The sequence below is a fragment of the Hyla sarda genome, chromosome 1, assembly GCF_029499605.1.
Source record: "Hyla sarda isolate aHylSar1 chromosome 1, aHylSar1.hap1, whole genome shotgun sequence".
NCBI lineage: Eukaryota > Metazoa > Chordata > Amphibia > Anura > Hylidae > Hyla > Hyla sarda.
The window spans coordinates 317,033,372-317,161,612 of NC_079189.1; the positions used below are offsets into that span (position 1 = coordinate 317,033,372).

General features: G+C 42.9%; 2 protein-coding genes across 2 annotated transcripts; one reads left to right on the plus strand and one right to left on the minus strand.

Moving 5' to 3' along the window:
- Positions 1-35,165: 35,165 nt before the first annotated feature.
- SNX30 (sorting nexin family member 30) lies at positions 35,166-77,555 on the minus strand. Its single transcript, XM_056518424.1, has 9 exons — positions 77,032-77,555; positions 50,982-51,170; positions 49,282-49,392; positions 47,891-48,049; positions 47,408-47,603; positions 43,774-43,973; positions 40,596-40,682; positions 38,367-38,519; positions 35,166-36,110 (listed from the first exon to the last, which is right to left on the minus strand). The coding sequence occupies exons 1-9, from the start codon at positions 77,212-77,214 to the stop codon at positions 36,051-36,053; spliced, it is 1,338 nt and encodes a 445-aa protein (XP_056374399.1). The 5' UTR covers positions 77,215-77,555; the 3' UTR covers positions 35,166-36,050.
- A 24,848-nt stretch (positions 77,556-102,403) lies between these two features.
- Positions 102,404-105,986, plus strand: LOC130306446 (protein spinster homolog 1-like). Its single transcript, XM_056552099.1, has 2 exons — positions 102,404-102,532; positions 104,398-105,986. Exon 2 carries the CDS (start codon positions 104,423-104,425, stop codon positions 105,935-105,937), a length of 1,515 nt encoding a protein of 504 aa, XP_056408074.1. The 5' UTR covers positions 102,404-102,532; positions 104,398-104,422; the 3' UTR covers positions 105,938-105,986.
- The last annotated feature ends 22,255 nt before the right edge of the window (positions 105,987-128,241 follow it).

A 128,241-nucleotide genomic window follows, 5' to 3' on the forward strand; every position in this document is an offset into this window, starting at 1 on the left:
ACTGCAACCTAATGTGGGGGAACATACTGCCTACCTAATAGGGGGGGGGGGACTGCAACCTAATGTGGATGAACATACTGCCTACCTAATGGGGGAACATACTGCCAACCTAATGTGGGGGAACATACTGCCAACCTAATGGGGGGGACATACTGCCAACCAAATGTGGGGGAACATATTGCCAACCTAATGTGGGGGAACACACTGTCAACCTAATGGGGGTGGCATGCTGCCTACCTAATGGGGGGGAACATACTGCCAACCTAATGGGGGGGACATTCTGCCAACCTAATGGGGGGGAACTGCAACCTAATGTGGGGGAACATACTGCCTACCTAATGGGGGGAACTGCAACCTAATGTGGGGGAACATACTGCCAACCTAATGTGGGGGAACTGCAACCTAATGTGGGGGAACATACTGCCTACCTAATAGGGGGGACTGCAACCTAATGTGGATGAACATACTGCCTACCTAATGGGGGAACATACTGCCAACCTAATGTGGGGGAACATACTGCCAACATAATGGGGGGGGACATACTGCCAACCAAATGTGGGGGAACATATTGCCAACCTAATGTGGGGGAACTGCAACCTAATGTGGGGGAACATACGGCCAACCTAATGTGGGGGATCTATACTGCCAACCTAATGTGCGGGAACTATACTGGCAACCTTATGTGGGGGAACATACTGCCTACCTAATGGGGGGAACATACTGCCAACCTAATGGGGGGAAACCATACTGAATACCTAATGTGGGGGAACACACTGCCAACTTAATGTGGGGGAACTATACTGCCAACCTATTGTGGGGGAACTATGCTGTCTACCCAATGTGGGGGGAACTATACTGTCTACCTAATGTGGGAGAACTACAACCTAATGTGGGGGAACATACTGCCAACCTTAATGTGGGGGAACTACAACCTAATGTGGGGGAACATACTGCCAACCTAATGTGGTGGAACTACAACCTAATGTGGGAGAACTATACTTCCAACCTAATGTGGGGGAACTACAACCTAATATGGGGGAACTACAACCTAATGTGGGGGGGGGGGCTGTACTGCCAACCTAATGTGGGGGGAACTATATTGCCAACCTAATGTGGGGGGAATTATACTGCCAACCTAATGTGGGGAACTATACTGCACCTAATAGGAGGGAACTATACTGCCAACCTAATGTGGGGGGAACTATACTGCCTACCTAATGTGGGGGAACTATACTGCCAACCTAATGTGGGGGAACTATACTGCACCTAATGTGGAGGAACTATACTGCTAACCTAATGTGGGGGGAACTATACTGCCAACCTAATGTGGGGGAACTATACTGCACCTTATGTGGGGGAACTATACTGCACCTAATGTGGGGGAACTATACTGCCTACCTAATGTGGGGGAACTATACTGCCAACCTAATGTGGGGGGAACTATACTGCACCTAATATGGGGGAACTATACTGCCAACCTAATGTGCGGGGAACTATTCTGCCTACCTAATGTGGGGGAACTATACTGCCAACCTAAAGTGGGGGGAACCATACTGCCTAATTAATGTGGAGGAACTATACAAAAATATAAAATTGTACTATTCTGATCTTTATAACTCTTTTATTTTTCTGTTTATGGGGATGCACAAACTGACCTACTACAGAGACATCCTACATAGTCAGTTGGCTGATGCCTATCTCGCCATCGTCCATCCTCTGACTTGGGGGGCCCTCTGCGCTCACCTTTCACTGCCATGGTTGCTTGGGAGGGGTTGGGTGGCAGGAGCAGTACCAGCTCCATCAGCACCAGCCTGAGTCCACAGTTGCTGATGAGTAGCTTTCTTCACCCGCATAGTGAAGCAACTCATCAGCAGCAGGTAGACATGGAGCAGTACCTCAACCAGCAGGTGGTGGCATCCCATGACATGACCATGCCAACACACCTTGAAGATTTGCTGGATTTCTGGGCAGCCAAACTTGATTTGTGGCAGCAACTAGCAGAGTTTGCCCTGGAAAAGCTGTCCTGCCCGGCCAGTAGTGTGCCATCACAGTGGGTGTTCAGTGCAACGGGGGCCATAGTAATCCCAAGGAGAACTCGTCTGTCCTCGAAAAATGTGGAGAGACTGACCTTTGTGAAGATGAACCAGGCATGGATCAGCCAGTATTTCCACCCACCAATGCCTGATGCATCAGAGTAGATTGACCATGGTGCCACATCAACACTTCACAAATATGGATAGTGATAAACATATTTAAGGCGCTGCTCCCCAGTTACAGAAATGCCTCCGCATCAGACCAGAAGTAAGTATTGAGGATATGCTTTATGTAATACTTAACTTTTCATAATATTCTTAGGATAAAGTATATGTACCCAAAATTTTTTGGAAATCAAACAAAAGGAAAGGTGCGCAAAAAACACCATGTGCCACATACACCACCAAGTATTGATGTGATGCAAAGACCTCTAAAAGGTGGAAGGGAACAACGTATGGTCCATTGTAATCGATGGGGGTAAAAACTTCCCCTGTAAGGTCCTACTCTCGCATTATTAACCTGTTAAGGACATAGGACGTTCTCTAACGTCCTCACTACCTGGGCTTTAATGCCCAAGGACGTTAGAGAACGTCCTGTTGTATTTCCGATCTCTGCCGCTCATCGGGCAGAGATCGGAACTGGATGCCTGCTGAAATCCTTCAGCAGGCATCCAGGGCAAACGCAAAGGGGGGCCATGTAGGCGATACCGCCCTTGCGATCTGCGGCGATACCGGGCTGATCGGGTCTCTAGGACCCGACCGCCCGTTAATTTCGCATGATCCCGGCTGTCACAGACAGCCTGGACCATGCTGGAGTATCGGAGCGAGGTGGCAAGCCTGCCACCTCCTCCGATCCCCTGTGATCCGTCGGTTAACTAACCGACCAATCGCAAGGGGGGGGGCGGTTACTTCCTCCCGTCCTGCCCGGCCCCTTGAAGTCCGGAGAGGACGGGAGGAAGACCGGAGGACGCGGCGGGGGACAGGGGAGTGCTGGGGACCGGCCCCGGTACTTACCTCGTCCCTGAAGACCCGGATCCCGGCGAGGAAGATGGCGGCGGCGGCGACAGGTGAGTAGATCTTCAGCCGCAGTCGGGCCCTTTACAGCAATGCACGTCGCCGTAAAGCGACATGCATTGCTGTATTGGGACCCTGTAAACTACATCTCCCAGCATGCCCAGACAGCCCTTGGCATCTGGGATTGCTGGGAGTTGCAGTTTTGCAACATCTGGAGGTCCGCAGTTTGGAGACCACTGTGCCCTTCCAGATGTTGCAAAACTACACATCCTCAGCATGCCCTTACTGTCCAGGCATGCTGGGAGTTGTAGTTCTGTAACATCTGGCCCTTCAGATGTTGCAGAACTACAACTCCCAGCATGCCTGGACTGTTTTGGCATACTGGGAGTTGTAGTTTTGCAACATCTGGAAGGGCACAGATTGGGAACCACTGTATTAGTGGTCTGCAAACTGTAGTCCTCCAGATGTTGCAAAACTACAACTCCCAGCATGCTGGGAGTTGTAGTTCGGCAACATCTGGCTCTAAAGATGTTGCAGAACTACTACTCCCAGCATGCCTGAGAATTCTGGGAGTTGTGGTTTTGCAACAACTGGAGGCACACTGGTTGGGAAACATTGTCTGTTTCCTAACTCAGTGTTTCCCAACCGTGTGCCTCCAGCTGTTGCAAAACTATAACTACCAGCATGCACTGATAAACTGTGCATGCTGGGAGTTGTAGTTTTGTAACAGCTGGAGGTCCCCCCCTGTGAATGTACAGGGTACATTCACATGGGCAGGGGGCTTACAGTGAGTATCAGGCTGCAAGTTTGCGATGCAGCAAATTTTGCTGCAGCTCAAACTCGCAGCGGGAACTCGCTGTAATCCCCCGCCCGTGTGACTGTACCCTAAAAACACTACACTACACTACCACAAAATAAAATAAAAAGTAAAAAACACTACATATACACATACCCCTACACAGCCCCCCTCCCCTCCCAATAAAAATGAAAAACGTCCGGTACGCCACTGTTTCCAAAATGGAGCCTCCAGCTGTTGCAAAACAACAACTCCCAGTATTGCTGGACAGCCGTTGACTGTCCAAGCATGCTGGGAGTTTTGCAACAGCTGGAGGCACCCTGTTTGGGAATCACTGGCGTAGAATACCCCTATGTCCACCCCTATGCAAATCCCTAATTCAGGCCTCAAATGCGAATGGCGAACTCACTTCGGAGCCCTGTCGTATTTCAAGGCAACAGTTTAGGGTCACATATGGGGTATCGCCGTACTCGGGAGAAATTGTGTTACAAATTTTGGGGGGATTTTTCTCCTTTAACCTCTTATGAAAAGGTGAAGTTGGGGTCTACAACAGCGTGTTAGTGTAAAAAAATTAATTTTTTACACTAACACGCTGGTGTTGCCCTATACTGTTCATTTTGACAAGAGGTAAAAGGGAAAAACGCCCCCCAAAATTTGTAATGCAATTTCTCCCGAGTACGGAGATACCCCATAAGTGGGCGCAAAGTTCTCTGGGGGCGCACAACAAGGCCCAGAAGGGAGAGTGCACCATGTACATTTGAGGTGATTTGCACAGGGGTGGCTGATTGTTACAGCGGTTTTGACAAACGCAAAAAAAAAAAAAAACACATGTGACCCCATTTCGGAAACTACACCCCTCACGGAATATAATGAGGGGTGAAGTGAGAATTTACACCCCACAGGTGTCTGACAGATCTTAAAAATTTTGTACAGCCCACTGTTCCAAAGTTCTGACAGACACCAGTGGGGGGGTAAATGCTCACTGTACACCTTGTTACGTTCCTAAAGGGGTCTAGTTTCCAAAATGGTATGCCATGTGGGGTTATTTTGCTGTCCTGGCACCATAGGGGCTTCCTAAATGCGACATGCCCCCCGAGCAAAATTTGCTCTCCAAAAGCCAAATATGACTCCTTCTCCCTTGCAAAAATGTGAAATTTGAGGGGAAACACACATTTTAGTGAAAAATTTTTTTTTTTACATATGCAAAAGTCGTGAAACACCTGTGGGGTATTAAGGTTCACTTTACCCCTTGTTACGTTCCCCAAGGGGTCGTGAAACCCCTGTGGGGTATTAAGGCTCACTTTATTCCTTGTTACGTTCCTCAAGGGGTCTAGTTTCCAAAATGGTATGCCATGTGAGGGTTTTTTGCTGTTGTGGCACCATAGGGGCTTCCTAAATGCGACATGCCCCCCGACCAAAATTTGCTCTCCAAAAGCCAAATATGACTCCTTCTCTTCTGAGCATTGTAGTTCGCCCGTAGTGCACTTCAGGTCCACTTATGGGGTACCTCCATACTCAGAAGAGATGGGGTTACAAATTTTTTTTTTTACATATGCAAAAGTCGTGAAACACCTGTGGGGTATTAAGGTTCACTTTACCCCTTGTTACGTTCCCCAAGGGGTCTAGTTTCCAAAATGGTATGCCATGTGGGGATTTTGTGCTGTTCTGGTACCATAGGGGCTTCCTAAATGCAACATGCCCCCCAAAAACCATTTCAGAAAAACGTACTCTCCAAAATTCCCTTGTCGCTCCTTCGCTTCTGAGCCCTCTACTGCGCCCGCCAAACACTTTATATAGACATATGAGGTATGTGCTTACTCGAGAGAAATTGGGCTACAAATATAAGTATAAATTTTCTCTTTTTACCCCTTGTAAAAATTCAAAAATTGGGTCTACAAGAACATGCGAGTGTAAAAAATGAAGATGGTGAGTTTTCTCCTTCACTTTGCTGCTATTCCTGTGAAACACCTAAAGGGTTAAAACGCTGACTGAATGTCATTTTGAATACTTTGGGGGGTGCAGTTTTTATAATAGGGTCATTTGTGGGGTATTTCTAATATGAAGACCCTTCAAATCCACTTCAAACCTGAACTGGTCCTTGAAAAATAGTGAGTTTGAACATTTTGTGAAAAATTGGAAAATTGCTGCTGAACTTTGAAGCCCTCTGGTGTCTTCCAAAAGTAAAATCACATCAATTTTATGATGCAAACATAAAGTAGACATATTGTATTTGTGAATAAAAAAATTTTTTATTTGGAATATCCATTTTCCTTACAAGCAGAGAGCTTCAAAGTTAGAAAAATGCAAAATTTTCAATTTTTTCAGCAAATTTTGAAATTTTTCACTATGAAACGATGCAAGTATCGACAAAATTTTACCAATAACATAAAGTAGAATATGTCACGAAAAAACAATCTTGGAATCAGAATGAAAGGTAAAAGCATTCCAGAGTTATTAATGTTTAAAGTGACAGTGGTCAGATGTTCAAAAAACGCTCCTGTCCTAAGGTGTAAAATGGCCTGGTCCTTAACCTCTTCAAGACATAGGGCGTATGGATACGCCCTGCATCCCGAGTCCTTAAGGACCGAGGGTGTATCCATACGCCCGTGGGAATTCCGGCCCCCACCGCTAGCCGGTTGGGGACCGGAGCCGGATGCCTGCTGAAATCGTTCAGCAGGCATCCCGGCATATCGCCCAGGGGGGTCATTATGCCCCCCCATGTCGGCGATCGCTGCAGATCGCTGGACAATTCAGTCCAGCGATCTGCGGCGATTCCGGGTCAATCGGGTCTCCAGTGACCCGATGACCCGGAATTACTGGCTGTTCAGGGCCGTCTCTGACGGCCCCGAACAGCCAGAGCCTGCAGGGGTGAGGTGGCACTGGTGCCACCTCACGATCGCCCTGATTCGTCGGCCAATCAGGGCGCCTGCTGCGGGTGTCACTCCCGCACCCGCTCCGCCCCTCTTCTGGAGGACGTGAGTGGGTGCGGGACATGCACCCCGGGTGCTGGGGACCCCGATCCCCGGCGCCCCTGTTGGGATCGGGGCCCCAGGAGCAGCTGCGGTGGCGGGACTGACCTGCAGCGTCTGGATCGTTGGAGGTGAGTGACAGCCTCCTGCTGTTGCTTAGTAACAGCTCCCAGCATGCCCTTTTTGCATGCTCCCAGCGATGTAGTTATGCAACAGCAGGAGGCAGACCACCACAACTCCCAGCATTCCCTTATGGGCATGCTGGGACTTATGGTTTTGCAACAGCTGGAGGCACATTCTTTCTATGGAAAAGTGTACCTTCAGCTGTTGTATAACTACAACTCCCAGCTTGCACAAACAGCTAAAGTGCATGCTGGGAGTTGTAGTGGTGCATCTGCTGGTTGCATAACTACAACTCCCAGCATGCCCGTTGGCTGTCGGTGACTGCTGAGAGTTGTAGTTTTGCAACAGCTGAAGGCACACTGGTTGTGAAACTTAGAGTTTTTTTTTTACCTAACTCAGTGTTTCACGACCGGTGTGCCTCCAGCTGTTGCAAACTACAACTCTCAGCAGTCACCGTACACCATGCACCCTACATGCTGGGAGTTGTAGTTTTGCAACAGCTGGAGGCACACTGGTTGTGAAATACTGAGTTAGGTCACAAACTCAGTGATACATAACCAGTGTGCCTCCAGCTGTTGCAAAACTGCAACTCTCAGCAGTCACCGACAGCCAACGGGCATGCTGGGAGTTGTAGTTATGCAACAGCTGGATGTCCCCCCCAATGTGAACGTACAGGGTACACTCACATGGGCGGAGGATTACAGTAAGTATCTGGCTGCAAATTTGAGCTGCCGCAAACTTTCTGTTGCAGCTCAAATTGCCAGCGAGAAACTACTGTGAACCCCCGCCCGTGCGACTGTACCCTAAAAACACTACACTACACTAACACAAAAAATAAAATAAAAAGTAAAAAACACTACATATACACATACCCCTACACAGCCCCCCTCCCCTCCCCAATAAAAATGAAAAACGTCTGGTACGCCACTGTTTCCAGAACGGAGCCTCCAGCTGTTGCAAAACAACTCCCAGTATTGTCGGAAAGCCGTTGACTGTCCAGGCATGCTGGGAGTTTTGCAAAAGCTGGAGGCACCCTGTTTGGGAATCACTGGCGTAGAATACCCCTATGTCCACCCCTATGCAATCCCTAATTTAGGCCTCAAATGCGCATGGCGCTCTCACTTTGGAGCCCTGTCGTATTTCAAGGCAACAGTTTAGGGTCACATATGGGGTATCGCCGTACTCGGGAGAAATTGTGTTACAAATTTTGGGGGGTATTTTCTTCTTTTACCCTTTTTAAAAATGTAATATTTTTGGGAAAACAAGCATTTTAGGTAAAAAAAAAAATTTTTTTTTACATATGCAAAAGTCGTGAAACACCTGTGGGGTATAAAGGTTCACTTAACCCCTTGTTACGTTCCCCGAGGGGTCTAGTTTCCAAAATGGTATGCCATGTTTTTTTTTTTTGCTGTCCTGGCACCATAGGGGCTTCCTAAATGCAGCGTGCCCCCAGAGCAAAATTTGCGTTCAAAAAGCCAAATGTGACTCCTTCTCTTCCGAGACCTGTAGTGCGCCAGCAGAGCACTTTTCACCCCCATATGGGGTGTTTTCTGAATCGGGAGAAATTGGGCTTCAAATTTTTAGCGGTATTTTCTGCTATTACCCTTTTTAAAAATAAATTTTTTGGGGGAAAACAAGCATTTTAGGTAAAATTTATTTATTTTTTTTACATTTGCAAAAGTCGTGAAACACCTGTGGGGTATTAAGGTTCACTTTATCCCATGTTACATTACTCGAGGGGTCTAGTTTCCAAAATGGTATGCCATGTGGGTTTTTTTTTGTTGCTGTTCTGGCACCATAAGGGCTTCCTAAAGGTAACATGCCCCCCAAAAACCATTTCAGAAAAACGTACTCTCCAAAATCCCCTTGTCGCTCCTTCCCTTCTGAGCCCTCTACTGCGCCCGCCGAACACTTACTCGAGAGAAATTGGGCTACAAATACAAGTAAAAATTTTGTCCTTTTACCCCTTGTAAAAATTCAAAAATTGGGTCTACAAGAACATGTGAGTGTAAAAAATGAAGATTGTGAATTTTCTCCTTCACTTTGCTGCTATTCGTGTGAAACACCTAAAGGGTTAAAACGCTGACTGAATGTCATTTTGAATACTTTGGGGGGTGTAGTTTTTATAATGGGGTAATTTATGGGGTATTTCTAATATGAAGACCCTTCAAATCCACTTCAAACCTGAACTGGTCCCTGAAAAATACTGAGTTTGAAAATTTTGTGAAAAATCGGAAAATTGCTGCTGACCGTTGAAGCCCTCTGGTGTCTTCCAAAAGTAAAAACACGTCAATTTTATGATGCAAACATAAAGTAGACATATTGTATATGTGAACCAAAAAAAAATGTATTCGTAGTATCCATTTTACTTACAAGCAGAGAGCTTCAAAGTTAGAAAAATGCAAAATTTTCAAATTTTTCATCAAATTTACGTATTTTTCACCAAGAAAGGATGCAAGTATCGACAAAAATTTACCACTATGTTAAAGTAGAATATGTCACGAAAAAACAATCTCGGAATCAGAATGATAACTAAAAGCATTCCAGAGTTAAAATGTTTAAAGTGACAGTGGTCAGATGTGCAAAAAACGCTCCGGTCCTTAAGGCCAAAATGGGCTCCGTCCTGAAGGGGTTAAGGGGTTAATTATTATTATTATTATTATTATTATTATTAATTCCCTTCTTGGCAAGTGTTACTTGCCCTAAAAAGGGTGGCCCCACACAGGAACCTCTCCCTATTTCCCCCTACGAACACTGCCATTTCCAAGGGTTTTTAGGTGGATATAGAGTTTCCTGTGTGGGGCTGCCCTTTTTAGGGTGAGTAACACTTGCCAAGAAGGGAATTAATAGGGTGGGAGTAGGGCCTTACAGGGGAAGTTTTTATCCCCACCTGCTACAATGGAGAATACGTTGTTCCCTTCCACCTTTTCGAGGAAAGTGTTAGTCGTCTTAAAAAGTGCGACCCCACACAGGAACCAATCCCTATTTCCACCTAAAAACCCTGGGAAATGGTAGGGTTTGTAGGTGTAAATAGGGAGAGGTTTCTGTGTGGGGCCACCCTTTTTAGAGCAAGTAACACTTGTCAAGAAGGGAATTAATAATGCGAGAGTAGAGCTTTACAACGGAAGTTTTTACTCCCACTGGTTAAAATGGACCATACGTTGTTCCCTTTCACCTTTTTGAGGTATTTGCATCACATAAATACTTGGTGGAATAGGTGGCACATGATGTTTTTTGCACACCTTTCCTTTTCTTTGATTAAAAATAAAACAACTTTTGGGCCCATATATTTTTTCCTAAGCATATTATTAAAAGTTAAGTTTTACGTAATGCATATCCTCAAAACTTACTTGTTCACACTAACACTTTTACAAAAGAGACCATTTTCTTCTGCCTACCTGCATCAGCTACTATTCTGATCCTGCCACCCACCTGATGCCACACATCTGATGTCAAGTTCTTTTTTGACACCCCTTCGTCACCGGGTACTGGAATTACCACCCACCGCACCACTCTGTCACCAGGTCACTTTCAGGACTCCTGATGCTGCTGCTGCTGCCACCTCCAGGCTGTCTTAATCTGCCACCATATGTTCTCTTCATGCTGATACCAGCTCCAGGCTGTCTCATTCTTCCACTATATGTTCTACTCATGCTGTCGCAAACTCCAGGCTGTGTCATTCAGCCACTATATGGTCTCCTCATGCTTCCGCCACCTCCAGGCTGTGTCATTCAGCCACTATATGGTCTCCTCATCCTGCCGCAAACTCCAAGCTGTGTCATTCAGCCACTATATGCTGCCGCCAACTCCAGGCTGTGTCATTCAGCCACTATATGTTCTCCTCATGCTGCCACCACCTTTACGCTGTGTCATTCAGCCACTATATGGTCTCCTCATGCTGTCGCCACCTCCATTCTGTGTCATTCAGCCACTATTTGGTCTCCTCATGCTTCTGCCACCTCCAGGCTGTGTCATTCAGCCACTATATGTTCTCCTTATGCTGCCACAAACTCCAGGCTGTGTCATTCAGCCACTACATGCTGCCACCACCTTTACGCTGTGTCATTCAGCCACTATATGGTCTCCTCATGCTGTCGCCAATTCCATGCTGTGTCATTCAGCCACTATTTGGTCTCCTCATGCTTCCGCCACCTCCAGGCTGTGTCATTCAGCCACTATGTGTGGTCTCCCCAAGCTGCCGCCAACTCCAGGCTGTGTTGTTCAGTCACTATATGTTCTCTTCACGCTTCCACCACCTCCACGCTGTGTCATTCAGCCGCTATATGGTCTCCTCATACTGATGCCACCTCCAGGCTCTGTCATTGTGCTCATCTCTACTTATGAGATTAAGAATTCAAGTGCCATGATAGGATATCAGAGAATCCATGGTTGACGCTGAGTTGTAAATGTAAGCTTGCTGTAAATTGTGTAAAGATGTAATACACCAGACAAAATATATGGTGACCATATGCAGAATGAAGTTCTACTTCTAGAAACCACTCGATCTGAGTTGTAGAGTTGAAGATATTCACTGAGATGTGTAAGATATCTGAAGGTAAGACATTATGAGTACGGGTACACTTTTATATTACCACCCACAAGTATGGGCCTATTGGAGTAACGGTTTTCTTGAATCCTTGGGTAAACCAATAAAATGTAGAATCTGTAGTTTGTAGTTCAAGTGTTCAAAGTCCTAGAGCTGCCAGAGAAGGTGGCCATCATAAAAGATCAGACCAAGGAAGGAAACCTTCAGAAGCCAAGGGGACTGGATGGTGGAGAAGGCTGCCAAGGCTGCAGTGCTCTTGTCCTCCCACAGTTATGGTACAGAGTGTGTAGGTGGATTGGGAGTGTGGATCTGTCTGGTTAGGTCTCTTGCAGGAACCAGCAATGCATGCTGAGAGAAACCAATGGAAAAAGAAAGGTGGCACAGGCCAAAAGATGGCATCTGGAGAGTTGGTAAGAAACTGTGTGTGCCAACAGTCTTGTACCCCATGGTAAGATATATGGCCCCATACACTAAGCAGAAGGGAGCTATGTGTGTAGTAATGTCTGTACATTGGATGGCCTCAAGATTCAACAATGCAGAAAGAAGGTTTGTACAGACTTCATTATTTGCATCTGTTATGACCTAGGTAAAACAATAAAGGTACCTGACCAACACATTCCTTAACCATCTGTTTCAAAGACTATGAGTAGACTTCATCTAACTGCCTAAGGTGGACCAATATAAGTATGTCCTTGTCTGACTGTACTGATTCCCTAACCATAGATACAGTAATTAATATAACTAAGAACCTTTTTATAAAGTTGTTGCTAGTCCAGATTCTGTAACTGTTACCCATTTCCTTAAACCCATGATTGAGTGTGTCAGGAAATAAGTGAGGAAAGAGACATCTAGATATGATGATCCCGTACAGATGTATCTAACTGCTGTAGAGATGAAGCTAGAAGAGTATGCAGTGGATTGTTAGGATGTGACATTGTATGAGGAGAATCAGTGGGTGAACATTGGTGTCATGTACAAATAGCGGGGTGAAATAAACATCTCAGTGGGTGATAATGTTGTAAGGAAAACGAATACTTGGTGTAAAAATATAGAAAGGATAGGCCTAGCCAGTGGGATGAGTAAATGATAACTACCGTAAGGTATGGGATACTTGGGGATATGAAGCTCAGAACCCAGTTAGAAGGGAATTGGACTGGAGAATGCACATTAGCCAAGGCTCTTAAGCCCATACACATTTTCACTACCGAACCAACAGAGATGCTAAAATCACACTCCAGAAATAAACCTGCACCCCCTGCTGGGAGCCTTGACCCCCATGTGTATATTGATGCTATAGGAGTCCCAAGGGGGTCCCAGAGGAATTTAAAGCTAGAGATCAAGTAAAAGCAGGATTTGCGTCTATAATACCCCAGACTTCCATAAACAAGAATGTAGACTGGATTAATGATATCTATTATACCCAGCAGAGATTCATACATTTCTCAGTGGATGCTCTTGAAGGTCAGGCTGAACAACTAAGTGCCACATCCACTATGACATTCCAAAATCGTATGGCATTAGATATGGTGTTAGCAGAAAAGGGGGGGGGGGGTATGTAAAATGTTCAGGGAGACCTGTTGCATTTATATCCCAGCCAATACAGGACCCAATGGTAAAGTAACCATAGAGAAACTAGAAAATCCTTGCTTTTGTTGTGTGCTGTGTTTTGCCTTGCTTAAAGAAGATGTGTGAGAAGGCTGTCGAGAATGCCACGCCAGTGATGACGAACTTGGACCTCGAGACTACAGATGAAGCCTATACCCATTACAAACACCCTCTATAGAACAAGTGAACCATAGGGACAGCATCTGACTCCATATGCGTAAAGTCTGAGGCTAAGGGGGTCCATGGACAAGCCATGGGTAGTCTAAAGTACAGTGAAGCGTTTGAGAAAACACATTGAGGCAGACTTGTTAGGATGACGGAAATTAGGGAAAGGTAAGGTAATTTTAAGGGGGGTATTGTAATGGGTGTATATATATGTATGCACATATACGTATGCAGCATAAAAAGACTATTCCCCATGTTACTCTGTTTCTTGTTTTTCCCCCTCCTGTCAAGTAGAGGAATTTCCTGTTCTAGCTAATGCATAAGTCTTATTAAATATCTAACAGAAAAAGCATACCTTATATGGTATGCCAAGGCTAAAAACACCTCCCTAGTGAGGGCAGGAACTTGTGCTAATTGCAATGTCTATATAACGTGAAGAATTGGCAAATAAAGGTTAGAGAAATATGCTAACACTGACAATGTGTGTCTGTATGTGATTTACTTACGTGCTTGCACTCATAATCAATTCGGAAGGGGGCTAGATATTTACTAGGTCACTGATTAAAATCCATATCACACGCAGTTAACCCCTTAAAGGGGTACTCTGCCCCTAGACATCTTATCCCTTATCCAAAGGATAGGGGATAAGATGTCAGATCGCCGCGGTCCCGCTGTTGGGGACCCCCGGGATTGCCGCTGTGGCACCCTGCTGTCATTACTGCACAGAGCGAGTTTGCTCTGCACATAATGATGGGCAGTACAGGGGCCGGAGCATCGTTACGCCATGGCTCCGCCCCTCATGACGTCACGACCCGCCCCCCTCAATACGAGTCTATGGGAGGGGGCGTGGCAGTCATCACGCCCCTGCCATAGACTTGTATTAAGGGGGCGGGCCATGATGTCACAAGGGGCAGAGCCATGATGTCACACTGCTCCGTCCCCTGTATCGCCCGTCATTACGCACAGAGCGAACTCGCTCTGTGCAGTAATGACAGCGGGGTGCCGCAGCGGCAATCCCGGGGGTCCCCAACAGCGGGACCGCGGCGATCTGACATCTTATCCCCTATCCTTTGGATAGGGGATAAGATGTCTAGGGGCGGAGTACCCCTTTAAGGACCAGGGGTTTTTCCGTTTTTTGTACTTTCGTTGTTTCCTCCTTACCTTTAAAAAAATAATCATTCTTTCAATTTTGTACCTAAAAATCCATATGAAGGCTTATTTTTTTTGTGCCACCAATTCTACTTTGTAAAGACATCAGTCATTTTACCGTAAAAATCTACGGCGAAACGGATAAAAAATCGTTGTGCAACAAAATTGAAGAAAAAACGCCATTTTGTAACTTTTGGGGGCTTTCGTTTCTACAAAGTAAATTTTTCAGTAAAAATGACCCCTTCTCTTTATTCTGTAGGTCCATACGATTAAAATGATACCCTACTTATGTAGGTTTGATTTTGTCAAATTGTCATCTTCTGACCCCTATAACTTTTTTTATTTTTCCGCATATTGGGCAGTATGAGGGCTAATTTTTTTGCACAGTGATCTGAAGATTTTAGTGGTACCATTTTTGTATTGATCAGACTTATTGATCGTTTTTTATTCATTTTTTCATGATATGAAAAGTGGCCAAAAATACGCTATTTTGGACTTTTTAATTTTTTTTACGCGTACGCCATTGACCGTGCGGTTTAATTAACAGTATGTTTTTATAATTCGGACATTTCTGCATGCGGCGATTCCACATATGTTTATTTTCACTTACACAGTTTATTTTAATGGGAAAAGGGGGGTGATTCAAACTTTTATTAGGGAAGGTGTTAAATGATCTTTATTCACTTTTTTTTTCACTTTTTTTTTGCAATGTTATAGCTCCCATAGGGGGCTATAACACTGTACACGCTGATCTTTTCCATTGATCAATGGTTTCCTATGAGAAATGGAAAAGATCAGCGTGTGCAGTGTTATTTTGTCGCTTGACTGCTCATGCCTGGATCTCAGGCACTGAGCCGTTATTCAGCGATCGCACACCAGGAGGCAGGTAAGGGGACCCTCCTCGTGTCTTACAGCTGTTTGGGATGCCGTGATTTTACCGCGGCGGTCCCGAACAGCCCCCTGAGCTAACTGGCATTAGTTTAGTTTCACCTTAGACACGGCAAACAACTTTGAATGCGATCAGTGCCACACGCTATTAGCCACAAGTCCCCACCGTGGCCCTGCATTATAGAACAGGAGCGGACTCAGGAAGTACAGGTACACCCTAAGTCCTTAAGTGGTTAATGACCAATATTAGGGATCAGTCATGTGCCAGCCATTAAAATATATAAATTCTGTGATGGGTATATAGTGTGCCATTGGCAGTTCAGGTTGTCATGGTAGACCTTCACTAGCAGGCTGCACTACTAGAGCGCTGATTAAATAAATTAATGCAATACATCTATATTGCATTGATCCATTGAATGATTGCTTATAGAAGTCTCCTATAGGGGCTAAGCAGAGATGGAACTTATCAATTATGGCTGACATGAGTAATTACAATAATGTCAGCCACTTAAACTCTTAAATTCTGTGATCAATAGCAATTGCAGCATTTTAGTGGATCAGTGACAGGAGTGGCATCAGACTGCTGTCCGATCAGCACCCCAATCAATTATCCTGGCTTATGTTACCTTATAAAGGCTTCCATGCCTGCCATGGTGCAATTTGTTTATACAGCTAGTATAAGTAATATGATGATTGCTTATAAAAGTCGCCTAGGGGTACTTAAAAAGCGTCAATAAAACAAAACAAAGCAAAAACTTTTTGAAAAATATAAAAAGCACCTCCCCCAATAAAACTTCAAATCATCCAACTTTTCCTATCTTTCAAATATGAAAATGTAAAAAAAAAAAACAACAACAAAACATGTTGGTATGAATTGTCCAAACTATTAAAATATAATATTACTGATACCCCACAATGAACACCAATAATGGGAAAAAAAAGTTTTGCTCATTTTACAATTTTTTGTAACAAAACTATACCAATATGTTACATAGTTAGTATGGTTGAAAAAAGACATACGTCCATCAAGTCCAACCAGGGGATTGAAGGGAAGGATGTAAGGGGATAAGGGAAAGGGATGTAGTTTTATAATTCTGCATAAGCATTAATGTTATTTTGTTCCAGGAATGTATCTAACCCTGCTTTAAAGCTGTTAATTGTTCCTGCTGTGACCAGTTCCTGAGGTAGACCGTTCCATAAATTCACAGTCCTCACGGTAAAGAAGGCGTGCCGCCCCTTTAGACTAAACCTTTTCTTCTCCAGACGGAGGGAGTGCCCCCTCGTCCTTTGGGGGGGTTTAACCTGGAACAGTTTTTCTCCATATTTTTTGTATGGGCCATTTATATACTTATATACGTTTATAATATCCCCCCTTAAACGTCTCTTCTCAAGACTAAACAATTGTAACTCCTTTAATCGCTCCTCATAGCTAAGATGTTCCATGCCCCATATTAGTTTAGTCGCGCGTCTCTGCACCCTTTCCAACTCCGCAGTATCCCTTTTATGAACAGGCGACCAAAACTGAACAGCATATTCCAGGTGAGGCCGTACCAATGCTTTATAAAGGGGGAGTATTATGTCCCTGCCCCTCGAGTCCATGCCTCTTTTTATACATGACAATATCCTGCCGGCTTTGGAAGCAGCAGCCTGACATTGCATGCTATTTTGTAGTCTGTGATCTACAAGTACACCCAGATCCTTCTCTACCAGTGACTCTGCCAGTTTAATCCCCCCTAAGACATACGACGCATGCAGGTTATTAGTACCCAGATGCATAACTTTACATTTATCCACATTGAACCTCATTTGCCAAGTGGATGCCCAGACACTTAGTCTATCCAAGTCATCTTGTAACTTATGCACATCCTCTATAGACTGTACTGTGCTACAAAGCTTGGTGTCATCTGCAAAGATAGAAACAGAGCTGTTAATACCATCCTCTATATCATTGATAAATAAATTAAACAGCAGCGGGCCCAGTACTGAACCTTGGGGTACACCACTAATAACCGGGGACCAATCAGAGTACGAATCATTTACCACCACTCTCTGGGTACGATCTATGAGCCAGTGTTCAATCCAGTTACAAACTAAAGTTTCCAAGCCCAAGGACCTTAACTTACCTGTCAGATGTCTGTGAGGGACAGTATCAAATGCTTTGGCAAAATCCAGAAACACTATATCCACAGCCATTCCTCTGTCAAGGCTTCTACTCACCTCTTCATAAAAGCAAATTAGATTGGTTTGACAACTTCTATCCTTAGTAAACCCATGCTGGCTATCACTTATAATACTATTATCCCCTATGTATTCCTGTATGTAATCCCTTATAAGTCCTTCAAACAATTTACCCACAATGCACGTTAGACTTACCGGTCTATAATTGCCTGGCGAAGACCTAGAGCCCTTCTTGAAGATTGGTACCACATTAGCCTTGCGCCAGTCCCTTGGCACAATACCAGACACCAGAGAATCTCTAAATATCATGAACAAGGGTACAGATATTACTGAACTTACCTCTCTAAGAACTCTTGGGTGTAGTCCATCCGGCCCTGGAGATTTGCTTACATTTACTTTACTTAACTTACCTTGTACCATCTCTACATTAAGCCAGTTCAATACATTATATGATGTGTTACCAGCACTGACCTGACCAATGTCAGCTCCTTCTTCCATAGTATATACAGAACTAAAGAACCCATTCAGTAGCTCCGCCTTCTCTTGATCGCCCGTGACAACCTCCCCATTATCATTATTAAGGGGTCCTACATGCTCTGTCCTTGGTTTTTTTGTATTTATATATCTAAAAAAATATTTAGGATTAGTTTTGCTTTCTTCGGCCACCTGTCTCTCATTTTGAATTTTTGCTGTTTTTATTACATTTTTACAGATTTTATTAAGCTCCTTGTACTGTTTAAATGTTATAGCTGACCCATCAGATTTGTATTTTTTGAAGGCTATTTTTTTGTTGTTTATTGCTCTTTTAACCTCATTTGTCAGCCATGTAGGATTTAGTTTTAATCGTTTATATTTGTTCCCCTTTGGTATATATTTAGCTGTATAGTTATTTAGAGTTGATTTAAAGATGTCCCATTTACCTTCTGTATCAGTATTTGAGAACACCTCCCCCCAGTCTATGTCCTGTAGTGCAGCCCTCAGCCCAGGGAAATTTGCCTTTTTAAAGTTATATGTTTTTGCTTTCCCCGTCTGTCTTTGTTTTCTACATTTTAAGTCAAAAGTAACTATATTGTGGTCGCTATTACCAAGGTTTTCCCGCACAGTTACATTACCAACCAGCTCTGCGTTGTTGGAAATGATCAGATCCAACAAGGCATCACTTCTTGTTGGGTCCTCCACAAACTGGCCCATAAAATTATCCTGCAATAAATTTAGGAATTTTCTCCCCTTAAATTTAGGAATTTTCTCCCCTTAAATTTAGGAATTTTCTCCCCTTAAATTTAGGAATTTTCTCCCCTTTAAATTTAGGAATTTTCTCCCCTTAAATATGGTACCAATAAAAGTAGTACTCTGGGCAGGAGTGCTCTGAGGCAAGAGGCGGGCCCAGTCCTGGAGATCACAGGGGAGTTCCTATCCTGTGGATAGGAGATAAGGTTTACAAAACTGATGTGCACCTTTAATAGATGACTTTTTGTTTACCAAAATGTTTTTTTTATTTAAAATATGTTATTTTCTTTATGGATCTTACAGTCTGCATACTATAGACATGTGTGATGTTCCAGTGCGGGATATGCTCCTACAGTCCTGTCAGGTTGAGTCCCTGTACGTCCTCAGGTCTCACCTGCAGTGTTCCCCCATAATGTGTATGTACTAAGGCTAAAGAACCTTTGATATGGTCACATGGTTGTTAGTCACATGATAAGGGTTGTCACATGTTTAAGTCATATGTTTTGTTACCCAGAGAAAGCCAGGTGACCAGATGATCAACAGCTAGCCTATTGTGTCCTTGCTCAGATGCCCTTTATAAGAGGGGAAGCTACTACAATCTCTCTCTTTTCATCACACTTTCTGCTGAGGTCAAGTCCAGTCCAGATGTCTCAGAGCCAGCGTCCAGCACATCTGGAGGCCTCAAGCCTAAATTGCAGCCACAAGTCAGTAAGTCAAGTCATCTTTGTCAGTTTCAAAGTTGAACGCCGCGTCTAAAGTGAAACCGAAAGCATGCCGGCTAGCTCAGTGGGCTGTTCGGGATAGGCGCGGCGAAATTGCAGCATCCCAAACAGCTTACAGGACAGCGGAAGGGCCCCTACCTGCCTCCTTGCTGTCCGATCGCCGGATGACTGCTCAGTGCCTGAGATCCAGGCATTAGCAGTCAAGCGGCAGAATCATCGATGACTGGTTTCCTATGAGAAACCAGTGATCAATGATAAAGATCAGTGTGTGCAGTGTTATAGGTCCCTATGGGAGCTATAACACTGCAAAAAAAAAAGTGAAAAAAGTGAACAAACATCATTTAACCCCTTCCCTATTAAAAGTTTGAATCACCCCCCTTTTCCCATAAAAAAAAACACAGTGTAAATAAAAATAAAAATAAACATATATGGTATCGCCGCGTGCGGAAATGTCCGAATTATAAAAATATATCATTAATTAAACCGCACGGTCAATGGCGTGCGCGCAAAAAAATTCCAAATTCCAAAATAGTGCATGTTTGGTCACTTTTTATATCATGAAAAAATGAATAAAAAGCGATCAATAAGTCCTATCAATGCAAAAAACTTCAGATCACGGCGCAAAAAAAGAGCACTCATACCGCCCCATACACGGAAAAATAAAAAAGTTATAGGGGTCAGAAGATGACAATTTTAAACGTATACATTTTCCTGCATGAAGTTATGATTTTTTCCAGAAGTACGACAAAATCAAACCTATACAAGTTGGGTATCATTTTAACCGTATGGACCTACAGAATAAATATCAGGTGTCATTTTTACCGAAATATGCACTACGTAGAAACGGAAGCCCCCAAAATTTACAAAATGGCGTTTTTTTTTTTCAATTTTGTCTCACAATGATTTTTTTTTCCGTTTCACCGTAGATTTTTGGGCACAATGACTGATGTCATTACAAAGTAGAATTGGTGGTGCAAAAAATAAGCCATAAAATGGATTTTTAGGTGCAAAATTGAAAGAGTTATGATTTTTTAAAGGCAAGGAGCAAAAAACGAAAATGCAAAAACGGAAAAACCCCCGGTCCTCAAGGGGTTAAAAAGATCTTTACGGACACTTGTGATGTATGTATATATATGTATATATATCATCAAAAATAATTCCTAGAAGTTACCAGAAGAGTTGTACATAATTTAATAACAATATAAAATATTTGCTTAAAATAAAAAAGGTTTCTTTTCAGTCCATCAGGAATCTTGAACCCCGGACCTCCTGTGAACATATAACATCAAAAAGCTATTGCTTACCAGCAGCACCACATACCTTCCCAGTTTAGTAAGGTTTCTGGAACTTTTATGTATACCTAATCTGTTCTTAAAATATAAAAAATAAAAGTTTACAACCAACTAGGGGTCTCTTACCTTGGACCTCTTGTGGACTCTTAACACCAGAAGGCAATTTCCTACTAACCGCACCACAGGCCTTTCTTTAATAGTTGGTCTCCCGAAACTCATATTTATATCTAGTTTTTATACAACACAGTAAAAAATTAAAAAAACTTTTTAAAATTGACCCACAAAGTTTAAATGGAATGTACTTTTATAACATTAACATTGGAGAATATCTCTTCCCCTTTTTAAAGAATGCCTCCAGATGGACATTTCTTTATGCTATTTATGATTATTATATGTTATGATTTAATTTTAGTTATGTTTCTTATAATATTGCATTATACGTCATAATAACTCCAAATGCAATTTTAATAGTTTTTATAAAAATTATTGTTTTTTTGTCTACGAGTGCCATGTCCCGATTGGTTGTGTATACAGTCAGGTCCATAAATATTGGGACTTTGACACAATTCTAACATTTTTGGTTCTATACACCACCACAATGGATTTAAATAAAACGAACAAGATGTGCTTTAACTCCAGATTGTCAGCTTTAATTTGAGGGTATTTACATCCAAATCAGGTGAACAGTATAGGAATTACAACAGTTTGTATATGTGCCTCCTACTTGTTAAGGGACCGAAAGTAATGGGACAATTGGCTTCTCAGCTGTTTCATGTCCAGGTGTGTGTTATTCCCTCATTATGCCAATTACAATGAGCAGATAAAAGGTTCAGAGTTCATTTCAAGTGTGCTATTTGCATTTGGAATTTGTTGCTGTCAACTCTCAAGATGAGATCCAAAGAGCTGTCACTATCAGTGAAACAAGCCCTCATTCGGCTGAAAAAACTAAGCAGATCCATCAGAGAGAGAGAGAGAGAGACAAAACATTAGGCGTGGCCACAACAACAGTTTGAAACATTCTTAAAAAGAAGGAACCGGTGAGCACCAGTGAGCTCAGCAACACCAAAAGACCCGGAAGACCAAGGAAAACAACTGTGGAGGATGAACGAAGAATTCTTTCCCTGGTGAAGAAAACCCCCTTCACAACAGTTAGCCAGATCAAGAACACTCCCCAGGAGGTAGGCGTATGTGTGTCAAAGTCAACAATCAAGAGAAGACTTCACCAGAGTGAATACAGAGGGTTCCCCACAAGATGGAAACCATTGGTGAGCCTCAAAAACAGGAAGGCCAGATTAGAATTTGCCAAACGACATCTAAAAAAGCCTTCACAGTTCTGGAACAACATCCTATGGACAGATGAGACCAAGATCAACTTGTACCAGAGTGATGGGAAGAGAAGAGTATGGAGAAGGAAAGGAACATGGTCCTAAGCATCCCACCTCATCAGTGAAGCATGGTGGTGGTAGTGTCATGGCATAGTGGGCATGTATGGCTGCCAATGGAACTGTTTCTCTTGTATTTATTGATGATGTAACTGCTGACAAAAGCAGCAGGATGAATTCTGAAGTGTTTTGGGCAATATTATCTGCTTATATTCAGCAAAATGCTTCAGAACTCATTGGACGGCGCTTCACAGTGCAGATTGACAATGACCCAAAGCGTACTGCAAAAGCAACCAAAGAGTTTATTAAGAGAAAGAAGTGGAATGTTATGCAATGGCCAAGTCAATCACCTGACCTGAATCCGATTGAGCATGCATTTCACTTTCTGAAGACAAAACTGAAGGGAAAATGCCCCAAGAACAAGCAGGAACTGAAGACAGTTGCAGTAGAGGCCTGTCAGAGCATCACCAGGGAGGAAACCCAGTAATGTCTGGTGATGTCTATGCGTTCCAGACTTCAGGCTGTAATTGACTGTAAAGGATATGCAACAAAGTATTAAAAATTGAAAGTTTGATTTATGATTGTTATTCTGTCCCATTACTTTTGGTCCCTTAACAAGTGGGAGGCACATATACAAACTGTTATAATTCCTACACCGTTCACCTGATTTGGATGTAAATACCCTCAAATTAAAGCTGATAATCTGCAGTTAAAGCACATCTTGTTCGTTTCATTTCAAATCCATTGTGGGGGTGTATAGAACCAAAAATGTTAGAATTGTGTCGATGTCCCAATATTTATGGACCTGACTGTACCTGCTTGTGTGAACAGGATGTGATGTTTCACCTGCATTATGTCCCTAAGTCAGGTATCTCCCTGGTCTTTTTCAAATGTTTTATGTATAAAATGCTGTCATAACGTCACTTCTGTAAGATACTTGAAAAAGAGACCGAACGCTCTCTAAATGCGTTGTCTATTGCAAAATAAAACAAATCCTTTTATGATCCACGGTGCCCGTGGTTTTCTGCTATCAGTGTTGTGCGCCCCGCAACCAACCTGGGATTTTCTCTCTGTCTGGACCCGTTCAGCAGTACCTCAAGTATATTGTACTACAGTCTACAGGCCATAGAAATTGTAGCAGTGAGCTCTTCTGCAGGGTTCAACAAGCTCTATCAAACTACATTAGATTGGTACAGTGGATTCTGTTGTATTGTGTTTGGTGCCCTGGCATTTACTAGTATTATTTCTATTGGGTGGGTAGGTTAACATACAACCATACAGAACTCTATCTCCGGTCTATATCATCTGAACATTTCATCTAATTTTTAAAGGGGTTATACACCATAAGGTGATTTTAGTACGTACCTGGCAGACAGTAATGTACATGCTCAGGAAGGATCTGCATTTGTCTTGAGGCTAAATGGCTATGTTGTGAGATTACCATAACACTGTAATCCAAACAAGACAAACAGACCACACACTATTATAGAGAGCACACCAATAATTTATAAGAATTCCATAATTTTATTAAGTACAAAAAAGGGAAAAAGGCACATATAAATTTGATAAAAATACAAAATAGTGAACAAAGCTCTAAAACCAATTAAAAAGGCTCATTAGGAGCCACAACACAGTCCTAGCCAGGGGCCATGAACTCCCTCGGCTAGTAAACCACCGTCCTGAAATATGCAATATGCCATTCTGACAGTGCCCAGATCTCTTTCCTTTGGTCATTCTCTTTTTACATGACATAAATAATATACAGAAACAAAATAGGAACAACAATATACCGTATTTATCGGCGTATAACACGCACTTTTTAGGCTAAAATTTTTAGCCTAAAGTCTGTGTGCGTGTTATACGCCGATACACCCCCAGGAAAGGCAGGGGGAGAGAGGCCGTCGCTGCCCGCTTTTCTCCCCCTGCCTTTCCTGGGATCCAGAGCGCTGCTGTCGGCCCTTCTCACCCCCTGGTTATCGGGGGGGAGAGAAGGGGCAGCGGCACCCATTGCCGGCGCCGCTGCCCCGTTGCCTCCCCCCATCCCCGGTGGCATAATTACCTGAGTCGGGTCCGCGCTGCTGCAGGCCTCCGTCGTGCGTCCCCGGCGTCGTTGCTATGCGCTGAACGGCGCGACGCATGACGTCAGTGCGCCGCGCCGTGCATAGCAACGACGCTGGGGACGCACGACGGAGGCCTGCAGCAGCGCGGACCCGACTCAGGTAATTATGCCACCGGGGATGGGGGGAAGCAACGGGGCAGCGGCGCAGGCAATGGGTGCCGCTGCCCCTTCTCTCCCCCTGGCTGTCGGCGCCGCTTCTCTCCCCCTGGCTATCGGCGCCGGCACCGATAGTCAGGGGGACAGAACGGGCAGCGGCGCCGATAACCAGGGGGTGAGAAGGGCCGACAGCAGCGCTCTAGACCCCAGGAAAGGCAGGGGGAGAGAAGCGGGCAGCGACGGCCTCTCTCCCCCTGCCTTTCCTGGGAGTATATCGGGGTATACACGCGCACACACGCGCACACACGCACCCTCATTTTACCATGGATATTTGGGTAAAAAACTTTTTTTACCCAAATATCCTTGGTAAAATGAGGGTGCGTGTTATAGGCCGGTGTGTGGTATACCCCGATAAATACGGTAATTGAAGAAAAGCAAGATTTATCAAATATGCATTTTGTAAGGACGTAGACAACATTAAGCATAGACTTTATATGCAGATCAGTTTGTTTGGGGTTTATATCCTCCAGGATCTGTTATATAGTGCAAAATCATTATTTGTATTTCTTGTATCTGTAGCTGTTAACAAGGATTTTCGTGACCATGCAGAACAGCAGCATATAGCTGCCCAACAAAAAGCTGCACTTCAGGTAAGTTCTAAGGTTGTTTAGAAAGGATGTCAGATGGAAATGTTTGCATCCTGGAGCTGTCTATGAACAGCATCCACTGAACTAGCTTTATTGGGGTCTTCTCATGAAGGTTGTAAGCTATTACCATAAGGTAATTTTAGTACGTACCTGCCAGACAGTAATGGGCATGCTTAGGAAGGATCTGCGCTTGTCTTGGGGCTAAATGGCTCTGTCATGAGATTACCATAACACTGTGGCTAGCTTTTTGTGAACTGGTGTTTCCTGTTTGAGTTTTCTTCCTTTGCTTACAAATCCCATAACTCCATTTGCCCCCCCCCCCCCCAACACACACACATCAGCCACCCCACCCATTGAAATATAAATGAGCTGCATCCATTCAAAAGACCTGTGGTTTACAATCAGGGTGCCTACAGCTGTAGCATTAGTTGCAGATTGATCTCTCTCCCACCAAGCGATCCCTCCACCATTGATTAAAAAAAAGATGTCTCCAAACAACAAAATGGGATGAATAGGAGCGCTGAGACCAGGTAAAGACTTAAAAAGGTTTATTCCCACAATATAACGCGTTTCGCGGTGACCCGCTTTCTCAGGCATGTTAGGTTCAGCAAATTACAAGGTATATATAGGGAAAAGGGGTTAACCCTTTCAAGGAGGAAAATGTAATTAACCCCTGGAGGGGCAAAACCCTTTTTACCCTTAACAACAATATAGAAACACACAATGACATCACAAGAATAGTATACAATAGAGCAAATACAACACAATTAAAAACAGGTATTATATTATTACAAATGATTTAAAAATATATATATATATATATATATATATATACATATAAAAAGAAAAAATGTATATATAAAAAATATATATATATATTTTAGCGAGCATTTTCCAATGTCTCATGAGACATTGGAAAATGCTCGCACCATGTGCGAGTGAGAGCGCACCATGTACATTTGAGGCCTAAATTGGTGATTTGCACAGGGGTGGCTGATTTTACAGCGGTTCTGACATAAACGCAAAAAAATAAATACCCACATGTGACCCCATTTTGGAAACTACACCCCTCACGGAATGTAACAAGGGGTATAGTGAGCTTTTACGCCCCACAGGTGTCTGACAGATTTTTGGAACAGTGGTCAGTGAAAATGATAAATGTAATTTTTTTGTTTGCACAGCCCACTGTTCCAAAGATCTGTCAAACGCTAGTAGGGTGTAAATGCTCACTGTACCCCTTATTACATCCCATGAGGGGTGTGGTTTCCAAAATGGGGTCACATGTGGGGGGTCCACTGTTCTGGCACCACGGGGGGCTTTGTAAATGCACATGGCCCCCGACTTCCATTCCAAATAAATGATCTCTCAATCTAAAAGCTCAATGGCTCTCCTTCTCTTCTGAGCATTGTAGTTCGCACGCAGTGCACCTGACGTCCAAACATGGGGTATTTCCATACTCAGAAGAGGGGGCATTTTCTCCTATTGCCCCTTGTAAAAAAGTAAAATTTGGGGAAAAAACAGCATTTTAGTGTAAAAATAATTTTTTTCATTTACACATCCAACTTTAACAAACAGTTGTCAAACACCTGTGGAGTGTTAAGGCTCACCGTACCCCTTGTTACGTTCCTTGAGGGGTGTAGTTTCCATAATAGTGTGCGATGTGGGGGGGGGGGTTTGCTGTCCTGGCACCATAGGGGCTTCCTAAATGTGACATGCCCCCCAAAAACCATTTCAGAAAAACTCACTCTCCTAAATCCCATTGTTGCTCCTTCCCTTCTGAGCCCTCTACTGCGCCCGCTGAACACTTGACATACACATATGAGGTATTTCCTTACTTGAGAGAAATTGGGTTACCAATTTTGAGAGGATTTTTTTCCTTTTACCCCTTCAAAAACTGGGTCTACAAGAACATGCGAGTGTAAAAAATGAAGATTTTGAATTTTCTCCTTCACTTTGCTGCTATTCCTGTGAAACACCTAAAGGGTTAACATACTTACTGAATGTCATTTTGAATACTTTGAGGGGTGCAGTTTTTAGAATGGCGTCATTTATGGGGTATTTCTAATATGACGACCCTTCAAATCCACTTCAAACCTGAACTGGTCCCTGAAAAATTCCGATTTTGAAAATTTTGCGAAAAATTGGAAAATTGCTGCTGAACTTTGAAGTCCTCTGATGTCTTCCAAAAGTAAAAACATGTTAACTTTATGATGCAAACATAAAGTAGACATATTGTATATGTGAATCAAAATATAATTTATTTGGAATGTCTATTTTCTTTACAAGCAGAGAGCATCAAAGTTAGAAAAATGCTAAATTTTCTAATTTTTCATCAAATTTTTGAATTTTTCACCAAGAAATGATGCAAGTATCCCAGAGTTATTAATGCTTAAAGTGACAGTGGTCAGATTTGCAAAAAATGCTCCCGTCCTTAGGGTCATAATGGGCTCCATCCCGAAGGGGTTAAATATGTATTAGTATACAATTGATAATATTTGTGACAGAAAGAAACACCTTTTCTTAGAATTCTGCCATGCTACTGTTATTCCTCCTGGAAATATGAATAAATTGACTACTGGGAGCTACCATTTACTAGTTTACAGTTTTCCTACAGCCCTTGAGCCCATGATGCCAACTTATAGTGTGTAATATGCTTCTATTTGTTCCAAGAACCACTATGTCCCATTTTCATGGAAGTGCTGAAGTACAAGCCTTTTAATTTTACAGTTGTCTCTAACCTTTCCATGTGGCCTGAGACAATATATCATAAGTCACATGGCCTCCTGCTATGCTGCAGTGGGTGGTGGATAGCATTACTCCAGTAAATCCCTTCCATTCTGCTATTCACCCACCCACTGCAGCATAGCCACAATCCTCTGAAGTCTATGTGTCTTATGACATTTTATCTCTGGTGCATGGAACGCTAGGAAAGGTGAGAGAAACAGTAAAAGAAAAAGACTTGCACTACAGAACATCTGGGTGTGGGTCCCTTGCATGAAAATGGGAGAAAGTGGCACACGGAGTTAATAGAATCATATTACACAGTACTATCACCTGGTATCATAGGCTCAAAGGCTGAAATAAGCACAATCCTGGAATACACTTTAAAGGGGTTCTCCGCCACTAGACATCTTATCCCCTATCCAAAGGATAAAATATAAGATGTCTGATTGTGGGGAGGTCCCAGCGGCTGGACCCCCCATTATCAGACATCTTATCCCCTATCCGGGGCACCCCGGTCATCCGATGCACAGAGCGAACTTCGCTCCGTGCCGGATGATGGCCTACCACAGCCGGCACGCCCCCTTTATTCATGTCTATGGGAGGATGCATTAATGGACATAAATAGAGGGGATATAGACATGAATGGAGGGGTGTAGCATGACATCACAAACACAGAAGTTCCAAGCTTCCGTGTTCAGAACGCCTCGGTGCCAGCCCCGAGATCGCGTGGGGTCCCAGTTGCCAGACTCCCCGTGATCAGACATCTTATCCCCTATTCTTTGGCTTAAAGTGTACCTGTCATTCACAAAAACTTTTTATATAATGTAGAAAATAACATATGCATATTTGTAATATACATTGTGCAGTGAGGACAAGCAGGGCTCTGTGCACTGAGGACAAGCAGGGCTATGTACACTGAGGATAAGCAGGGCTCTGTACATTGAGGACAAGCAGGGCTCTGTGCACTGAGGACAAGCAGCACTCTGTGCACTGAGGTCAAGCAGGGCTCTGTTCACTAGAACAAGCAGGGCTCCGTACAGAGGACAAGCAGGGCTCCATACACTGAGGACAAGCAGGGCTCTGTGCACCAAGGACAAGCAGGGCTCTGAGGACAAGCAGGGCTCTGTGCACTGAGGGCAAGCAGGGCTCTGTGCACCGAGGACAAGCAGGAGTCTGCAGTGAGGACAAACAGGGCTCTGTACACTGAGGACAAGCAGGGCTCTGTACACTGAGGACAAGCAAGGCTATGTACATTGAGGACAAGCAGGGCTCTGTACACTGAGGACAAGCAGGGCTCTGTACACTGAGGACAAGCAGGGCTCTGTGCACTGAGGACAATCAGGGCTCTGTACACTGAGGACAAGCAGGGTTCTGTACACTGAGGACAAGCAGGGTTTTGTACACTGAGGACAAGCAGGGCTCTGTGCAGTGAGGACAACCAGGGTTCTGTGCACTGAGGAAAAGCAGAGCTATGTGCACCTAGGGCAAGCAGGGCTCTGTGCACCGAGGACAAGCAGGGCTCTTTACACCGAGGAAAAGCAGGGCTCTGTGCAGGGCGACCCCTAGTGGCCAGTTTCTGACTGGCTTTTTCAGTATGAAATACTGAAAAATTTCTAATGACAGCAATTGCAAAACATATTGTTTTTGCATGCTTTATATCATATCAAAAGTTACTGTATCTGACAGTACTCATTTAAGCCTCCTGGACAAGGACTTCACCAGTGCTTTACATATTGCCACTGGAGTCCTCTACCACTCCTCCATGATGACATCTTGGAACCGGTGGATGTTACAGACCTTGAGCTCCCCCACCTTCTATTTAAGGATCCCCTACAGATGCTCAATATGGTTTTGATCTGAGACATGTTTGGCCAGTCCTTCACCTTTACCTTCAGCAAGGCACTAGTCATCTTGAAAGTGTGTTTTGGGTCATTATGTTGGAATTCATGGTTCCCTCAATGAACTGTAGCTCCACAGTGCCAGCAGCACTCATACAGGCCTCGACATTGACACTCCCACCACCGTGCTTGACTGTAAGCAATACACACTTGTCTCACCTGGCTGCTGCCACACATGCTTGACACCATATGAACCAAATACGTTTATTTTGGTCTATTCAGAACACAGGACATGGTTCCAGTAATCTATGTGCTTAATCTGCTTGTCTTCAGCAAACAGTTTGCAGGCTTTCTTGTGCATTATATTTAGAAGAGGCTTCCTTCTGGGATGAAAGCCATGCAGACCAATTTGAGACAATGTGCGGTGTATGGTCTGAGCACTGACAGGCTGGCCACCCCCCTCCCCTTTCAACCTCTGTAGCAATACTGGAGGAACTCATGTGTCTTTTTCCTGAAGACAACCTTTGGATATGACACTGAGCACGGGCAGTTAACTTCTTTGGTCGGTCATGGTGAGGCCCGTTTAAGTGGCACCTGTCCTGTGAAACTGCTGTATGGTCTTGCCCATCATGCTTCAGCCCAGTTTTAGGGTCTTGTCAATCTTTTTATTGCCTAGGCTATCTTTACCTTGTAGCAGAGTTTAATTTCTTCAGTGTTGTCATAAAAAGATATAATAACATATTTACAAAAATGTGAGGAAGAATTCAGTTATATGATATACTTTGGGGAAGGAGTGCCAGCTGGAGCAGGTGCCAGCTGTACAAAATATGACAGACGTGGCTATCATGAGACAATTCTGAGAGAATGAACAGCACTGTCCTAGTGCAATTTAGCAAGGAAGCTAGCAGTCAAAAAAGATCCTTGTAGAAACATTGCAGAGATGATAAATAGAAATGGGAGGAGCCAGAGTTCAATTTCAAGTGTCATAGCAAAGGGTCTGAATAGTTATGTCCATGCAAAATGTGAGTTTTTCCTCTATAATAAATTTGCAAAAAATAATCACATTATATGAGTGCAGAATTATGGGGGGGGGGGGGGGGGGTTGCGGCTGTTTTTAATTCTCTTTTAGCACATAGACATAACATAACAAAAGGTGAAAAAAATGATAAGGGTTTGAAAACTTCCTAAATGCATTGTACATAAGAAACGCGGGGTCTAAATACTTTCTGCATGCTGTGTATATGGTGTAGATAATGACACTTCGCACACTCTAAAATTGCAATAGGTAAAGAATTTTAAGTTGCACTTCAGTTACTAGTTCAAGTGAAGAATCATTAAAAGGTTTTTCCATCACTTACCTCTTTTCAGAAGAAAATATTACTACATAACTGTCTATGGGAAAGCGCTGATCTAGGAGTCTGTTACTTCTAAAGTAACTGTAGCAATGACTGAGCATTTCCTCAGCAAGAATTACTTAAAGATATAATATCCTGTAGAGCCACATTTGGTGCGATCAAGCAATGAATGCTCCTGGCTGCATTAGGAAATGTTAGGTACCACGTTAGGTTTGTTTCTTTGATGCGCTACTTCTTGTATGAATACAAACAGAAAATAGTGGGGTTTGCCCCTCTAGGCTACACAGTCAGACTTGTCTAGAAATCTTTGGTTATATCTATAGTGGTATATACTACTATTGTATGCTTATGTGCACAATATAGTTATGGCAATGACAAATTATGTGGTAACAGATGGCAGTATATAATATTTGCCCCTATTGCAAAAGAACTATGTCCTATTTATGGTGCGTATTTATACATTTCACATACACTTGTATTAATACAAGTACATTTATTTATTACTTGTTAAAATGTTTACAGTTTAAAAGTATACTTATTGCATTAGAGAGAAAGGACAGATCTATCAAAGTAAGAATAATTAAAATAAATGGGCCAAAAATAAAATAAATAAAAGTAACAAGGCCCTTTTGTAATTAAACCACATTTGGGTATGCAGCTGGTAATAGTTTTACAAAGTGTCTATGGTCAAAGACAAATGTTCCTCTGGCTATTTAGGTTTTCATATAGTTCATACGATGTTGGGTGCGGTATTCACCTTTCTCAGTGTTGTGCTAGTAAGTGACACTGTACTCACAGCTTCTTCCACCCAGTGTGTGGGCTCCGTTGTTACTGTGCGACTGTCTGTATCACTTCTCCTATGCGCATGCGCCCTTGAGCAGGTGATCCTTAGACTTGTGGCGTTGGATAGTACAAATCTAAGGATCACCTGCTCAAGGGCGCATGCGCATAGGAGAAGCGATACAGACAGTCGCACGGTAACAACGGAGCCCACACACTGGGTGGAAGAAGCTGTGAGTACAGTGTCACTTACTAGCACAGCACTAAGAAAGGTAAATACAGCACCCAACATCGTATGAACTATATGAAAACCTAAATAGCCAGGGGAACATTTGTCTTTGACCATAGACACTTTGAAAAACTTACCAGCTGCAAACGTAGTTTAAATACAAAAGGGCCCTGTTACTTTTATTTATTTTATTTTTGGCACATTTATTATTTTAATTATTCTTACTTTGATATATCTGTCCTTTCTCTCTAATGCAATATACTTTTAAACTGTAAATTCTTTTATCAAGTAATAAATAAATGTACTTATATTAATACAAGTGTATGTGAAATGTACAAATATGCACCATAAATAGGGCATAGTTCTTTGGCAATAGGGGCAAATGTTATATACTTCCATATTTTACCACATCATTTGGCATTGCCATAAATATATTGTGCACATAAGCATACAATAGTAGTATATACCACTATAGATAACCAAATATTTCTAAACAAGTCTGACTGTGTAGCCTAGAGGGGCAAACCCCACTTTTTTTTTTACACAAATATCGTTATTTTAAGGTGGTACTGGGATAGGGGTGAGTGAGCCGCCATTGTCTATTATTAGTTCTTTTTCTATACCTACTATGAATATCATTTAACCATTAATTCCAAGATTGTGTAGTTAAAGGGGTATTCCAGGAAAAAACTAATATATATATATATATATATATATATATATATATATATATATATATATATATATATATATAATTTTTTATTTTATTTTTTCATTTATTTATTAACTGGCTCCAGAAAGTTAAACAGATTTGTAAATATTTCTATAAAAAAATCTTAATCCTTCCAGTAGTTATCAGCTGCTGAAGTTGAGTTATTTTCTTTCTGACAGCAGTGCTCTCTGCTGACAACTCTGCTTGTCTCAGGAACTGTCCGAAGCATTAGAGGTTTGCTACGGTGATTTGCTCCTACTCTGGACAGTTCCTGAGACAAGCAGAGGTGTCAGCAGAAAGCACTGTTGTCAGACAGAAAAGAACAACTCAACTTTAGCAGCTGATAACTACTGGTAGGATTAAGATTTATTTTATTTATTTATTTTACCATTATACATTACATCAATATAATCCATATACCAATAAAAAAAAAACCTCAAAAACAGGAAATGCAAAATATCCCTATATCAGCTTTTGAGCACACTTTCTGTTCATACTTCCCAACCTGACCTATGATGTACATGCAGATGAGACTATTTTTTGACCGTTTCTCTGAAACGTGAAGTGACCAAGAATTAGCAATTCTGCCATTGAGTATCTTTCCCCCTTTACAGCATTAATTGTGAAGGGTCAATGACATTATATTACTTTTCTAATAGTTTTTAGTAAAAAAAAAAAATGACAAGCTCCCCTTTTTGATTTTTTTTTTAAACAAACACCTTTCAGCCCCCCTACAGTACTTGTATAACAGTACATTGCATTACTATGCCCACATGTACACGCTCAATTATTGTACTGTTTTTATAAAAATGTCAAACATTTTCTACAAAATAAGAAGGTTTAAAATTGCCCTAGGCTGACCCGTATAAGGCTGCTTTCACACTATAAAATTAATCCGTTTTAAAGATCCATTTGATGTTCAGTTATGAAAACCCTGAAAATGGGCCATTAAACGTCCGTTAGAAAATCCCATTATAGTCTATGGGATTTTTACATTATCCGTTTTAATCCGTTATGAATAACGGACGTTATTTTGTGACGGGAGAATGACCGGAAGAAATAGTGCATGCACTATTTCTCCCGTTACTATCTTCCGTCACAAAATAATGTCCGTTAATAATGGACTATAACGGATTCAAACGGATAATATAAAAATCCCACAGACTATAATGGGATTTTCTAACGGACGTTTAACGGCCGATTTTCAGGGTTTTCAAAACGGAACATCAAACGGATCTTTAAAACGGATAAATTTTATAGTGTGAAAGCAGCCTAACTTTCTTATTTTTCATATATGGGGCTGTCTGAGGACACCGTGATCTGTAGTTACTAGAAATGAGCGAATTTACAGTAAATTCAATTCGTCACAAACTTCTCGGCTTGGCAGTTGATGACTTATCCTGCATAAATTAGTTCAGCTTTCAGGTGCTCCCGAGGGCTGGAAAAGGTGGCTACAGTCCTTGGAGACTCTTTCCTAGGACTGTATCCACCTTTTCCAGCCCACCGGAGCACCTGAAAGCTGAACTAATTTATGAAGGATAATTCATCAACTGCTGAGCCGAGAAGTTTGTGACGAATCAAATTTACTGTAAATTCGCTCATCTCTAGTAGTTATCTGTACCACTTTTGTGTATATGTTTGATGTTTTGATCACTATTTATTCCTTTTTTTTCTACGATGTGATCAAAAGTCATCAATTTTCGACTTTACGGTTACGCCATTCACCTTACGGGATCAATAACATTATATTTTAATAGTTCGCACAATTCCTCATATGGTGATACCAAGTATGATTATTTTAAATTAAAAAAAAATTCTGATGAGTTCCTGTATGCCCCCCGAAAACTTCAGACCTCATCAACAGTATTTATTAAGGGATCTGAAGGGTTAATGATGGGCATCAGCTTGATCGCTGATGTCTCTCATTAGCCCCAGATCCCTGGCTGCTATCAGCTGTCGATAAAGAGTCTTTGAAGCAAACAGGACTCAGGAAGTACCTGTATGTCCTGATGTGCCAAGCACCAGGCTGCCAGGATGTACAGGTATGCCCTGTGTGATCTAGGGATTAGAAAAGGGTTTGTGATTAGTATATTTTGTTGATATGTTTGTAGAAGGGGGGTTAGTCTCTCGGGGGGTTATATGAGTGGACATATTGTTATGTTATTTAAGCTGTTGCATTGGTTTTATGAATATCTATTCTTTATTTCAATAAACATTGCAGTCTCATCTAGTTGTTGTGTCCTTTACTTAGTGGCGTGGCGACCACTGTGCTCAGTGTATGAGGATAGTCTATGTTCTGAGCACAAAGCTTCAGAACACCGAGGCGCCCAGTAAGAGATAGCGGTTGGTCCCAGTAGTGGGACCCTCAAGATCAGATACTGATCCCCTATATCTACTGCATTATTATGTCAACAGTAACTTTTTGTATTGCATCAGTTTCATTTAATGAGTAGTAAAATACTGATAATATACCGATGCCAGTTAACTGTAATTTGAATTCATATCAACCAATAAAATGCAAGTTACACAGTTTACAGCTAAAGATCAGTTTATCAAAATCAAAGAAAACCCAAAAATAGCTTTCAAATATATTTTATTATTTTAAAAAAGTCATAAACATTTTTTTTTTTTTTGCACAGACTTCAAAAACATGAACAAAAAAGTCCCAATGCGTTGTTCCCTTTGATGCACTTCAGTTAAGGCCCCAGTGTAAACGTAATTTTCCCTCTGTAACCTGGCTCCAAGTGCAGAGATACAACAATTAGCAGTTTGTATAGTATCGATCTCTGGGGAAATAAACATTGAAGAGGAACTACTTCATGCCACCAATACAGCTCATGCGAACAATTAGGAAGAAAAGAAATTTGGACTGTACACAAACTTTCAGTACTAACAGTTCTTAAAGGCATGTATAAAAAAAATGGATACTGTATAGAAACAAACCAATTTTCTAGAAACACGCTGAAAAAAAGTGTAACGCTGCAGTCACTATTTCTGTTTTTGTAGCAGTTTTTAGAGCCAAAGCCAGGAGTTGACACATAAGGGGGAGAAACAAATATTTCTTCTTTTTGGATCCACTTCTGCTTTGGCTCACAAACTGCATGTGTGATTCCAGCCTTACGGCGACATTTTAATTGCACATTCTTAGCGGTAAATTTCGTTTTTGCTTAGTGTTACGAAAATGAAAGCTCCTTCAGAAATAAGTAGTGGGCACACTTTTCCAAAGGTGGGTACAGGACTTTACTGGGCTCAGTTGAAACAGGTGCTGTGGAATTATTCCATGAGAGATCTCTGTATACACAATAATTGTAGAAATAGAAAAAAGGTTGGTGTTTTTGCATTGTAACATAAATTTAAGTGAATATCTTCAGCTTGTTAGTCACACATCACAGATCTGAGCAGTGTGAGAGTTAGTAGACTCAAGCTTAGTGCAAGACAGTCTTTAGTTTCTTTCAGCTCCTTCACTTGGGCTCTGGTTTGTCTTGCAGCAGTGGTATAATGGACTCCCATGCTGTAAGGCACTATAGGAGAAGGAATTCATTAGAACGTGTTAAAATACATGAAACACATAAGTCACTTTTAACTGTATTTATTTATTTTTGCGTTGTTGCTTTTTCCTCCTCGCCTTCTAAAATTCATAACTCTTTTATATTTCCATTCCCAGACCCATACGAGCGCTTGTTTTTTTAACGTGACCAGATGTACTTTGTAATGACATCACTCATTTTACCCTAAAATGTATGGTAAACACCAAAAATTATTTTTTGTGTAAGGAAATTTAAATGAAAATCATAATTTTGCTAATTGGGGGGGGGTTGTTTTCGCGCTGTACACCTATGCTGTAAAAATGGCATGTTTTCTTTATTCTCTGGGTCAATAGGATTAAAATGATACCCATGGTTACATACATTTCTATTATTGCAGTGCTGTTAAAAAATCTCAACATTTTTTTACAATCTGTATGTTTAAAATTTCCCTATTTTGACCACCTCTAACTTTCTTATTTTTGCGTATTCAGGGATGTGCGATGGCTCATTTTTTGCGCCATGATCTGTAGCTTGTTTTGGTAGCACATTTGCGTATGTGTCTTTTTGATCGCTGTTTATAAATTTTTTTTGCAGTTTGATGTGACAAAAATGCTGAAATTTTTTACTTAAAAAAAAAAAAAAAAGAAACATTTTCACGTTTATGACGTTCACAGTACGAAATCATTAATATTACGCACGCGGCAATACCAAATATGTTTATTATTTATCTTTTTTTATGCTTTTTTGTATTAATATGGGGGGAAAGGGGTGATTTAAAACTATTGGGGGAAGGGCTTTAAAAAAAAATCTTTTTTTTTAAACTTTTTTTACATTTAAAATTTTTATTCCCCATAGAGGACTATTTATAGCAATCCTTAGATTGCTAATACTGTTCAGTGCTATCCATAGGGCATAGCACTGATCAGTATTATCGTCGATCTTCTGCTCTGGTCTGCTGAAAGGCGGATCAGTGCAGAAAACCCCGGGAGACGGACTGAGGCAGGTGAGGGGACCTCCGTCCGTCATCTTGGCTGATCTGATCCCCGTGGTGCTGCGGGCGATCAGATCAGCCATTATAAGTGCCGCACTGCTGCAGATGCCGTGATCTGTATTGATCTGTCAGCGCAATTTTGAATAAACATTTTTTTATAAAAAAAATAAAAATAAAAAAAAAACTGCAATAGATACAGCATGACCTGCACTGTAACCCCGTATAAAAATGTTAGTGTGGGTGATGCTGACAGATTCCCTTTAATCTCTTGACGATATTCCCCACCAGTTTCTAAAATATAAGCTACAGAAAATAACTTTCTGTGAGCATTACCAGGATGCTAGCAGAATGTGAACATTCATATTTGTAGACAACAGCTGACATACTATAGGCACAATCTCACACATAATAGAATATATATATATATATATATATATATATATATATATATATATATATATATATATATATATATATATAAACAAAATGAGAAACGGAGGAGAAGCACTGTGTATAAGGATTCCAGATCCATCTGGGTGCTCAGCTTCAGGAGCAGACCAACCCCCAATGAAATATCCAAAGTAAGGTAGAAACGGCACTCCAGGATGAAAATAAACGTGATATTTATTCACTCATCTGTGTAAAGCAACGTTTCAGCTCGACAATAGAGCCTTTCTCAAGCATAGCCAGCTATGCTAGAGAAAGGCTCTATTGTCGAGTCGAACAGATGAGTGAATAAATATCACATTTATTTGCATCCTGGAGTGCCGTTTCTACCTTACTTTGTGTGTAATCATGTGGTGGAAACTGTGTACCTGCACCAAATTTATTACATGGTGCAGGATATGTAATAAATCTGGTGCTGATCAAATTTTTTTACTTCAGTACACCACTTTGTATGTTACTCCTCTGCAACTTTTTGTGCGACTTTTTATCCTGTGCGACAAATTGTAAAACTTTTAAATAATGCTGTTTGCAGTTAGTTTTCTAAGCCAAGTCAGGGCTGGTGTAGATTTGCACCTAAGTAAGCGCAGTTGCAACAAAAGATGCAACAAACTGAGAAGTTGCACATCATCAAGTTCCTTACCACTACATGATATCAAGTGAAATCATGACTTTGTAGGTTCTTTTTGAAAAACCTAAAGCAAAAGTCGCACTGAAAAGTCTCTAAACAGCATCTGAGACAAAATTTGCGACAAAAGTACACCATAAAGCTAGGGTAAAACCAATAATAAATTTGACCCATAAAGTTGTTTTACCTTCTCATAGTACTGGATGTTCTTGTCGGCCATACCCATGAGTAGCTGGCGAAAATCTTGTCTCTTGTTATTTTGCCACCTCTCCATATCTGCCTTCAAATCTGCATTAAAGCATTCTACCTTGTCCTGGCACTTCTCAACCTCAGTTGGCACCTGACATTATAAATAGGAAAAACAATACACAGTAACTAAAACACATGTATAGACTATTCAAGAGACAATAATAGTATGTAGGTTTCTAAAAATACATATTTATACTGGAGAAAGCCAAACCACTTACTGCATACAACCAGTAGACACAGTAGACTTTATTAGGATACCAAGCAGTTTTCTTGCTGTAACACATATGATATGATAGCTGCTTTCCTGTAGGTATGTGTTAATGTGCTTGCCACTAGTTTTTCTATTGAATTGGTAAAATACAGAATTTTGAATCTCAACCAAAGTGGGTTTCACACTCTAAAACAGCTGATATACTCTAGTACAGAGCAGGGTAGAGGAGAAGCCATGACAGAAAAAGACATGGCTGTGGAGAAGAACATTAACTTGTAGACTATGGCTGACATCAATGTTCTGGCGCTGGAATTTTCTAAGCAATTCTCCACGTTTCACTTCCACAATTTTGATAAATTTCTGTCCTAGGCTTTCCAGTAACAATGTCTGATGCTCCTTAGGGTACATTCACATGGGCAGGTTTACATGGTGTTTCCCGATAAGCTGCAGCAGGCTTTTTGCAGTAGACAATCCGCAGCAGATCCCATTGTAGTCACTGTAATATACTAATATAACCAAAACAAGGGGGGGTATCCAGCTCCCAGGAAAAAATGTATAATTAAAAGTCCAAAATGTATTAATCCATTTTAAAGGGGTACTCCGCCCCAGGACATCTTATCCCCTATCCATCTTATCCCCTCTGCTGGGGACCCCCGGGATCTTGGCTTCAGCACCCCGCTTTCATTACTGCACAGAGCAAGCTCAATCTGTGCGTAATGATGGGCGATACTGGGGCTGGAGCATCGTGACATCATAGTTCCGCACCCCATGACCTCACAGCCCGCCCCCTTAATGCAAGTCTATGGCAGGGGGCATGATGGCCGCCACTCCCCCTCCCATAGACTAGTATTGAGGCGGCAGGCCATGATGTCACGAGGGGCGGAGCTGTGATGTCACGATGCTCCGGCCCCTGTATCGCCCGTCATTATGCACAGAGCGAGTTTGCTCTGTGCAGTAATGACAGAGTGGTGCTGCAGCAGAGATCCCGGGGGTCCCCAGCAGCAAGATCCCTGCGATTAAACATCTTCTCCCTTATCCTTTGGATAGGGGATAAGATATTGTGGGGCAGAGTACCCCTTTAAAGAAATCTTTCTTTGAATGCAATCTGCTGCAGATTTTGATCTGAGGGTTCAAACTCGCATCGGAAACTCCCTGTTAACCTGCCCCTGTAAATGTACCTTAGAACAGTGTACAGACTGGCTTGAACATGAGCAATTTATTCCTGGCTGAGCACCTCTGACACTTCTACTAATAAGTATAAATAGCTTTTCCAAAAATGTATTTCCAAAACAAACCCCTGCATCTCCTGCCCCAACTGGCTGATGGCCTGACAACAATCTTAGGTAAAAGTGATGACATGGCAAATCAACATGACACATGATCTCTGTAGTCTGACTGCAGCAGTGACCATAAAGACAGTGAAAAAGTCACCCTATATGCAGTGATTGGCTGCAAGGGTCACAAGTCAACATGCCATGTCAACTCTTGTGCTCAGGAAAGCATTACCAGATAGGGGCAAAATATTTCTTGGGCAGGAAAACCCCTTAAGGGTACATTCACACGTATGCAGATTTGATGCACAGGATTTGATGCGCAGGATTTTCTGCTGCAGATTTCAATGTAAACTAAATGACTGAGCACAGCTTCTAATCTGCAGTTACAAATCCTGCGCATCAAATCTGCGCAGGATCCTGTATGTGTGAACGTACCCCAAGGGTGTATTCACACATACAGTATACTGCACATATTTGATGCAATGAATTAAGGCTGAAGATTTGATGTTACAAATTTCAACATAAAGTAATTGACTGAACACAGCTTAAAATCTGCAGCTTTAAATTCTGTGCATCAAATATGCGCAGGATACTGTATGTGTGAATACACTCTAAAGTAATCACTGTAGAAATTCAAGTAGTAAGGAGCTAGCAATAATTTTAACTAAAAACTGAAACCCACTCCTGTTTTCTCTTCTCTTTTCAGAGCTGCAACTTCCAACTTGGCTTCATATTCTGCTTGCACTTGGTCTCTTTTCTTCAGTACATTCTAGAAATACACGAATAAAGTCATTGAACCTCAGTTTTTCCAAAGATGATGAAAAGTCAGATTTTAGAAGGAAATAATATCAAAAGGGTAGTTTCCTATTTTTTAACACTGCAGCTTTGGTTTTTTTCAAAGCCAGATTAAAATAAAGATTATAAATACCCCTTCCTGCTGGCTCCACATTTGGATTTTGCTTTAAAGGGGTACGCCGCTGGAAAACATTTTTTTTTTTACTCAACTGGTGCCAGAAAGTTTAAAAGATTTGTAAATTACTTCAATTTAAAAATTAAAACCTTTCAGTACTTATCAGCTGCTGCATACTAAAGAGGAAGTAATTTTCTTATTGAATTTCCTTTTTGTCTGACCACAGTGCTCTCTGCTGACACCTCTGTCCATGTCAGGAACTGTCCAGAGTAGGATAGGTTTGCTATGGGGATTTACTCTGGATAGTTCCTAAAATGGACAGGGGTGTCAGCAGAGAGCACTGTGGTCAGACAGAAAGGAAATTCAAAAAGAAATTCCTTTGTAGTATACAGCAGCTGATAAGTACTGGAAGGATTTAGAGATTTTTGAATAGAAGCAATTTACAAATTTGTTTAACTTTCTGGCACCAGTTGATTTAAACAAAAATGTTTTCCAGCGGAGTACCCCTTTAAAAAGTGAAGTGAAATTTTTCCAAAATATACTGTGACACCAACCAAAACAAGGTCCTTTCCGGAGCTAAAATGCCCAAACTTTGCTTATTGATGCAGTACATTTATCACAGGGTTATGTACCTGTTAGTACATTATTATGCTTAACGGTATTTAGAGATACGCTTAACAGCAAGTCTTATGGACACCGATACAGTCTAGCCCAGACCCTATTGACATAAATGGGATAGTTTACTAGGCATGCTCTTTGACCTGTGCTGAGGGAGAGGGAGGCTTATCTGTGAGCATAATGTATTTTGAATGGTAGCAGGTCCTGTGCGGTTATTTATACACTGTCAACATTTATTTTTTTTACCCCCTCACTACCCCTTTAATACCCAAGTATGCAAGCTCACTCCTAATTTGTATCACCATATGTCTGACTGCTACAAAAAAAAAAGAATAAAAGAAAAAGGGGGGTAGGGGGCATCCCCTGTCTCGATCCATGCTGAAACGGGAAAATGTACCATTATCCAATGCTATCTTTGGTAGAGCTATATATTATGGAGATCCAAAAAGGCAGCAGACTTTACACAATACTGTGGTCAGCAGCAACATTTATACAAGACTGTAGAATGACAGACCAACCACTAAACTCAATGAGCAGAAACATTGAAGGACAACTTACAGCTACAAATTATAGTATAGTAATTTTAAAGATTACACTAGCTAAAGGCTTGCTTATACATGCAGGGTCTGCCCCACTCTGCAAACTGCTGATCATTGGTGGTGCTAAATGTCAGATCTCTTCAGAGCAAAAACTCGTGGCCTATCCTTTAATGCAGACTATAACCAAAAGGTGTCAGAAAACACTGTGCATCCCAGCTTGAGTGCCTGCAGACCAGTCAAGTGCTCATGCTGACCCCCATCCAACTACAACGGGCACACCAGCATCACAGGAGCATAATGCAATAGAAGATAGTATGGTCTCATGTACCATGTTTTCTTTTACATTATGTGAATGGTGGGACAAGTTGTCAACATAATGTACTAAAGCGAGGCAGGCCGACAAGCAGAGGAAGTGTGATAGTCTGGGCAATGATCTGCTGGGAAACATTGGGTCCTGCTTTTCAGGTAGACATTACTTTGACATGTACCACCTATCCGACATCCATCAATCTGCTAGAAACCAAAATGGTCCGGTTTTCCCCATAGTGATCAAGCACAGCTCAGCTTTTATATTTTACGCTCCAGCTAAATGAAAGCTAAGCTGTGATCGGTTGCTATGGGGGGAGATTGATAAATCTGGGCCATTGTTGTAGACAAAGTACACCCCTTTATGGCAACAGTATTTCCTAAGAGCAGCAGGAAAATGAGCCCTGTCCCACTGGAAAATATTTTTTGGAAATGCTTTGAGGAAGATGATCGTTAAAAGGTGTTGACTGGGCCTCCAATATAGGCTGCATTCACACCACGTTTTGCAATACAGTTCCTGTATATGTTTTCAATTTAAAAAACGTATGGAACCGTATTTAAAACTGCATGCATTGACTCTCCATTGAAAACCGTATGCCAAACGATGCATATGGCTGCATCCGTTTTGTGTCTTGTACTGTTTTGTCCATTTGTTTCCCGTATCCAAAACCACAGCCTACCACAGTTTATGTTCCGGGTGAAAAACCGTATTGAAACCACAATTTTTATTTTTTTTAATTTATTTTTTAACATGGGAGTCAATAGGAACTGTAGAGAACCGTATGTGCATAAGGTTCCATCCGGTTTGCACCATGCGGTTTTTAACTTTGCACAGTTCTTTTCATGGAGTTTCATTCAAACAAGTAAAACTTTATACATAATGTAGTGAAAAGTTAAAAACATAGTTTTTTTTTTTTTTTTTACAAAACGGATGCAACCCGACATCATTTTTCTAACCATATACGGGTTCAAATTTGTACACCTTTTGATACAGTTTAGTCAGGTTTTGATGAATCAGTTTTTCATCAAAAATCTGATATGGGAACTGTATTGCAAAAACGTGGTGTGAATGCAGCCTTAACCAGATATCAACTGACTGACATTCATTATTATGTGGGATGGGATTAGTATTACTCTCAGCAAGTCTGGCTGGCTGACATTTAAGTGGAACACTGAGTGAAAGTATCTTTTCAGTTAATGCTGGACACAGTGTGCAACCATCTACACGCTAGTTCTAAATGCTGCATACTGGGACAACTTAGCACACACTAGCTTAAATTCTTTGTTATCACTCTCTTGCTCCTGTCTCATGACTGTCCCCATTGATGCCATGCATATTTCAAAGCATGATAGGATATTCGATATATGCAAATACAAGAACTAACTCATTTTGTTATCTGTAATTCATACAGACAACATTTATTATTTCAGACTTCCAGTTAAGACATTAAGGCATTATAGAACAGTTTATAGTCAGCTAATCTCACCTTCATAGATTCAGAGTAGAGGATATACTCTCTCAGAACTGGCAGGAAGTCCTCTGTGATATCTTCTGTCAGCTCCTCCAGTGCTGTACTGCAGTTTCCAACACAGGCAGACACTCCCTCCAGGGGCTCATGCAACTCTCCTTCTAGAGCACTCCAAGTAGAATAGACTGGACCATACTCTCGAAGCTCCACCAGATATTCTAATATAGGACATTGAGGCAATCAGAGACTGCTACAATGATCAGTATAAACCATGCACAAATAATACAAAAGAATTCCTTCTATGGTATTTATGACAAATCCACAATATATAGGTTCCACTTCAATCTTAAAAAGGAAAACGGTCATCCGGTTTATCCACATTAAACCCAATACTTACCTGCAAGCCCAGAGCGGTGTCCATCTAATGGTCCGCTTCTTTCTACAGCGAATTGCGCACTGGAGGCTGGCCCGCCAGGTGAATTGAATATTCACGGGCACAAGTACACACATGACCAGCGCCCATGAATATTCAAATTCACCCGGTGGCCCCTCTCATGTGGACAATTCGCAGAAGCGGCGGACCTTCAGAGGGACACCGTTCCGGGCTGCAGGTACGTATCTTAGAGACCCCGCATCGGTCTCCTCTTCACCTGCACTATAACCTAGTGTATTGGGTTTAGTGTGGGTGAATGGGATGACCTGTTTTCCTTTAAGATTTATGTCCCCCTTCTCAGCCTGTTTGTGGCTGCCGGAGTTAATCAAAAAGCCAGAAATACATCGGAGCCGTTTTATGCAATTTGTGTAACTCTCGTTGACTTTAATAAGAGTTGCGTAAACAGCGTAGTACCCATACAATTGTTTTTGGTCTCTAAATGATACTACAGACACACTGCAATCAAATATCTAAAAAGTTAAGAAATCATAAAACTTAAAACAATTTAGAAAGTTTATCCAGATTATAAAAATAATAAAATTAGATGACATAGAATATATATATATATATATATATATATATATATATATATATATATATATATATATATAAAACAAGGTGATTTTGCAGCACTACTTAGCTTGATGAAAAAAATAGTCGGGTGCCAGCTCCAAATGAACTTGATCAAAGTCCCAAAATTAATCCATCCAAAGAAATGGTGCAGCACTCCATAAGTAAATCCAAGGTGCAAAAAAGATTTATTCACTTCACATCATAGCATAGCAACGTTTCAGATCACACAGGATCCTTTTTCAAGCTCATACAAACACACATTAGGGGGTAATAAATACCCAAGTGAACATTTCAATCATGATATAATAATTATAGTGCCAATTAATAAAAAGTGTACAAAAAGTGCATATTAAGTGCATCATGTTACAGGTATATGGCATTAGTGCAATGTATAAATAAAGTGCATACGTGTATATTAAAATCATTAAAATAGCTTGAAAGATACAATTAATATTATACAAACATAGTCAATTGCACACACATGTCCGTCATATTGTATAATCATACCCATGTGTGGCAAACATAAATCATAAGCAAAAACACTGGCACGGAGAAGGAGGAACGCTCACCTGTTGTAATGCATAATGGCGCCGGCAAGCGTGAGGCCATCTCTACTGCGCAAGTGCAGAGAGTTGTGACGGGATCTGTGTGGGGATGTCAGCTGACTCACCCGATCACGTGTTCCGCGTCATTGTGTTGTTCTCGTATCACATGACCGTCGTCATGGAGACGGGCAACGCCAACTTGTGCTCTCTCCATGCTACTTGGTCAGATATAAACTATCCCATATTGATATATTAGGAGATCTGCCATGTTGTTTTAATCTACATATGTGGCTACCGGATATAAAGTGAATACAAATATATATATTACTATATAAAAAGATCTCTTATATAAAGAATCTTTCTATATTATGTGCATATGTGAGAAAAAATATATTCTTTATTAGGATGCAGTAATAACGAGTCCATGTGGGCAAAGACTCAACATAACTCAGAGTTATATAGAAATAGCATTAAGAGAGCTAGAAATAATTAAGAAGTATCAATATGCAAAGAAAAGAGCAAGAGAAAGAAAAAGAAAAAAAAAAAAAAAAAAAAAGGGAATAATAGAAAATAAACTAATATAGTAAATAAATAAAATTATAATAAAAAAGTATAACAAACAATGAAAAATAAAAAATAAAAAATAAATAATAAATAATAAATAAATATAAATATATTGCATATATTTTTCAGGATTTTTTGTTTTTGAAAACAATAAGGAATAAAAATGGGGGGACCCACCCAGTATGATAAGTCGCTGCTGAAATAGCGGGCGCGCTCCATCATTGGACTATGGTGAAGAGAGCCTCTGGATAAGGGTCTAGCGACCTAACTCTGAAGGCTCTCTCTTTGACTGATGTCAGGGGATACATTGATAGTGTGCCCCCAGGCACTGGTCCCATGGCACCAGGAGTAGATATTAATAGGGATTCTATATGGGTCCCCTTATCCTGAAAAATATATGCAATATATTTATATTTATTTATTATTTATTATTTATTTTTTATTTTTCATTGTTTGTTATACTTTTTTATTATAATTTTATTTATTTACTATATATTAGTTTATTTTCTATTATTCCCTTTTTTTTTTTTTTTTTTTCTTTTTCTTTCTCTTGCTCTTTTCTTTGCATAATGATACTTCTTAATTATTTCTAGCTCTCTTAATGCTATTTCTATATAACTCTGAGTTATGTTGAGTCTTTGCCCACATGGACTCGTTATTACTGCATCCTAATAAAGAATATATTTTTTCTCACATATGCACATAATATAGAAAGATTCTTTATATAAGAGATCTTTTTATATAGTAATATATATATTTGTATTCACTTTATATCCGGTAGCCACATATGTAGATTAAAACAACATGGCAGATCGCCTAATATATCAATATGGGATAGTTTATATCTGACCAAGTAGCATGGAGAGAGCACAAGTTGGCGTTGCCCGTCTCCATGACGACGGTCATGTGATACGAGAACAACACAATGACGCGGAACACGTGATCGGGTGAGTCAGCTGACATCCCCACACAGATCCCGTCACAACTCTCTGCACTTGCGCAGTAGAGATGGCCTCACGCTTGCCGGCGCCATTATGCATTACAACAGGTGAGCGTTCCTCCTTCTCCGTGCCAGTGTTTTTGCTTATGATTTATGTTTGCCACACATGGGTATGATTATACAATATGACGGACATGTGTGTGCAATTGACTATGTTTGTATAATATTAATTGTATCTTTCAAGCTATTTTAATGATTTTAATATACACGTATGCACTTTATTTATACATTGCACTAATGCCATATACCTGTAACATGATGCACTTAATATGCACTTTTTGTACACTTTTTATTAATTGGCACTATAATTATTATATCATGATTGAAATGTTCACTTGGGTATTTATTACCCCCTAATGTGTGTTTGTATGAGCTTGAAAAAGGATCCTGTGTGATCTGAAACGTTGCTATGCTATGATGTGAAGTGAATAAATCTTTTTTGCACCTTGGATTTACTTATGGAGTGCTGCACCATTTCTTTGGATATATATATATATATATATATATATATATATATATATATGAGAAAGAACATACCTACTTCCTCCTTGATAATGCGTTGTGCTATCCTGTCAATGGTGCCAAGTTTAAGTGCAAATGTGTCCAAGTACTCTGTAATTGCAGAAAATTCCAATGGTCGATTTCTCAGTTTGTAACCACTTGTTACATATCGCACAGATTCCCCCATCTTGGAAAGCAAAGTGGTACCCTGCTTTTTGTGGTGGTTTAGATCCTAAAAGTTTTAGAAATAAAATGATAAAAATTATATGGGCAAAAAAGAGCCTGAAGTGGCTTTCTCTAACAAGGGCCTCTACCTTTATGATCTTCCACGTGGGATCAGATCAAGTTTACAACTGTTTTATGGCCTTGTCACTTTCAGCAAAACTACTGAGTTCTTGAAATGGTTTAGGAAAAATTTATGTAATAAATGCCATATAACTGTAATTCAAATGCAACATGTGACCACCCCCTTGAAAGCCTTTATTACTAGTAATAACTTGTTCTTTTTAAAAGGCTTACCTTAGCAGTAAGAAAAATATTGAAATGTTCATTAAAGGAAAGTACTGGATGGTCTGCAATCCTCTTGAGAAACTTGTCCAAAGCCCTTCTCCTGGTTTCCACAAACTCTTCCGAAAATCGATCTACCACACCTTTAACAACAAATTTCTCTGGAAGAGGCTGAAATGACAACAAAAACCACATCTGACCCACCATATTGTTCAGCATTTATGCAGTAAGGACAATTTTTCAAATGTAAGCAATTTTAACTATTGTGGAATCTATTCTAAGTAAACAAACATCATTTTTATTTTATTATCAGTTTTCTGTGCCTTCAAGTGTTTTTATTGAGTAAGAATAAAGAACGTTTTCAGATACTACTGTAAAGGGTTCCTCCTTGTAGGCAAGTGACAGAATATTGGTCATTCCGGTTTTAGACTTTTCCCTTATGGGTATGCTGCTGCTTTACCCCCACCAGACCCAAAACATTTCAATAAACCGGACGGAGTCAGCCAGTAACTCCGGTCAGCTTATTTTTTGGCCATACAGTAGTGTTTGGGGTCTGCTGTGATTTCAGGCCAACAACAAAAACTGATATGGTTCAAAGATCATCTGACTGAAGTCACTAGCTGACTCTCTCCGGCTCATTGAAATTAATGGGCTATGGCACAGGTCCAGGAGGTTTACAGCAGCAGCCGTTTTTTTAAGTTCTCCCGCTGGATCTGGCTGCCGTATGCCAGAATTGTGGTGTCACTGCAAATGTTTTTAAACTTTTAAATTCCCGGGTTCACCATCATTGAACGCTAAGATTTGAGGCTCGTAACAGTGCAACATAAAGTCTTATCTCAAAACAGTTTACAACATGTTTTTAGCATTACAGCTTATGCTTGTAGTAATACTAACTAACACAAGCTAGAGGGCACTGCTGTGGAGGCTAGCGATCTGTCACTGTAACAACGTGGAGTCCTGATGCCTGTGGGTCCAGAAGTGCTGGGAACCAAGAAACCCGAAGTCACTCAATAGCATACATAAGAAGACAAAAAGGTACCCGCCTCGAGGCCGGAAGAAGCGCGATCTGTGCAAAACTTTGCCGGCAGTCGCCTCCACTCTGAGCGCCCTGCTGTCAGCCTGAAGTCGGATCTGTCCGAGATGCCATAAAAGTTGGTCTGCTGTTTCCTCGCGGTGAGTGCAGGTACCTTTTTGTCTTCTTATGTATGTAATCATATTACATCTTCCTGCTGGACAGTATCGGATCCCATCGTGGAAGATAAGGAAAGCCTTTCCTTGGCATTAAATAAACTACACATGTACAGAGGTGTTATCTAGGCATGGCCGTGAAACATATAACATATAACATATGCTTAAGAAAAAAGTTCTGTTTCTTGTCCAGACAGCAGTAGAGTACTACCTACGGGAATGAAGTGAGTGGGCTGGGTTTCTTCAAGTTTAATTCGTAACCAATCAAAATCCTGGTACCTTCGACGTATAGAATACTCAGGGAGGTCGAATTCTGATCTTGTTGTCTGGAAAGTAAAAATAAAATAAATAAATGGAACGCAAGACCATCATATCCAGGAAGTCTGCCTCTAGCATATGACATTTCGGACAATTGGCATCTAGTCTAATACCCATCTTATAAAGGCTAGTGGGAGAGTAATATAGTTTATCAGTGAAGTCACGGGTGCTTTTTCAGTTTTCATCCAATGATATACTTCAGTTTGCAAGCTGCTACTGCAAGCTTGGCCAACAAACCGCTAATAGAAAAGCAAATATGGATTCAATGTTGTCCTTTCAGCAACATGGCCCATCCCTATGCCCAAACTTCAGCTGGCCATGACATTTTCTAGTATAATACTTATGAACATGCTACCAACCTATCACTTTCCATTACTGACTAACAAGTTATGCAGTATGGATGAAATGGACTGACAATATTGTATGACCATCAGCTTCAACATAATACATAACGTAGACAAAAGAGCTGAGTAGGTGGCAGGGACCATGATCAGTTCTAGTCAGTTTTGTTTATTTAAAGTCCCAATAAATATACTGTTTCCAATATGACCCATTGAATCTTATTTTTAACCAGAAAGCCAAGGATATTTTACAATGTATAGTCAAGAGGGCAGACAGTTTTAAATTAAGAGTGTAGGATGCTGTCAATACGAGATGTTTTAACATAACTACTTCTTTCACTGGTTCCCCTTTATGAATGCATCTAGTGTAAGGGGCAGACACGTGGGGGGGGGGGCTCTTACTCAAGGGTCACATTATTATTGCAACAGCAAAGAAAATGAATGACTCAAATGAAACAGGAAAGAACTTTCGGAGAGTCTCTGTCATCCTATGTTGTCAGTGGAAGAGGAAGTAAGTTAGTCATTTGATTTCTATAATCTTGCTACAATTATTTTTATCGCAGCACACGGGAAAAGAAAACATGCTGGGATAAAATAAATCAGTTGGCATATCACCCCATGGCACTTCTTGGGAAAATGGGAATTAATACTGCATTATATTGACTCAGATTTTTCAAACTGTGTAGGAGAAAAATAATACAGTGATTTTCCCACAGCAACCAATCACTGCTCAGCTAACAAGCTCTGGTAAAGTGAAACCTGAGCTGTGATTGGTTGCTGTGGGAAAATCAAAATTTTTTCTCTCACACAGTGTGATAAATCTGGGCCATTGGCTTTATAATTTCGGTCAGGAAATTGTTTTATCCATCATGCAGAATTTGTGTGAAATTCGAGCGGAATTTGCGCTTAATTCAAGGCTATTCAATTCTACTTTTCTGGATTCCGCATGAAATGGATTTCGTCAGGAGAAAAAAAAATCTCATTGGCTTTTACTCAAGGATCCCACCTGAAGAATGTTCTATCTTTAGGCGGAACCGAATTCAGCGTCGGAATTCCGCTAGCAGAAATTCCTCGTGAACCAGACAACAGAAAGCCCATTAAAGTCAATTGAAAATGACTAGATGAATAAATTGGAGCAGAAAAAGTAAGCGGAATGACTTGAGTAAATTCTTCTTGAATTCCTCAGTGTGAACATACCCTAAAGGATGTAGAATAAACATGTACAATAATCATATACTTTCACTTCAATGGCCTACCTTGGTCATAACCCGGTAGGTTATGTAAGTTTCCATAGTGCACACGTGTTTCTTTGGGTCATCAACTGTAACAAATAGGTCCCTTGTCTCTCCATCCAAGTCATCATCTAGCTGCAGCCTGTTAAGAAGTGAGGATGAAGAAGCTGGGCTTGATGTGTCCGCAGGGGTACCATTTGGCAAACTGAGGTCCTACACCAGAAGGAGGATAAATAGATCAAATAAGTAAGAATACATATCTGCATGTGTGTGTGCTTGTGTTTAACTTTTCTAAATAATTGTTGTAATTTCTATGTATACATTATGGCAAGAAGAAATACATCATATCATTCTGTAAATAATGTTGTACTATTTGAAATAATTGTAATACTGCATCTAAAAAGCAATGTGAATGCATGTTTATAAAGTTCTCATGATCATCCAAAATAAATTAGGCCTCAAAATAAAGCAGCGCCTCAGAAATACAAGAGAAGAAAGCTCCTTTCCTGGCTGTGCACACTGCGCTGCTACTGGCCGTCAGGGTTGTCATTAATGGAGAACACAGACATGCTGAACTTATTAGCACATTTATTTATTGACAGGCTGCACTCAAGAGGATGACATATTGTTAAGTTCCCAGCAGCTCTTATGTTTGTATATAAGTGAAAAAGGCATCGTAACAAATATAGAACAGGGAAAGGAGCCATTTATCATCACCCCTACAGATAATAAATATGATACACAAGAGTGGAGCACTGTTATAACTGGATTTATTAAGTAATTATTATGTACTATTCAACATCAAGTCTAAAATAAGTTTAGTTTTTTTTTTTGCTTTTTTTATTCCATAAGAAAAAACAGAATGCACTGAGACATAAACCTTTCAAGGTTGTGCACACCTGCATTCTTTTTTAACTATTTTTTTCTACTTAAACAGTAATACCGTATATACTCGAGTATAAGCAGAGTTTTTCAGCACCATTTTTCGTGCCGAAAACTTCCCCCTCGGCTTATACTCGAGTGATAGGAAAAATAAAAAATCGCAGGCATACCGGTGGGGGTGGCGAAGGGATGGGCCGGGCCGTCCGTTGTTGCCCATTTATGCTGCAGGGACTGTCCGACTTCCAGTGTGGAGGGTGAGCTGGGCCATCCATCTTGACCAGGAGGCCCTCTTCTCTGCTCCGGGCCAACCCTGGAATAGTGACGCTGCATGGACACCGCCGTGCAGGGACGTCCGTGCGCAGCAGACGTCTGTGACATCAGGGGCGTCCCTACACGGTGGCGTCGATGCAGCGTCACTAGTCCGGGGCCAGCCCACAGCGGAGAAGAGGGCCTCTCAGTCAAGATGGATGGCCCAAACCGTCTCTCCCTCCCCACTGGAAGTCGGACGGTTCCTACAGCAACGTTGGATGGCTGCTAGGGAAGGATCGACAGAGCTGCAACTGGGGAGGTGAGCAGAGAACAAGAGAGGCGGGTCTGGGTGATGACAGGGGGGTATGAGGGGGGTTTGGATAATGATGGGGGGGGCAAGGGGGATCTGTATGATGGGGGGGGATGAGGGGGGTCTGGATGATGGCAGTGAGTCGGGATGATGACTGAGGAGGGCGGGATGATGACGGGGGGGGGGGGGGGGGGAATTATTTATTTCCCACCCTAGGCTTATGCTCGAGTCAATAGGTTTCCTGTGTTTTTGGGGTGAAATTAGGGGCCTCGGCTTATATTCGGGTCGGCTTATACTAGAGTACAGTAGGTGTGGTATTAGATGGGCAGACTGCTGCCTGATGCAAACGCCAATCAACTAGATCACTGACCGGTTATCATGGGGTCAGAGCCATAAGAATGATCAGTGGGTCGCTCTTGGGGCCGTTAAAGGGTACCTATGAGACTAATCTCCCAAAAAATAAGATTTTACTGTCATTGAAATATTGTGTGTTCTCATCACACACCTTTTAACAGTTTCATAATATTCCTTCCTGTTGCTGAGATAAGAGAGTTTAAAGTTTGTCTGACAAATTCAAGGAATCAGTCAGAATGCCCAGCTGGCACTACTGTATATAGCAGGGAGAACTAGCATCCCCTTTTCTATGCGAGGTATAGTACAGTCGTTCCTGATAATGACCGCTTCTGGTGGTGCTCAGCACGGACAGACCAACACTCACATCTGATATCCAAACACAGAAAAAAAGAATGCGGCAGCTCACCAAATGTCTTCAGGCTTTCTATATTGCGTGCGGGTGAACAAGCAGGTACATTAGACAGAGCAACGTCCATTTCACACTACATTGTGCTTTTTACGGCTCAACTAAACATAGAGCAAATCCAAAGCTTTATACAGGTAAGTGTGGTGACTTGAGCGGGAGAGGGGTGCCAAATGATGACATTATCATCTAGCTACGCTCAAACAGCCGTATCACCTACAGGTGAGTCTGCCGCTGAATCACCATGGCAGTGGGCGGACGCCAGAGCAGTGACAGGAATACCTGCCCTGCGCCGGAGCACCGAAGCCAGGGAGAAACAGCCGACACGCCCTATTCCCACATCATCACAACCAATAATTCCGCCCAACTGCCCGTCTCCAAGGACACGGAGAGACGCCTGCCCGAGGATGGACAAAGCCGCCCCCGCACAGGATCTCCTTGTGCACATAAAGAAGAGCTGGTGTACCTGCGGTTTTCATGTACTAGACATGGAGAGGCTACGACCCACCATGAACTTCAAGTAAGCTTGTAACAGGATGAGCTGTCTTGTAAAACAATACAGGTGAAATTAAAGTGATCAGTGCACAATTCAAAAAACATGCTCAATTTACAAAAAAAATGCTCATGTCTAACTTATCATTGAGGCCTAATGGACTCATGGCCTCTGATTTTAAGATCTAAACTGCCTCCTTTTGCAAGAGTAACTTGCCTCAATCTCCTCAATTTTTTGGGGGTATTTACTATTTCCAGACCTGAAAACCTTAAAACTCCTGCATCTCCACGATCCTTCTTAATATGCTCAATTAGCCGTAGACATCCTAACCCCGTAGTGATGGATTTCATGTGTTCTCTTACTCTTACATATACATTTCTTTCCTAGATAAAACCGACCACACGGGCAAGTCAGAATGTACACAACAAATTTTGTCGCACATCCCAATCTATCCCACCTATTTTAATAGATTTGGCTTCTTGGTTGTAACAGCAATGCGTACATTGTTTGCACTTAAAATTGCTCTGCAATTGGAGATTTTCCTATGCTTGGTGATGGAAAGTATAGATTTAATTAAAGACAGGAGGCGAGCATTATGCTTAAATCTTTTCTTTACTACTCCAGCAGCCAAAGAGTTAATATAAAAATAACTGAAGAAAACTTTTTTCAAATATGCAAATTAGGTATAGCTGCACCAATCATAGGATAGAACAGGTAATATAACGCCCCAACAAATAAACTGCCTCCTCTTTTCTTGACTGCAAATGGTTAATCGTGGAACAATATCTGGAAGATAGCCATAACGTGGGAAACTAGATGTAAACAAAGGAAGCAGATGTAAATCTCAGGTGACGATGAATCATATGATGAGAAGATGAAGACAAAGCCTCGTGTAGAGAGTAGAATTAAACTGCAAAAAAAAAAAAGAGAATATAATAATATATAAAGGGTAGGGAATTGGGAGGGATAATGCTCGCCTCCTGTCTTTAATAAAATCTATATTTTCCATCACCAAGGATAGGAAAATGTCCAATTTTATTACAAGACTGGACATTATGCATGTTTAAAGCTTGCATATCATAAAAACCAATCAGTGGTCTTCAGAATATCAGATAAAGAACCTCCTGCTTGTCTAACTTTGGTGGACATGGCTGCTCTAGCAGAATGCGGACCATAAACAGAAGTATCTATACCTGCTAAATTCATGGTTTGACGACCCATATAGCTAAAGTTGCTGAAGAAACTGGTAAATGAGGTCTGCAAAAGGAAATAAGTAATTAGGGTAAAGAAGGATGTCTAAGAGACTCTGTTTTGCATTCGTAAGCTTATAGACATTTTACTACACACAAGTTTTCTTGATGAGGAAAATATGGATAAACCACTTTTTGAATATTAGTTTTTAGTTTGTCTATGTCTAAAAATGGTTGCTCCTTGAGGAGAAAATTGTCTATGTGATATATCTAAAGCGCAGACACCGGAAACCCTTTTGAAAGAAATAAGGCATAATAACACAGTTATTTTTTAAAGAGAAGAGATCGTTATCTCCCCAGGAAACTAAAAGATTCAAATCCAAGGTAACATCTCACGTGAATTAATATTTGGGTAATGGAGGTCTTCTAAATTTGATACCTTTCATCAATTTACAGATTAAAGGATGTTTTCCTAAAGGTAAAGTATGGATAGGTGCATGGTAAAAAGAAATGGCTGAACGATAAACGTTGATGGTGCAATAAGCCTTACCTGAATCATACGTGTGTAAGAAAATTAATCACTTGAGTTATAGGTGCATGTATGGGATCCAGAGACCATTCACCGCACCAATTAGACCATAGTTTCCAGGCTGATTAGTAAGCAGATCTGGTACCCGGAGCCCAGGCATCTGAAAGAATGTTTCTAGCAGATTGTGACAGTTCGAGATCAGGTTCTGTTGACCTGAAATGAACCAAGCTACCAGAGACAAATGACCCGATTCGATGAGGGGATGAGGTTTCCGGGAAGGGTCTAACAGAGTGGATTCATGAATCGGAAGAATGCGAGGAAAGTCTATAGTCATACCCAGAATTTGAGGGAACCAGGTCTGTGTTGGCCAGAAAGGAGTTATCAAGACCAGGGTCGATTTCTGAGAAACTCTTAAGAGAAGAACTTGAGGGATTAGATCAAAAGGAGGAAATGCATACAGGGTTTGTTGAGGCCAATATTGGAGAAGGGCATCTACTCCGAAAGATTCCGTATCCGGACGCCAGCTGAAGAAGTGAGGAAGCTTACGATTTTGTCAGGATGCAAAGAGATTCTTTTGGGATCCGTCCAACTGATTGTTGATCCGTTGGAATATCATGGGATCCAATGTCCAGTCGCTGAAATCTACTAGATGATGGGAATTCCAATCTGCAATGGAATTGGATAAGCCTGGTAGATATTCTGCCTTCAGAATAATATGTTTGTTCAGACAAAAATGACAAAAATCTTTGGCGATATTGGCCAGAATTTTCGATTTGGTTCCTGCTAACAAATTGACATATTGAACTGCTGAAATATTGTCCATCCGAAGGAAGACACAGCAGTCAGATTTGTCTTTTGCAAAACTCTTGAGGGCAAAAGAACCTGCCAAGAGTTCCAGACAGTTGATGTGGAAGAAGGATTCCCTCCTGTGGAAAAAGAACCGCATCGAGCGCCCCAATCAAGCAGACTGGCATCCGATTCTATAATCAGATCCTGCAAAGGCTTGAAAATGGTTTTCCCATTCCATGTCTGTATGTGGTGTAAATACCAAAGAATAACCCAAACCTTCTCTCAAACGTTGAGCTTTGAGACTTTGTAGAACTCTGTAGTTAAGTGGAGCAGGACAAATTGCTTGTATGGATGCAGAAAGGAGTCCTACAATACGAGCAATAGCACGAAGGGATACCAATTGCTTGTTCAAGACAGATCGGATCTCCGCTCGAATTGTCTTCAACTTCCTGGAAGGAAGGCTCAATACGGCTGATTCCATATTGATTAGGAAACCTAGAAATTCTCTCTCCTTTGAAGGAGTCAGAATCGATTTTTCGAAATGGACCATGAAACCCAGGTTGGATAGAAGTGTTAAAGTCCAATGAATATGGAATTTTATGATGTCTAAAGATTAAGCCATGAGAAGAACGTCATCCAGGTAAATAAGACAAACACCCCGAGATTTTAGGAAAGCTATTACTGGCTTGAGGAGTTTGGTAAAGCACGAAGGGGCTGAAGAAAGACCGAAAGGCAAACTGGGGAATTGCCATTTTTGACCTTCCCACAAAAATTGGAAGTAAGGTTGAGACATAGGGTGCATAGGCACCGTGAGAAAGGCGTCTTTGAGGCCTATCTTGGCTAGCCAATCGTTTTGTAACAACAGGTCTCTTAAGAGATAAATACCTTCCGTTTTAAAATGTTGGTATCATACAAAATTGTTGAGGGTTCTCAGGTTTATTACTAAAAATAGATTGCTCAAATAACCTTGGGTACTGAGAGGAACTTGCATGATTGTGCCTTTGGAACATAGTTCCTTGTTTTCCTGTTGTATAAGACCTCGATCTGCAAGGGAAAAAACAATGGTTGAATTTGGGTTGGTGGGTAAACAAATTCTATCTGATACCCTATCACAGATTTTTTTTTTCTGCTAAATACAGGTTTGCAAATGAGCACACCACTGGCATGCCCATCGCCATTCCAGAGTCTTGCCGATACCATCTCTTGCCAAAAGTAAAAGCATTGTGTGATAATATAAAGTCTAAGGACTCGCAGATTGTGGGATCCGGGTATAGAGACTTTCTACATCTAGAGGCTAAACTCAATCCCAGCTGCCAAGAGTCTCCAAGAACTATCCGGTATCTTAAGTATGTCGGCAGACCCGCTAGTAGAAATTTGAGGATCCAATCTATATACTTGGATAACCCCTCGGTCACTGAGCCAATCCCTGAGACGATTGGTCGTCCCGGGGTCTGGCTCAGCAACTTATGGATCTTCGGTAGATAATAGCAATATGGTCTCTTAGGTAAAAATGTTGTGGCGGTTGCATTGGAGATGATCCCTCTTTCTACATGGCGTCTTAGAAGGGACTGCAATTGAGAGTGGTATCTAGTGGTGGGATCTTCCTTCAACATTGTATACACCCAATTGTCACTGAGCTGTCTTAGGGATTCTTCCTGTACTGGTCCCTAGTGAGGACAACGATTTTGCCTCCTTTATCTGCTTTTCCATACATTAGTTCTTTATGGGAACGTTACCAGCGCAGCACTTTCTGTTCTCTTGGGAGTAAATTGGTTTTGGTTTCAGGGTACACTAAAGCCCTTACATCTTTCTTAACCAAAGTAGTGAATAAATCTAAGTTCCCTTCCGGTTAGATAAGAGGACAAATTGTTGATTTATTCCCACCACTAAACCCTCTGTGCACTGAGTTTCAGCTGTTCTTTTGCCATCATCAGCTAGACTCACTAGGAGCTCCGCCCACTCTATGACATCCTCCCTTAAATCAGTAGTAATACTGAAACCCAACGTTCCTACATTCAAGGGTTTTTCACCTAATCTCTGAGGGGGTACAACATTCTCCTTCTTAGAAAATATTTTTTTCAGTCCCATCCTACAAACCTGATTTAAACAAAATCAATCTGGAAGTCCACTTTATCAAAGGCTTCCGCCACCCAAAAGTACAGTCCTCTACTTAATAAAGTTACACAGTCCTCTGGCGGCTCAGTGTCAGTGAGGTTAATAACATTATCCACATTGATCTTACCCTTACTCACTGTCACAACGACACCTGCTTTCACTTCTGGGTCCTTGTGGCTCTGGAGGGTCTTTTTTCCTGGTCCTCTCCTGACGCGCCTCCTAAAGGGTGTCCACCTTTTTGGGAACTGATTTTATCCGATGAGGAACAAGGTTGTTCATCTGACCGACTCGAATCTGAATCAGTCAGTTTTTTCTTTGGTTTGTTCCTTCTCCTCAGTTGCTTACGATTTCCCCAGTTGAAGACTTGGCCTTGTTGGTCGTCCAGTCTGTCCCTCAGAAATTTCCCCCTTTTCGTGTCCTTTGTTTCTGCTTGAGTTGTCACAAGCTTTTTTTTTTTTATTGATCTTTAGAGCATCTCCTTCTGAGCTCTGTTTTGGCCCTGCACAATTCCTGAGTGACCTCAGCTTATTCTTTTTCATTCTGTTTAAGTATAATGCACATAAGTTTCAAAGAGTGCTCTAAATGCGCCTCTTTCCACTCCTGTAAAAACTCATCTTCTGCAAACTGAGATGGCTCTTTATAGGACCGTAGTCCCCTAGGTACTCTGCTGCACTCACTGTATGATTTCAAGGAATTCACGGTCCAGAATAATCTAACTTCTTTCTCTGATAGTAGAGAGACTTTCTGTTCAAGAGATTTCTGGCTGAGCATTTGTAGAACATCAACATTCTATAAATGATGTTCTACAAATGCTCAGCCAGAAATCTCTTCAACAGAAAGTCTCTCTACTATCAGAGAAAGAAGTTTAAACAACCCGGTCAAGAGAGAATGAAGAAAAACGACCGTCCAGAGCCACAAGAACCCAGAAATGAAAGGAGGTGTTGTGGCAACAGTGAGTGAGGGTAAGATCAATGTGGATAATGCTATTAACCTTACTGACACTGAGCTGCCAGAGGACTGTGTAACTTTAATAAGTGGGGGACTTAACTTTTGTGTGGCCGAAGCCTTTGATCAGTGGTCTAAAACTCAAATTATCTGGGGGCCACAGGAGGTAGAGGCTGGGCCGCATGTGCCCCTCACATATAATGCCCCCATTATGTGCCCCTCACATATAATGCCCCCATCATGCGCCCCTCACATATAATGCCCCCATCATGCGCCCCTCACATATAATGCCCCCATCATGCACCCCTCACATATAATGCCCTCATCATGTGCCCCTAATATATAATGCCCCCTCTGCTGTGCCCCTTAAATATAATGCTGCTATCATGTGCCCCTCACATATTATGCCCTCTGTAGTGTCCCCTCAAGGATTATTATATGTGAGGAGCACAGGACAGGGGGCCCCACCTGTCATGTGCTCTTCCCATATAATGCCCCCTGTGCTTTGCCCCTCATCTTAAATATTCCATTTTCTCTGCCCCCCAAGTTTTTAAATCCCGCCCCCTCCTCCACCTGTACGATATAGTCCCTCCTGAGCATACTTGTCTTACTTACAGTATGCAACGGAGGGGACTGGATCTCCAGGCGCCGGAGAGATTATGTGAAGTCATCGCGCCAGGCTGCCATGGATCGTGTCCCCGCAGCTCACACGCTGTGTACTCAGTACTGTGTACTGTGAGGAAGGTTAGTGAATGGAGGAGCTAGAGCTTACAGATTCCGCTCCCCCCCCCCCCCCCCCCACTACGCCACTGTGCCCATGCAAAATTGGCCCACGGACTGCGAGTTTTAGGCCCCTGCCTTTGATGAAGTGGAATTCCAGATTGATTTGTTTAAATCAGTTTCTAAGATGGGACTGAAAACTCTCTTTTCTAAGAAGGAGAATGTTGTACCCCCTCAGAGATTTGGTGAAAAACCCTTGAATGTAGGACCCTTGGGTTTCAGTGTTACTACTGATTTAAGGGAGGATGTCAGAGGGGGCAGAGCTCCTAGTTAGTCTAGCTGATGATGGCGAAAGAACAGCCGAAACTCAGTGCACAGAGGGTGAAGTGGTGTTTAGTGGTGGGAATAAATCAACATTTTTTCCCCCTATCCAACCGGGAGGGAACTTAGATTTATTCACTACTTTGGTTAAGAAAGCTGTAAGGGCTTTAGTGATCAATTTACTCCTGAGAGAACAGAAAGCACTACACTGGTTTTTTTTGATAGCTATCATACCCCTCACATCAAGAGGTCAGTGCCCTATAGTCAGTTTGTGAGACTGAAGCGGCTAAATACTACTACTGAACTTTTTGAATTACAGGCACAAGAATTATCGACACTCCTGGTAGACAGAGGTGTACCCTTGGGAAATCGTAGAGGAGGCTTATAATATTGGAACCCAAGAAGCCCTCAGAATAGGCACAATAGATCAAATAAACACAATAGGTTTGTTTTCTCTTTCAAGCACTCCCCGATGGACACAAGTGTGCAGTCTGCTCTCAGGCGTCATTGGCATTTGATTGAAAATGATTTTGATTTAGGGGATAGGGCAAAGAATCCACCCCGCTTCTCATACCGAGAAAAACAAGACATTAGGTAGCCTCCTTGGCACTAACCAGTTTTCTAACCCCACTAGCAATTGGCTGCGACAGTTTAGATTGCATGGCAATTTTAAGTGCAAACAATGTACGCATTGCTGTTACAACCAAGAAGCCAAATCTATTAAAGGGGTACTCAGGTGCTTACACACCGCAGCTGGGGACACCCGTGATCATGCACGCGGCACACCGTTTGTAATCAGTCCTCGGAGCATTTTCGCTCCGGGTCTGATTATGGTCGACCGCAGGGCCGGCGGCGTGTGACGTCATGCCTCCGCCCCCGTGTGACGTCACGCTCCGCCCCTCATTGCAAGCCTATGGGAGGGGGCGTGATAGCTAGGGAGTACCCCTTTAAAATAGGTGAGAGATTGGGAAGTGCAGCATTTCATCACATGCAAGACAAAATTTGTCGTGTACATTCGGATTTGCCCATGTAGTCTGTTTTACCTAGGAAAGACCATAAGAAATTTATATGTAAGAGAACATCTGAAATCCATCACTATGGGGTTAGGATGTCTATGGCTAATTGAGCATATTAAGAAGGATCATGGAGGAGATGCAGGAGTTTTAAGGTTTTCAGGTCTGGAAATAGTAAATACCCCCCAAAAAATGGAGGAGATTGAGGCAAGTTACTCTTCCAAAAGGAAGCAGTTTGGATCCTAAAAGCAGAGGCCATGGGTCCATTAAGCCTCAATGATAAGTTAGACATGAGCATTTTTTTTGTGAGTTGAACATGTTTTTTATAGTTGTGCACTGATCACATTAAATTCACCTGTATTGTTTTACAAGACAGCTCATCCCGTTACAAGCTTAAAGTTCATGGTGAGTCGTAGCCTCTCCTCGTCTAGTACATGAAAACCGCAGGTACACCGGCTCTTCTCTGTGTGCACAGGGAGATCCTGTACCGGGGCCCATCCTCGGGCTGGAGTCTCCTTGTTCATGGAGATAGGCAGTGGAGCGGAATAATTGGTTGTGGTGATGTGTGAATAGGGCCTGTTGGCTGTTTCTCCCTGGCTGAGGGCGGGGACTCCGGCGCAGGGCAGGTATTCCTGTCACTGCGCCGTCGTCCGCCCGCTGCCATCAGGGCTGTGGAGTCGGAGTCGAGGAGTCGGAGCCGGACGAAATTTTGGGTAACTGGAGTCTGAGTCGGCAAACAATGCACCGATTCCGACTCCTACTAAAATTAGATTGAAAAGAAAAAAAAAAAAGTTTAACATGTCCCAATTCACAAAAAGTTATAATTAATGACTTCTCTACTTTAAGAATAAAGACCAATGCATGCAGTGCCTCACGTAACCGCAGAAGCATGCTTTTCATGTGCTTCACTATATGGCACGCAACGCACAATTAGGAGCGGCAATACTTATACTTTCCATAGTGTTGTGTTCTGCTGTTACAGGGAACCCATGGGTAACCTAGCCTCTCACTAATAATGTTTTTTGCAGGACTGTATAAGTGAAGGGAATGGAGGGTCAATAGTGAAGGGAATGGAGGGTCAATAGTTCAAGACTGAAGCTGTAAACCATTGGAAAAACTGCTGCCATTCCAAAGGATAGGGGATAAGATGTCAGATTGCCGGGGTCCCGCTGCTGTGGACCCCCGGGATCGCCATTGAGGCACATCGCTATCATTACTGCACAGAGCGAATTCGCTCTGCACGTAATGGCGGGCAATACAGGGGGTGGAGCATCGTTAGGTCACGGCTCTGCCCCTCATGATGTCATGGCCTGCCCCTTCAATACAAGTCTATGGGAGGGGGCGTGGCGGTCGCCACGCCCCCTGCCATAAACTTGCATTAAGTGTGCAGGCCGTGATGTCACGAGGGGCGGAGCCATGATGTCACGCTGCTCCATCCCCTGTATCACCAGTCATTACGCACAGAGCGAACTCGCTCTGTGCAGTAATGATATTGTGGTGCCGCAGTGGCGATCTTGGGGGGGTCCCCAGCAGCGGGACCCCGGCGATCTGACATCTTATCCCCTATCCCTTGTATAGGAGATAAGATGTCTAGGGGCGGAGTACCCCTTTAAACTTTAAACATGACTATGGGATTCTACTAGGGAAATCATGTTTTATAATAAATGCCCCTTCCTGGATCCTCCCACTGCCCTATCTTCAGCAGCAGATCAGCACACAAACTGTTCAATACAGTAGACTGTTGGCTTCCCAGCCAGTAGTCCTGTGGTAATGACATGTATGTTGCCTTTCTTTCCTTCAAGGAATGTATAAAATACATTTGCATATTAATACCGAGGAGTCGGAGTCGGAAGTACAAAAAACTGCAGAGTTGGAACATTTATCTACCGACTCCACAGTCCTGGCTGCCATGGTGACTCAGCGGCAGACTCACCTGTAGGTGATACAGCTGTTTGAGCGTAGGTAGATAACTTGGTCATCATTTGGCACCCCACTCTGGCTGACGTCACCACACTTACCTGTACAGTAACCCCCCGACATGCGATGGCCCCGACATATGATCAAATCGACATACGATGGCTTCTCAGAGGCCATCGCAAGTCGATGTCAGCATCGACATACGATGCTTTTATATGTCGGGCCATCGCATTAACTGCTATCCGACAGCGCAAAATGCTTAAGCTGCTGTCGGATAGCAGTTTAAGCATCCCGGAAAGGTTCGCTTACCTATCCCCGCTGCTCCGGGTCCACTTCGCGATCCTCCGGCATCACTCCTCCCCCCGCCCCGCATACCCCGTTCCCTCATTACACTTGCAGTTACTGCAGAGTCCGGCAGCGGGCGTGCAGGGACAGCGGCGGCAACGAGGCGGCGGCAGCGATGTGTGGGAGGAGTTGCCTCCCAGCCAGTGGCCAGGGAGCCAATGCGCTTGCTCCCGCCTGTCTGATTGACAGGCAGGGAGCGAGTGCAGCCTAACTGAAAAAGGACTGATTGCCACTCCAAAATCAGTCCTTTTTCAGTAGCCGGTTTTTAAATGTAAATTAAACCTTTTTAATGAAAAAAAAAATTATAAAAGTATATTAGAGATTTGTTGTAGTACATAAGTACTACAACATATCAAAAAATAACGTTGGTGACAGTGCCCATTTAAGCCGGAAGAAGCATGATGTACTGTGAAATGGACGTTGCTCTCTCTATGTACCTGCTTGTTCTCCCTCACGCAATAAGGAAAGCCTGAAGATATTTGGTGAGCTGCTGCATTCTTTTCTCTAAGTGTTTTAATTTTAATAATGAAAGTGGATATCAGGTGATGGGGCGGATTATGCAGGGTGTAAATGTTGTACATTGACTGTATAATTATAACCATCAGCTAATATTCACTAAGTTCATGGCCATCTGGCTGATAAATGGAACCGAAACTAAATGATTATATGCAATTATGAAAATTGTAGTAAAAGGAGTCATTCTTACGGTAATTTTGGTCATTTGCAGTTAAAGTAAGTAAAAATGCCTGCAGTAATTAGTTGTGGTTCCCCAAATTAGCTACAGTGTGTTAGTGTCTCAACATGTGATTATTGGCTTGATCAGTCAGTTATCACCAAATGTACAAGGGTCCTAAGGGCCAATCCACACTGCTGAATTTCCGCATGTTCAATCTTTTGGCAGAATTTCGTCGTACTGTACTGCACTAAGGAGACAGTGCATGTCAGTGCGGTCCTACCGTCAATAACTTTATGTGGCGCCACCTGCAGACAGAGTATCGGACCTGGAATATACCTTGGTACAACTTCAGCAGTGCGGACGCGGCCTAATTGCAACTAGAACACATATAAATGACACTTGTTGATGCAGCCCTAATAAAAAGTTTCCCCACCAATATATTACCCTATTTACAGGATTTCCAGGACCCCCCAAAATGGCCACTACTGGTAACTTGGCTGACAATCATCTGTGTATTTCACATTGGCTAACTGCCCGTTAATGCCTGCTGCTAATTAAATCAGCCATGTCTGGCTCAATATGTCACATTTGTGCTCAGCCAATCACAGGCTGAGACGGGACACCTCTGCGGCAAGTGATTCACTGAGCTGCAATGTGACAGATCGACCACTAGAACCAGGAAGAGGATCACAACAGAGGCATAGAGCAGGATACCGCGGGGGAGCGCTGGAGGGAAGTAAAGGTTTTTATTATATTTATATTGTTAAATACCGGACAAAATAGGATTATTTGTATACATATATATATATATATATATATATATATATATATATATATCTCAATAGATATATAGACCAATGGGTTAGCCAAATTACAGAATACAGTATGAAAACAAAATTTAGTGCTAAACTATGTGTGACCATAGTCAAGCTCCAAAACAGGGTCGACACAGAGGAAAAGTTGACCAATTTCCTATAGCAACCAGATGTATTTTTATTTAGAGGCCTTTAAACCCCCCCCAACTGAGATCTCCCACAGAAAAGCAGTGCTAACAAACACACAATATAAATCGGACTGCATTCTGTTTAAAAATGGAAAAGTTTCGTTTGGGTCAGCTAAAAAGTTAACTTGCATCCGGAAGACCTGTCATTTCACTGTTAGCCTGTGGCAATTTAGTAAAAAATAAAAATAAAAAAGAGGAAGTTGAAATGATTCAGAGAGAATAACAATCCTAGCATAAATTAGCTTATCATGACGGAAGGATGACCCCGCTTACAAAACAGATAAAAAGATACAATGTGCAGTTCTGTGAAACTGGAGATTCCAAATAAAGAAGCTATTAGGGATTATTTACCCTATCTGTCCTGCCTGGGTAGAGTCCACACTGTTAAAATGGTAGTCCTCCCGTCCCTTTTATGTATCGCTATGGATTGCCGTACTGGACTTGCTGGGAAAAGTGTGATCATCTTATACAATGTATAGCGTTTGCTCATATAGTTATTAAACAATTGCAAAATTCAGCAGCACTTACTCAAAAATGAGCCATTGACAAAGCTATGTTACATAGGGTCCACGTCATTGTCACATTCCACAGAGGAGAAAAACTGTCAAAGTAAGCATTAGCACAGCGATGCCAAATGCATAGACTAAATGAAACAAGCAGACTAAAACTGCAAAGCATTGACCCATTAGACTATGAAAACCCACATAAACTGTATGACCTTATGCTGTGGGACTATAACACTGTGTTAAATTAACCCCAAAAAGTTTGGCCACAAGGGGTCCTCTTCCTGGTCCTGCCTGTGTATAGAGCATGTTTCCCAACCAGGGTGCCTGCAGATGTTGCAAAACTACTATACATACAAAAAATGCCAAATATAATAGATCCTACGCCATTAGCATAATGAGACAGGAGAAAAATAGGCGAATATAGATCAAAATCAAAAAATGTTATTGAACATAACTGCATCAAAGCCATAACATTTAAAATCACTAAAAAAAATGTCAGGTGAATTGTAAACAGAGACTAATCTGACAAGTACAGAGCAAGAGGTCCACAAAAAATAATAGCTTGATATATAAGCTAGGGTATATACAAGATGTAACCTGAAATACTGCAAGTGAATACATTAATTCTAGTACATATAGTGCAGCAAAGAAGGGTATACACAAATTTCACCTAATGGGAGCACAACAGGACCTCCAGCACCGCCTGGTTGGGAAACACTGGTATAGAGTTCCCTTTGAGCTGATCTAAACTGTAGAGCAGGGCTTTCCAATCAGGGTGCCTGCAGCTGTTGAAACCTTCAACTCCCAGCATAAATGAACAGCCAAAGGCTGGGATTTGTAGTTTTGCAACAGCTGGAGGCACCCTGGTTAGGAAAAACAGCTGTAGAGTCATGATGCCTTCAGTGCATAGTGCTAAATATTGTGCTAAATATTATGCTGGACATTTCTGTTCCCTTTTGCAGCTGCTGGGTAGATCTGAGCACTGTAGAGTTCATTTAGGCTATGTTCACACGCCAGAATTTCTGCATGAAATTCCACATGAAAATTTTGCATGAATTTATACCAAATACACTTAATGTGATTCTGAGGTCCCATTCACACAGCAGGAGTTCCATTGAAGTAAATGGGCAATTCATTTCTGTTGAATTTACTACAGAATTTTCATGTAGAATTTCTTGAGCAGAGGGGGTGGGGGTGGGGGTATGCAGCCAGCAGCCAATTTAGTAAAGAAGAGGCCAGCACACAACAGGGGTGTGGAAATTTATAAAAAAAACTACTTGTCCACGGGACTAAAATGGAGCAAAATCTACTTGTCCCTCAGGACGATCCACTTGTCCGGCCAATTTTCGCTTTTACGCTCTGATTTTTTCCTCCTCGCCCTATAATAGCCATAACTACCTACTATAATGATACCTTTTAATTTTTCAATAACATATTCTCTGAACCAAAAAATATATATATATTTGGGGAAGTGAAATTGAAATAGTAAAAGATAATTTTGCAGATTTGGTGATTTTTCTTTTCTGCGCCATTTACCTTGTGGTTGAGGTAACATGTTAGTTTTATACTTTAGGCGCCTGATTACAGCGATACCAGATTTGTATCGTTTACGTCATGTTTTCCTAATTCTGGACTTTTTCTAATTTTTTTTAATTGCCATTTTTTAACCCATGTAGCTTTATTTTTTTTCCGCATACCAGGCTGTATGAGGGCTCATTTTTTGCGCCATAATCTGTTTTTTGTATCGGTAACATTTTGGTATTGATCTGACTTTTTAATCGCCTTTTAACTTTTTTTTCTGGGATATTATAAAAATTTCAAATCTGTGGTTTGGTATTTTTTTTACATTTACCGTACGGGATACATAATGTTATATTTTAATAGGTTGTACAATTACGCACAAAGCGATAACGAATATGTTTATTTTTATTATGTTTACATGTTTTTATATAGGAAAAGGGGGTGATTTGAACTTTTAACATGGAAGGGGTTAATGCAGCGGTCTTCAAACTGTGGCCCTCCAAATGTTGCAAAACTACAACTCCCAGCATGCCCGGACAGCCAACGGCTGTCCTGGCATGCTGGGAATTGTAGTTTTGTAGCATCTGGAGGGGCACAGTTTGAAGACCACTGGGTTAATGTGTCTTTCAAACTTTTATTAAAACTTTTATTTATTATTATGATTTTTTTTTTTTTTTTTACACTTTATTAAGCTTATGAGGAATCATTCGATTCCTCAGACAGATGAATAGAGTTCTATTGAACTCTATTAATCTGTGTGCTCTGTGATCCATTGATAGAGCCTAGACCAGCCAGGATCTATCAATGACAGAGCTGGGACTGGAGGAAGCAGAGGTAAGTTCTCCGGCTACCTCCATAATGGATCGCCCCCCCTGCGATCGCGCTGCGGGGGGGGCGATCCACCCCACTAGCCCACCAGGGAGCGTTCACATCTCCCTTTAGACACCGCTGTCAAAAGGGTTAATAGCCAGCCGCGGCGATCGCCGCATGCTGGCTATTAGCGGCAGCCCCCGGCTACTGAGAACAGCCGGGGGCTGCAGAGTATGGAGCGGGCAGGAATCCCGAGCCCGCTCCATACTCCCCTGGGAGCGCCGCATACAGTATCCCCGTGCAGACGTGCAGGGAGCGAAGGCAGAGGACGCAGGTCTGCACGGGGAGCAAGAAGCCACGCCCCCTCATCTCCCCCCGCACGTCTGCAGAGCAGGGGAGAGAAGACAAATACTGTACACAGCTTCTCATCTCCCCTGCTCTGCTTCCGAGGACACAGGCTGCAGAGTATGGAGAGGGCAGGAGTCGGGAGCCCGCTCCATACAGACTGCAGATCGCCACCGCGTTTGTCAGGTCCGGCCCTGCTTGCCCGAAGCCGGGCTAAGGGCCGGACAAATTCACCTGCCCGGCGCCCAAAACTGCTGGTCCCGGGCGTCGGGCGATAGGAATTCCACATCCCTGCACAATCTTCTACTTCCTTCATTTTCTTTCTGCAACTATTGTGAATCTGGAATTTAGCACAGAGCCTGTCAACCGGGGACTCAGGATAACTGCAGGAAGCAGAAGATCTTGTGTGCTCAGTCTTCACACATAGTGATAATCGCTAAGTGTATGTGAACTTTAGAAACTGGCTGACCAACTAATCGACCAACCGATTAATCAATTATGAAATTATTTTAATTTTTTTCATTATTGACTAGTTGCCAATGAATCAGTTATTTCAACTGTCACGATCACACCCTATCGGTCCAGCCAAGACGCTAAAGAGAGTGTGATGATGCAAGGGTTAAAGCCGCCAGACCTCTGGGTATCCACTACTAGTCCCAGCAAGTCACCAAATTAACCCGTAGATAAACGTGTTTCCACCAGAGCCGCCTTCAGAAAGGTGAGCTCATATATTTAGAGATCAAAGACCAGAGCTGATTAATTAAACATTTAATCTGATAAAAGGTATCACAGTGCTGACTATATAAAAATACAGGAACAAATGACATACAGGTACAAAAATATATATAAAAAGAGTTTAGCAAGGCAAGTTCAGAAAACAAAAGATGAAGTTCTTACAGCATGATGATATAGCAGTTCCAAGAGAGTGAGTTTCAGCTGTTCTTAGGATGGTCTTGTCAGCTTGTTGCCCAGCATTGAACACAAAATTGAGTCCAGCATTTTAAGTCCTACCTGCCTCTTTGGAGGGAAACTCCATTTCCCCCCCCCCCCCTCCCCTCTGATCCCACCAGGGGGGCATCTCTCTTCCTGACCCCTTATTTCTTTGATTATATGATGAGACCAGAGTGCATGACTTCAAAGGAGATATTAACAGACAGCCAGACCCCCAATAAAATGCAATACACAAAAGAACACACCGTCTGAATGACCTCTCACCCATGTCCTGGACAATCCATCACACACAGTCATAACTTATAATACACATATAGGATTTTAACAATCAGGCCTTGGGCCTGACATCAACCCTAATACATATATTAAAATAAATTCTCCATAGGTCTTCATTAAAAAAAAAAATTTAAAAAAATTCTGCTTAGTTTACACTGCAGAATCTCCGGATGGAGTTACCACCAGAAATCTGTGGACGGCCCTAGGACCGGGTGGACTGCATTGCTGTCCCCATAGATGACAATGCATTTCTAAATGGTTCAGTTGAAAGATCCACTCAGAAATGCATAAATGCATTGCCATCTATGGGGAAGCAATGCAGCCTGCACAGTCCTAGTGCTGCTCATGGGATCTGGCCTTATGGCTTTTTTATTTACACAAATGTGGGAAAATCTTCTTCCTTAGCATGACTGGAAGATATGAAGTTTGAAAGGTGTCCCCACTGGCCATAATCAGTCCCCTGGGCAGGAGCCATCCTCTTCTAGTCGTGTCTGCTTGGGCTGTAATCATGCCTCCTAAGCGTGATTGACAGCCTGGGCATGCCCGCGTCATTGCTCTGCTCCATCTGTTCAAGGGGTACTCCAGCCCTAGACATCTTATCCCCTATCCAAAGGATAGTGGGTAAGATGTCTGATGCAGGGGTCCTGTCGGTGGGGACCCCCACGATCTCCCTGATGCACCCACTTGTCATTAGCCTCACAGAGCGAAGATTGCTCCATGTCTGATGACTCACGATACAGGGGCCGGAGTATCGTGACATAATGGCTCTGCCACATCGTGACACCCCGCCACCTCAATGCAAGTCTATGGGAGGGGGCGTGGCGGCCCCTGTATCGTGAGTCATCAGACACGGAGCGATCTTCGCTCTGTGAGGCTAATGACAAGTGGGTGCAGAAAGGAGATCGCGGTGGTCCCCAGAAGTGGGACCCCGCGATCAGGCATCTTATCCCCTATCCTTTGGATAGGGGATAAGATGTCTAGGGCCGGAGAACCCCTTTAATGAGCAGATCGGTGATGCGGGCTGTCAATCACGCTGAGGGGACGTGCTTAATGCCTCAGCAGAGGGGACTAAAGGAGGATGGCTCCTGTCCAGGGGACTTCTTATAGGTCAGCAGGGGACATCTTTCAAACTTCATATTTTCACCATTGCTGCAGGCAGGAATGTCTCCGAGGCATGGTTAGGAAGAAGATTTTACTAAGTGTTATATATGATAAAATCTGACAGCTTCAGTTTAATTAAATCAGATAATCTCTTCTCTCCTGAACAAACTTTTGACCTTTGATGTGGTCCTTAATCAGTTTAAAAGTTTCTTTACCTGAATCAGGATACAATTAATGTGAAAGAAAACTAAAAAAATATCTTGTCACTATTACGGGGGTTTTACCCAAAGCTTGTAGCAGATTTTAATTCATTTTTTTTTTGGGCCAAAGCCAAACGTGGATCCAATGGAAAGGAGAAGTATAAAGGAAAGTACACACTACTGAAGTTAAAGGGGTTAGCCAGGAAAAAAAATATTTTTTTTACATATCAACTGGCTCCAGAAAGTTAAACAGATTTGTAAATTACTTCTATTAAAAAAAATCTTAATCCTTTCAGTACTTATGAGCTGCTGAAGTTGAGTTGTTCTTTTCTGTCTAAGTGCTGTCTGTTGACACGTATCTCGGGAACCACCCAGTTTAGAAGCAAATCCCCATAGCAAACCTCTTCTACTCTGTGCAGTTCCCGAGACAAGCAGAGATGTCAGCAGAGAGCACTGTTGCCAGATAGAATAGAACAACTAAACTTCAGCAGCTGATAACTATCGAGAGGATTAAGATTTTTTAATAGAAGTAATTTACAAAATCGGTTTAACTTTCTGGAGCAAGTTGATATATAAAAAAAAAAGTTTTTCTCCTGGAATACTCCTTTTAAGGCAGAATCTGTGAATCAGACTCCCATTGACTTGAATGGGATTTCAAGACTCTGTGAGCACAAAGTAATTTCTGCGCAGATCTGAATGACGAATTTTATGGATTAGAAGTTTGAGCATTTTTTTTTTTTTTTAAGACCAAGTACTCGCCGATCCCAATTACTGATACTTTTTTCAATGTCACATGACAGAGGTTTTTTTTATATATTTTTTTCTTTAATGGGAAAAAAATTTTAGTTTTTTTTTATAAGAGAAAGGGCATATATATATTAAAATAAATATTATATATATATACACATACACGGGAATATGCAAAGCAGCTCATTACATCACCTTTTCAGGTAATGTTCCCTGGTATCAGCTTAGCTGGTGGCTAAAATACTCATCCCTTTTAGCTGCTCTCAGGCCTCTTACCCCAGCCAAGTCAGATCACCCTGCTCTGTACTGACGAGTGGCAAAAACCACGAAACAGCTGTCTGCAGATGGGTAGAAACTTCCCTTTTGGGGAGTAGTCTGGCTTGGCATAAAATCCCGATCAGCTTTTTATATCCCTTAACAGGAGCTAAGCTGATACCAGGGAACATTACCTGAAAAGGTGATGTAATGAGCTGCTTTGCATATTCCCCTACCCAGAATGCCCGCGGAGTGCTTAATGGCCTTCTGAAGCTCCGTTACACCAGGAGTGGTGGCCTCGCCCTGAGGCAAATATATATATATATATATATATATATATATATATATATATATATATATATATATATATATATATATATAAAGGTTTTATTTTATTTAAACTTTTTGAAAAGGGGGGTGATTCAAATTTATATTAGGGAAGGGGTCAATTCACATGTATTTGGTTCATACCAAATACCGGTGTTTTTTTTTTCTTTACCATATGAATTTTTCACATGCCGCAATACCATTTCCACAGCAACCAACTCCAATGTGTGATGGCGAAGAGAAATGTCCGGCCGCACAGCGTCTCTGGGAAGTGTAGTCCGAGCCGCACTGAACTGACTGTGAGGAGCTGGGAGGGGACTACAATTCCCGGTGGGCACGTGACTCGAGCAGAACTGCGGAGACATGGAGAAGAGTTACCGGGCAGCCTGACCGAGACCCCAGGTACCATGGTGAGGACCCCCGATCAGCTGACACTATACTGAGGACACCCCCCCCCCCCCCCCCGAAATACCTTTAAATACCGTGGAACCACCATAATTTAAATAAATACCATGATATACATTTTCGGTCATACCGCCCAGCACTAACATTTATTACACATCTTTTTCTAAATGTTTTAGTTCCCATAGGGAACTATTATTTGCAATCTGTAGATTGCATACACGGATAAATGCTATACCATAGCATAGCCTTGATCAGTGTTATCGGCACTCCTTTACTACTGCCTGCCATGGATGGCTGCAGTAAAGGAGTGACGATCGGACAGCACGGAGCACGGTAACGGATCTCCATCCATCCTCTTAGCTGATCGGGACACCGCAATGTCACTACAGTGATCCCGATTAGCATCCCTGAGCTAACCAGCAGTTAATCTCAAGACTTTTAGACACCAAGATCAACTTTGATCGTGGCGTCTAAAAGGTTAATGCGAGTCCTGGCTATGACGCGTGCTCAGCTGCGTCCTCTAGGAGTTGATCCATGCGGAGAGTGCTGGCGGCTTATCGCACCCCCCTGATACCTGCCGACGGGAGTCCCGCTGGCAGGTATCGGATTTGGTATTGGGGATATTTGCACGAGTACAAGTACTCATGCAAATGTCCAGTATCGGGACATCTCTATTGCACACCCATACTCCCATATTCACAGTCCGTCACAACTGTCAACCTTTTCTTGGGGTTCGAGGCGGCCACCACCATCCATCCACAAAAAGAAAGAAAACTTGTCTGTGTTTCTTATAGGTACTGGTGGACAGGGTACAGGGGGGGGGGGGGGGGGGGCATCATTTCTTATGGCTTTGTGTTGTGCCATTCATCTGTTATTCTTACTAGAAATTACCCTAGCTGTCTACAGCCTTGACCAAGTGTGTGATAACAAAACGACCAATAGACGTTCCCATCCTGTAACCTGCAAGGAATAAATAATACCATTTTGTGCTGTGCTGTGTATTTTTACTGCTTCCGAGTATGTATCTCAAGCTGTATGACACAATCAGCTCTCAATGGATAGTATCAGACAGTATAGAGATACCCCTCCATCTGGTAACACCCTTGTAAGAACTTAGTATGGCTATTCCTATAAACAAATCATACCATTACTTATGTACTTGGGATGGAACGAGGCTGGGGAAGGGGTTGTCCAGGAATAGAAAAACAGAGCTACTTACTTTCAAAAATAGCTCCCTGTCTTTCTCCAGGTTGGGTGTGGTTCTGCAGCTCAGTTCCATCGAAATGAATGGAGCCAAGTTGTAAAATGACACACAACATGGAGACAGACGTGGAGCTGTTTTTAAAAGAAATTAGCTGTGTTTTTTTTATTCGTGGATAACCCCTTTAATGTCTTGTTTGCACTCTGCGTTTCAAAAAACATTTATCTATATCTCAAAATCTGTGTTTATGTATGTTCCAGTAGAACTTCTAAATGGCTGGAGATATTTTGATGAAGCTTGGTACACGTTAAATTAACCCTAACACATGTTGTTTGAAGTCCCATGCAAATCTATTGGGCTTCTACAATTGCAATATATTATTTGATGTGTAGATAAAAATTTGATTTAATCACTGCATTGTGATTTTCTATAAATACTGAACACATACAATATGTCAATATGTGGAGTCTAAAGTTAATAGTAAGTTTATAGATAATTGCCTTACTTTGTTGTGCAAATCGTTCTTAGTTCTTGAGATTAGCTGATAATTGTTTTTAATTATTCAAAATCTGTGCACTGTAAATATTATCACCAGTGTGTGTGTGTGTGTGCGCATATATAATTTTTATATATTTTTTTGTGGTAAAATGAAAGGTGTCATTAAATGAATCTCTTTAGGACGCAGGGTGTACTTAGCGGGGTGGTCCCGGCAGCTATCAGCCACCGGGACTCTGGTCTAATGCCGGACATCATCGGTCGCGGTGATGCCTGGCATTAACCCCTTATAAGCTGCAATCCAAGATGATTGCGGCTAGAGATGAGCGAACTTACAGTAAATTCGATTTGTCACAAACTTCTCGGCTCGGCAGTTGATGACTTTTCCTGCATAAATTAGTTCAGCTTTCCGGTGCTCCGGTGGGCTGGAAAAGGTGGATACAGTCCTAGGAGACTCTTTCCTAGGAATGTATCCACATTTTCCAGCCCACCGGAGCACCTGAAGGCTGAACTAATTTATGCAGGATAAGTCATCAACTGCCGAGCCGAGAAGTTTGTGACGAATCGAATTTACTGTAAGTTCGCTCATCTCTAATTGCGGCATCTAAAATAAAAATAAAAATTCCGGCAGCTCAGCGGAGCTGATCATGACCACCGCAGTAAAACCGGAGTGTCCTGATCAGCTGAGAGGACGGCGGGAGGGCCCTTTCCTGTCTCTCACTGTCCGATCCGTTGCTCGATGCTCCAGGAAGCCTCAACAGCATGGAGCAATCGAGCACAGATAACATTGTTCAATGTTATGCTATGGCATAGCATTGAACAATGTATGCAATCCAAGGATTGGATGTAATAGTCCCCTATGGGGACTAAAAAATTGTGTATTTTGTGGTATTGTATCGCGTAAATTTTTTGTGGTATCGCCGTGTGCGTAAATGTCCTAACTATAAAAATATAACGTTAATTAAACATATTAAACATAAAAAATAAAGTCCAAAATGTGTATTTTTGGTCATTTTGTATACCCTTAAAAAAATTTTTTTTAAATTTATAAAAAGCGATCAAAAAGGCCCAACAAAACAAGAAATGAGCCCTCACACATCCCCGTATACGGAAAAATGAAAAAATTTATAGGGGGTCAGAAGAGGACGATTTTAAACGTACTAACTTTCGTGCACAAAGTTATAATTTTTTAACAGAAGTAAAACAATTAAACCTATATGTTAGGTATCATTTTAACCATATGGACCTACAGAATAATGATAAAGGTGTCATTTCAACCGAAAAATGCACTGCGTAAACTCGGATGCCGCTAAGATTTACAAAATTGTTTTTCTCTTTTTTCAATTTTGTCCCACACATTTTTTTTTTACTTTTTTTGGTTTCGCCGTAGATTTTGTGGTGAAAGGATTGAAGTCATAAAGTAAAATTGGTGGTGCAATAAACAAGCCCTTATATGGGTCCGTAGGTGCACGAAAGCGCAAAAATGGGAAAAACCCCGAGTCCTTAAAGGAGTAGTCCAGTGGTGACTCAGTGGTGAGCAACTTATCCCCTATCCTAAGGATAGGGGATAAGTTGCAGATCGCAGGGGGTCCGACCGCTGGGGCCCCCTGCGATCTCCTGTACTGAGCCCCAACAGCCCGCGGGAAGGGGGAGTGTCGACCTCTGCACGAAGCGGCGGCCGACACGCCCCCTCAATACAAGTCTATGGCAGAGCCGAAGCGCTGCCTTCGGCAATCTCCGGCTCTGCCATAGAGTTGTATTGAGGGGGCGTGTTGGCCACCGCTTCGTGCCGGGGTCGACACCCACTATCTGGGCCGAGAGCCGGGGCCCCGTACAGAGAGATCGCAGGGGGCCCCAGCGGTCGGACCCCCCGCGATCTCAAACTTATCCCCTATCCTAGGGGACTGGACTACCCCTTTAAGGGGGTTAAAAAGTGTTGTGTCAAAAGACAAGGTGGGGAAAAAAAAAAAACACGCAACAACAAAAAATGGTCTGCTTCTTTAAGGGGTCAAAGACTAATATTGACGGTCTATATTTCATTTCATATTTCATATTCTCATGAGCAGTCAGACTTTGGCAGAACTGTTTATCATGTGACAACCATGCCTCCCCAATATTTATACACCTCTAGAATTATATTTACATGATAAAATCCTCCACTACATTTAGTTGAATAGCAAAAACATTTTTTAAGAAAAATACTCGAAAGTATGCGAACCCCCGCATCGCCCAGGACCGAGTTTACAGGCGTAATTGATGTTATTCATTCTAGACATGCAGCAATAAAAACGGCTTCTTTAAAAATCAATGGATTTTTCAGGGCGGCCTTCAGATTAACTCCTTATAAGCCACTACACACAATGGTCTGGCTGGTCACTAGTGTCAACAAGTGGGCCATATGTTAAAATGATGTCCTAGTATGATTAATGCAGAGGACCCTGCATTACCACATTCTATCAATGACGCCCAGTCTGTGGCTGCTCAGCTGTTGCAAAACTACAACTCCAAGCATGCCCTGACAGCTGAAAGCTGTCAGGGCATGCTGGGAGTTGTAGTTTTGCAACAGCTGGTGAACCGTATTGCAGTCTGCCCTCACCAGTGAGCAGGGGGTGCCCAGCAGTAAACAGAACGCCAATGTACCTATAGTTCAGATGTCGCCAACTGTTGCCGTGTCCCTTACCTTGTCACCTATACTGCTGGGCTCAGTATGGATCAGGTCTGGGCTAGGGGTGTCACTGACCACCAGCCCATCGCAGACGGTTTCGTCTTCAGCCCCCGGGGAGCAGCTCAGAGGGTGCTTGATGTCATGCAGGGACTTCTGGCCAGAAGACGGCAAGGACTTGGGTGTACTGGAGCCCGACATGGTGTAGAGAGTGCCCTCAGCACTGAGGAGCCATCGCCACCTAAACCTGCGGCTAATAACAGGGTGTTCACTACAGAGGCGGGCGGCGGGGGTCCACAGCGTTATATAAGGGGGAGAAGCGCTGGCATCACGCCTGCAGCCTACTCGTTACCGCCGGGCAGAGGCTGCCCCCACATCATGCCCACCCTGCAGCTTCCTGCCCGTCTGTTCTTCCGGCGTAGGGGCGCAGCCCGGCTCGGCACCTCCAGTTTATCACTGACTCCTCCTTTTTCGCTTTCTCTCTCTTTTTTCCTCCATCCCGGTTTATCGCCCTCCCACTCTCCGTGACTAAGAGGAAGTTAAACCTCAGCCATGGCTCCAGGAAGTGTTCCTCCACAGGAAGCTAGACTCCGCACAGGCTGCATTCACACAGCGCTGAGAATAGAGCAGGGCACGCGTTTTAGGAACAGGGGAACGTAGTCTGTTGGACCTAGTTTAATATATATATTTTATCTCTTTTTTTTTAAGTTTCTAGCATTAATAAAAATACTTTTTCTAGTGAGGATGGACTCTGGATAGAATCCCTCTCCTTCTCCTCCTGGCATGCTTTGGTGTTGCTGATGGGGATGGACTCTGGACAGAATCCCTCTCCTTCTCCCACTGGCTTGCATTGGTGTTGGTGGGGATGGGCTCTGGACAGAATCACTCTTCAGCTCCCTCTGGCTTGCTTTGGTGTTGCTGATGGGGATGGACTCTGGACAGAATCCCTCTCCTCCCACTGGCTTGCGTTGGTGGGGATGGGCTCTGGACATAATCACTCTTCAGTTCCCTCTGGCTTGCTTTGGTGTGGCTGATGGGGTTGGGCTCTGGACAGAATCACTCTTCAGCTCCCTCTGGCTTGCTTTGGTGTTGCTGATGGGGTTGGGCTCTGGACAGAATCACTCTTCAGCTCCCTCTGGCTTGCTTTGGTGTTGCTGGTGTGGATGGGCTCTGGACAGAATCACTTCAGCTCCCTCTGGCTTGCTTTGGTGTGGCTGATGGGGATGGGCTCTGGACAGAATCACTCTTCAGCTCCCTCTGGCTTGCTTTGGTGTGGCTGATGGGGATGGGCTCTGGACAGAATCTCTCTTCGGTCCCCTCTGGCTTGCTTTGGTGTTCCTGCTGGGGGTGGGCTCTTGATTGAATCACTCTCCTTCTCCCTCTTGCTTGCTTTGGTATTGCAATAGGGTTTGGGTTCTGGACAGAATCAGTCTTCTTCCTCATGCCTGCTTTGATGTTTGGGGGTGACTTTAACTAGTGTGGGTGAGCTCTGGACAGAGTAAGGCTGGGTTCACACCACGTTTTGTTAAATACGGCTCCCGTATACGGCTGGGAGGAGGGGGTCGGAGTTTAACCGCGGCGCCCGCACTCAGCCGTATTCGGGAACCGTATTTAATGTATGTCAATGAGCCGACCGGAGTGAACCGCAGCCTCCGGTCGGGTTCGTTTTCGGCTGTATGCGGTTTCCCGACCGTAGGCAAAAACGCGGTCGACCACGTTTTTTCCTGCGGTCGGGAAACCGCATACGGCAGAAAATGAAGCCGGCCAGAGGCTGCGGTTCACTCCGGTCAGATCCTAGACATACATTAAATACGGTTCCCGAATACAGCTGAGTGCAGGCGCCGCGATTAAGCACCGCCCCCCCTCCTCCCAGCCGTATACGAGAACCGTATTTAACAAAACGTGGTGTGAACCCAGCCGAAGGCTGGGTTCACACTACGTTTTTCAACTACGGCTCCTGCATACGTTTTCTATCAAAAACCGTATGGGGAAAAAACGGATGGAACAGTATGGGGGGAAAAGTAAACCGTATGCGTTTTTAAACAGTATACTGTTTTTAAAAGTGCATACAGTTCCGTCAGTTTTTATAGAAAAAAAACCCATACGTTTTTGAAAATGTTGTTCATTTTTAATGGGAGGGGTCTTGGATGGGGACTTTAGGATTCAAATGCGCATGTGCAAAGTAAAAACGTATATGTTTTTCCTGTATGGAACCGTATACATGTGCGTTTCCCATTGACGTCCATGTTAAAAAAACGTATGCGGTTGCAGTACGGTTTTTAAACCGGAGTCAAAACCGTGGTTGACCACGATTTTGTCTCGGGTTTAAAAACCGTACTGCAACCGCATACGTTTTTTTTTAACATGGACGTCAATGGGAAACGCACATGTATACGGTTCCATACAGGAAAAACGTATACGTTTTTACTTTGCACATGTGCATTTGAATCCTAAAGTCTCCACCCAAGACCCCTCCCATTAAAAATGGACAAAATTTTCAAAAACGTATGTTTTTTTTTTCTATAAAAACGGACGGAACAGTATGCACTTTTAAAAACAGTATACTGTTTAAAAACGCATACGGTTTACTTTTTCCCCATACTGTTCCATCCGTTTTTTTCCCATACGGTTTTTGATAGAAAACGTATGTGTGAACCCAGCCTAACTCTTCTTTTATCCATTTTCCTAAAAAAAAAAAAAAAAAAAAAAAACGTACAAGCTATTAAAGTATAATGTTATTGATCCTGCCTGAAGGCCAATATTGTGGTTTTTGATCACATCCCATGCCACAAAATGTGGAAAAAAGAAATCAAAAACTCACATTTGGTGTTGCTGATGGGGATGGGCCTGTAGACCTGTAGAAAAACCTACAGGTTGTGATGCATAAAATGACTCACTACACTCTGTAGAAAGAAAAATGTAAGTGTTTCCATCACAGCAGGAGTATGACATAAGACGTCCTTACACACACCTAAGGCTGCGTTCTCACGGCCATCTAGACCCATCCCGTTCTTCTCCCGTGAAAAATAAAAACGAACTTAAAAAAAAAAATCGTACAATATTGGATGCAAATGGATGTTATCCATTTGTATCTATTTGGATCCGTTATTGTTCAGTTGATAAACCAAATAAAAAAAAATTTGAACGGCCTCCTTCCTCAGGGATCAGCTGTTCAGCTTCCGAAAAGCTTCAGATTCTACCTGTCCCTCGCTGTGCCCAGTAGTGACATAACTCTGCCAGTTAACAACTCTGGCAGGAAGAAGCTAAGTTGCGACGCCGCCAGCCGGGGCTGTCTCCAAGCGCTTCCAAAAACATCGTAATCGCATACATCAGAAAAGTTAATAATAATAATCATCAAACAAACGCAACTAGGACCAGAAATATACAGATCATCGCAGACCGTGCAGAACGTCGCATCTAATGCCTGCAGAACATCGCACCTGCCATGAGTAAATACATTCAGCAATATCTCACTGGTTGATTATAGTGCTGTATAGCTTTAAATATTAGGCGGATTCTTAATAAAAGTCCCACATGGCACGTATCCATCCATAGCTACTAATTTTTTGGAATTACACTACCTTTTTGTAGAGGATACAGGGACCTGTATGGGAGATAGCAGCTTGTTGGGCATACCACTACAATCCATGTGAAGCGCCTTAGTTACCTCTATTTGATTTATAGTATATATAGTTATAGATTGCATCTTAGGAAGCACAGCACAGTGAAAAAAATCTGCAAATTGCTGCAGCGAGAAGGGGATAATGAATTGTTTCCCAACCAGGATGTTCCAGCTGATGTATAACTACAACTCCCAGCATGCCTGGACAGCCTTTGGCTGGTGGATGTTAGAGATCTTGGGCTCCCCCACCTTCCATTTGAGGATGCCCCACAGATGCTCAATAGGGTTTAGGTCTGAAGTCTAGAGTCATGCTTGGCCAGTCAATCACCTTTACCCTCAGCTTCTTTAACAAGGCAGTGGTGGTCTTGAAGGAGTTTGGGGTCATTATCATGTTGGAATACTACCCCACAGCCCAATCTCCGAAGGGAGGGGATGATGCTCTGCTTCAGTATGTCTCAGTACATGTTGGAGATGAGTGGAGTAGCGATGATACCTTTATTGGCTAACTGAGAAGAGTAGATTGCAAGCTTTCAAGAGCTCTTAGGTCCCTTCATCAGGCATGTTTATAACAAAATCTAACAAAATGAGGACCAGACCATTTATGTGTAAAGAGGAGGGCTCATATTACTGCTTATTAGATTTTGAAGCGGCAGGAAGGATTTCTTGGATATGACAGACGTGAGCCTGTTCTGAAGGAAAAAACTTTCTTCTACCTTAAAGTGTACTTGTCATTAACAAAAACTTTTTATATAATTTAGATAACATTATATGTATATTTGTAATGTACATTGGTTAAAAAATGTGTATATTTTTGTTCCTGCAGCTACTGCCTGTGTGTCTGAGGACAAGCAGGGCTCTGTGCACTGAGGAAAAGCAGGGCTCTGTACACTGAGGACAAGCAGGGCCCTGTACACTGAGAACAAGCAGGGCTCTGTACACTGAGGACAAGCGGGGCTCTGTACACTGAGGACAAGCAGGACTCTGTACACTGAGGACAAGCAGGGCTCTGTGCACTGAGGACAAGCAGGGCTCAGTGCAGTGAGGACAAGCAGGGCTCTGTACACTGAGGACAAGCAGGGCTCTTTACACTGAGGACAAGCAGGGCTCTGTGCCCTGAGGACAAGCAGGGCTCTGTGCCCTGAGGACAAGCAGGGCTCTGTACACTGAGGACAAGCAGGGGCTCTGTACACTGAGGACAAGCAGGGGCCCTGTACACTGAGGACAAGCGGGGCTCTGTACACTGAGGACAAGCGGGGCTCTGTACACTGAGGACATGCGGGGCTCTGCACTGAGGACAAGCAGGGCTCTGTACACTGAGGACAAGCAGGGCTCTGTACACTGTGGATAAGCAGGGCTCTGTGCACTGAGGACAAGCAGGGCTCGGTGCAGTGAGGACAAGCAGGGCTCTGTGCACTGAGGACAAGCAGGGTTCTATGCACTGAGGACAAGCAGGGTTCTGTGCACTGAGGACAAGCAGGGTTCTGTGCACTGAGGACAAGCAGGGTTCTGTGCACTGAGGACAAGCAGGGTTCTGTGCACTGAGGACAAGCAGGGCTCTGTGCACTCAGGATAAGCAGGGCTCTGTGCACTGAGGACAAGCAGGACTCTGTACACGGAGGACAAGCAGGGCTCTGTGCACTGAGGACAAGCAGGGCTCAGTGCAGTGAGGACAAGCAGGGCTCTATACACTGATGACAAGCAGGGCTCAGTGCAGTGAGGACAAGCAGGGCTCTATACACTGATGACAAGCAGGGCTCTATACACTGAGGACAAGCAGGGCTCTGTGCCCTGAGGACAAGCAGGGCTCTGTGCACTGAGGACAAGCAGGGCTCTGTACACTGAGGACAAGCAGGGGCTCTGTACACTGAGGACAAGCAGGGCCCTGTACACTGAGGACAAGCAGGGCTCTGTACACTGAGGACAAGCAGGGCTCTGTGCACTGAGGACAAGAAGGGCTCTGTACACTGAGGACAAGCAGGGCTCTGTGCACTGAGGACAAGAAGGGCTCTGTACACTGAGGACAAGCAGGACTCTGTACACTGAGGACAGGCAGGGCTCTGTGCACTGAGGACAAGCAGGGATCAGTGCAGTGAGGACAAGCAGGGCTCTGTACACTGAGGACAAGCAGGGCTCTGTGCACTGAGGACAAGAAGGGCTCTGTACACTGAGGACAAGCAGGGCTCTGTGCACTGAGGACAAGCAGGGGTCAGTGCAGTGAGGACAAGCAGGGCTCTGTACACTGAGGACAAGCAGGGCTCTATAGACTGAGGACACGCAGGGCTCTGTGCCCTGAGGACAAGCAGGGCTCTGTGCCCTGAGGACAAGCAGAGCTCTGTGCACTGAAGACAAGCAGGGCTCTGTACACTGAGGACAAGCAGGGGCTCTGTACACTGAGGACAAGCAGGGCCCTGTACACTGAGGACAAGCAGGGCTCTGTGCATTGAGGACAAGCAGGGCCCTGTACACTGAGGACAAGAAGGGCTCTGTACACTGAGGACAAGCATGGCTCTGTACACTGAGGACAAGCAGGGCTCTGTGCACTAAGGACAAGTAGGGCTCTGTGCACTGAGGACAAGCAGGGCTCTGTACACTGAGGACAAGCAGGGCTCTGTACACTGAGGACAAGCATGGCCCTGTACACTGAGGACAAGCAGGGCCCTGTACACTGAGGACAAGCAGGGCTCTGTACACTGAGGACAAGCAGGGCTCTGTGCACTGAGGACAAGCAGGGCTCTGTACACTGAGGACAAGCAGGGCTCTGTACACTGAGGACAAGCAGGGCTCTGTACACTGAGGACAAGCAGGGCTCTGTACACTGAGGACAAGCAGGGCTCTGTACACTGAGGACAAGCAGGGCTCTGTGCACTGATGACAAGCAGGACTCTGTGCACTGAGGACAAGCAGGGGCTCTGTACACTTGAGGACAAGCAGGCCCCTGTACACTGAGGACAAGCAGGGGCTCTGTACACTTGAGGACAAGCAGGGCCCTGTACACTGTGGACAAGCAGGGCTCTGTACACTGAGGACAAGCAGGGCTCTGTACACTGAGGACAAGCAGGGCTCTGTGCACTGAGGACAAGCAGGGCCCTGTACACTGAGGACAAGCAGGGCTCTGTACACTGAAGACAAGCAGGGCTCTGTACACTGAGGACAAGCAGGGCTCTGTACACTGAGGACAAGCAGGGCTCTGTACACTGAGGGCAAGCAGGGTTATGTGCAGTGAGACTCTATGACATGCCCCCTGCTCACACAGCAGGATGATTGACAAGCCAGGAGCCTGCACAGAGTCTTGCTTGTCCTGCCCTCACTTCCTGTATTTGGAATCCTCATAGAGACATACAGGCAATAGCTGTAGGGACAGCATTTTTTCACCTAAAAATATACACATTTTTTTAATCAATGTATATTGCAATTATACATATAATGGTTTTATCTGCATTATATCAAATGTTTTTCTTAACAGGTACACTTTAAAATCTAATGAGCAGTAACGTGAGCAACCTTCATATTGGTCACCCCATCAGGAGGGGATGGGGGGGGGGGCAGGACGGAAGCTCTAAATATGACCCAGTATCACAGCTACAAGGGAGAGAGCACAGTTGATATGAAGAGATTTTTTGTATAATGGCTAGAAAAATTATATAAGTCAGTGGCTTTCTTATGCTTTTTGAAACCATATATATGTGGTGTCCCGGTACCGTATTTAATACGTTAGCTATGTAGAGGTCCCCATAGTCAGAGTCCCTAGGACGTCGGGGTCCCTCTTTTCTAGTCTTCCCCTTGTCACCTCTCACTTAGCCACTAAATGTATAGTAGTTCTATCTGATATTTATACAGTTATAAGTATAAAAAGTGTATATATTGAATTGTCTACCTGTTTGTAGCGTAACAGGACCTGCGGGTCATGTGATCAGGTGGAAAACTCTATGGTTTTGCTTTAGGACCTTAGGAGGTCCCAGTGACGTGTTCACCCACCATGCCTTGTAACGGTGAGTGACAGGTGACACGGACCAATCCAAAACGGCCCTGCCCATATAAGGGTGCGGCGGCCATTAATCGCTCTCTTGTTCCTGTGCTGCTGATGAGGACGGATCTGCGCAGCTATCTTCCGCAGTGACTAGGCCCAAGCCTTGCGGCAACGCCCATTCATACAAAACTGTGAGTTATCTCAATCCCTGTTAACTTCGCAAGATCACCGGACCTAAGCAGACCCCTAAATCCGGATGGATCTCTCCTCAAATCCTAATTCTATTAATCCTTGGATAAGTCAATGGTCCGCAGCATCTGTCAATCATTGCTGAGCTGTATAGAGACTGTATTACTAAGACTGTTGCTGTTAATTGGATGTACCGCAAGTACTTCAGTAAAGTTTATGTAAGTTCAAGTTCATCCCTATTCATTAATTTAAGCACGCACCTATCGTTTCTGGGAAGGGTGGCGATAGGCCAAAGATTTACCTCAGCATATTAACCCTAACCCTGGCGTCACGAGTGACAGGGGTTAAATTAACCCCTCATATACCGAAGCAACACCTCCACTGTATTATATCCCCCCCAAGGGCTACTACATATAGGTTGCTTATTTTATTGGACAAAAAGTATTTCACTGTATTTGCAGCTACCACTTCTGCAGGAAGGCTATTCCATGCATCCACTACTCTCTCAGAAAAGTTATAATTCCTGATATTACTGCAGAAACCTTTACTCCTCTAATATAAAACTATGTCCTCTTGTGGTAGTTTTTCTTCATTTAAATATCTTCTCCTCCTTTATTGTTTTGATTCCCTTTACGCATTTAAAAGTCTCTATTAGATCCCCTCTGTCTCTTCTTTCTTCCAGGCTATACATGTTAAAGGGGCACTCCGGTGAAAACCTTTTTTTTTTTTTTTTAAATCAACTGGTGCTAGAAAGTTAAACAGATTTGTAAATTACTTCTATTAAAAAATCTTAATCCTTCCTGTACTTATTAGCTGCTGGATACTACAGCGGAAATTATTTTCTTTTTGAAACACAGAACTGTCTGCTGACATCACGAGCACAGTGCTCTCTGCTGACATCTCTGTCCATTTTATGAACAGTCCAGAACAGCATATGTTTGCTATGGGCATTTCCTTTTACCATGGATAGTTCATAAAATGTCAGCAGAGAGCACTGTGCTCATGATGTCAGCAGAAAGTTCTGTGTTTCAAACGGAAAATAATTTCCACTGTAGTATTCAGCAGCTAATAAGTACTGGAAGGATTAAGATTTTTTAATAGAAGTAATTTACAAATCTGTTTAACTTTCTGGCACCAGTTGATTTAAAAAAAAAAGTTTTTCACCGGAGTACCCCTTTAAGGTCCTTTAACCTTTCCTGGTAAGTTTTATCCTGCAATCCATGTACTAGTTTAGTAGCTCTTCTCTGAACTCTCTCTAGAGTATCTATATCCTTCTGGAGATACGGCCTCCAGTACTGGGCACAATACTCCAAGTGAGGTCTCACCAGTGTTCTGTACAGCGGCATGAGCACTTCTCTCTTTCTACTGCTAATACCTCTCCCTATACATCTAAGCATTCTGCTAGTGTTTTCTGCTGCTCTATTACATTGTCCGCCTACCTTTAACCTTTTAAGGACCAAGCCCATTTTTTTTTACATTTACACCATAAAGAAAAAACAATTAACATTATATTTTGATAGTTTGGACATTTACACACATGGTGATACCAAATATGTTTATTAAGGAGGGGATTTATTTCGTTTTTTTTTACTTATAGGGGACTATTTATTGCAATCACTTGATTGCAGATACTGAACAGTGCTATGCATAGGTCATAGCACTGATCAGTGTTATCGGTGATCTTCTGCTCTGGTCTGCTCGATCTCAGAACAGGGCAGAAGACCCCTGGAGACGGACAGAGGCAGGTAAAGGGACCTCCGTCCACCACTATGGTTGATCGCATCCCCGCAGCAGCGATGTGGGCGATCCGATCATCCATTTTAAGTGCCGTACTGCTGCAGATGCCGTGATCTGTATTGCTCAGGGCATCTGAGGGGTTATTGGCGGACATCTGCGCAATTGCTGATGTCCACCATTACCGGCGGGTCCCTGGCTGCAGACAGCATCCGGGACCTGCCGTGAATGATGCAAGCATGACCACGGTACCATGACATACATTTACGTCAATTGTTGTTAAGGAGTACTCCAGGATTTATTTTTATTTTACTATGCTATAGGGGCTGTCAAGTTAGAGTAGTTCATAATATAGTGTCTGTACCTGTGTTTAATGGCTGGTCTCGCAATTCTTATGTGATCTTTGCACCAATGTTTATTTTTAGCAGCATACAAAATGAGTGTCATCTCAGGTTTTCCAAGGTTGCAATGCGGCCCAAGACATTACACCTGTCTGCTTCAATGGGTGGAGCGATCGCTGGGTGGAAAGGAGATCATTCTGTAGAGAATTGTGGTTTTTGCAACAGCTGGAGGCACCCTGGTTAGAAAACACTCTTCTGCTGTTTACAGCACAGCATGGAAGGTAGCTCAGGTGTGCTTCAATGGGTGGGGTGGCTTATGTGTGCGAGGGAGAAAAGTGGTAAAACAAGAAACATTTGTGGTCAATCATTGCTTTAAACTTATTATACTTCAAAAAACATCCTGTGGGGCAACAAGGCCGCACAGGGAAAATATTAACTAGTAATATACTAGAAATATGAACACCTAAAATAAATTACTAGTAAGAATAATGGTCTTTAGGAAATTAGACAATAATCTTTATTGAAGTAAATATAGACATTTAAAAAGTACATAAAAGATATACGTAAAAAGATGGCACAGTTAAATAACACCATGGATAACAGAACACCAGGGTAAGCTGTAACTACAAATTGGTAGCAGTCCGGAAGAGTAGGTATATAGTAAAAAGTAAATACACAATAGCTAGCAAATAGAGATGAAGTAGCGATAGACTAGACCAGACTGTAAACACCAGTACCTGATAGCATAACAAGCCTTACCAAGGAGTCTGCTCAACCCCTACATATGTTTCCCTCCTTCAAGCATGCCCCCTGAGGAAGCTTGAAGGAGCGAAACATATGTAGGGGTTGAGCAGAGTCCTTGGTAAGGCTTGTTATGCTATCAGGTACTGGTGTTTACAGTCTGGTCTAGTCTATCGCTACCTCATCTCTATTTGCTAGCTATTGTGTGTTTACTGTTTACTATATACCTACTCTTCCGGACTGCTACCAATTTGTAGTTACAGCTTACCCTGGTGTTCTGTTATCCATGGTGTTATTTAACTGTGCCATCTTTTACGTTTATCTTTTATGTAATTTTTAAATGTCTACATTTGCTTCAATAAAGATTATTGTCTAATTTCCTAAATACCATTATTGTTGCTAGTAATTTATTTTTGGTGTTTATATTGCTTAAAACTTGTAGTTTATTAGAACTCAACATCTAAAATAACATCTTTAGATGGACAACACACCACCGTGCCACACAGTATTCTGCCCAGTTGCGCTCAAAACCCAACTCAAAACCCAAAATACAACTGGGCAGAATACTGTGAGGCCTGGTGGTGTGTTGTCCATCTAAAGATGTTATTTTAAAGAGTTTTAATAAACTACAAGTTTAAGGCAGAGCTGGACCACAATTTTTTCTTGTTTTACCGCTATCCATGTACATCACTGGGCCAAGTGAGGATCCGAGCTCGCAAACAGAAGAGGTGAGCTGGAATCTACAATTTTTCAAGGAGAAAAGTGACCTCACTCTTACAAACAAGGAATCCTAGAACTTGTAGTTGAAAGGTTTTGCGAACACCGGAATGAGGATTTTCTCGGCATGTCTGCGGATGCTGCTGCCGTGGAAATTCTGCTGTGTGAACAGAGCAGCAATGTCATGTGGAAGATTCATGTGGAATTCTGCACGGGAATTCTGCTGTGTGAACATAGCTTAAGGGGGAAATTTACCAGAGTATGTGTGATATACAATGCATTCAGAAAGTCTTCAGACCCTTTCATTTTTTTTTTTTACATTTTGTTATGTTGTGGCTTTGTGTTAAACAAAAAAAAAAAATCAAGTTTTCCCCATCATTCTGCACTCAATACCCCTTAAAGGACTAGATTTTATCATATACAATATGTTGGCACCCTGAAATTTTTGAAGAAAATAAAGTATTTCTCACAGAAAAGGATTGCAGTAACACATGTTTTGCTATACACATGTTTATTCCCTTTGTGTGTATTGGAACTAAACCAAAAAAGGGAGGAAAAAAAGCAAATTGCACATAATGTCACAACAAAAATTGTGGATGAATAAGATTGTTTCAAGCATGTGATGCTCCTTTAAAGTCACCTGGGGCAAGTAACAGGTGTGGGCAATATAAAAAACACACCTGAAAGCAGATAAAAAGGAGAGAAGTTCACTTAGTCTTTGCATTGTGTGTCTGTGTGTGCCACACTAAGCAACTGAGGACCTGAGAACTAAAATTGTGGAAAAATATTAACAATCTCAAAGTTACAAGTCCATCTCCAGAAATCTAGATTTGCCTTTGTCCACAGTGCACAACATTATAAAGAAGTTTGCAACCCATGACACTGTAGCTCATCTCCCTGAGCGTGGACAGAAGAAAAACATTGATGAAAGGTGTCAAAGCGGGATAGTCCAGATGGTGGATAAGCAGCCCCAAACAAGTTCCAAAGATATTCAAGCTGTCCTGCAGGCTCAGGGAGCATCAGTGTCAACACGAACTATCCGTCGACATTTAAATGAAATTAAATGCTATGGCAGGAGACCCAGGAGGACCCCACTGCTGACACACAGACATAAAAAAAGCAAGACTACAGTTTGCCAAAATGAACTTGATTAAGCCAAAATCCTTCTGGGAAAAAATCTTGTGGACAGATGAGACCAAGATAGAGCTTTTTCGTAAAGCACATCATTCTACTGTTTACAGAAAACGGAATGAGGCCTACAAAGAAAAGAACACAGTACCTACAGTAAAATATTGTTACACCGAGCGCTCCGGGTTCCCGCTCCTCCCCGGAGCGCTCGCTTCACCTCCTCCGCTGCAGCGCTCCGGTCACGTCCTCTGACCCGGGGCGCTGCGATCCTGCTGCTAGCCGGGATGCGATTCGCGATGCGGGTAGCGCCCGCTCGCGATGCGCACCCCGGCTCCCCTACCTGACTCGCTCCCCGTCTGTTCTGTCCCGGCGCGCGCGGCCCCGCTCCCTAGGGCGCGCGCGCGCCGGGTCTCTGCGATTTAAAGGGCCACTGCGCCGCTGATTGGCGCAGTGGTTCCAATTAGGGTTATCACCTGTGCACTCCCTATATTACCTCACTTCCCTTGCACTCCCTTGCCGGATCTTGTTGCCTTAGTGCCAGTGAAAGCGTTCCTTGTGTGTCCCTTGCCAGTGTTTCCAGACCTTCTGCCGTTGCCCCTGACTACGATCCTTGCTGCCTGCCCCGACCTTCTGCTACGTCCGACCTTGCTTCTGCCTACTCCCTTGTACCGCGCCTATCTTCAGCAGCCAGAGAGGTGAGCCGTTGCTAGTGGATACGACCTGGTCACTACCGCCGCAGCAAGACCATCCCGCTTTGCGGCGGGCTCTGGTGAAAACCAGTAGTGGCTTAGAACCGGTCCACTAGCACGGTCCACGCCAATCCCTCTCTGGCACAGAGGGTCCACTACCTGCCAGCCGGCATCGTGACAGTAGATCCGGCCATGGATCCCGCTGAAGTTCCTCTGCCAGTTGTCGCTGACCTCACCACGGTGGTCGCCCAGCAGTCACAACAGATTGCGCAACAAGGCCAACAGCTGTCTCAACTGACCGTTATGCTACAACAGTTGCTACCACAGCTTCAGCAGTCATCTCCTCCGCCAGCTCCTGCACCTCCTCCGCAGCGAGTGGCCGCTCCTGGGATACGCTTATCCTTGCCGGATAAATTTGATGGGGACTCTAAGTTTTGCCGTGGCTTCCTTTCCCAATGTTCCCTGCATCTGGAGATGATGTCGGACCTGTTTCCCACTGAAAGGTCTAAGGTGGCTTTCGTAGTCAGTCTTCTGTCCGGAAAAGCCCTGTCATGGGCCACACCGCTCTGGGACCGCAATGACCCCGTCACTGCCTCCGTACACTCCTTCTTCTCGGAAATCCGAAGTGTCTTTGAGGAACCTGCCCGAGCCTCTTCTGCTGAGACTGCCCTGTTGAACCTGGTCCAGGGTAATTCTTCCGTTGGCGAGTATGCCGTACAATTCCGTACACTTGCTTCAGAATTGTCCTGGAATAATGAGGCCCTCTGCGCGACCTTCAAAAAAGGCCTATCCAGCAACATTAAAGATGTTCTGGCCGCACGAGAAATTCCTGCTAATCTACATGAACTTATTCACCTAGCCACTCGCATTGATATGCGTTTTTCTGAAAGGCGTCAGGAACTCCGCCAAGATATGGACTCTGTTCGCACGAGGCGTTTCGTCTCCTCGGCTCCTCTCTCCTCTGGTCCCCTGCAATCTGTTCCTGTGCCTCCCGCCGTGGAGGCTATGCAGGTCGACCGGTCTCGCCTGACACCTCAAGAGAGGACACGACGCCGTATGGAGAACCTCTGCCTGTACTGTGCTAGTACCGAACACTTCCTGAGGGATTGTCCTATCCGTCCTCCCCGCCTGGAAAGACGTACGCTGACTCCGCACAAAGGTGAGACAGTCCTTGATGTCTACTCTGCTTCTCCACGTCTTACTGTGCCTGTGCGGATGTCTGCTTCTGCCTTCTCCTTCTCTACAGTGGCCTTCTTGGACTCTGGTTCTGCAGGAAATTTTATTCTGGCCTCTCTCGTCAACAGGTTCAGCATCCCAGTGACCAGTCTCGCCAGACCCCTCTACATCAATTGTGTAAATAATGAAAGATTGGACTGTACCATACGTTTCCGCACGGAGCCCCTTCTTATGAGCATCGGATCTCATCATGAGAGGATTGAACTTTTGGTCCTCCCCAATTGCACCTCGGAGATTCTCCTTGGACTTCCCTGGCTCCAACTTCATTCCCCAACCCTGGATTGGTCCACTGGGGAGATCAAGAGTTGGGGGTCCTCTTGTTCCAAGAACTGTCTAAAACCGGTTCCCAGTAACCCTTGCCGTAACTCTGTGGTTCCTCCAGTAACCGGTCTCCCTAAGGCCTATATGGACTTCGCGGATGTTTTCTGCAAAAAACAAGCTGAGACTCTACCTCCTCACAGGCCTTATGATTGCCCTATCGATCTCCTCCCGGGTACTACTCCACCCCGGGGCAGAATTTATCCTCTCTCTGCCCCAGAGACTCTTGCCATGTCCGAATACGTCCAGGAGAATCTAAAAAAGGGCTTTATCCGTAAATCCTCCTCTCCTGCCGGAGCCGGATTTTTCTTTGTCTCCAAAAAAGATGGCTCCCTACGTCCTTGCATTGACTACCGCGGTCTTAATAAAATCACGGTTAAGAACCGCTACCCCTTACCCCTCATCTCTGAACTCTTTGATCGCCTCCAAGGTGCCCACATCTTCACTAAATTGGACTTAAGAGGCGCCTATAACCTCATCCGCATCAGAGAGGGGGACGAGTGGAAAACGGCATTTAACACCAGAGATGGACACTTTGAGTATCTGGTCATGCCCTTTGGACTGTGCAATGCCCCTGCCGTCTTCCAAGACTTTGTCAATGAAATTTTTCGTGATCTATTATACTCCTGTGTTGTGGTATATCTGGACGATATCCTAATTTTTTCTGCCAATCTAGAAGAACACCGCCAGCATGTCCGTATGGTTCTTCAGAGACTTCGTGACAACCAACTCTATGCCAAAATTGAGAAATGTCTGTTTGAATGCCAATCTCTTCCTTTTCTAGGATATTTGGTCTCTGGCCAGGGACTACAGATGGATCCAGACAAACTCTCTGCCGTCTTAAATTGGCCACGCCCCTCCGGACTCCGTGCTATCCAACGCTTTTTGGGGTTCGCCAATTATTACAGGCAATTTATTCCACATTTTTCTACCATTGTGGCTCCTATCGTGGCCTTAACCAAAAAAAATGCTGATCCCAAGTCCTGGCCTCCTCAAGCAGAAGACTCCTTTAAACAACTCAAGTCTGCCTTTTCTTCGGCTCCCGTGCTCTCCAGACCTGACCCTTCCAAACCCTTCCTATTGGAGGTTGATGCCTCCTCAGTAGGAGCTGGAGCTGTTCTTCTACAAAAAAATCCTTCCGGGCATGCTGTCACTTGTGGTTTTTTCTCTAGGACCTTCTCTCCAGCGGAGAGGAACTACTCCATCGGGGATCGAGAGCTTCTAGCCATTAAATTAGCACTTGAGGAATGGAGGCATCTGCTGGAGGGATCAAGATTTCCTGTTATTATCTACACCGACCACAAGAACCTCTCCTACCTCCAGTCGGCCCAACGGCTGAATCCTCGCCAGGCCCGGTGGTCTCTGTTCTTTGCCCGATTTAATTTTGAGATTCACTTTCGTCCTGCCGATAAGAACATTAGGGCCGATGCTCTCTCTCGTTCCTCGGATGCCTCAGAAGTTGATCTCCCTCCGCAACACATCATTCCACCTGACTGCCTGATCTCCACTTCTCCTGCCTCCATCAGGCAGACTCCTCCAGGAAAGACCTTTGTTTCTCCACGCCAACGCCTCGGAATTCTCAAATGGGGTCACTCCTCCCATCTCGCAGGTCATGCGGGCATCAAGAAATCTGTGCAACTCATCTCCCGCTTCTATTGGTGGCCGACTCTGGAGACGGATGTTGGGGACTTTGTGCGAGCCTGCACTATCTGTGCCCGGGATAAGACTCCTCGCCAGAAGCCCGCTGGTTTTCTTCATCCTCTGCCTGTCCCCGAACAGCCTTGGTCACTGATTGGTATGGATTTTATTACTGATTTACCCCCTTCCCGTGGCAACACTGTTATTTGGGTGGTCGTTGATCGATTCTCCAAAATGGCACATTTCATCCCTCTTCCTGGTCTTCCTTCTGCGCCTCTGTTGGCTAAACAATTTTTTGTACACATTTTTCGTCTTCACGGGTTGCCTACGCAGATTGTCTCGGATAGAGGGGTCCAATTCGTGTCTAAATTCTGGAGAGCTCTCTGTAAACAACTCAAGATTAAATTAAATTTTTCCTCTGCATATCATCCCCAGTCCAATGGACAAGTAGAAAGAATTAACCAGATCCTGGGTGATTATTTGCGACATTTTGTTTCCTCCCGCCAGGATGACTGGGCAGATCTCCTTCCATGGGCCGAATTCTCGTATAACTTCAGGGTCTCTGAATCTTCCTCCAAATCCCCATTTTTCGTGGTGTATGGCCGTCACCCTCTTCCCCCCCTCCCTACCCCCTTGCCCTCTGGTCTGCCCGCTGTGGATGAAATTTCTCGTGACCTTTCCATTATATGGAGAGAGACCCAAAATTCTCTCTTACAGGCTTCTTCACGCATGAAGAGGTTCGCGGATAAGAAAAGAAGAGCTCCCCCCGTTTTTTCCCCTGGAGACAAGGTATGGCTCTCCGCTAAATATGTCCGCTTCCGTGTCCCTAGCTACAAGTTGGGACCACGCTATCTTGGTCCTTTCAAAATTTTGTGTCAAATTAATCCTGTCTCTTATAAACTTCTTCTTCCTCCTTCTCTTCGTATCCCTAATGCCTTTCACGTCTCTCTTCTCAAACCACTCATCCTCAACCGTTTTTCTCCCAAATCTGTTCCTCCCACTCCTGTTTCCGGCTCCTCGGACGTCTTCTCGGTCAAGGAGATTTTGGCTGCCAAAAAGGTCAGAGGGAAAAATTTTTTTTTAGTAGACTGGGAGGGTTGTGGTCCTGAAGAGAGATCCTGGGAACCTGAGGACAACATCCTTGACAAAAGTCTGCTCCTCAGGTTCTCAGGCTCCAAGAAGAGGGGGAGACCCAAGGGGGGGGGTACTGTTACACCGAGCGCTCCGGGTTCCCGCTCCTCCCCGGAGCGCTCGCTTCACCTCCTCCGCTGCAGCGCTCCGGTCACGTCCTCTGACCCGGGGCGCTGCGATCCTGCTGCTAGCCGGGATGCGATTCGCGATGCGGGTAGCGCCCGCTCGCGATGCGCACCCCGGCTCCCCTACCTGACTCGCTCCCCGTCTGTTCTGTCCCGGCGCGCGCGGCCCCGCTCCCTAGGGCGCGCGCGCGCCGGGTCTCTGCGATTTAAAGGGCCACTGCGCCGCTGATTGGCGCAGTGGTTCCAATTAGGGTTATCACCTGTGCACTCCCTATATTACCTCACTTCCCTTGCACTCCCTTGCCGGATCTTGTTGCCTTAGTGCCAGTGAAAGCGTTCCTTGTGTGTCCCTTGCCAGTGTTTCCAGACCTTCTGCCGTTGCCCCTGACTACGATCCTTGCTGCCTGCCCCGACCTTCTGCTACGTCCGACCTTGCTTCTGCCTACTCCCTTGTACCGCGCCTATCTTCAGCAGCCAGAGAGGTGAGCCGTTGCTAGTGGATACGACCTGGTCACTACCGCCGCAGCAAGACCATCCCGCTTTGCGGCGGGCTCTGGTGAAAACCAGTAGTGGCTTAGAACCGGTCCACTAGCACGGTCCACGCCAATCCCTCTCTGGCACAGAGGGTCCACTACCTGCCAGCCGGCATCGTGACAAATATGGTGGAGACTCAATGATGTTTTGGGGTTGTTTTGCTGCCTCTGGCACTGGGTGTCTTGAATGTGTGCAAGGCATCATGAAGTCTGAGGATTACCAACAGATTTTGAGTTCTTCCAGCATGACAATGACCCCAGACATAGTTACATAGTTAGTATGGTTGAAAAAAGACATACGTCCATCAAGTCCAACCAGGGAATTGAAGTGAAGGGTGTAAGGGGATAAGGGGAAGGGATGTAGTTTTATAATTTTGCATAAGCATTAATGTTATTTTGTTCCAGGAATGCATCTAACCCTGTTTTAAAGCTGTTAATTGTTCCTGCTGTGACCAGTTCCTGAGGTAGACCGTTCCATAAATTCACAGTCCTCATGCTAAAGAAGGCGTGTCGCCCCTTTAGACTAAACCTTTTCTTCTCCAGACGGAGGGAGTGCCCCCTCGTCCTTTGGGGGGGTTTAACCTGGAACAGTTTTTCTCCATATTTTTTGTATGGGCCATTTATATACTTATATACGTTTATCATATCCCCCCTTAAACGTCTCTTCTCAAGACTAAACAATTGTAACTCCTTTAATCGCTCCTCATAGCTAAGATGTTCCATGCCCCCATATTAGTTTAGTCGCGCATCTCTGCACCCTTTCCAACTCCGCAGTGTCCCTTTTATGAACAGGCGACCAAAACTGAACAGCATATTCCAGGTGAGGCCGTACCAATGCTTTATAAAGGGGGAGTATTATGTCCCTGTCCCTTGAGTCCATGCCTCTTTTGATACATGACAATATCCTGCCGGCTTTGGAAGCAGCAGCCTGACATTGCATGCTATTCTGTAGTCTGTGATCTACAAGTACACCCAGATCCTTCTCTACCAGTGACTGACAGTTTAATCCCCCCAAAGACATACGGCGCATGCAGGTTATTAGTACCCAGATGCATAACTTTACATTTATCCACATTGAACCTCATTTGCCAAGTGGATGCCCAGACACTTAGTCTATCCAAGTCATCTTATAACTTATGCACATCCCAGGGGCGGACACAGACAACAGAGGGCCCCTGTGCAAAGAATATGCCTTGGCCCCCCCCCCCCCACCCAGGTAATATGTTTGCTAGGTAAGCAGGTAGTACGTTTGCAAGTAGTAAATTAGGTAAGTAGAACATTCTCTAAGTAGGTAGGCAAGTAGTACGTTTGCAAGTTATTTAGGCAGGTAGTAAGTTCAGTTGGTAGGAAGGCAAGTAAAAGGTTTGCCGCTAGGTAGGTAGGTTACCGTATATACTCGAGTATAAGCTGACCCGAATATAAGCCGAGGCCCCTAATTTCACCCCAAAATCCCAGGAAAAGTTATTGACTCGAGTATAAGCCTAGGGTGGGAAATACCTCCTCCCCCTGTCATCATCCAGACCCCTGTCATTAACACCCTCATCATCATCACCCTGTCATCATCCCCCCTTCATCATCACCGCCTGTCATCATCCCCCCTTCATCATCCCACACCCCCCCCTTCATCATCCCCTTGTCATCATCCCCTTGTCATCATCCCCTTGTCATCATCCCACACCCCCCCCTTCATCATCCCCTTGTCATCATCCCCACCCCCCTTCATCATCCCCTTGTCATCATCCCACACACCCCCTTCATCATCCCCTTGTCATCATCCCCACCCTCCTTCATCATCCCCTTGTCATCATCCTCTTGTCATCATCCTCTTGTCATCATCCCCCCCCCCCCCCCTTCATCATCTCCCTGTCATCATAGACTCCCTGACAGCTTAAGACTGTCTGAGCATGCTGGGAGTTGTAGTTTTGCAACAGATGGAGAGACAATGTTTCGAAAACACTGCCGTAGTTAGTGTTTCCCAACCTGGGGGCCTCCAGCTGTAGCAAAACTACAACTCCCAGCATGCCTGGACAGTATTAAGCTGGGAGTTAGAGTTTTTCAACAGCTGGAGGCACCCAGGTTGGAAAACAATGGACTAAGGACCTACCTACCAAACCTGAGTGTCTCCAGCTGTTGCAGAACTATAATTCCCAGCATGCCTGGACAGCTAAAGACTGTCAGGGGAATGCTGGGAGTTGTAGTTTTGCAACAGCTGAAAGTCCCCAGGTTGGAAAATACTGACTAAGGCAGTGTTTTCAAAACAGTGTCTCTCCAGGTGGTCCAAAACTACAACTCCCAGCATTCCCAGACAGTCTCTAGCTGTCAAGGCATGCTGGAAGTTATAGTTTTGCAACAGCTGGAGGCACACTTATTTGTAAACACTGGTGTAACACTGGAGGCACACTGATTTGTAAAACTGGTGCTGAAACAATGATGACACTGAGCGCACCGTGATTCACTGACCTGCAGGAAAAGCAGAAGGCGGCGAACAGAGAACGGGACATCAATATTGGAGCAACGGGGGAGCATAGACAGTTGAGTTAGTTTCTTTTGGAATAATTTTCATCCCTGGCACAGTGGATAAAACTAAAATAAAATACTAAAAAAGCCAGCATGTAGAAGTAAAACGTCCGTCTTTATTCAGGGTTCTTCCTTAAAAGCCTTCACGGTGGCAGACAAACCGTGAACATATCAAAAATATGAAATATTGCACAAACAGAGGCATGGCATGGCTGACGCGTTTCTGATCTATCGATCCTTACTCATAGCCTGTAGATCCTCAAATGAGGCACTTTTATATACTCCAGGGCATTTTCCCCATTCCCACAGGAAGGGGAGGGACAGGTCCACATCACATGTGTGCGTGATTAAAACAAAAACATGGGACCAAACACAGATAAATTATTCAGAGACATATCAGTAATGTAATATTAAATCTGTTTTGCTATTTAGACCATGGGGTTGAATGCAATTCAAAAGATAAATCCACATGATTTCCCTATTGTGGAGGGATCGAATATGGTCACCTCCCCTTTTATTTAGGTTCACCTTCTCAATGCCTGAGAACCTGAGGGAAGTGGTGTCTGAATTATGATATATTAGAAAATGTTTAGATATGTTAGAAATGTTCGAGCTTAAAGGGCCAGCAGCATGTCTAATGTGCTCTTACATGCGTTTTTTAAGGGACCTTTTGGTGGAACCCACATATGTTAAGTGACATTGTGTGCACATGATTTTATATAAAACAAAAGTGCTATCACAGTTTATAAAGTTGTGAATGACATGGCATTTGCCATCCACCGTACCTTCTATTTTCTGGCATTTTTCGGCAAAGGCACATACCACACACCGTGATTTACCGCACTTGTGGAAGCCCTTGGTGCCAATTCACTGGGTGGTAACACTAGCCGTGTCCACCATACTGGGAACAAGGAGATTGGATAGAGTAGATGCCCGCCTCGCTGCAAATCTCACACCTGACTTTATAATCTCCCCTACCGTGGGATCTGTTGATAGCAAAGGTAAGTGTTTAATTACAATGCGTTTGATGTCATTACATTCTGGACTGTACGTGGTGACAAATGTAGGACAATCTTGTGATTCAGTTGGTTGCTTACTTGTAAAAAGGGATTTTCGATCCATAGGATCCACTCTCGACCAAGCTTTTTTCAAGAGCCATCCAGGGTAACCTAGAGCCGCCAGGCGTGTGCATGCTGCATCAGCTTCCGCTTAATTCGTATAAGTTCACCTACTGGTATGGCTCTTACCGTTTGTTTGGAATGGCATGAATTCGCCCTTAGGATGGTATTGCCTGATATCTTTTTTCTGTAAGAATCAACCTCAATTTTATTTGTATCAGGGTTGCCACGTAATATGACATCCAAAAAGGGGGTTTCACTTTTACACCATGTGTGGGTAAACGTAAGATTGAACCGATTATTATTGATATATGTCATGAATGCATCAACGGTCAGATGGTCAGACGACCAAATGATGACCACATCGTCTACATACCTCCCATACCATGCGAGGCATGTGGAAAATGGATTGGTGTCAGAAAAAATTAACTGCTCCTCCCACCAAAAAACAAAAAGCTTAGCCCGAGCTGGTGATGACTTTGCTCCCATTGAAGCACCCGTGCGCTGCAAATAAAAATTGTTAGCAAACATAAACTAATTGTGTTTTAACACAAAATCTACCACCTCAATAATGTAATGTCTCAAATCCACAGAATATTTAGAAAATCTCATCAGTATATCCGAGATAGCTGATAATGCCAGGTTTTGCGGAATACTGGAATAGAGCGATTCAATGTCGCAAGTAAGCCACGACAGAGAATCGCTCCATGTAAATTCATCCATGATTTTTAGCAAGTGCTTAGTGTCCTTGATATAACTTGGGCATTGCATAACCAGAGGTTGCAGTACTGAGTCCAACCACTCGCATAGGTGCTCGTTAAGGGATCCAATCCCCGCCACGATCGGACGCATCGGCGGCGGGAATCGGTCCTTATGCAACTTGGGTAGCGAGTGGAAGATAGGAATAATTGGAGCAGGCACAAAAATATAATCCACTTCTTTTTGGGTCAAAATAGATCTGGCTTTCCCCTCTTCCAACAGAGTCAACAGTTCTTTTTTAAAAGGTTCAGTGGGATCCCCACAAAGTTTAAGGTAAGTTTTATCATCAGATAGTAGATTTTCATTTAAATTGATATACAATCCCATGTCCATACAAACTACAGAGCCCCCTTTATCGGCGGATCGGATCGTCAAATTTTTGTTTTTCTTTAATTTCTTTATGGCAGCAGCCTCCTTTTTATTCAAATTAGGACGAGTTGTATTGGACATTACTTTTGATTGTAGATTAACCAAATCTTTCATGATAAGGTCCTGGAACCAATCAAAAATTGCTCGTCTGGTCTGTATGGGGTAAAAATTTTGGTTTTTAGTGGAGAAGGTATGTGCAGTATTCACTTCATCACAAATTGATATCCCACTATTTTCAAGGAGACAGAGATCTCTAAAAGCAATTTGTTCTGCTAACGTATGCATTAGTGGTAAATCAGGGTTTATAGAAAGTTGAGGTGGGTCCGATGGTTCATCAGCATTTTCCACAAAATTTTTTTTCTTAACTGTTAAAGTTCTCACAAATTTATTTATATCCAAAATTGTCCGATAAACATCAAAATGATGTGTAGGAGAGAAACCCAGTCCTTTCCACAGGACCGAGGTTTCTTCATCTGTAATGATTTGTGCAGAAATGTTAATGACTTGAAAATCCTCTTTTATTACTTTTTCTGTTTGTCCTTGTTACGCTCCGAAGCTCTTCTTCCTATGTTTTCTGCCACCGCGCCTTCTTCGTTTTTTGACTGTCTTCTCGCATTGCGATTCTTGTGAGTGTTCACATATTGCGGTTCTGAGTCCCCGCTAGTGTCCGTGGTATCTGAACAATCTGAATTTTCAGTAAACTCCTGGTCAGAAGAACTAAATTCACATGGAGCGATTCTCTGTCGTGGCTTACTTGCGACATTGAATCGCTCTATTCCAGTATTCCGAAAAACCTGGCATTATCAGCTATCTCGCATATACTGATGAGATTTACTAAATATTCTGTGGATTTGAGACATTACATTATTGAGGTGGTAGATTTTGTGTTAAAACACAATTATTTTATGTTTGGTAACAATTTTTATTTGCAGCGCACGGGTGCTTCAATGGGAGCAAAGTCATCACCAGCTCAGGCTAACCTTTTTGTTTTTTGGTGGGAGGAGCAGTTAATTTTTTCTGACACCAATCCATTTTCCACATGCCTCGCATGGTATGGGAGGTATGTAGACGATGTGGTCATCATTTGGTCGTCCGACCATCTGACCGTTGATGCATTCATGACATATATCAATAATAATCGGTTCAATCTTAAAGGTGTATTCCAGGCAAAAACTTTTTTATATATATCAACTGGCTCCAGAAAGTTAAACATATTTGTAAATTACTTCTATTAAAAAATCTTACCCCTTTCAGTACGTATGAGCTTCAGAAGTTAAGGTTGTTCTTTTCTGTCTAAGTGCTCTCTGATGACACCTGTCTCGGGAAACGCCCAGTTTAGAAGAGGTTTGCTATGGGGATTTGCTTCTAAACTGGGCGTTGCCTGAAACAGGTGTCATTAGAGAGCACTTAGACAGAAAAAACAACCTTAACTTCAGAAGGTCATAAGTACTGAAAGGATTAAGATTTTTTAATAGAAGTAATTTACAAATCTGTTTAACTTTCTGGAGCCAGTTGATATGTTAAAAAAAGTTTTGGCCTGGAATACCCCTTTAAGTCCCAGGATGCCCTTGGTCCTAGTGGGGTTAAAAGGTCAAAAGATTAAAATATATAAACTAAGAAGACACTGTGAAGTACGGGGATATACTCGGCAGGCCTGGAGAAATATTTTTCTAAAAGATGTTTTGATGTACTTGATGTATTTCTAGGTGTATATTAATATATATATATATATATATATATATATATATATATATATATATATATGTCAAAGAAGAAAGCAGCACTCCTAAAGCGTGAGTAGGTGCCTCCAGCTAGGATCCGGGTCCAGGATTATGCATACGTAGTTCCAAGGAAAATGCTGTGGCACTCAAGGTATGGTGAAAAAATGAAAACTATTTATTCATCCCAAATGTGCAAAGAGCAACGTTTCAATGGTCTCACACCATCATTATCAAGTGGCTTGATAATGATGGTGTGAGACCATTGAAACGTTGCTCTTTGCACATTTGGGATGAATAAATAGTTTTCATTTTTTCACCATACTTTGAGTGCCACAGCATTTTCCTTGGAACTACGTATGCAGGATCCTGGACACGGACCCTAGCTGGAGGCACCTACTCACGCTTGGAACTATATATATATATATATATATATATATATATATATATATACATACACACACACAAATCAAAAAATATGTTGCAGTCTCTTGTAATACCTTTTTTATTGGACTAACAGAATTTTGTAGAGACAAGCTTTCAGGATTCCTCCCTTTATCAAGTCCAATAGACAAGGACTAATGATCAAAGGACTTTATAAATTATCAAGGAGGAATCCCAAAAGTTTGTCTCTACAAACTTCTGTTAGTCCAATAAAACAGGTATTACAATCTGCATCACTGGACTAATATGGCTACTCACATTTACTATACAAATATACACATACCTGATGGTTTAGAACCTTGTGATGTCACACATGCTTGTGATGATGTCACCGTAAGCTGTACAAGGAAGTGCGCGCCGGCTGCAGTCTCTTCAGTGTGTTTTGCATTCACAACCTGTGTTGCAAAGTGTTTTTTAGAGAGTTTCTATTTGCGATAGAGAATTCAAGATTTTGACCGTTCCATGTCTGAAGAGAGAACCACAAGGTAAGTCTCAGCCTCTTCTATTCATACATACACAGGGCTTTTTGTTTGACAGTTTTTTTTTATTGTTGTTGCTTTTTTTTTTAGCAAAAAAAAAACAAGAAATTAACTTCCAAAAGAAATAACAAAAGTTATATTTCTCATAGCATTGTGACAATACTTGGCTTAGGCATTAAACATAATAAAACGCACAGATAGTATCATGACCAGAGCTTTTTTTTTTGCAAAACTGCTAAAATGCAATTATGCCCAAAAAAGCCCCCAAGAAAAAGAGTCCTAATTCATGAAGTTCTAAAAGATATAAGTCTATGAGAAAGATTTGGTGGTGTAGTAAAAGAATAACAGAAAGATTAGGGCAGAAATATAATAGTATATAATAGTATTATGTGTGTACTAACAATAGAAATACTCCGGGTACTCCGAAAGGGAACATTTTCAAATCAACTAGTGGCAGAAAGTCATATAGGGGACGGATAGATCCCAATGAGGTGGGGTAGGTTCATTATTAGTTAATGTATATAGCAGGATAGCCCAATTGTATCTACAGTATGAAGTTCACATGGCCCAGTGACCATACAGCCAAGCCCTTATAATCCACCATTACTGGGACAGATTCAGGGTTATCAGATATTACTATGACCGGAGAGGTTCAGGTTTATCAGATATTACTAGGACCGGACAGGTTCAGGTTTATCAGATATTACTAGGACCGGACAGGTTCAGGGTTATCAGATATTACTAGGACCGGACAGGTTCAGGGTTATCAGATATTACTAGGAATGGACAGGTTCAGGGTTATCAGATATTACTAGGACCGGACAGGTTCAGGGTTATCAGATATTACTAGGACCGGACAGAATCAGGGTTATCAGATATTACTAGGACCTGATAGGTTCAGGGTTATCAGATATTACTAGGACTGGACAGGTTCAGGGTTATCAGATATTACTAGGACCGGACAGGTTCAGGGTTATCAGATATTAGGACCGGACAGGTTCAGGGTTATCAGATATTACTAGGACCGGACAGGTTCAGGGTTATCAGATATTACTAGGACCGGACAGGTTCAGGGTTATCAGATATTACTAGGACCGGACAGGTTCAGGGTTATCAGAAATTACTAGGACCGGACAGGTTCAGGGTTATCAGATAATACTAGGACCGGACAGAATCAGGGTTATCAGATATTACTAGGACCGGACAGGTTCAGGGTTATCAGATATTACTAGGACCGGACAGGTTCAGGGTTATCAGATATTACTAGGACTGGACAGGTTCAGGGTTATCAGATATTACTAAGAACGGACAGGTTCAGGGTTATCAGATATTACTAGGACCGGACAGGTTCAGGGTTATCAGATATTACTAGGACCGGACAGGTTCAGGGTTATCAGATATTACTAGGAACGGACAGGTTCAGGGTTATCAGATATTACTAGGACCGGACAGGATCAGGGTTATCAGATATTACTAGGACCGGACAGGTTCAGGGTTATCAGATACTACTAGGACCGGACAGGTTCAGGGTTATCAGATATTACTAGGACCGGACAGGTTCAGGGTTATCAGATATTACTAGGACCGGACAGGTTCAGGGTTATCAGATATTACTAGGACAGGACAGGTTCAGGGTTATCAGATATTACTAGGACCGGACAGGTTCAGGGTTATCAGACATTGGTGACCTCAGGGAAGACGTCTCCATATAAAACACTTATAGAGAAGCGTCTTCTTCTGAGGCTGCGATGGTCTTAGTGTTATCTTGTGGTTCTGTGCTGGACATTTCTGCTCTGTATGAAGGATCTATTGTATAATGACAGGAATGATGACATGTTGTCTAATGTGTTCACTTATCTCTCTCTCTCTAGTGTTTTCAGGCTCTGACCTGTGACCATGGCCTCTCCACAAGACCCATTGCTGAAGGAGGAGGAAGAAGCAATGGAGGACCATAGTGATATGGATGTAGAAAAGGGCGATATCCCTGAGAGGCAGAACCTGCCATCTCTAAGCGTGATGTCCACCGCACGTTCCATCATCACCGTAGTGATCCTCGCCTTTGTTAATTTGCTCATCTATGCAAATCGCTCCAGCGTGGCGGGGGTGCTGCCTTATATACAGAAAGCATATGACACCAATGCTAGTCTGTCCGGCTTATTGAATACATTGTTCATTGGAAGCTACGTTCTGGTCGCACCAATTGCCGGATATTTGGGCGACCACTGTAATAAGAAATATACTGTTTGCGCAGGAGTCATCGTTTGGCTGAGCATGACACTTACCCTGTCATTCATCCCTGACGGGTACTTCCTGCTCTTCCTGCTGACGAGTGGACTGGTTGGAGCCGGAGAGGCGACTTTCTGCACCATCGCCCCCTCCATCATTGCAGACCTTTTTACAAGTGACCAGCGGACCCGCATGCTGAACGTGTTTTACTCCGTCATACCTGTAGGCTGCGGACTAGGATACATCATCGGGCCCAAAGTGACTGATGCAGCAAGGGGCGATTGGCACTGGGCATTTCGGGTTACCCCTGGCCTGGGCCTCATAGCTGTGGCTTTGATGATTTTGGTCACAAAGGAGCTTCCAAGAACAACTACAAACGGGAAGAAGAACAACAAATCCCAGAAGTTTGCCAAATGGGCGACAGATCTGAAAAAACTATTTAAAAATCGAAGCTTCATGTTAACCACCATGGGATCGACGGCTGTATCCTTCATAGTGGGAGCCATAGGTGTATGGGGTCCGTCATACCTGACCCACGCACGAACACTCCTACAAGAGAAGGACCCTTGCCGTGCTGAACCGTGTGACTATCACGACATCCTAATATTTGGTGTGGTTACAGTCGTTTCTGGCATTCTGGGAGTTGTAGCAGGGACGGAGATAAGTAAAAGATATCGCAAATCCAACCCACGGGCGGACCCGCTTGTGTGTGGATGCGCGATGATGCTCTCCGCCCCTTTTCTTCTGTTGGCATTGACTTTTGGCAACATCAGCCTCGTTGCCACCAACATCTTCATCTTCATCGGAGAGACGCTTCTGTCAGTAAATTTCACCCTCATATCTGACATTATACTAAAAGTAGTAACTCCATGGAGGAGATCTTCAGCCCTGGCCGTGCAGATGACAATCTATCACCTCCTAGGTGACGCCGGCAGCCCGTATCTCATCGGCCTGATATCTGACACCTACGAACGAGGATATGCCAAATCCCCTCTTCTGAAATACCGCAGCCTGGAGTATGCCCTCATGACCTGCACCATAATGACAGTCATCGGAGGGGCCTTCTTCATGGCCACGGCCCTATATATAGAGAGGGACGAAAAAGAAGCAGAGATGGAATCAGAACCTCCGTCATCCTCCTCCTCCTCACTGCTTCCTGCCGATGAGGACCGCGCTTCAGACTGAGGAAAAGTCATTGCTTACCTTTATCTCGTTTACTTCATTAAAAAAAATTAAGAAAAAAATAACTGCATTTGTTCTATGTTACATTGTGCAAAGAATGTGCCCCCCCAAAACATCAATTGTTCAGCACCCCCCCCCCTCCATGTGTCACTTACTCAAGTGGACCCCCATATGTCACTTGCTGTATAAGTTTCTAATTATTTATTAAGGCCTCCCATATGCCGCAGCTCATTCAAGCCCCCCACATTAGGTAGCATAGATTCCCAACATTAGGTAGCATAGATTCCCCACATTATGTAGCATAGTTTCCTCACATTAGGTAGCATAGTTTCCCCACATTAGGTAGCATAGATTCCCTACATTAGGTAGCAGTTTCCCCACATTAGGTAGCATAGTTTGCCCACATTAGGTAGCATAGTTTCCCCACATTAGGTAGCATAGTTTCCCCACAATAGGTAGCACAGATTCCCCACATTAGGTAACATTGTTTCCCCACATTAGGTTGCATAGTTTCCCCACATTAGGTAGCACAGATTCCCCACATTAGGTAACATAGTTTCCCCACATTAGGCAGCATAGTTTCCCCACATTAGGTAGCACAGATTCCCCACATCAGGTAACATAGTTTCCCCACATTAGGTAACATAGTTTCCCCACATTAGGTAGCATAGTTTGCCCACATTAGGTAGCACAGATTCCCCACATTAGGTAACATAGTTTACCCACATTAGGTAGCATAGTTTCCCCACATTAGGTAGCACAGATTCCCTACATTAGGTAACATAGTTTCCCCACATTAGGTAGCATAGCTTCCCCACATTAGGTAGCATAGTTTCCCCACATTAGGTAGCACAGATTCCCCACATTAGGTAACATAGTTTCCCCACATTAGGTAGCATAGATTCCTCACATTAGGTAGCCATAGCCCCCCCCCCCAAACACACAGACAGACACAGACACACACAGAGACACACTTATCTGCCCTGCACAGCGCTTCTCCTCTCCGGCAGCGGCCTGACTAGTGACGTCACTGACGTCCTCCTGAGCGGGTCTGCAGAAGTACGTCACTTGTGCGACGTCCCTCGTCAGACCCCGGTCTGCCGGAGGCAGACTCACTGTCTAAAGTGCCCGCTGCGCTATTATACCCCGCAGCTGCTTTAGAACAGTGAGCAGCGGCGGCGCCAACCTTACCATGAACCTACTAGGCACAAAAAAAAAGGGGGCAGCAAAATGCCGCCACTGAAAAGTGCCACCTGTTACTTATGGTCCCACCGGGTCCCATGGTAGGGCCGACCAGAGGCGGCTCTAGACTTTGTGAGGCCTTAGGCGAAACTTGAACATGAGGCCCTGCTTTATTTTTTGCTGAAATTACATGTCGGTCCGGCTGTGAGATGGTTTTACTGTGACATCACTGTGTATTATTCCTGTACTGTGACATCACTGTGTATTATCTCTGTACTGTGCCATCACTCTGTGTATTATCCCTGTAATGTGCCATCACTGTGTATTATCCCTGTACTGTGACATCACTGTGTATTATCTCTGTACTGTGCCATCACTCTGTGTATTATCCCTGTACTGTGACATCACTGTGTGTATTATCCCTGTACTGTGACATCACTGTGTATTATCATTGTACTGTGACATCACTGTGTGTATTATCCCTGTACTGTGACATCACTGTGTATTATCTCTGTACTGTGCCATCACTCTGTGTATTATCCCTGTAATGTGACATCACTGTGTATTAACTCTGTACTGTGCCATCACTGTGTATTATCCCTGTACTGTGACATCACTGTGTATTATCTCTGTACTGTGCCATCACTCTGTGTATTATCCCTGTACTGTGACATCACTGTGTATTATCCCTGTACTGTGACCTCACTGTGTATTATCTCTGTACTGTGACATCACTGTGTATTGTCCCTGTACTGTGACATCACTGTGTGTATTATCCCTGTAATGTGACATCACTGGGTATTATCCCTGCACTGTGACATCACTGTGTATTATCTCTGTACTGTGACATCACTGTGTATTACACCTGTACTGTGACATCACTCTGTATATTATCCCTGTACTGTGACATCACTCTGTATATTATCCCTGTACTGTGACATCACTGTGTATTATTCCTGTACTGTGACATCACTGTGTATTATTCCTGTACTGTGACATCACTGTGTATTATTCCTGTACTGTGACATCACTGTGTATTATTCCTGTACTGTGACATAACTGTGTGTATTATCTCTGTACTGTGACATCACTGTGTATTATCCCTGTACTGTGACGTCACTGTGTATTATCCCTGTACTGTGACGTCACTGTGTATTATCCCTGTACTATGACATCACTGTGTATATTATCCCTCCCTGTACTGTGACATCACTGTGTGTATTATCTCTGTACTGTGACATCACTGTGTATTATCCCTGTACTGTGACATCGCTGTGTGTATTATCTCTGTACTGTGACATCACTGTGTATTATCCCTGTACTGTGACATCACTGCGTGTATTATCTCTGTACTGTGACATCACTGTGTGTATTATCTCTGTACTGTGACATCACTGTGTGTATTATCCCTGTACTGTGACATCACTGTGTATTATCCCTGTACTGTGACATCACTGTATATTATCCCTGTACTGTGACATCACTGTGTATATTATCCCTGTACTGTGACATCACTGTGTATTATCCCTGTACTTAACATCACTGTGTATTATGCCTGTACTTTGACATCACTGTGTATTATCCCTGTACTGTGACATCACTGTGTATATTAGCCCTGTACTGTGACATCACTGTGTATATTATCCCTGTACTGTGACATCACTGTGTGTATTATCCCTGTACTGTGACATCACTGTGTATATTATCCCTGTACTGTGACATCACTGTGTGTATTATCCCTGTACTGTGACATCACTGTGTATATTATCCCTGTACTGTGACATCACTGTGTGTATTATCCCTGTACTGTGACCTCACTGTGTGTAATATCCCTGTACTGTGGCATCACTGTGTGTATTATCTCTGTACTGTGACATCACTGTGTGTATTATCCCTGTACTGTGACATCACTGTGTATTATCCCTGTACTGTGACATCACTCTGTATATTATCCCTGTACTGTCACATCACTCTGTATATTATCCCTGTACTGTGACATCACTGTGTATTATTCCTGTACTGTGACATCACTGTGTATTATTCCTGTACTGTGACATCACTGTGTATTATTCCTGTGCTGTGACATCACTGTGGGTTTTATCTCTGTACTGTCACATCACTGTGTATTATCCCTGTGCTGTGACATCACTGTGTATTATCCCTGTACTGTGACATCACTGTGTATTATCCCTGTACTGTGACATCACTCTGTATATTAGCCCTGTACTGTGACATCACTCTGTATATTATCCCTGTACTGTGACATCACTCTGTATATTATCCCTGTACTGTGACATCACTGTGTATTATTCCTGTACTGTGACATCACTCTGTATATTATCCCTGTACTGTGACATCACTCTGTATATTATCCCTGTACTGTGACATCACTGTGTATTATTCCTGTACTGTGACATCACTGTGTATTATTCCTGTACTGTGACATCACTGTGTATTATTCCTGTACTGTGACATCACTGTGTATTATTCCTGTACTGTGACATCACTGTGTGTATCATCTCTGTACTGTGACATCACTGTGTATTATCCCTGTACTGTGACGTCACTGTGTATTATCCCTGTACTGTGACGTCACTGTGTATTATCCCTGTACTATGACATCATTGTGTATATTATCCCTCCCTGTACTGTGACATCATTGTGTGTATTATCTCTGTACTGTGACATCACTGTGTATTATCCCTGTACTGTGACATCGCTCTGTGTATTATCTCTGTACTGTGACATCACTGTGTGTGTCACGATGCCGGCTGGCAGGTAGTGGATCCTCTGTGCCAGAGAGGGATTGGCGTGGACCGTGCTAGTGGACCGGTTCTAAGCCACTACTGGTTTTCACCAGAGCCCGCCGCAAAGCGGGATGGTCTTGCTGCGGCGGTAGTGACCAGGTCGTATCCACTAGCAACGGCTCACCTCTCTGGCTGCTGAAGATAGGCGCGGTACAAGGGAGTAGGCAAAAGCAAGGTCGGACGTAGCAGAAGGTCGGGGCAGGCAGCAAGGATCGTAGTCAGGGGCAACGGCAGAAGGTCTGGAAACACAGGCAAGGAACACACAAGGAACGCTTTCACTGGCACTAAGGCAACAAGATCCGGCAAGGGAGTGCAGGGGAAGTGAGGTGATATAGGGAAGTGCACAGGTGAACACACTAATTGGAACCACTGCGCCAATCAGCGGCGCAGTGGCCCTTTAAATCGCAGAGACCCGGCGCGCGCGCGCCCTAGGGAGCGGGGCCGCGCGCGCCGGGACAGAACAGACGGAGAGCGAGTCAGGTAGGGGAGCCGGGGTGCGCATCGCGAGCGGGCGCTACCCGCATCGCGAATCGCATCCCGGCTGGCAGCGGAATCGCAGCGCCCCGGGTCAGAGGACGTGACCGGAGCGCTGCCGCGGGGAGAGTGAAGCGAGCGCTCCGGGGAGGAGCGGGGACCCGGAGCGCTCGGCGTAACAGTACCCCCCCCCTTGGGTCTCCCCCTCTTCTTAGAGCCTGAGAACCTGAGGAGCAGACTTTTGTCTAGGATGTTGTCCTCAGGTTCCCAGGATCTCTCTTCAGGACCACAACCCTCCCAGTCCACTAAAAAAAAATTTTTCCCTCTGACCTTTTTGGCAGCTAAAATTTCTTTGACCGAGAAGATGTCCGAGGAGCCGGAAACAGGAGTGGGAGGAACAGATTTGGGAGAAAAACGGTTGAGGATGAGTGGTTTGAGAAGAGAGACGTGAAAGGCATTAGGGATACGAAGAGAGGGAGGAAGAAGAAGTTTATAAGAGACAGGATTAATTTGACACAAAATTTTGAAAGGACCAAGATAGCGTGGTCCCAACTTGTAGCTAGGGACACGGAAGCGGACATATTTAGCGGAGAGCCATACCTTGTCTCCAGGGGAAAAAACGGGGGGAGCTCTTCTTTTCTTATCCGCGAACTTCTTCATGCGTGATGAAGCCTGTAAGAGAGAATTTTGGGTCTCTCTCCATATGATGGAAAGGTCACGAGAAATTTCATCCACAGCGGGCAGACCAGAGGGCAAGGGAGTAGGGAGGGGGGGAAGAGGGTGACGGCCGTACACCACGAAAAATGGGGATTTGGAGGAAGACTCAGAGACCCTGAAGTTATACGAGAATTCGGCCCATGGGAGGAGATCTGCCCAGTCATCCTGGCGGGAGGAAACAAAATGTCGCAAATAATCACCCAAGATCTGGTTAATCCTTTCTACTTGTCCATTGGACTGGGGATGATATGCAGAAGAAAAATTTAATTTAATCTTGAGTTGTTTACAGAGAGCCCTCCAGAATTTAGACACGAATTGGACGCCTCTATCCGAGACAATCTGCGTAGGCAACCCGTGAAGACGAAAAATGTGTACAAAAAATTGTTTAGCCAACTGAGGCGCAGAAGGAAGACCAGGAAGAGGGATGAAATGTGCCATTTTGGAGAATCGATCAACGACCACCCAAATAACAGTGTTGCCACGGGAAGGGGGTAAATCAGTAATAAAATCCATACCAATCAGAGACCAAGGCTGTTCGGGGACAGGCAGAGGATGAAGAAAACCAGCGGGCTTCTGGCGAGGAGTCTTATCCCGGGCACAGATAGTGCAGGCTCGCACAAAGTCCACAACATCCGTCTCCAGAGTCGGCCACCAATAGAAGCGGGAGATGAGTTGCACAGATTTCTTGATACCCGCATGACCTGCGAGATGGGAGGAGTGACCCCATTTGAGGATTCCGAGGCGTTGGCGAGGAGAAACAAAGGTCTTTCCTGGAGGAGTCTGCCTGATGGAGGCAGGAGAAGTGGAGATCAGGCAGTCAGGTGGAATGATGTGTTGCGGAGAGAGTTCAACTTCTGAGGCATCCGAGGAACGAGAGAGAGCATCGGCCCTAATGTTCTTATCGGCAGGACGAAAGTGAATCTCAAAATTAAATCGGGCAAAGAACAGAGACCACCGGGCCTGGCGAGGATTCAGCCGTTGGGCAGACTGGAGGTAGGAGAGGTTCTTGTGGTCGGTGTAGATAATAACAGGAGAACTTGATCCCTCCAGCAGATGCCTCCATTCCTCAAGTGCTAATTTAATGGCTAGAAGCTCTCGATCCCCGATGGAGTAGTTCCTCTCCGCTGGAGAGAAGGTCCTAGAGAAAAAACCACAAGTGACAGCATGCCCGGAAGAATTTTTTTTGTAGAAGAACAGCTCCAGCTCCCACTGAGGAGGCATCAACCTCCAATAGGAAGGGTTTGGAAGGGTCAGGTCTGGAGAGGACGGGAGCCGAAGAAAAGGCAGACTTGAGTCGTTTAAAGGCGTCTTCTGCTTGAGGAGGCCAGGACTTGGGATCAGCATTTTTTTTGGTTAAAGCCACGATAGGAGCCACAATGGTAGAAAAATGTGGAATAAATTGCCTGTAATAATTGGCGAACCCCAAAAAGCGTTGGATAGCACGGAGTCCGGAGGGGCGTGGCCAATCTAAGACGGCAGAGAGTTTGTCTGGATCCATCTGTAGTCCCTGGCCAGAGACCAAATATCCTAGAAAAGGAAGAGATTGGCATTCAAACAGACATTTCTCAATTTTGGCATAGAGTTGGTTGTCACGAAGTCTCTGAAGAACCATACGGACATGCTGGCGGTGTTCTTCTAGATTGGCAGAAAAAATTAGGATATCGTCCAGATATACAACAACACAGGAGTATAACAGATCACGAAAAATTTCATTGACAAAGTCTTGGAAGACGGCAGGGGCGTTGCACAGTCCAAAGGGCATGACCAGATACTCAAAGTGTCCATCTCTGGTGTTAAATGCCGTTTTCCACTCGTCCCCCTCTCTGATGCGGATGAGGTTATAGGCGCCTCTTAAGTCCAATTTAGTGAAGATGTGGGCACCTTGGAGGCGATCAAAGAGTTCAGAGATGAGGGGTAAGGGGTAGCGGTTCTTAACCGTGATTTTATTAAGACCGCGGTAGTCAATGCAAGGACGTAGGGAGCCATCTTTTTTGGACACAAAGAAAAATCCGGCTCCGGCAGGAGAGGAGGATTTACGGATAAAGCCCTTTTTTAGATTCTCCTGGACGTATTCGGACATGGCAAGAGTCTCTGGGGCAGAGAGAGGATAAATTCTGCCCCGGGGTGGAGTAGTGCCCGGGAGGAGGTCGATAGGGCAATCGTAAGGCCTGTGAGGAGGTAGAGTCTCAGCTTGTTTTTTGCAGAAAACATCCGCGAAGTCCATATAGGCCTTAGGGAGACCGGTTACTGGAGGAACCACAGAGTTACGGCAAGGGTTACTGGGAACCGGTTTTAGACAGTTCTTGGAACAAGAGGACCCCCAACTCTTGATCTCCCCAGTGGACCAATCCAGGGTAGGGGAATGAAGTTGAAGCCAGGGAAGTCCAAGGAGAATTTCCGAGGTGCAATTGGGGAGGACCAAAAGTTCAATCCTCTCATGATGAGATCCGATGCTCATAAGAAGGGGCTCCGTGCGGAAACGTATGGTACAGTCCAATCTTTCATTATTTACACAATTGATGTAGAGGGGTCTGGCGAGACTGGTCACCGGGATGTTGAACCTGTTGACGAGAGAGGCCAAAATAAAATTTCCTGCAGATCCAGAGTCCAAGAAGGCCACTGTAGAGAAGGAGAAGGCAGAGGCAGACATCCGCACAGGCACAGTAAGACGTGGAGAAGCAGAGTAGACATCAAGGACTGTCTCACTTTTGTGCGGAGTCAGCGTACGTCTTTCCAGGCGGGGAGGACGGATAGGACAATCTCTCAGGAAGTGTTCGGTACTAGCACAGTACAGGCAGAGGTTCTCCATACGGCGTCGTGTCCTCTCTTGAGGTGTCAGGCGAGACCGGTCGACCTGCATAGCCTCCACGGCGGGAGGCACAGGAACAGATTGCAGGGGACCAGAGGAGAGAGGAGCCGAGGAGAAGAAACGCCTCGTGCGAACAGAGTCCATATCTTGGCGGAGTTCCTGACGCCTTTCGGAAAAACGCATGTCAATGCGAGTGGCTAGGTGAATAAGTTCATGTAGATTAGCAGGAATTTCTCGTGCGGCCAGAACATCTTTAATGTTGCTGGATAGGCCTTTTTTGAAGGTCGCGCAGAGGGCCTCATTATTCCAGGACAATTCTGAAGCAAGAGTACGGAATTGTACGGCGTACTCGCCAACGGAAGAATTACCCTGGACCAGGTTCAACAGGGCAGTCTCAGCAGAAGAGGCTCGGGCAGGTTCCTCAAAGACACTTCGGATTTCCGAGAAGAAGGAGTGTACAGAGGCAGTGACGGGGTCATTGCGGTCCCAGAGCGGTGTGGCCCATGACAGGGCTTTTCCGGACAGAAGGCTGACTACGAAAGCCACCTTAGACCTTTCAGTGGGAAACAGGTCCGACATCATCTCCAGATGCAGGGAACATTGGGAAAGAAAGCCACGGCAAAACTTAGAGTCCCCATCAAATTTATCCGGCAAGGATAAGCGTATCCCAGGAGCGGCCACTCGCTGCGGAGGAGGTGCAGGAGCTGGCGGAGGAGATGACTGCTGAAGCTGTGGTAGTAACTGTTGTAGCATAACGGTCAGTTGAGACAGCTGTTGGCCTTGTTGCGCTATCTGTTGTGACTGCTGGGCGACCACCGTGGTGAGGTCAGCGACAACTGGCAGAGGAACTTCAGCGGGATCCATGGCCGGATCTACTGTCACGATGCCGGCTGGCAGGTAGTGGATCCTCTGTGCCAGAGAGGGATTGGCGTGGACCGTGCTAGTGGACCGGTTCTAAGCCACTACTGGTTTTCACCAGAGCCCGCCGCAAAGCGGGATGGTCTTGCTGCGGCGGTAGTGACCAGGTCGTATCCACTAGCAACGGCTCACCTCTCTGGCTGCTGAAGATAGGCGCGGTACAAGGGAGTAGGCAAAAGCAAGGTCGGACGTAGCAGAAGGTCGGGGCAGGCAGCAAGGATCGTAGTCAGGGGCAACGGCAGAAGGTCTGGAAACACAGGCAAGGAACACACAAGGAACGCTTTCACTGGCACTAAGGCAACAAGATCCGGCAAGGGAGTGCAGGGGAAGTGAGGTGATATAGGGAAGTGCACAGGTGAACACACTAATTGGAACCACTGCGCCAATCAGCGGCGCAGTGGCCCTTTAAATCGCAGAGACCCGGCGCGCGCGCGCCCTAGGGAGCGGGGCCGCGCGCGCCGGGACAGAACAGACGGAGAGCGAGTCAGGTAGGGGAGCCGGGGTGCGCATCGCGAGCGGGCGCTACCCGCATCGCGAATCGCATCCCGGCTGGCAGCGGAATCGCAGCGCCCCGGGTCAGAGGACGTGACCGGAGCGCTGCCGCGGGGAGAGTGAAGCGAGCGCTCCGGGGAGGAGCGGGGACCCGGAGCGCTCGGCGTAACAGTGTGTATTATTTCTGCACTGTGACATCACTGCGTGTATTATCCCTGCACTGTGACATCACTGTGTATTATCCCTGTACTGTGACATCACTGTGTATTATCCCTGTACTGTGACATCACTGTGTATATTATCCCTGTACTTTGACATCACTGTGTATTATCCCTGTACTTTGACATCACTGTGTATTATGCCTGCACTGTGACATCACTGTGTATTATCCCTGTACTGTGACATCCCTGTGTATATTATCCCTGTACTGTGACATCAGAGTGTATATTATCCCTGTACTGTGACATCACTGTGTGTATTTTCCCTGTACTGTGACATCACTGTGTATATTATCCCTGTACTGTGACATCACTGTGTGTATTATCCCTGTACTGTGACATCACTGTGTATATTATCCCTGTACTGTGACATCACTGTGTGTATTATCCCTGTACTGTGACCTCACTGTGTGTAATATCCCTGTATTGTGACATCACTGTGTATTATCCCTGTACTGTGACATCACTGTGTGTATTATCCCTGTACTGTGACCTCACTGTGTGTATTATCCCTGTACTGTGACATCACTGTGTATTATCCCTGTACTGTGACATCACTCTGTATATTATCCCTGTACTGTCACATCACTCCTTATATTATCCCTGTACTGTGACATCACTGTGTATTATTCCTGTACTGTGACATCACTGTGTATTATTCCTGTACTGTGACATCACTGTGTATTATTCCTGTACTGTGACATCATTGCGTGTATTATCTCTGTACTGTCACATCACTGTGTATTATCCCTGTACTGTGACATCACTGTGTATTATCCCTGTACTGTGACGTCACTGTTTATTATCCCTGTACTATGACATCACTGTGTATATTATCCCTCCCTGTACTGTGACATCACTGTGTGTATTATCCCTGTACTGTGACATCACTGTGTGTATTATCTCTGTACTGTGACATCACTGTGTGTATTATCTCTGTACTGTGACATCACTGTGTGTATTATCCCTGTACTGTAACATCACTGTGTATTATCCCTGTACTGTGACATCACTGTGTATTATTCCTGTACTGTGACATCACTGTGTATATTATCCCTGTACTGTGACATCACTGTGTGTATTATCCCTGTACTGTGACATCACTGTGTATATTATCTCTGAACTATAACATCACTGTGTGTTATCTCTATACTGCAACATCACTGTTGATACTTACACTGCACTGTGACATCACTGTATATATTAAGCCTGTAAACCCTAATGCCACTGTACATATTTACCTTGCACTGCGAGTGTCAATACAGGGTAAATATGCACAGTGACATCACAGTTCAGAGTTAATATAAATAGTAATGTCTCTGTACAGGGACAATAAACAGTTTTGCCACTACAGGGTTAATAAACGCAGTGTTGTCACAGTAGAGGGTAACTATACAGTGATGTCATTGTACCGGGAAAATATACACAGTGAAGTCGGCATTCAAGAATAATAAACTGTGATGTCACTACAGGGTTGTTATACACAGTGACATCAAATTACAGGATGAAGCACAGTGATGTCACAGTTTATTATGAAGCACAGTGATGTCACAGTTTATTATGAAGCACAGTGATGTCACAGTTTATTGTGAAGACAGTGATGTCACAGTTTATTATGAAGCACAGTGATGTCACAGTTTATTATGAAGCACAGTGATGTCACAGTTTATTATGAAGCACGGTGATGTCACAGTTTATTATGAAGCACAGTGATGTCAGTTTATTATGAAGCACAGTGATGTCACAGTTTATTATGAAGCACAGTGATGTCACAGTTTATTATGAAGCACAGTGATGTCATAGTTTATCATGAAGCACAGTGATGTCACAGTTTATTATGAAGCACAGTGATGTCACAGTTTATTATGAAGCACAGTGATGTCAGTTTATTATGAAGCACAGTGATGTCACAGTTTATTATGAAGCACAGTGATGTCACAGTTTATTATGAAGCACAGTGATGTCACAGTTTATTATGAAGCACAGTGATGTCACAGTTTATTATGCAGCACAGTGATGTCAATTTATTATGAAGCACAGTGATGTCACAGTTTATTATGAAGCACAGTGATGTCACAGTTTATTATGAAGAACAGTGATGTCACAATTTATTATGAAGCACAGTGATGTCACAGTTTATTATGAAGCACAGTGATGTCACAGTTTATTATGAAGCACGGTGATGTCACAGTTTATTATGAAGCACGGTGATGTCACAGTTTATTATGAAACACGGTGATGTCACAGTTTATTATGAAGCACGGTGATGTCACAGTTTATTATGAAGCACAGTGATGTCACAGTTTATTATGAAGCACAGTGATGTCACAGTTTATTATGAAGCACAGTTATGTCACAGTTTATTATGAAGCACAGTGATGTCACAGTTTATTATGAAGCACAGTGATGTCACAGTTTATTATGAAGCACAGTGATGTCACAGTTTATTATGAAGCACAGTGATGTCACAGTTTATTATGAAGCACAGTGATGTCACAGTTTATTATGAAGCACAGTGATGTCACAGTTTATTATGAAGCACAGTGATGTCACAGTTTATTATGAAGCACAGTGATGTCACAGTATATTATGAAGCACAGTGATGTCACAGTTTATTATGAAGCACGGTGATGTCACATTTTATTATGAAGCACGGTGATGTCACACTTTATTATGAAGCACGGTGATGTCACACTTTATTATGAAGCACAGTGATGTCACACTTTATTATGAAGCACAGTGATGTCACAGTTTATTATGAAGCACAGTGATGTCACAGTTTATTATGAAGCACAGTGATGTCACAGTTTATTATGAAGCACAGTGATGTCACAGTTTATTATGAAGCACAGTGATGTCAGTTTATTATGAAGCACAGTGATGTCACAGTTTATTATGAAGCACAGTGATGTCACAGTTTATTATGAAGCACAGTGATGTCAGTTTATTATGAAGCACAGTGATGTCAGTTTATTATGAAGCACAGTGATGTCACAGTTTATTATGAAGCACAGTGATGTCAGTTTATTATGAAGCACAGTGATGTCACAGTTTATTATGAAGCACAGTGATGTCACAGTTTATTATGAAGCACAGTGATGTCACAGTTTATTATGAAGCACAGTGATGTCACAGTTTATTATGAAGCACAGTGATGTCACAGTTTATTATGAAGCACAGTGATGTCACAGTTTATTATGAAGCACAGTGATGTCACAGTTTATTATGAAGCACAGTGATGTCACAGTTTATTATGAAGCACAGTGATGTCACAGTTTATTATGAAGCACAGTGATGTCACAGTTTATTATGAAGCACAGTGATGTCACAGTGTCAGTTTATTATGAAGCACAGTGATGTCAGTTTATTATGAAGCACAGTGATGTCACAATTTATTATGAAGCACAGTGATGTCACAGTTTATTATGAAGCACAGTGATGTCACAGTTTATTATGAAGCACAGTGATGTCACAGTTTATTATGAAGCACAGTGATGTCACAGTTTATTATGAAGCACAGTGATGTCACAGTTTATTATGAAGCACAGTGATGTCACAGTTTATTATGAAGCACAGTGATGTCACAGTTTATTATGAAGCATAGTGATGTCACAGTTTATTATGAAGTACAGTGATGTCACAGTTTATTATGAAGCACAGTGATGTCACAGTGTCAGTTTATTATGAAGCACAGTGATGTCACAGTTTATTATGAAGCACAGTGATGTCACAGTTTATTATGAAGCACAGTGATGTCACAGTTTATTATGAAGCATAGTGATGTCACAGTTTATTATGAAGCACAGTGATGTCACAGTTTATTATGAAGCACAGTGATGTCACAGTGTCAGTTTATTATGAAGCACAGTGATGTCAGTTTATTATGAAGCACAGTGATGTCACAATTTATTATGAAGCACAGTGATGTCACAGTTTATTATGAAGCACAGTGATGTCACAGTTTATTATGAAGCACAGTGATGTCACAGTTTATTATGAAGCACAGTGATGTCACAGTTTATTATGAAGCACAGTGATGTCACAGTTTATTATGAAGCACAGTGATGTCACAGTTTATTATGAAGCACAGTGATGTCACTGTTTATTATGAAGCATAGTGATGTCACAGTTTATTATGAAGCACAGTGATGTCACAGTTTATTATGAAGCACAGTGATGTCACAGTGTCAGTTTATTATGAAGCACAGTGATGTCAGTTTATTATGAAGCACAGTGATGTCACAATTTATTATGAAGCACAGTGATGTCACAGTTTATTATGAAGCACAGTGATGTCACAGTTTATTATGAAGCACAGTGATGTCACAGTTTATTATGAAGCACAGTGATGTCACAGTTTATTATGAAGCACAGTGAGGTCACAGTTTATTATGAAGCACAGTGATGTCAGTTTATTATGAAGCACAGTGATGTCACAGTTTATTATGAAGCACAGTGATGTCACAGTTTATTATGAAGCACAGTGATGTCAGTTTATTATGAAGCACAGTGATGTCACAGTTTATTATGAAGCACAGTGATGTCACAGTTTATTATGAAGCACAGTGATGTCACAGTTTATTATGTAGCACAGTGATGTCACAGTTTATTATGAAGCACAGTGATGTCACAGTTTATTATGAAGCACAGTGATGTCACAGTTTATTAAGAAGCACAGTGATGTCACAGTGTCAGTTTATTATGAAGCACAGTGATGTCAGTTTATTATGAAGCACAGTGATGTCACAGTTTATTATGAAGCACAGTGATGTCACAGTTTATTATGAAGCACAGTGATGTCACAGTTTATTATGAAGCAAAGTGATGTCACAGTTTATTATGAAGCACAGTGATGTCACAGTTTATTATGAAGCACAGTGACGTCAGTTTATTATGAAGCACAGTGATGTCACAGTTTATTATGAAGCACAGTGATGTCACAGTTTATTATGTAGCACAGTGATGTCACAGTTTATTATGAAGCACAGTGATGTCACAGTTTATTATGAAGCACAGTGATGTCACAGTTTATTAAGAAGCACAGTGATGTCACAGTGTCAGTTTATTATGAAGCACAGTGATGTCAGTTTATTATGAAGCACAGTGATGTCACAGTTTATTATGAAGCACAGTGATGTCACAGTTTATTATGAAGCACAGTGATGTCACAGTTTATTATGAAGCACAGTGATGTCACAGTTTATTATGAAGCAAAGTGATGTCACAGTTTATTATGAAGCACAGTGATGTCACAGTTTATTATGAAGCACAGTGATGTCAGTTTATTATGAAGCACAGTGATGTCACAGTTTATTATGAAGCATAGTGATGTCACAGTTTATTATGAAGCACAGTGATGTCACAGTTTATTATGAAGCACAGTGATGTCACAGTGTCAGTTTATTATGAAGCACAGTGATGTCACAGTTTATTATGAAGCACAGTGATGTCACAGTTTATTATGAAGCACAGTGAGGTCACAGTTTATTATGAAGCACAGTGATGTCAGTTTATTATGAAGCACAGTGATGTCACAGTTTATTATGAAGCACAGTGATGTCACAGTTTATTATGAAGCACAGTGATGTCAGTTTATTATGAAGCACAGTGATGTCACAGTTTATTATGAAGCACAGTGATGTCACAGTTTATTATGAAGCACAGTGATGTCACAGTTTATTATGAAGCACAGTGATGTCACAGTTTATTATGAAGCACAGTGATGTCACAGTTTATTATGAAGCACAGTGATGTCAGTTTATTATGAAGCACAGTGATGTCACAGTTTATTATGAAGCACAGTGATGTCACAGTTTATTATGAAGCACAGTGATGTCACAGTTTATTATGAAGCACAGTGATGTCACAGTTTATTATGAAGCACAGTGATGTCACAGTTTATTATGAAGCACAGGGATGTCACAGTTTATTATGAAGCATAGTGATGTCACAGTTTATTATGAAGCACAGTGATGTCACAGTTTATTATGAAGCACAGTGATGTCACAGTGTCAGTTTAGTATGAAGCACAGTGATGTCAGTTTATTATGAAGCACAGTGATGTCACAATTTATTATGAAGCACAGTGATGTCACAGTTTATTATGAAGCACAGTGATGTCACAGTTTATTATGAAGCACAGTGATGTCACAGTTTATTATGAAGCACAGTGATGTCAGTTTATTATGAAGCACAGTGATGTCACAGTTTATTATGAAGCACAGTGATGTCACAGTTTATTAAGAAGCACAGTGATGTCACAGTTTATTATGAAGCACAGTGATGTCACAGTTTATTATGAAGCACAGTGATGTCACAGTTTATTATGAAGCACAGTGATGTCACAGTTTATTATGAAGCACAGTGATGTCAGTTTATTATGAAGCACAGTGATGTCACAGTTTATTATGAAGCACAGTGATGTCACAGTTTATTATAAAGCACAGTGATGTCAGTTTATTATGAAGCACAGTGATGTCACAGTTTATTATGAAGCACAGTGATGTCACAGTTTATTATGAAGCACAGTGATGTCACAGTTTATTATGTAGCACAGTGATGTCACAGTTTATTATGAAGCACAGTGATGTCACAGTTTATTATGAAGCACAGTGATGTCACAGTTTATTAAGAAGCACAGCGATGTCACAGTGTCAGTTTATTATGAAGCACAGTGATGTCAGTTTATTATGAAGCACAGTGATGTCACAGTTTATTATGAAGCACAGTGATGTCACAGTTTATTATGAAGCACAGTGATGTCACAGTTTATTATGAAGCACAGTGATGTCACAGTTTATTATGAAGCAAAGTGATGTCACAGTTTATTATGAAGCACAGTGATGTCACAGTTTATTATGAAGCACAGTGATGTCAGTTTATTATGAAGCACAGTGATGTCACAGTTTATTATGAAGCATAGTGATGTCACAGTTTATTATGAAGCACAGTGATGTCACAGTTTATTATGAAGCACAGTGATGTCACAGTGTCAGTTTATTATGAAGCACAGTGATGTCACAGTTTATTATGAAGCACAGTGATGTCACAATTTATTATGAAGCACAGTGATGTCACAGTTTATTATGAAGCACAGTGATGTCACAGTTTATTATGAAGCACAGTGATGTCACAGTTTATTATGAAGCACAGTGATGTCACAGTTTATTATGAAGCACAGTGATGTCACAGTTTATTATGAAGCACAGTGATGTCACAGTTTATTATGAAGCACAGGGATGTCACAGTTTATTATGAAGCATAGTGATGTCACAGTTTATTATGAAGCACAGTGATGTCACAGTTTATTATGAAGCACAGTGATGTCACAGTGTCAGTTTATTATGAAGCACAGTGATGTCAGTTTATTATGAAGCACAGTGATGTCACAATTTATTATGAAGCACAGTGATGTCACAGTTTATTATGAAGCACAGTGATGTCACAGTTTATTATGAAGCACAGTGATGTCACAGTTTATTATGAAGCACAGTGATGTCACAGTTTATTATGAAGCACAGTGATGTCACAGTTTATTATGAAGCACAGTGATGTCAGTTTATTATGAAGCACAGTGATGTCACAGTTTATTATGAAGCACAGTGATGTCACAGTTTATTATGAAGCACAGTGATGTCAGTTTATTATGAAGCACAGTGATGTCACAGTTTATTATGAAGCACAGTGATGTCACAGTTTATTATGAAGCACAGTGATGTCACAGTTTATTATGAAGCACAGTGATGTCACAGTTTATTATGAAGCACAGTGATGTCACAGTTTATTATGAAGCACAGTGAGGTCACAGTTTATTATGAAGCACAGTGATGTCAGTTTATTATGAAGCACAGTGATGTCACAGTTTATTATGAAGCACAGTGATGTCACAGTTTATTATGAAGCACAGTGATGTCAGTTTATTATGAAGCACAGTGATGTCACAGTTTATTATGAAGCACAGTGATGTCACAGTTTATTATGAAGCACAGTGATGTCACAGTTTATTATGAAGCACAGTGATGTCACAGTTTATTATGAAGCACAGTGATGTCACAGTTTATTATGAAGCACAGTGATGTCACAGTGTCAGTTTATTATGAAGCACAGTGATGTCAGTTTATTATGAAGCACAGTGATGTCACAGTTTATTATGAAGCACAGTGATGTCACAGTTTATTATGAAGCACAGTGATGTCACAGTTTATTATGAAGCACAGTGATGTCACAGTTTATTATGAAGCAAAGTGATGTCACAGTTTATTATGAAGCACAGTGATGTCACAGTTTATTATGAAGCACAGTGATGTCAGTATATTATGAAGCACAGTGATGTCACAGTTTATTATGAAGCACAGTGATGTCACAGTTTATTATGAAGCACGGTGATGTCACAGTTTATTATGAAGCATGGTGATGTCACAGTTTATTATGAAGCACGGGGATGTCAGTTTATTATGAAGCACAGTGATGTCACAGTTTATTATGAAGCACAGTGATGTCACAGTTTATTATGAAGCACAGTGATGTCAGTTTATTATGAAGAACAGTGATGTCACAGTTTATTATGAAGCACAGTGAGGTCACAGTTTATTATGAAGCACAGTGATGTCAGTTTATTATGAAGCACAGTGATGTCACAGTTTATTATGAAGCACAGTGATGTCACAGTTTATTATGAAGCACAGTGATGTCACAGTTTATTATGAAGCACAGTGATGTCACAGTTTATTATGAAGCACAGTGATGTCACAGTTTATTATGAAGCACAGTGATGTCACAGTTTATTATGAAGCACAGGGATGTCACAGTTTATTATGAAGCATAGTGATGTCACAGTTTATTATGAAGCACAGTGATGTCACAGTTTATTATGAAGCACAGTGATGTCACAGTGTCAGTTTATTATGAAGCACAGTGATGTCAGTTTATTATGAAGCACAGTGATGTCACAATTTATTATGAAGCACAGTGATGTCACAGTTTATTATGAAGCACAGTGATGTCACAGTTTATTATGAAGCACAGTGATGTCACAGTTTATTATGAAGCACAGTGATGTCACAGTTTATTATGAAGCACAGTGAGGTCACAGTTTATTATGAAGCACAGTGATGTCAGTTTATTATGAAGCACAGTGATGTCACAGTTTATTATGAAGCACAGTGATGTCACAGTTTATTATGAAGCACAGTGATGTCAGTTTATTATGAAGCACAGTGATGTCACAGTTTATTATGAAGCACAGTGATGTCACAGTTTATTATGAAGCACAGTGATGTCACAGTTTATTATGAAGCACAGTGATGTCACAGTTTATTATGAAGCACAGTGATGTCACAGTTTATTATGAAGCACAGTGATGTCACAGTGTCAGTTTATTATGAAGCACAGTGATGTCAGTTTATTATGAAGCACAGTGATGTCACAGTTTATTATGAAGCACAGTGATGTCACAGTTTATTATGAAGCACAGTGATGTCACAGTTTATTATGAAGCACAGTGATGTCACAGTTTATTATGAAGCAAAGTGATGTCACAGTTTATTATGAAGCACAGTGATGTCACAGTTTATTATGAAGCACAGTGATGTCAGTATATTATGAAGCACAGTGATGTCACAGTTTATTATGAAGCACAGTGATGTCAGTTTATTATGAAGATCAGTGATGTCACAGTTTATTATGAAGCACAGTGATGTCACAGTTTATTATGAAGCACAGTGATGTCACAGTTTATTATGAAGCACAGTGATGTCACAGTTTATTATGAAGCACAGTGATGTCACAGTTTATTATGAAGCACAGTGATGTCACAGTTTATTATGAAGCACAGTGATGTCACAGTTTATTATGAAGCACGGTGATGTCACAGTTTATTATGAAGCATGGTGATGTCACAGTTTATTATGAAGCACGGTGATGTCAGTTTATTATGAAGCACAGTGATGTCACAGTTTATTATGAAGCACAGTGATGTCACAGTTTATTATGAAGCACAGTGATGTCAGTTTATTATGAAGAACAGTGATGTCACAGTTTATTATGAAGCACAGTGAGGTCACAGTTTATTATGAAGCACAGTGATGTCAGTTTATTATGAAGCACAGTGATGTCACAGTTTATTATGAAGCACAGTGATGTCACAGTTTATTATGAAGCACAGTGATGTCACAGTTTATTATGAAGCACAGTGATGTCACAGTTTATTATGAAGCACAGTGATGTCACAGTTTATTATGAAGCACAGTGATGTCACAGTTTATTATGAAGCACAGGGATGTCACAGTTTATTATGAAGCATAGTGATGTCACAGTTTATTATGAAGCACAGTGATGTCACAGTTTATTATGAAGCACAGTGATGTCACAGTGTCAGTTTATTATGAAGCACAGTGATGTCAGTTTATTATGAAGCACAGTGATGTCACAATTTATTATGAAGCACAGTGATGTCACAGTTTATTATGAAGCACAGTGATGTCACAGTTTATTATGAAGCACAGTGATGTCACAGTTTATTATGAAGCACAGTGATGTCACAGTTTATTATGAAGCACAGTGAGGTCACAGTTTATTATGAAGCACAGTGATGTCAGTTTATTATGAAGCACAGTGATGTCACAGTTTATTATGAAGCACAGTGATGTCACAGTTTATTATGAAGCACAGTGATGTCAGTTTATTATGAAGCACAGTGATGTCACAGTTTATTATGAAGCACAGTGATGTCACAGTTTATTATGAAGCACAGTGATGTCACAGTTTATTATGAAGCACAGTGATGTCACAGTTTATTATGAAGCACAGTGATGTCACAGTTTATTATGAAGCACAGTGATGTCACAGTTTATTATGAAGCACAGTGATGTCACAGTGTCAGTTTATTATGAAGCACAGTGATGTCAGTTTATTATGAAGCACAGTGATGTCACAGTTTATTATGAAGCACAGTGATGTCACAGTTTATTATGAAGCACAGTGATGTCACAGTTTATTATGAAGCACAGTGATGTCACAGTTTATTATGAAGCAAAGTGATGTCACAGTTTATTATGAAGCACAGTGATGTCACAGTTTATTATGAAGCACAGTGATGTCAGTATATTATGAAGCACAGTGATGTCACAGTTTATTATGAAGCACAGTGATGTCAGTTTATTATGAAGAACAGTGATGTCACAGTTTATTATGAAGCACAGTGATGTCACAGTTTATTATGAAGCACAGTGATGTCACAGTTTATTATGAAGCACAGTGATGTCACAGTTTATTATGAAGCACAGTGATGTCACAGTTTATTATGAAGCACAGTGATGTCACAGTTTATTATGAAGCACAGTGATGTCACAGTTTATTATGAAGCACGGTGATGTCACAGTTTATTATGAAGCATGGTGATGTCACAGTTTATTATGAAGCACGTGATGTCAGTTTATTATGAAGCACAGTGATGTCACAGTTTATTATGAAGCACAGTGATGTCACAGTTTATTATGAAGCACAGTGATGTCAGTTTATTATGAAGAACAGTGATGTCACAGTTTATTATGAAGCACAGTGAGGTCACAGTTTATTATGAAGCACAGTGATGTCAGTTTATTATGAAGCACAGTGATGTCACAGTTTATTATGAAGCACAGTGATGTCACAGTTTATTATGAAGCACAGTGATGTCACAGTTTATTATGAAGCACAGTGATGTCACAGTTTATTATGAAGCACAGTGATGTCACAGTTTATTATGAAGCACAGTGATGTCACAGTTTATTATGAAGCACAGTGATGTCACAGTTTATTATGAAGCATAGTGATGTCACAGTTTATTATGAAGCACAGTGATGTCACAGTTTATTATGAAGCACAGTGATGTCACAGTGTCAGTTTATTATGAAGCACAGTGATGTCAGTTTATTATGAAGCACAGTGATGTCACAAGTTTATTATGAAGCACAGTGATGTCACAGTTTATTATGAAGCACAGTGATGTCACAGTTTATTATGAAGCACAGTGATGTCACAGTTTATTATGAAGCACAGTGATGTCACAGTTTATTATGAAGCACAGTGATGTCACAGTTTATTATGAAGCACAGTGATGTCAGTTTATTATGAAGCACAGTGATGTCACAGTTTATTATGAAGCACAGTGATGTCACAGTTTATTATGAAGCACAGTGATGTCAGTTTATTATGAAGCACAGTGATGTCACAGTTTATTATGAAGCACAGTGATGTCACAGTTTATTATGAAGCACAGTGATGTCACAGTTTATTATGAAGCACAGTGATGTCACAGTTTATTATGAAGCACAGTGATGTCACAGTTTATTATGAAGCACAGTGATGTCACAGTTTATTATGAAGCACAGTGATGTCACAGTTTATTATGAAGCACAGTGATGTCACAGTTTATTATGAAGCACAGTGATGTCACAGTTTATTATGAAGCACAGTGATGTCAGTTTATTATGAAGCACAGTGATGTCACAGTTTATTATGAAGCACAGTGATGTCACAGTTTATTATGAAGCACAGTGATGTCAGTTTATTATGAAGCACAGTGATGTCACAGTTTATTATGAAGCACAGTGATGTCACAGTTTATTATGAAGCACAGTGATGTCACAGTTTATTATGAAGCACAGTGATGTCACAGTTTATTATGAAGCACAGTGATGTCACAGTTTATTA

What these genes read in the sequence shown, in the direction of transcription:
- LOC130306446 (XM_056552099.1), top strand. Translation starts at nt 104,423, where the DNA reads ATGGCCTCTCCACAAGACCCATTGCTGAAGGAGGAGGAAGAAGCAATG.
- SNX30 (XM_056518424.1), bottom strand. Translation starts at nt 77,214, where the DNA reads ATGTCGGGCTCCAGTACACCCAAGTCCTTGCCGTCTTCTGGCCAGAAG. An exon ending in CCTACCGGGTTATGACCAAG is followed by an intron (nt 49,393 to 50,981) that starts GTAGGCCATTGA and finishes TTTACTTTCCAG; the next exon opens with ACAACAAGATCAGAATTCGA. An exon ending in CATTATCAAGGAGGAAGTAG is followed by an intron (nt 43,974 to 47,407) that starts GTATGTTCTTTC and finishes GTCCTATATTAG; the next exon opens with AATATCTGGTGGAGCTTCGA.